The sequence below is a fragment of the Lathamus discolor genome, chromosome 1 (assembly GCF_037157495.1).
Source record: "Lathamus discolor isolate bLatDis1 chromosome 1, bLatDis1.hap1, whole genome shotgun sequence".
NCBI classification, from domain to species: domain Eukaryota; kingdom Metazoa; phylum Chordata; class Aves; order Psittaciformes; family Psittacidae; genus Lathamus; species Lathamus discolor.
This window is the reverse complement of record NC_088884.1, coordinates 84302219-84427208: the sequence shown is the minus strand read 5'-3', so window position 1 is coordinate 84427208 and position 124990 is coordinate 84302219. Positions and strand designations below refer to the sequence as shown.

Below are 124990 nucleotides of genomic sequence, written 5' to 3'. Positions count from 1 at the left end.
CATGTTTCACAGTCATGAATAACCTGGGCAATAGTGTCCATTGTTAAGTCCACCCCTCGGTCACGGGCCCATCTCTATGTTTCATCTCTGCCCTGATGGCCTGAAGTGTCATGGGCTCACCGGGCCAAAAATAATTCACCCTTATGTTGCCAATCTAAGTCCATCTGAGCCACTTCAATCTTAGCAGCTTTATCCACTTGTTGGTTGTTCTGGTGTTCCTCAGTGGCCCGACTCTTGGGTACATGTGCATCTACATGGCGTACCTTCACCACCAGGTTCTGCACCCGGGCAGCGATATCTTGCCACAGTGCAGCAGCCCAGATGGGTTTACCTCTGCGTTGCCAGTTGCTTTGCTTCCATTGCTGCAACCACCCCCACGGGCCATTTGCCACCATCCATGAGTCAGGGTAGAGATAAAGTACTGGCCACTTTTCTCGTTCAGCAATGGCCAGGGCCAGCTGGATGGCTTTCACCTCTGCAAACTGACTCGATTCGCCCTCTCCTTCAGCAGTTTCTGCAACTTGTCGTCAAGGACTCCATACGGCTGCCTTCCATGCCCGATGCTTTCCCACAATACGGCAGGACCCACCATTAAACAAGGCATACTGTTTTTCACTTTCTGACAGTTTGTTATATGGTGGGGCCTCTTCAGCACGTATCACCTCCTCCTCTGGTGACATTCCAAAATCTCTGCCCTCCGGCCAGTCCATGATGACTTCTAGAATACCTGGACGACTGGGATTTCCTATTCAAGCTCGTTGTGTAATTAGTGCAGCCCATTTACTCCATGTAGCATCAGTTGCATGATGTGTAGAGGAGACCCTGCCTTTGAACATCCAGCCCAGTACGGGCAACCGGGCTGCCAGGAGGAGCTGTGCTTCAGTGCCAATCACTTCTGAAGCAGCTCGAACCCCTTCACAGGCTGCCAGTATCTCTTTCTCAGTTGGGGTATAGCTGGCCTCAGATCCTTTGTACCCCCGACTCCAAAAGCCGAGGGGTTGACCTCGAGTCTCCCCTGGAGCTTTCTGCCAGAGGCTCCAGGTAGGACCATTTTCCCCAGCTGCGGTGTACAGTACATTTTTAACACCTGGCCCGGTCTGGACTGGTCCGAGAGCTACTGCATGAACTATCTCGCGTTTAATTTGCTCAAAGGCTTGTTGTTGCTCAGGATCCCATTTAAAATCAGTCTTCTTCCGGGCCACATGATAGAGAGGGCTTACAATCGAACTGTAATTTGGGATGTGCATTCTCCAGAACCCCACAGCACCCAAGAAAGCTTGTGTTTCTTTCTTAGTAGTTGGTGGAGACATTGCTGTTATCTTGTTGATCACATCTGTGGGGATCTGTCTACGTCCATCTTGCCACTTTATTCCCAAAAATTGAATCTCTTGTGCAGGTCCCTTGACCTTACTCCATTTTATGGCAAAAATAGCTTTCAGCAGGATTTGGATTATTTTCCTCCCTCTCTCAAAGACTTCTTCCGCTGTATCACCCCACACGATAATGTCATCAATGTATTGCAGGTGTTCTGGAGCTTGCCCCTGTTCCAGTGCAGTCTGGATCAGTCCATGGCAGATGGTAGGGCTGTGTTTCCACCCCTGGGGCAGTCGGTTCCAAGTGAACTGGACACCCCTCCAAGTAAAAGCAAACTGTGGCCTGCACTCTGCTGCCAAAGGAATTGAGAAAAATGCATTGGCAGTATCAATCGTGGCATACCACTTGGCTGCCTTTGACTCTAATTCATACTGAAGTTCTAGCATGTCCGGTACAGCAGCACTCAATGGTGGTGTGACTTCATTCAGGCCACGATAGTCTACTGTTAGTCTCCACTCTCCGTTAGACTTTTGCACTGGCCATATGGGGCTATTAAAGGGTGAGCGGATCCTGCTGATCACTCCCTGACTCCCCAGTCTACAAATCAGCTGATGGATAGGAATCAGGAGTCTCGGTTGGTGCGATATTGCCGCCGGTGCACTGCTGTGGTCGCGATTGGCACTCGTTGTTCTTCGACTTTCAGCAACCCCACAACAGAAGGATCCTCTGAGAGACCAGGCAAGGTGGACAGCTGCTCAATTTCCTCAGTCTCCAAAGCAGCAATACCAAAAGCCCATCGGTACCCTTTTGGGTCTTTGAAGTACCCTCTCCTGAGGTAGTCTATGCTGAGGATGCATGGAGCCTCTGGACCAGTCACAATGGGGTGTTTTTGCCATTTCCTCCCAGTTAGGCTGATTTCAGCCTCCAGTACAGTCAACTCTTGGGATCTTCCTGTCAGGTGTCCTGTCTCTGCTTCCTCCCGGCCTCCCCTCGTCCCCAGCAGAGCATGAGACTCACAAAGTCCTTGGCCAGAATAAACATTACTTAACAACAATTAAAAACAATCGGTGTTATCAGCTCTCTGCCCAGGCTGGAAGTCAAAACACAGAGCTTGCACCAGTTACTAAGAAGGAGCAAAACGGCTCCTGGTAAACCCAGGACAGCTATGAAAGATAAAACTACTGAGTGCATGCACCACAGAAAATAGCCCTGTTTTATGGCCAGTGCCTGTTCAGGCAGTCCTGTAGCTATCAGGACATCAGTCACATTCTTTAAAACAGTCACTTTCTGATGGCAGTTATTTTTGAATACTTTCATTTTGCCTTTTTCTAAGAAGTAACTTTTTTTTTGCTGGCATTGAAGGTAATTTTACAGTCCAGGCTATTGTTGGCCATTTTGGTTATAAACTAAATTCTGTGCTCTGAACACATTCCGTTGCACTGTAAATTACATGAGTACATGGCCTGACCTGAACAGTGCAAGAAATTGGATAGACTTGCGTCATCAAGTACAAAAATGCCTTCCAAGGATTTTACTCTGTAGTATATGACAAATGACAGAAGAAATTCTTGTTTTACTTGGAGCATTTTCTTGCACAAACTACAAGAAGTTGTTACTGTGCCATTCACAAAAAAATGTAAAAACCCATTTTGGACACAATGGGGCAAATTAAGACCATGCAAACAGTTGCTTGCAATTACAGCATACCTTCCTAATTCCTAGTTGACAGCAGAGAGTTGATAAGTACAAATCTGTAAAAACTTTTCCAGATTAATAGCATGTCATTTGTGTAGGGGATGTAATGGATTCAGATTCATTCCTGACACTGCAAATTCATTCCTTATACTTCTTACCAAGCTTGGTGCACATGCATTGGAAAGGAGTAGCAAAGGATGTGAGATCATGCAAGTTGATGGCAGTCTAAGGAAAGTAGGTTTTATTCTGTGTTAAATGAGACCTCTTAATATTCTCTAAGAAGCTCTGAAAATCACTGTGCACCCATCATGGTGCCTGTGTCACTCATATCAGTTGTGTGCATCACATTCAGTGCATGACTTTGCTTATCTGAGACTGACAATCTAAACACATAAATCTCATGACCACCCTAAATTCCAGCAGGCAAATCCTTGTCCATAGATGGAATGGGTATCAACTACAGTACTTCTGGAAAAAAGACACTTGCCTATAAAGCACAATAATTTTTCTGTGAAAAAAACCCAAAACCCAACAGGTTGACTGGGGCTCTGCTATGCTGCATACTCTGGTAAATGGCCACAGTGCTTTGGTACAGAGCAAGACCTTCCTAATCATGGCTCTGTTGTGAAAATCTACCTGCCCTGCTTGCCAGTAGTGATGTACATTGTGTTTCTGTCACAACTTTTGTAAGTTGGGAGTTTTTTGGCAACTAGAAAGATTATTTTGCAAAAAACAAACAAACAAACAAACAAACAAAAAAAACCCCAAAGCAAAACCAACAACACCCCAATTACTAATTTCAGTAATTCAAGAATAATAAACCAAATTATGATTGTGAGAAGAAGCGTAGTATAGCAGTCACATTGGAGGTAGCACCACTGAAGATGTCTTGCCACTGGGTTTTACCCCTTGTCCCATAGAGACCAGGACATGGTGGTGAAAATTTCACCAAACAGTCCAGTTATGTGGTGCAGTAGATGAAGAGGAGCTTTGGTGCTTCTGGAGGGCAGAGGTGTCCGGTACTTCATGTTCAGTGATGTACATGCGGAATCAAAAGCAATACTTCCTAACCCCTATGGCTCAGACCACATTGTAACATTATAAGGGAGGTTTCCTTGAACCCTTTATGTTTGATTCAGCCTGTCAGTGTCCCAAGAAGGACGAGACCCTTGTGTCCGACCAGCCTGTCTGCATCCCATTGTGGGAACCATACTGGACAGCCCACTGTATCGGAGGGTGATTCGACTAACCTATTCAGGGACCCACGCTGACAGCATCACTGAATCAAATCCCTTATGTGCTGTTGATAGCACACTGGCTGGAAAACAAGCTTGAAGCAATACACAACAAAACTATAGTCAGTAATAACAGCTAGAGTGAGTTAATTATTTAGCATGCATAAAGTTCTTACCCAATAGGTGTCCCTACGGGGAGAAGGCAGGTTCAGCCCATCAGCTGATCCCAGAAGTTCCAATGGACTTCTCCCCTCCTTTATTCACTTTTACAGATTTTTTTACGTTTAGGTGGAGCTTGAGTGACTGTAGTCATACATACTTTTGTTACTGATTGGTGTAAAATTCTCTCACTTTTGTCTTGAAGATACAGTGAATAAAATGCAGAGTGCATGCTCAGTGAGAGGTGGTCATACCTTCGAGGTGGGTAACTTCAGGATGGAGGTGTTGTGCATTGCTGTTAAAATGAGATTATAACGAGCAAGGTTCATCTGAGGAAAGTGATTGTGCCACAGTTGCTGGCTAAGCAACGGACATCTTCTGGTTTCCATTTGACAGCTGCCATGCAATTTATCAGCTGGATAGTACCATCAAGTTCCCATTCTTGCAGGGAGTACAACAGAGCTTGGCCACGGTGTCTCCACTCCGTTCCACCCTCCGTTACTCCACTTAGCATGTGCTAAGATGGCAGGTTGTGCTGCCTAGGGAACTGTGGTGGAGTAGATTCCGTGCATGCCAACCAAACTGTATTTCACCTTAAAAAAGTTTCCTTAATACTGCAACTTCTGTTGGGCCACAGTTTTCTCTGATTCCTCCCCCACCCAAGTAATTTTCCCATATAATACACCCTGTGACTGTAGTCACTCAAGCTTCACACAAGGGTGTTTACGTGTCAATATTGCGCGGACTATCAGGCATGTATATATTGGGAATATAAAATGCATGTTAAATAGGGATCGCAAGTAGGGTAATTGCTTCATCATACTCCAGATTTTTACATTCATTGTGATCATCAAGATAGAAAGTGAAAGGGTTAATATCAATAAAACAATAGGATGAAACACTCTCTTTAGACTTCTGTAGCTGTTGGTGACCATCTGAAGAGTGTCCCGCCATTGATGTTCTCTCTCTTTCTTCACTCTTTCCAGAATTTGGTGTATCTTTTCCACATCATGATGGACAGTAATCAGAGTCTTTCATCCATTTTCTTGAGCTTGCTTCAATAGCCATTTCAGATATTCATGTTGTAGCAAGTTTCAAGTTGAGATTCATTCCAATGAGAGTAGGCAGCAGATGTCGAATCAGCATCTAATTAGACTGTAACAACTGGTCAGTAGGAGCTGAATAATTAGAATCACATCCCATCATCTCGACCAAATTACAAACAAATGTTAGAGTGGTTACTTGTATCTATGGTAATGTTGTCTACAACTACAAAATCACAGAGGGTTCTCTTAAAAGAGCATCCTTTACCAATATATACCAGTACAGTTTCAGGATTTTTGCCAGGATGCATTTCCAAATGACAGACATTTTGTCCAATGTCAAGACGAATGTCTTGAGCTCTGATAGTATTACTTTCACAAATAAATCCTTGTTGTTCTTGCACAATGCATGTTGACATCAACAGTTTCCCATTTGTCTCCATTTTGTTGGGCTCATACTCTATTGGGCATAGTACAGTTCTGTTGTGATTCAGTCCTAACACAACGATTTGGAATATGGTATATACTGAAGCATTGTGTATAGTCAAAAATACTGATTTGTATTGATTATTCTTTTGAGGGACCATGATGGTTTAAACAGTACCTGCTCTTGTCCTGTGTTCTTGGTCGCGTATGGTCCAGACCTAGAAATGTGTGGAGACAAAAACTGTTTCACTGGCAGACTTGCGGGTTTGGGGCCTGGTGTTGAGGGGCCTGGTGTTGAGCCCAGCACCAGTGCCTTTTCACACTTTACGTCCCCTAAAGTGTGCTTGGACTTGTAATGCAATGGTGTGGTTTGTGGTTCAATAGATTACTATTAATTTCCTTTACAACCATGAGGTCCTTATCAGTACTGCAGCAGCACCAGGTAAAATTTAAAGAATCTCTATTGTTGGTTAAATTAAACCAAACAACAGACTCCAAACTACTCTGTGTAAAGAAATTGTATTTGGTGTCTCCTTTATCCGTCAATTTAATACTGATAGTTGCTGCTCTTGCATGGTAAATGGTCCATGGAGCAGGCATAGTTGGGTCAGGTTTGAAAACTTCTATTTTGAACCTAAATGCTAGTCCTATACTACAGTGAGTGAAGAAGCAATCTACAAAACCAAGTTTAACCAAGATAAAATTGTACAAACTATTCAATTGCTTGGAGGCACAGGGTTTCCTATCTTTTACTCTTGGGCTTGATGTACTATTGGAAACTGTAATTTTAGTGGCTTTCTTGTCTGTAGGTACTGTCAGTTGCTTAGGTGAGTAGCTTGAGAGAGGACGCCTGAAACACCAGAGCAGGGGGAAGCTCAGCACCCAGAAGCCTCAGTTCAGAGTGGCAAGAGCCACCGAGGGAGCCTCAAGTACTCGACAGGACTTGCCCAGTAGCCAGCAGCTCAGCTGACATGAGCAGGGACTCACAGGGGTGGAGCTGGGAGGGACAGCACCAGCCCTGAGTGGGTAAAAACCCACCCCAGGGAGCGCCAACCACCAGGAGAGCAAGCAGGGTGGCAGTTTGTGTGGCAGCTCCCAGGGGCAGGTGAGCGGGATGGTGGGCATTCGCCGTGTGACGAGGGTCCAGTCTGGGAGCATAGGCACCCAGACAGAGCTGGTGAGAAGGGAGGCTGCAGTGTAGAGCTCGGGGTGTAGAGAGTGCCTGCACTGGTCTTGTGAGTTGAGGGTGCAGAATGTGAGGGCTGCACTTGGTGCTCCCTGGTGGAGGTCCTCCTGCAGCAGGGGCTGAGCTGCTGGACGGCGTCAATAGGCTGAAGGATGACAGGGAAGCTGGGAAGAAGCAGGACTGCTTGTTGCAGGCCCAGACTGCGCAGGGGCCTCAAGCATCCATCATAGCTCATGCAGGAAAGAAGGAGGCCATTAACCCAGGAAGCTGAGCACTAGTATAAAAAACAAAACAAAACAAAACAACAACAAACAAAACAAAACAAAACAAAAAAACAAACAAAAAAAAAAACCACAAAAAAGGAGGAAGAGAACAGTTAAAAGCAAGGGGCACTGCTCCTGGTGATCCATGTGGGTGCTAGGGATATAGGTAGTAGTAGACTGGAGACCATAAAGGAAGACTACAGAGCCCTGGGAGAGGTGGTTAGGGGTTCCAGTGCTCAGATAGTCTTTTCATCAATTCTCCAGGACAAAGGGGAGGACCAAGAAAAAGCTAGCAGGATTAGCCAGGTTAATAAATGGTTAAAAGGGTGGTGTCATAGTCAGGGGTTTGGGTGTCTTGAACATAAGACTGAAGTTAGTAGGCCAGGTCTACTGGGGGCTGGTGGAGCTGCTCTGGTAAAGAAGGGGAAGAGCAGTTTTGGTAGGAGGCTTGCCAGACTGGTCAAGGAGGCTTTAAACTAGATGTGTTGGGGGAGGGGGGCATCATTCCATCCCAACACACCCAGTCAGTTACCAACACCTATAATAAATGCTCAGAACAATGTAGATATATTCCAGCTGCTCCAGCCAATGAGCCGGCTTCAGTTGGAGCTCGTCTCAGATGCCTCTATACAAACGCCCGTAGCATGGGGAACAAACATCATCAGTTGCTGAGGTGAGTAGCTTGAGAGAGGACGCCTGCAACACTGGAGCAGAGAGGGGAGAGATCAGCGTCCAGGAGCCTCACCTCAGCGCGACAAGAGCCACTGAGGAGGGAGCCTCAAGTCCTCAACAGGACTTGCCCAGGACTCGGAAGCTCAGCTCCCGCGAGGGGCTGACTCACAGGGGGCGGAGCCAGGAGGAGTGGCACCAGCTGGGAGTGGCTAAAAAACCTTCCCAGGGAGCGCGGTGACCAGAGAGCGTCGAGGCAGTTTGCGCGGCAGTTCGCGCGAGCAGGCGAGCGGGCAGGGAAGCGGGCAGGGAAGCGTTCCAAACGCCTCATCGAGAGGACTCGCCTGGAGTACAGGAGGGGGAAGGAGTGCTGAGAGACGTAGACGGATTGATTGACCAGATAGATCATGGTTACAACACGATCGAAAGCTGTAGTGAGTACTAATGTGGGTATCCAGACTGAGCCTTCCTGCAGACATGCAGCTGTGCAGGTCTCTGGCTGCAGCGAATGCCTGAGCCTGGCACTTGTATTGGAGGGAGCCAGTGACACTGCTTGTGTTCGCTGTGAGCAAATAAATGACCTGCTCAGGCAGGTGGCTGAACTGAGGGAGGAGGTAGAAAGGTTGAGAGCCATTAGAGAGTGTGAAAGTGAAATAGATTGGTGGAACCACACCCTAAGGCAAGGGCAGAGGGAAGTGGTTCAACAAGTGATGGATCCCCTTCCCTCCTACCATCAGACAGAAGGAGAGAGCTTAATGGACAAGGATGTATGGAGGGAGGTCCCTCCTCGGAGAGGTAAGCGAAAACCCTCACAATCCCTTCCTCCCTCCCAATTGCCCTTGAATAACAGGTACGAGGTCTTGGAAATTCAGGGCCAGGTGATTGGAGATGGTGAGGCAAATGTATCTAGTGAGTCACCCAGGGCTAGTCACTCACCCACATGCCTCAGAACTTCCCCAACCAAATAGAAAAGAAGAGTAATTGTGGTGGGTGACTCCCTTCTGAGGGGAACAGAAGGGCCCATTTGTCGACCAGATCCACCCCACAGGGAGGTCTGCTGCCTGCCTGGGGCTCGGATTAGAGATGTTAAAAAGAAACTCTCTGAACTGGTGCAGCCGTCTGACTACTACCCACTGCTGGTTTTTCAGGTTGGCAGTGACGAAATTATTACGAGGAACGTAAGGGCAATGAAGAGAGACTTCAGGGCCCTGGGACGGCTGGTTAAAGGGTCTGGAGCGCAAGTGGTGTTTGCCTCCATACCTGTTGCAAGCGAGGGTGAAGGGATATATAGGAAGATTCTGCAGGTTAATGTATGGCTATGTGACTGGTGCCAAAGGCAGGGTTTTGGGTTTTTCAATCATGGGCTGCTGTATGAGACACCTGGTTTGCTGGTGACAGGCGGGATACACCAGTCCCAGAGAAGAAAAAGGGTTTTGGGGCAGGAGTTAGCAGGGCTTATTGACAGGGCTTTAAACTAGTTATGAAGGGGGGAGGGGATTTAACTGGGCCTGTGGGGGACAAGCCCAAGAGGAACATGCTAGGGATTGAAGGATGGCGGGCTAAAGAGGACTATCAATCTCTTGTTTCACTTGTGGGAAAGGATAGCTTTTTAGACCCTGCCCCGCAGGGGAAAAAGGGTACTAGGACTGGCTCCCTGAAATGCTTGTACACCAATGCACGCAGCATGGGGAATAAACAGGAGGAGTTAGAAGTCTGTGTGCAGGCTAAAGGTTATGATCTAGTGGCAATTACAGAGACATGGTGGGACAGTTCACATGACTGGAATGTGGTCATGGATGGCTATGTCCTTTTTAGGAAAGATAGGTCAGCGAAGCGAGGTGGTGGAGTTGCTCTTTACGTGAGAGAGCAACTAGAATGTATTGAGTTCTGTCCGGGGTCGGATGAGGAGCAAGTGGAATGTCTGTGGGTACGAATCAAGGGGCAGACTGGCACGGGTGATACAGTTGTGGGGGTCTATTACAGACCTCCTGATCAGGACGAAGGAGTTGATGAGGCTTTCTACAGGCAACTGGAAGTAGCCTTGCGACTACATGCCTTAGTTGTCATGGGGGACTTTACCCCGATATTTGCTGGAAGACTCACACAGCCAGTCATTCACAGTCTAGGAGGTTCCTCGAGTGCATTGATGATAATTTCTTAATGCAAATGGTGGACGTACCAACTAGGAGAGCAGCACTGCTAGATTTAGTACTCACCAACAAGGAGGGTTTGGTCGAAGCGGTGACAGTCAATGGCAGCCTTGGCTGCAGTGACCATGAAATGGTGGAGTTTAGGATCCTGTGTGGGAGGAATAGAATACCTAGCAAAGCCACAGTTCTGGATTTCCGAAGGGCCAACTTTGGCCTCTTCAGTCAACTGCTAAGGGAAGTCTCATGGGAAAGTGTACTAGGCGGTAAAGGGGCTCAAGATAGTTGGTTAGCATTCAAGGACCGCTTCTTCCAAGCTCAGGATCGGAGCGTCCCAATGAGTAGGAAATCAAGTAAGGGATCTAGGAGACCAGCGTGGTTAAACAAGGAGCTGCTGGGCAAACTCAAGTGGAAAAGGAGAATCTACGGATTATGGAAGGAGGGGCTGGCTGCTTGGGAGGAATATAGGACAGTTGTTAGAGGATGTAGGGAGGCAATTAGGACAGCTAAGGCCTCCTTGGAACTCAATCTTGCTAGTCGGGTTAAAGACAATAGAAGGGGCTTCTTCAAATACATAGCAAATAAAACTAACACAAGAGGCAATATAGGCCCACTGCTGAATGAAGTGGGTGCCCTGGAGACAGAGGATATAAAGAAGGCAGAGGTGCTGAATGCCTTCTTTGCCTCTGTCTTTACTCCTGCAGACTCTCCCCGAGGGCCCTGGATTTCTATAGCCCCAGAAGGAGTCAGGACAAAGGAGGAGTTTGCTTTGGTAGATGAGGATTGGGTTAGGGATCAGCTATGCAATCTGGACATCTGTAAATCGATGGGTCCGGATGGAATGCACCAACGGGTGCAGAGGGAGCTGGCGGAGGTCATTGCTAGGCCACTTTCCATCATCTTTGGTAAGTCGTGGGAAACGGGCGAGGTGCCTGAGGATTGGCGGATGGCAAAGGTCACACCAATCTATAAGGAGGGCAAGAAGGAGGACCCGGGTAATTATAGACCAGTCAGCCTTACCTCCATCCCTGGAAAGGTGACGGAACAACTTATTCTTGACTCCATCACTAGGCATATCAAGGACGAGGGGGTCATTAAGAACAGCCAACATGGTTTTATGAGGGGGAAGTCATGTATGACCAACCTTATAGCCTTCTATGAGGAAGTGACTAGGTGGAGGGATGATGGTAGAGCGGTAGATGTAGTTTTTCTTGATTTCAGTAAGGCATTTGATACTGTCTCCCACAGCATCCTCATAGATAAGCTAAAGAAGTGTGGGCTTGACGATCAAGTAGTGAGGTGGATCGAGAACTGGTTGAAAGGAAGAAGGCAGAGAGTTGTGGTCAATGGCGCAGAATCTAGCTGGAGGTCTGTGACTAGTGGAGTCCCTCAGGGGTCGGTGCTGGGACCGGTGCTGTTTAATATTTTCATCAATGACCTGGATGAGGGAACTGAGTGCACCCTCAGCAAGTTTGCTGATGACACAAAACTGGGAGGAGTGGCTGACACACTGAAAGACTGTGCTGCCATTCAGCGAGACCTGGACAGGCTGGAGAGTTGGGCGGGGAGAAACTTGATGAAATTTAACAAGGGCAAGTGTAGAGTCTTGCATCTGGGGAAGAACAACCCCATGTACCAGTACAGGTTGGGGGTTGACCTGCTGGAAAGTAGCGAAGGGGAAAGGGACCTGGGGGTCCTGGTGGATAGGAGGATGACCATGAGCCAGCAATGTGCTCTTGTGGCCAAGAAGGCAAATGGCATCTTAGGGTGCATTAGAAAGGGAGTGGTTAGTAGGTCAAGAGAGGTTCTCCTCCCCCTCTACTCAGCCTTGGTGAGGCCGCATCTGGAATATTGCGTCCAGTTCTGGGCCCCTCTGTTCAAGAAGGACAGGGAATTGCTTGAAGGAGTCCAGCGCAGAGCCACAAAGATGATTAAGGGAGTGGAACATCTCCCTTATGAGGAGAGGCTGAGGGAGCTGGGTCTCTTTAGCTTGGAGAAGAGGAGACTGAGGGGTGACCTCATCAATGTTTACAAATATGTAAAGGGTAGGTGTCAGGATGATGGAGCTAGGCTTTTTTTCAGTGATATCCAATGATAGGACAAGGGGCAATGGGTGTAAACTGGAGCATAGGAAGTTCCACGTTAACATCAGGAAGAACTTCTTTACTGTAAGAGTGACAGAGCACTGGAACAGGTTGCCCAGGGGGGTTGTGGAGTCTCCTACACTGGAGATATTCAAGGCCCGCCTGGACAAGTTCCTGTGTGATGTACTGTAGGTTACCCTGCTCTTGCAGGGGGGTTGGACTAGATGATCTTTTTAGGTCCCTTCCAGCCCTTGGGATTCTGTGATTCTGTGATTCTGTGAATTAGAGATGTGTGCACATCTACGGGGGTATGATATAATAGGCATCACAGAAACATGTGGGATGGCTCTTATGACTGGAGTGTTGGAATGGAAGGTTACAGGCTCTTTAGAAAGGACAGGCCTGGCAGGTGGGGAGGGGGAGTTGCCCTTTATATTAGGGATAAGCTGGAGAGTATGGAACTCTGTCTGGGGGCAGGTGAGCAGTTTACATAGAGTTTGTGGGTCAGGGTTAAAGGGAGAACAGCCTGGAAGGCATGCTAAGGCACATGAATAACAACAAGGTGGTTGGTGACAGCCAGCATGGCTTCACTAAGGGGAAATCCTGCCTGACCAATTTGGTGGCCTTCTATGATGGGGCTACAGAACTGATGGACAAGGGTAGAACAGTAGACGTCGCCTACCTGGCCTTGTGCAAAGCATTCAACACTGTCCCACACGACATCCTTGTCTCTAAATTGGAGAGATCAATTTGATGGATGGACCACTTGGTGGATAAAGAACTGGCTGGATGGCTGCACACAAAGATTTGTGATCAATGGCTCAGTGTCCGGCTGGAGACCAGTAATGAGTGGTGTCCCTCAGGGATCGGTGTTGGGACCGGTCTTGTTTAACATCTTTGTCGCTGACAGGGACAGTGGGATTGAGTGCGCCCTCAGCAAGTTTGCTGATGACACCAAGCTGTGTGGTCCGGTTGATATGGTGGAGGGAAGGGATGCCATCCAGAGGGACCTTGACACACTTGTGAGGTGGGCTGATGCCAACCTTATGAAGTTCAACCACGACAAGTGCAAGGTCCTACACCTGGGTCGGAGTAATCCCAGGCACAGCTACAGACTGGGCAAAGAAGAGATTCAGAGCGGCCCTGCGGAGAAGGACTTGGGGGTGCTGGTAGATGAGAAAATGAACATGGGCCGGCAGTGTGTGCTCGCAGCCCAGAAAGCCAACCGTATCCTAGGCTGCATCAAAAGGAGCGTGACCAGCAGGTCGAAAGAGGTGATCCTGCCCCGTTACTCTCGTGAGACCTCGCTTGGAGTAGTGCGTACAATTCTGGTGTCCTCAACATAAAAAGGACATGGAACTGTTGGAACAAGTCCAGAGGAGGGCCACGACGATGATCAGGGGACTGGAGCACCTCCCGTATGAAGATAGGCTGAGGAAGTTGGGGCTGTTCAGCCTGGAGAAGAGAAGGCTGCTTGGAGACCTCATAGCAGCTCTCCAGTATCTGAAGGGGGCCTATAAGGATGCTGGGGAGGGACTATTCATTAGGGACCGTAGTGATAGGACAAGGGGTAATGGGTTCAAACTTAAACGGGGAGTTTAGATTGGATATAAGGAAGAAGTTCTTTACTGTGAGGGTGGTGAAGCTCTGGAATGGGTTGCCCAGGGAAGTTGTGAATGCTCCGTCCCTGGAAGTGTTCAAGGCCAGGTTGGACAGAGCCTTGGGTGGCATGGTTTAGTGGGAGGTGTCCCTGCCCATGGCAGGGGGGCTGGATCTAGATGATCTTAAGGTCCTTTCCAACCCTAACTATTCTATGATTCTATGATTCCTCCTAAATCTGCTTTCCACACCAAGAACCACTTCATTTAATTGCTGAGGTGAGTGGTTCGAGAGAGGACGCCTTCAACACCGGAGCAGGGGGGAAGCTCAGCATCCAGGAGCCTCAACTCAGAGCGGCCAGAGCTACCGAGGGAGCCTCAAGCCCTCGACAGGACCTGCCCAGGAGCCGGCAGCTCTGCGGACGTGAGCAGGGACTCACAGGCGGTGGAGCCAGGAGCAGCGGCACCAGCCCTGAGTGGGTAAAAACCTGCCCCAGGGAGCACGAGCGACCAGGAGTGCGGCGAACAGAGCGGGACGAGGCAGTTTACAAGGCAGTTGGCACGTGCAGGCGAGTGGGATGGTGAGCACCCGTCGTATGGCCAGGGCCTGGTCTGGGAGCTCTGCTCTGGCTGCCCCGGCGGTGGCCAGCGTACACACTTAGAGCCGATGACAAGGGAGGCTACAGTGCAGAGCTCTGTGAAGGAAAGGCGCACAATGGGCAGGGCTGCACTCAGTGCTCCCTGGTGGAGGTCCTCCTGTAGCAGGGGCTGAGCTGCGGGATGCTATTAATAGGCTGCAAGGTGTCAGGGTAGCTGAGAGGAAATAGGGCTGCTTGCTCCATGCCCAAACTGTGCAGGGGCCTCAAGCTTCCCCTCCAGCTCATGAAGGAAAGAATGAGGCCGTTACTCCGGGAAGCTGGGAATTAGTGACAAAGAAACATAACAAACAAACAAACAAACAAACAAAAAAAAAAAAAAAAAAAAAAAAGGAGGAAAAGGACCATTAAAAGCAAGGAGCTTCCTCCTAAATCTGTTGTCCCCCCACAGAAACGCTTTGCTGTCCTGCAGGAGGCTAATGAAGAAACGCACTTGCACCAGAAACAGCCGGCTGATGCACAGGTAAAGATCTCTACAGGCGCTGCCAAGAAAAAGTGGCGGGTCATAGTAATAAGGGACTCTACTTTGAAAGGGAAAGAAGCACTCGTCTGTTGGCCTGACCCAGTCTCAAGGGACGTGTGTTGCCAACCAGGGGCACTGATCAGGGATGTTACAGAGAGGCTACCTGCTCTAGTAAGTCCCACGGACTATTACCCACTCCTAGTGATCCATGTGGGTGCTAGGGATATAGATAGTAGTAGATTGGGGAACATAAATAAAGACTACAGAGCCCTGGGAGAGGTGGTTAGGGGCTCTGGAGCTCAGTCTTTTCGTCAATTGTCCAGGACACAGGGGAGGACCTAAAAAAAGCTAGCAGGATTAGCCAGGTTAATAAATGGTTAAAAGGGTGGTGTCATAGTCAGGGGTTTGGGTGTCTTGAACACAGGATCGAAGCTTATAGGCCAGGTCTACTGGAAACTGGTGGAGCTGGTCTGATAAAAAAGGGGAAGAGCAGTTTTGGTAGGAGGCTTGCCAGACTGGTCAAGGAGGCTTTAAACTAGATGTGTTGGGGGAGGGGGGCATCATTCCATCCCAACACACCCAGTCGGTTGCCAATACCTATAATAAATGCTCGGAGCAATGTAGATACATTCCAGCCACTCCAGCCAATGAGCCGGCTTCAACTGGAGCTCGTCTCAGATGCCTCTATACAAACGCCCGTAGCATGGGGAACAAACAAGAGGAATTAGAGATGTGTGCACGTCTAAGGGGGTATGACATAATAGGCATCACAGAAACATGTGGGATGGCTCCTATGACTGGAGTGTTGGAATGGAAGGTTACAGGCTCTTTAGAAAAGACAGGCCCGGCAGGCGGGGAGGGGGAGTTGCCCTTTATGTTAGGGATAGGCTGGAGAGTATGGAACTCTGTCTGGGGACAGGTGAGCAGTTTACAGAAAGTTTGTGGGTCAGGGTTAAAGGGAGAACAGCTGTGGGAGACATTACTGTGAGGATCTGTTACAGACCGCCTGATCAAGGAGAACCTGCGGATGAAGCACTCTACAGACAGATAGGAAAAGCCTCACGCTCGCAGGCCCTTGTTCTCATGGGAGACTTCAACCGCCCTGACATCTGTTGGAATGACACTACGGCCCAGCACAAGCAATCCAGGAGGTTCCTCGATTGTGTGGAAGACAACTTCCTTCTGCAAGTAATAGAGGAGCCAACAAGGAGAGGTGCCATGCTTGACCTTGTGCTCACCAACAGGGAAGGGCTTGTTGGAAATGTGATGCTCCAGGGCAGCCTTGGATGCAGCGATCATGAGATGGTCGAATTTGAGATCCCCAGGACAGTGAGAAGAGCGTGCAGCAAGCTCACTGCCCTGGACTTCAAAAGAGCAGACTTTGGCCTCTTCAGGAGCCTGCTTACTGAGGTTCCATGGGATATAGCCCTGCAGGGCAGAGGGGCCCAAGACTGTTGGTTGATGTTCAAGGATCACCTGCTACAAGCTCAGGACTGTTACATCCCAACTAGAAGGAAGTGCAGCAGGAGGGCCAGGAGACCTCCTTGGATGGATAAGGAGCTACTGAGGAAAATTCAAATGAAAAAAGAGGTTTATAAAAAGTGGAAGCAAGGACAGGTGGCCTGGGAAGAATACAGTGATGTTGTCTGGGAAGCTAGGGACCAGGTTAGGAAGGCTAAGGCCCAGTTAGAATTAAATTTGGCCAGGGATGTTAAGGATAACAGGAAGGGATTCTACAGGTACATAGCAAATAAAAAACAGACTGGGGACAATGTAGGCCCCGTGAGGAAACTCTTGGGAGAACTGGCTACACAGGATTTGGAAAAGGCTGAGGTTCTGAATGACTTCTTTGCCTCTGTCTTCACTGGCAAAGGCTCTGACCGCACCACCCAAGTCTTAGAAGGTAGACGCAGGGACTGTGAGAATGAAGACCTTGGGCCCACTGTAGGAGAGGATCTGGTTCGAGACCATCTTCAAAATCTGAATGTGCACAAGTCCATGGGACCTGATGAAATCCATCCGCGGGTCCTGAAGGAGCTGGCAAATGAAGTTGCTAAGCCACTGGCCATCATATTTGAAAAATCATGGCAGTCAGGTGAAGTTCCTGATGACTGGAAAAAGGGAAATATAACCCCCATTTTCAAGAAGGGGAAAATGGAGGACCCGGGGAATTACAGACCAGTCAGTCTCACCTCTGTGCCTGGCAAAATCTTGGAGTAGATTCTCCTGGAAGGCATGCTAAGGCACATGAAAAACAACAAGGTGCTTGGTGACAGCCAGCATGGCTTCACTAAGGGGAAATCCTGCCTGACCAATTTGGTGGCCTTCTGTGATGGGGCTACAGAACTGATGGACAAGGGTAGAACAGTAGACGTCGCCTACCTGGCCTTGTGCAAAGCATTCAACACTGTCCCACACGACATCCTTGTCTCTAAATTGGAGAGATATCAATTTGATGGATGGACCACTTGGTGGATAAAGAACTGGCTGGATGGCTGCACACAAAGATTTGTGATCAATGGCTCAGTGTCCGGCTGGAGACCAGTAATGAGTGGTGTCCCTCAGGGATCGGTGTTGGGACCGGTCTTGTTTAACATCTTTGTCGCTGACAGGGACAGTGGGATTGAGTGCGCCCCCAGCAAGTTTGCTGATGACACCAAGCTGTGTGGTCCGGTTGATATGGTGGAGGGAAGGGATGCCATCCAGAGGGACCTTGACACACTTGTGAGGTGGGCTGATGCCAACCTTATGAAGTTCAACCACGACAAGTGCAAGGTCCTACACCTGGGTCGGAGTAATCCCAGGCACAGCTACAGACTGGGCAAAGAAGAGATTCAGAGCGGCCCTGCGGAGAAGGACTTGGGGGTGCTGGTAGATGAGAAAATGAACATGGGCCGGCAGTGTGTGCTCGCAGCCCAGAAAGCCAACCGTATCCTGGGCTGCATCAAAAGGAGCGTGACCAGCAGTTCGAAGGAGGTGATCCTGCCCCGCTACTCTCGTGAGACCTCGCTTGGAGTAGTGCGTACAATTCTGGTGTCCTCAACATAAAAAGGACATGGAACTGTTGGAACAAGTCCAGAGGAGGGCCACAATGATGATAAGGACTGGAGCACCTCCAGTATGAAGATAGGCTGAGAAAGTTGGGGCTGTTCAGCCTGGAGAAGAGAAGGCTGCGTGGAGACCTGATAGCAGACTTCCAGTATCTGAAGGGGGCCTCCAAGGATACTGGAGAGGGACTCTTCACTAGGGACTGTAGTGATAGGTCAAGGGGTAATGGGTTCAAACTTAAACAGGGGAAGTTTAGATTGGATGTAAGGAAGAAGTTCTTTACTGTAAGGGTGGTGAGGCTCTGGAATGGGTTGCCCAGGGAAGTTGTGAATGCTCCATCCCTGGAAGTGTTCAGGGCCAGGTTGGACAGAGCCTTGGGTGGCATGGTTTAGTGGGAGGTGTCCCCTTCCCATGGCAGGGGGGTTGGAACTAGATGATCTTAAGGTCCTTTCCAACCTTAACTATTCTATGTTTCTGTGATTCTATGATTCAGAGTGTGCTCGCAGCCCAGAAAGCCAACCGTATCCTGGGCCGCATCAGGAGGAGTGTGACCAGCAGGTCGAAGGAGGAGGATCAGTTGCTGAGGTGAGCAGCTTGAGAGAGGACGCCTTCAGCACCTGAGCAGGGTGAAGCTCAGCATCCAGGAGCCTCAACTCAAAGTTGCAAGAGCTACCGAGGGAGCCTCAAGTTCTCAACAGGACTTGCTCAGGAGCCTGCAGCACAGCTGTCACAAGCAACTAAGAGGGGGCGTAGCCAGGAGGAGCAGCACCAGCCCTGTGTGGGTAAAAACCTGCCCCAGGGGGTGCAAGTGACCAGGGCAGGCAAACAGGGCAGGTCGAGGCAGTTTGTGTGGGCAGTCGAGCGGGATGGTGAGTACTCGCCTTATGACAAGAGCCTGGTCTGGGAGCTCTGCTCTGGCTGCCCTGGCGGTGGCCAGCGTAGGCACCCAGACAGAGCCGATGAGAGGGGAGGCTGCAGTGCAGAGCTGTCAACAGGCAAAAGGATGTCAGGGAACCTGAGAAGAAGCAGGACTGCTTGCTGCAGGCCCAAACTGCAGGGGCCTCAAGTGTCCACTGTAGCTCTTGGATGAAAGAAGGCCATTTACCCAGGAAGCTGGGAAATAGTAACAACAAAAAAAAAAGGAGGAAGAAGAAAGTTAAAAGCAAGGGGCTTCCTCCTAAATCTGCTGTCCCCACCCAGAACCACTTTGCAGTTCTGCAGGGGGCTAATGAGGATACATACACCTCACAACATGAACAACTGGCTGATGCACTGGTAGAAAAGATCGCTACTGGTACTGCCAGGAAAAGCAGTGGGTCATAGCAGTAGGGAACTCTTCTTTGAAAGGCATGGAGGGCCCTATCTCTTGGCCTGACCCAGTCTCTAGGGAGGTGTGTTGCCTACCAGGGGCACAGATCAGGGATGCTGCAGAGAGGCTGCCTGCTCTAGTAAGTCCCATGGACTATTACCCATTTCTAGTGGTCCATCTGGATGCTAGAGATACAGATAGCAGTAGCCTGGAGAACATAAAGAAGGACTACAGAGCCCTGGGAGAAGTGGTTAGGGGCTCTGGAGCTCAGATAGTCTTTTCATCAATTCTCCAGGATACAGGGGAGGACCTTAAAAAGGCTAGGAGGATTGGCCAGGTTAATAAATGGTTAGAAAGGTGGTGCCATAGTCAGGGGTTTGGGTGTCTAGAACATGAGACTCAATTTAGTAGGCCAGGTCTACTGGAAGCTGGTGGGGCTGGTCTGACAATGACGGGGAAGAGGTGTTTTGCTAGGAGACTTGCCATTGTGGTCATGGCAGTTTTAAACTAGATGTGTTGGGAAAGGAGGGCATGGATCCATCCCAACACACTCAGTCAGTTACCAGCACCTGTAATGAATGCTTGGAGTGATGCAGAGCTACTTCTGCTATTCCAGGCAATGAGCTGTCTCTATTTTGAGCTTGGCTCAGATGCCTCTATACAAACGCCTGTAGTACAGAGAATAAACAAGGGTAATTGGAGATGTGTGCACATCTATGGAGATGTGACATTGTTGGAATCACAGAAACATGGTGGGAAGGCTCCTATGACTGGAGTGTTGGAATGGAAGGTTATAGGCTCTTTAGAGAATACAGGCAGGGTAGACATGGAGGGGTGTAGCTGTTTGTGTCAATGATCAGCTGAAGAGTATGGAACTGTGTCTGGGGACAGGTGAGCAGTCAAGACAGAGTTTGTGGGTCAGGGTTAAAGGGAGAACAACTATGGGGGACATTATTGTGGGGATCTGTTACAGGCAACACTGATGAAGAGGACTGAGAGGTGGAAGGAGGTGCGCGGCAACCAGGAGCGCGGCGAACGGTGCCGGCAAACAGAGAGGGTCGAGGCAGTTTGCGCGGGCAGGCAAGCAGGCAGGGAAGCGGGCTAACTGCCTCATCAAGAGGACTCGCCTGGAGTACGGGAGGAGGAAGGAGTGCTTGTTTGTGTGGAGAGACGTAGACGGATTGATCGACCAGATAGATCATGGTTACAACACGATCAAAAGCTGTAGTGAGTACTAATGTGGGTATCCAGACTGAGCCTTCCTGCAGACATGCAGCTGTGCAGGTCTCTGGCTGCAGCGAATGCCTGAGCCTGGCACTTGTATTGGAGGGAGCCAGTGACACTGCTTGTGTTCGCTGTGAGCAAATAAATGACCTGCTCAGGCAGGTGGCTGAACTGAGGGAGGAGGTAGAAAGGTTGAGAGCCATTAGAGAGTGTGAAAGTGAAATAGATTGGTGGAGCCACACCCTAAGGCAAGGGCAGAGGGAAGTGGTTCAACAAGTGATGGATCCCCTTCCCTCCTACCATCAGACAGAAGGAGAGAGCTTAATGGACAAGGATGTATGGAGGGAGGACTCCTCGGAGAGGTAAGCGAAAACCCTCGCAATCCCTTCCTCCCTCCCAATTGCCCTTGAATAACAGGTATGAGGTCTTGGAAATACAGGGCCAGGTGAATGGAAATGGAGAGGCAAATCTATCTAGTGAGTCACCTAGGGCTAGTCACTCACCCACATACCTCAGAACTTCCCCAACCAAGAAGAAAAGAAGAGTAATTGTGGTGGGTGACTCCCTTCTGAGGGGAACAGAAGGGCCCATTTGTCGACCGGATCCACCCCACAGGGAAGTCTGCTGCCTGCCTGGGGCTCGGATTAGAGATGTTAAAAAGAAACTCTCTGAACTGGTGCAGCCGTCTGACTACTATCTGCTGCTGGTTTTTCAGGTTGGCAGTGATGAAATTATTGCAAGGAGGGTAAGGGCAATGAAGAGAGACTTCAGGGCCCTGGGACGGCTGGTTAAAGGGTCTGGAGCACAAGTGGTGTTTGCCTCCATACCTGTTGCAAGCAAGGGTGAAGGGATATATAGGAAGATTCTGCAGGTTAATGTATGGCTACGTGACTGGTGCCAAAGGCAGGGTTTTGGGTTTTTCAATCATGGGCTGCTGTATGAGACACCTGGTTTGCTGGTGACAGGCGGGATACACCAGTCCCAGAGAGGAAAAAGGGTTTTGGGGCAGGAGTTAGCAGGGCTTATTGACAGGGCTTTAAACTAGATATGAAGGGGGGAGGGGATTTAACTGGGCCTGTTGGGGACAAGCCCAAGAGAAACATGCTAGGGATTGAACGATGGCGGGCTAAGGAGGACTATCAATCTCTTGTTTCACTTGTGGGAAAGGATAGCTTTTTAGACCCTGCCCCGCAGGGGAAAAAGGGTACTAGGACTCGCTCCCTGAAATGCTTGTACACCAATGCACGCAGCATGGGGAATAAACAGGAGGAGTTAGAAGTCTGTGTGCGGTCTAAAGGTTATGATCTAGTGGCAATTACAGAGACATGGTGGGACAGTTCACATGACTGGAATGTGGTCATGGATGGCTATGTCCTTTTTAGGAAAGATAGGTCAGCGAAGCGAGGTGGTGGAGTGGCTCTTTACGTGAGAGAGCAACTAGAATGTATTGAGTTCTGTCCGGGGTCGGATGAGGAGCAAGTGGAATGTCTGTGGGTACGAATCAAGGGGCAGACTGGCACGGGTGATACAGTTGTGGGGGTCTATTATAGACCTCCTGATCAGGATGAAGGAGTTGATGAGGCTTTCTACAGGCAACTGGAAGTAGCCTCGTGACTACATGCCTTAGTCATCGTGGGGGATTTTAACTACCCCGATATTTGCTGGAAGACTCACACAGCTAATCATTCACAGTCCAGGAGGTTCCTCCAGTGCATTGATGATAACTTCTTAATGCAAATGGTGGACATAGCAACTAGGAGAGCAGCGCTGCTAGATTTAGTACTTGCCAACAAGGAGGGTTTGGTCGAAGTGGTGATGGTCAATGGCAGCCTTGGCTGCAGTGACCATGAGATGGTGGAGTTTAGGATCCTGTGTGGGAGGAATAGAATACCTAGCAAAGCCACAGTTCTGGATTTCCGAAGGGCCGACTTTGGCCTCTTCAGTCAACTGTTAAGGGAAGTCTCATGGGAAAGGGTACTAGGCGGTAAAGGGGCTCAAGATGGTTGGTTAGCATTCAAGGACCGCTTCTTCCAAGCTCAGGATCAGAGCGTCCCAATGAGTAGGAAATCAAGTAAGGGATCTAGGAGACCAGCGTGGTTAAACAAGGAGCTGCTGGGCAAACTCAAGTGGAAAAGGAGAATCTACGGATTATGGAAGGAGGGGCTGGCCACTTGGGAGAAATATAGGACAGTTGTTAGAGGATGTATGGAGGCAATTAGGACAGCTAAGGCCTCCTTGGAACTTAATCTTGCTAGTTGGGTTAAGGACAATAGAAAGGGCTTCTTCAAATACATAGCAAATAAAACTAACACAAGAGGCAATATAGGCCCACTGCTGAACGAAGTGGGTGCCCTGGAGACAGAGGATATAAAGAAGGCAGAGGTGCTGAATGCCTTCTTTGCCTCTGTCTTTACTCCTGCAGACTCTCCCCAGGGGCCCCGGATTCCTATAGCCCCAGAAGGAGTCAGGACAAAGGAGGAGTTTGCTTTGGTAGATGAGGATTGGGTTAGGGATCAGCTATGCAATCTGGATATCTGTAAATCGATGGGTCCGGATGGAATGCACCAACGGGTGCTGAGGGAGCTGGCGGAGGTCATTGCTAGGCCACTCTCAATCATCTTTGGTAAGTCGTGGGAAACGGGCGAGGTGCCTGAGGATTGGCGGATGGCAAAGGTCACACCAGTCCATAAGAAGGGCAAGAAGGAGGACCCGGGTAATTATAGACCAGTCAGCCTTACCTCCATCCCTGGAAAGGTGATGGAACAGCTTATTCTTGACTCCATCTCTAGGCATATCAAGGATGAGGGGGTCATTAAGAACAGCCAACATGGTTTTATGAGGGGGAAGTCATGTTTGACCAACCTTATAACCTTCTATGAGGAAGTGAGTAGGTGGAGGGATGATGGTAGAGTTGATTTCAGTAAGGCATTTGATACTGTCTCCCACAGCATCCTCATAGATAAGCTAAAGAAGTGTGGGCTTGACGATCAAGTAGTGAGGTGGATCGAGAACTGGTTGAAAGGAAGAAGGCAGAGAGTTGTGGTCAATGGCGCAGAATCTAGCTGGAGGTCTGTGACTAGTGGAGTCCCTCAGGGGTTGGTGCTGGGACCGGTGCTGTTTAATATTTTCATCAATGACCTGGATGAGGGAATTGAGTGCACCCTCAGCAAGTTTGCTGATGACACAAAACTGGGAGGAGTGGCTGACACACTGAAAGACTGTGCTGCCATTCAGCGAGACCTGGACAGGCTGGAGAGTTGGGCGGGGAGAAACTTGATGAAATTTAACAAGGGCAAGTGTAGAGTCTTGCATCTGGGGAAGAACAACCCCATGTACCAGTACAGGTTGGGGGTTGACCTGCTGGAAAGTAGCGAAGGGGAAAGGGACCTGGGGGTCCTGGTGGATAGGAGGATGACCATGAGCCAGCAATGTGCTCTTGTGGCCAAGAAGGCAAATGGCATCTTAGGGTGCATTAGAAAGGGAGTGGTTAGTAGGTCAAGAGAGGTTCTCCTCCCCCTCTACTCAGCCTTGGTGAGGCCGCATCTGGAATATTGCGTCCAGTTCTGGGCCCCTCTGTTCAAGAAGGACAGGGAATTGCTTGAAGGAGTCCAGCGCAGAGCCACAAAGATGATTAAGGGAGTGGAACATCTCCCTTATGAGGAGAGGCTGAGGGAGCTGGGTCTCTTTAGCTTGGAGAAGAGGAGACTGAGGGGTGACCTCATCAATGTTTACAAATATGTAAAGGGTAGGTGTCAGGATGATGGAGCTAGGCTTTTTTTCAGTGATATCCAGTGATAGGACAAGGGGCAATGGGTGTAAACTGGAGCATAGGAAGTTCCACGTTAACATCAGGAAGAACTTCTTTATTGTAAGAGTGACAGAGCACTGGAACAGGTTGCCCAGGGGGGTTGTGGAGTCTCCTACATTGGAGATATTCAAGGCCCGCCTGGACAAGTTCCTGTGTGATGCACTGTAGGTTACCCTGCTCTTGCAGGGGGGTTGGACTAGACGATCTTTTGAGGTCCCTTCCAACCCTTGGGATTCTGTGATTCTGTGACCGTGTCATTGAAGCTCTCTGTAGACAGATAGGAGTAGCCTCACACTCACAGGTCCTTGGCTTCATGGGGGACTTCAACCAACCTGGTATCTGTTGGAGGTATGGTACAGCCCAGCACAAGCAATCCAGGAGGTTCCTCGATTGTGTGGAAGACAACTTCTTTCTGCAAGTAATAGAGGAGCTGAAAAGGAGAGGTGCCATGCTTGACCTCATGCTCACCAACAGGGAAGGGCTTGTTGGAAATGTGACGCTTCAGGGCATCCTTAGTTGCAGCGATCATGAGATGGTCAAATTCGAGATCCTCAGGACAGCGAGAAGAGCAAGCTCACTGCCCTGGACTTCAAGAGAGCAGACTTTGGCCTCTTCAGGAGCCTGCTTAGTAAGGTTCCATAGGATATAGCCCTGGAGGGCAGAGGGGCCCAAGACTGTTGGTTGATGTTCAAGGATCAGTGGGCTGCAGCCAATGGTGTGAGGTTCAACAAGGCAAAGTGCTGAGTCCTGCATTTAGGCTGCAACAACCCCATGCGATGCTACAGGCTTGGGGAAGTGTTGCTGGAAAGCTGCTCAGTGGAAAAGTATGTGGGGACGCTGATTGATGGCCACTGAACATGAGCCAGCTTGTGCCCAGGCAGTCAAGAAGGCCAGTGGCATTCTGGCCTGCAGCAGCAATAGTGTTGCCAGCAGTGCCAGGCAGTGATCATCTCCCTGTACTCAACACTGGTGAGGCCACACCTCAAATACTGTGTTCAGTTCTGGGCCCCTCACTACAAGAAAGACGTTAACGTGCTGGAGTAGGTCTAGAAAAGTGCAACAAAGCTGGTGAAGAGTCTTGTCCTGGGTTCAGCAGTAGCAGTCATTTTTCTCCTTCTTAGTTGCTGGTGCAACACTTTGTTTTGACTTTTGGCCTGGGAACAGAGCTGATAACACAAATGTTTTAGTCTGACCAAGCCCTTTCTGAGCCTCATGCTCTGCCAGGGAGGAGGGAAAGCTGTGAGGAAGCAGAGACAGGACACCTGACCCAAAATGACCAAAGAGGTATTCCATACTACAGCACATCATGCCCAGGATGTAACTGAGAGTTACCCAGAAGGGCTAGGGACTGCGGGGTTGGAGTAGGTATCCGTCGGTTCTCTGTCAGGTGGGGTTGGGTGAATTATCGGTCAGCTGGTGGTGAGGTGTTGTATTCTCTTCCTTTGTTATTTCCTTCATCATTATTATTATTGGTGGTAGCAGTAGTGATTTGTGTTATACCTTAGTTACTAAACTGTTCTTGTCTCAACCCGTGGGAGTTGGATTCTTTCGATTCTCCTTCCCATCCCTCCAGGAGCAGGGAGAGGGCAAGAAAGCGGGGGGAGTGAGTGAACGAGCTGTGTGGTTGGGTTTAAACCACGACAGGTCTGGAGCACAAGTCTTACGAGGAATGGCTGAGGGAACTGAGTTTGTTTTGTCTGGAGAAAAGCAGGCTCAGGGGGACCTTATTGCTCTCTACAACTACCTGAAAGGAGATTGTAGTGAGGTGGGGATTGGTTCTTCTCCCAGGTAACAAGCGATAGGACAAGAAGTAACAGCCTCAAGCTGTGCCAGGGGAGGTTTGGATCAGATATTAGGCAAAATTTCTTCACAGAGAGGGTAATTAGGTATTGGAACAGCCTTCCCAGGAAGGTGGTGGAATTACCATCCTTGGAAGTGTTCAAAGAAGTGTAGAGGAAGCTATCAGAAAATGGCTAGACTTGATGGTCTGTTCTTACCCAGCTGATTCTATGATTCTTACTGAGTTCTTCTCACCTGCACAAAACCTAACTTTGCTTTATACTTTTACTATAGAGAAGACAGCATGAAGCAGTAGCTACAGCAATGGAAGTACACTCTTGTCACTTGCAAGTGGTATAGCCATGGACATGCCAATTCTGTCTGAGCCTTTTACTCTATTTGCCCCATTTGTTCAAACTACAAGCTCTTCAGGGTTATGGCTGTCACTGTGTATTTGTAGAGCATGTATCAAAGGTGCAGAAAATTGTAATTTGGTTATCACTATACTTACAAGAAACCCAATAAATTTCTAAAGGTATCAGCAAGCAACAGCACTATTACAACTCCTTATCCCTACTCCCCCTTAATTTCCTGCTTTTAGTCACAACCCCTCCCTTTCTTTTTAAAGCATTTCCAGCCCAATCTCAACCCAGGGGAAGGGGGAGTGAGCAAGCAGCTGTGTGGTACTTAGTTACCATCTGGTCCAACTCCTCTCTCAAGAAGGGCCACCTGAAGCTGGTTGCTTAGCACCGTGTACAGATGGCTTTTGAATATCTCCAAAGATGAAGACTCCACAACCCCTCTGGACAAGCTTTGGCAGTGTTTGGTCACCCTCACAGCTAAAAAGTGTTTCCTGATATTCAGACAGAACCTCCTGTGTTTTGGTTTTTGCCCACTGTCTCTTGCCATGTCACTGGGCACGGCTGGAAATAGCCTGGCTCTGTTTTCTTTGCACCCTCCCATCAGGTATTTATATGCATTATAAAGACTATATAATTTTAAAAATTTATAATTATCTATGATATTTATATGCATTATAAATTTTTGCTGAGGTGAGTAGCTCCAGAGGGAATGCTTTCAGCACTGGAGTGTAGGAAAACAGTGTCCAGGAGTCCTTCCTGAATGAAAAGAGCCATGCAGGGAGTCCAGAGTCACCCAAAAGATGCTCAAGGATGGTATCCTTTTGGCAGAAGGTGAAGAAAACAAAGTCCTCTCTGCTGGCCAGAAATGAGATGGTGACCCAGACAAAGGTCTCGCATAAACATACAGCTGTCTAGGCATCTGGCTGCAGCAAGTGCCAGAGTCTGTCGGTGATGTTTGATGGTAGCTGTGCAAGGTGTGACCAGGTGGATGATCTGCTCTGTATGGTGGCAGAGTGTGAGAGACTGAACTGAGATCACATTCCACTATCCATTGTCTCAAAGATTGGTGTGAGGAGCAGAGGTCCACTGTCTCAAAGATGGGTGTGAGGAACTGAGATCACATTCCACTGCCCATTGTCTCAAGGATTGCTAGTGATGGGAAACTGACACTTGAGGCTACACAGTCATCATGTTTGGAAAAGCTGGCTGCATGATCAGTGAAACCGGATGCTCGATCAACCAGTACTTGATGTTGCCATGGAAACTGATGATAAGGGCAGAGGTACTTCCCCCTAACATGTAATAAAAGGGGACAAAGGTAATCACCAGTGTGGCCACCCACCACCAAAAATGAAGACTGCAGACCCCTAGGACGCTGCTGAATCCATGGTGGTGACTATCTCTCCGTGCTATATGTTCTGAATGCTTGCTTAATACTTGAGACCAAGCTCCCCAAAGAGGGTGAGGGGAAGTGAGGGGTGGGTTTGAGTGAGGTGACTGTACCATAAAAGGGAATGTGCAAATAAAGAGAAGGGGCGCTTAGAGTAGTGGGAGATATAACTAGGGGCGGACTTTGTGCGTGTAACTTAGGCACTTCGGGTAGACTGTAAACCTAGGAGTACATAGCAAATAGGGAAACAAGGGAAGAACTTTGCGGTCAGAAATAGGGGATAAAAAGGAAAAGCCTTGTAACTGGGGTGTCCATACTTATTAGGACACCTGTTTTTGCAAAAATGTGAAATAAATAGCTGCTTCACTGTTATGTCTAACCTGAGCCTTTACAAGAAACGTTTTTAAGTTTCTAACATAACCTAAGAAGAACAGAGGGCCCCATATGTTGGCCTGACCTGACTCATGGTCTGCTGCCTCACTGGGGCCAGGGTAAGGGACTTCACCAAAGAAGTCTCTTGTCTGGTATAGTGTACTGATTACTATCCTTTACTGGTCTTCCAGGTGTGCAATGAGGAAATCTCTTCAACAAGAATCCTAAGGAGACTGAAGAAGGACTTTAGAGTCTTGGGGCTGCTGGCTCAGGGTTCAGGAGCCCAAGCAGTGTTCTTGTCCCTCCTGCCAGTTGCAATCAGTGACAGTGGACATCAGAAAAATCTCAGTAATTCATTCCTGGTGTCACAATCAGAATTTTAGGGGTTTTGACCATGGGTTGGCCTGTGCAGCAAAAGGCCTGCTGGTGGCAGATGGGGTATGCTGTACCAAAGAGGGGGAGGGATTCTAGCTCAGGAGCTAGCCGGGCTCATAGAGAGGGCTTTAAACTAGGTTTGAAGGGGAAGGGGATAACACCAGGCTCACTAGAAATGACTGGGGGGTGGCATGCCTGCACACAAATGCATAAAGTATATGGAATAAATGAGAAATTATAGATGTGTGTGAACCTGCAGGGCTATGATATCATTTGCATCACGGAAACCTGGTGGGATGGCTCCTATGACTAAAATGTTGGAATGAAAGGTTATAGGCTCTTTAGGAAAGACAGGCCATGCAGATGTCAGTGATAAGCTGGAGAGTACAGAATTCCGCCTGGGAATGGGTGATGAGCCAACAGAGAGCTTGTGGGTCAGAGTCAAAGAAAGAACTGTGACAGGGGACATTACTGTGGGGGTCTGCTACAGGCCACCAATAAGGAGGACTCTGTGGATTAAGCCCTTTATAGGCAGATAGGAGCAGCCTCACACTCACAAGCCCTGGTCCTCATGAGGGACTTCAACCACTCTGATAACTTTTTGAGGGACAAAGCCCAGCACAAGCAATCCATGAGGTTTCTCAGATATGTTCTGGCACTGGAACAGTTTGACCAAGGAAACTGCAGATGCCCCATCCCTGGCAGTGTTCAGAGACAGGTTGAACAGGGCCTCGAGCAACCTGGTCCAGTATGAGATGTCCCTGCCCATGGCAGAGTGGTTGGAACTAGGTGATCTTAAGGTCCTTTCCAACCCAAACCATTCTATGATTCTATAGTGAAGTCCAATGTGTACCTCAAAGAGATTTAATTTTGGGTGAAAACAGCCAGTTAATTCAATTTTATGCTGCTGACTGCTATGTAACACTGCTGTGGCAGCTAGATGCTCATCTCCATTACTCCGGATTTGGGGGGGGGGGGGCGAAGGAGGGGAGAAGATGCCATCATGACCATCAGTAGAGAATAAGGTCATAGAAAGCCAGCAGTCAGCAGCAGCAGTCTCCCAGGACTGTCCCCAACAGGCACATGATGGAGCTTCAGTTAGTTTTGTAAAGTAAACTTTGAATATATTATTTGTCTCACTCAATTTATAAGCCTCTGCAACACCGCTGCTCCCTCCCCCTCCCCCCATGTTAATATTCATCACCTTATTCGTGCAGTGGATCGCACTTCCACTAGTTAGGGTCTAGATACCCTAATGGATGAGCCATAGCCCCTCACTTACATGCCAGCCCCGTGCCAACCCGTCCCCTCATCCTGTCCCCACTGCCACCAAGTGCTGGGGGAAACTGGGGGGCAGCTAAAGTGGACGCTCCCGAGGAGAGCTGCCCGAAAGGACAGACACCTCCGGGCCCCGCCGTGCCCCCCTTCTCATCTTCCGACCGGCGGCGGCTCCTCTGCGGCAGCCCCGGCACCCTCCCCGCGCTCTCCCTGGCACCCTCCCCGCCAGCAGCGCCTCTCTGCAAGCCGCCTTTAGCGTAAGCCGAGGTCTGCCCGCTCTGCCCCGGGCGATGACAGCTTCCCGCACCGCGCCTCCCCCGGCAGCCCCCATCGGGATAGCGACCGCTCCGCGCGCAGAAGTGGGGACGCCGCTGAAAGGCGGCTTCCCCGGCGGACGGGCGCGGTTCCCCGCCGAGGCCAACGACGGAGTGACGGGCAGTGCCGGCCCGCGGCCAGGCGGGCTCCTCTCAGCCCCGGCTGACCCCACGGGCCCTGCGCCCAGCCCCAGCGCCAAACCCCGGCCGGGGACCCTGGCCATCCGTGCCCGGTGCCCAGCGCCCCCCTGCAGAGCGGCGCCTCCAGCGAGATCCCGCTCGTATCGGGCCGCGGGTGCCGCTTTACTGCTCGTGTAGGAGAGGCGGTGGGACTGGGGAAAGTGCCGCGTAAAACGGCGCCATCCGGGCTAAGGCTGTAGAGCAAAAGAGGAAAAAGCACGAGTAATCTTACGTCCCTCCAGCGAGTGGGAACCCCGGGCTGAGCAGCGTTGGGCTGGTCTCCTGCTGGGGCGTAGCGCACTGTGCGGGGTGCGGGTGGAAAGGTTACCCAGCGCTGTGGCCTTTGGAGCTTTTATAGGATTTTCCTGCAAGAAAACATTTCTATTCATCATTTCAACTGTCAAACAAAAAAGGATGTTCACATGAGAACTCGCTGCTTTCAGATACAGACAAGGCCGTGCAGGTGGTGATAATCACCAGTGCTGAGTGGGAGCTGGTGACAGGCTCTTTGATTGTAACTAGCTGGCTAAATTTGTCCTGTGGCCAAAGGATGTGTGCAGCACAGCAGGGCCTGAAGAGAGCCAGGCTGTATGTGCAACATTGCATGAGCACAGCACACACCGATGCCATGCAAGGTCCATGACTCTGTGGATTGCCAACCCCTCCATGCACAGTGGTCTTCAGGTCAGCATCAGCAGGCTGCTTGGAAGCCTTTATACTGTGCTTATGCATTCTGTTGTCATTTCACTGCATTCAGACAGTATTTAGCTGACTTTGATGTGTTCTGTAACAAGGTATATTCAGGGATTAGCATGTTTTCTTTATTTCTGAAATGATTGCTACTGGGATTTTCTCTCAAGAAACATTCCTGTGCCAAGCGTTATAATTTTGACACATTGGACTTGAAAATAAATCAACAGATAACTTAATATGAGCTAAATTAATGTTTTGTGTTGTCACAATACTTTTATTAGTCAAAAGTACAGTAATTAGCAAAAACATTAAGGAATTTGCAGGTGAAAACATTTTGACTGGGTTCTGCTTTCGTTTCTGTATAAGCATTATTATCAGGAATCCCTGAGAGGTTTGTTTTGGCTGTTACTGAAACATTAATCTTCACGTTATCCTTTGTTAGGTGAAAGCAGAAAAGCTGGGGGCCTCTAAAGAGTGCTTCATTCATTAACATTCCCACACAGACTAATATGCCCTTTCAAAAGCAGGCCGGGTTGTACTGGCAGTGGTTGCAGCATGGTGGAGAAACATGTGGAGGTGCTTAGGGGCAATGCCTATACACGATGTGTGTGTGATTACAGTTTGATGTGCTCTGCACAGGGCTAAAGGCAGACAAAGTGGGTGGGATTCTTCTGTCAAGCTGTGGGTTGGGGACTGCTGCCAGCCAAGTGGTATATACATACCTGCTCATTAACTCACATGGCAGAAGCACTCTTTTGCCTGAAATTATGTATTATGGGAGGAGCTCGGGACAGCACTGTTTAACATCTTTAAGCACTTTTTAACATCTTTGTCAGTGAAATGCACAGTGAGATTGAGTGCGCCCTCAGCAAGTTTGCTGATGACACCAAGCTGCGTAGTTTGGTTGATAAGCTGGAGGGAAGGGATGCAAACCAGAGGGACCCTGACACGCTTGAGAGGTGGGCAAATGCCAACCTCATGAAGTTCAACAAAGTGAAGTGCAAGTTCCAGCATCTGGGTCAGGGACAATCTCAAGCACAAATACAGATTGGGCAGAGACTCAATTGAGAGCAGCACTGTGGAGAAGGACTTGGGGTTGTTCGTTGATGGGAAGCTTAACATGAGCTGGCAGTGTGAGCTTGCAGCCTAGAAAGCCAGCAGTATGCTGGGCTGCATCAAAAGAAGTGTGACCAGTAGGTCAAGAGAGGTGATCCTGCCCCTCTGCTTTCATGAGTCACCACCTGAAGTACTGCGCTTAGCTCTGAGGCCCCAGCACAATGGAGTGAGATCAGAGGAGGGCCACAACAATGATCTGAAGGCTGGAACACCTCTCTTGTGGAGACAGGCTGAGAGAATTGAGCTTGTTCAGCCTGGGGTGGGCTCAGCGGAGACCTTATAGTACCTTCCAGTACCTAAAGGAGGCCTACAAGAAATCTGGAGAGGGACTTTTTACATGGGCATGTAATGACAGAACAAGGGGGAATGGCTTTGAACAGAAAGAGGGGAGATTTAGATATGAGGGAGAAAATCTTTACCATGAGAGTGGTGAGACACTGGAAATGGTTGCCCAGAGAAGTTGTGGATACCCCATCCCTGGCACCGCTCAGGGCCATGTCGGATGTGGCTTTGAGCAGCCTGGTCTAGAGGTCTAGAGGAAGGTATCCTTGCCCATGGCAAGGGGGTGATCTTTAAGGACCCTTCCAACACAAACTGTTCTATGATTCTTTGACAGTACTATTTCATTGACTCTGCTTGGCTCAGAGCATAACCAGACCTATCTGGTGAGTTGGCAGTGCATTTATCAGCTGTGCTGCATTCACTTTGCCCATGGGACAAAGAAAACTGGAAATTACATTTAGACTGCAAAGTGTTGGCACTGCAGTGAGGGACATGAGGTGGGAGAAGAGGAGCCTAACTCTCTCACTTTTCATGGGTCTCACTGTGGCTGAGAGGACCTATGGTTCTGGTGGTCTCTTTAATTAATTCACAGTCAGAAAATGCTTCAATTAGCCATAACAACCTGGGGGTCAGAGAGAAGGGAAAGTAGTAATGCCTTCTTTACTACTATGCATGTTGTATTAAGTCCTTTTAATGAATTGCTTCTTTGAAAGACACGTTTATGTGAGTAGCTAATTTGGAGAAACACTGTGCAAGTTTTACCATTTTGCAATGCTTTTCCTTGCAAGGGGACAAGGTACTTGTGTTTAACCTCCTGCTATGAAGGAAGTACTAATCTGCATGGGGATTGTTTTACCTCATTAATAGTATGATTTGTTCTGGTATTGATGTATTTGCCAAATAAAATGTTAATATAACACCCTGTGTGTGACCAGGCTAGTATTTCATTGGCTTTTGCTAGCTTTTAAAAATAAAATCTTAGCATTTCCCCATTTCTTTAAGATTGACTGGACAACAGCAAATACCTAAGCAAACTCACAGTTTATTGACACATGAGAAGAGACATACAAACATTATTGTTGGACCTCCTGACTGCTAAATGAAGCCAATATAGTTTCTTATAGTCTATGAAACATTCTGGAAATTTGCTACCTATATAATGAAAATATGCTAGGTTTGCTGCTGTATCATTTGTCATGTTTCCTCTTTATTGCCTTTTCTTGTACTTGTGGTATGACACAGTGGTTAAATGTTTGTCCCCATGTTTTATGGTTTGTCTGACTCAAAGGAATTTATGAACTGTTGGACAGTGTGTGAATTCTGACAATGGAATCTGCAGTTCCCAAATTTCTGTCATTGCTCAATGAGGATCAGGAATAGTTGCAAGAGGTATGTGAACCTGTGTAGGCACCCTCACTAGTGCTTGGTCTAGGCTACACTGGTGTGGACTCTCTCCCAGGGAGCAATCATAACTCTCTAACAGGACACAAACCCTGCTAGGCCTGTAATTTACCTTTCAGTTATGGGGTCTAAAACATATACCTTTTATTTGTCACCAGTAATTCATGCATTTGGCTGCCCAGCCAGCTGCACAACAGAAACATTTTCAGCTTGGCAAAGCTTGGAGGTCTATAAGCTTTGCTGATAGGCTGGACTGATCATAGCTTAACAGCTATGAAATGGATATATAAATGACCATCCTTGCTGGGGAATGGAGAACAGACATAAAAGTGTGTGCTAGAGACTTGAAAAACCTAGAAATGGGAAATCGCACAAATACTATTTAAAGACTACCAGAGCTCCTAGCCGCACCCTTTGTGAATCAACCAAGTGGAGAGAAATATAATAGTTGGGATGGATATGTACCTAGATACTGAGCAAGACTTGTGGGCTCAGCCAGGATCCCCCCAGGGAAAAAAGCACAGAGTTTTTTGGTATGCATGATGAGGGGGCTGTACAGCCCAAACCTACGCAGTGTAGCACTAATCTAGTATTTTTTTTGTAATTCTTGGGTATGATATCTTTTCATTCTCCTCTGGTAATTTGTGTGGTTAAGACTTGCTTTCCACCTGAAACATCCTGAAATAGAGATGACATCATTTATCATTGCCCTGGGAAGTGCTCTGACAGTTCTATTCTGTTACCTCATTATCAGATCACAGTTGTGTCACTTCCCATTAATTATGCCTGCCTGTGCCAGCCCAGATTAGTTCTGCCAGTGAAATTGACAGTATCGGGGGCCGTGATACTGCTCCCTTGCCAACCACCCTCTTCCCTTTGTCACCTACACTCCCCATGGTCAGAGCACCATCAATGAGGAGAAACCTGGCTCTGGCTAGGTCAAGCACAGAGCCACCTCAGCAAATTGTCTGTCTTGTAATTTGGCTTTGGGAAGTGATTTGCTTTCAGGATAGAAAATTTATCTTTCTCCGTAGCTTTTTATGTTTGCGTTTGTCCCTCTCTTACACCTTCTCTCTAGCATCATGTAGATGGCAGGTGTCACTTTGGTTGTTTCCTGGTGTCCTGAACACTCAGAAATTATGTTTACAGACCAATACTTTCTCTGAAATATTCATAAAAATAATCTAGTCCTTTCAAAGCTGATAGAAATACTTTGTTGGGAGAGCAGGAGCGAAGTATTGAACAAGACCTTGAGGAGAGCAGTCCCATTTGTGGGGCAGCGGAGGATGGATGCTGCTTGGCAGGACTTCGCCCTGTGACATCCCGTGGTCTGAAGATACTCAAGCCAAATTACTGTCAGAGGAATTTTTTGTCCTCCAAACATTTAAGAGTGTATAGCTACTATTTAAGATGTGTTTTATTGAATCTTGTGGAAATCAGGGTTGTTTTCCACAAAATTAACAGGAAATAGCTGCAGCTCATCTTTCCCTAAGTAGACCTGCCCTTGTGTCTGAGCCTGGGTTTGAGCTGAGCTCTCATTTCAAGAGCCTTTAAGGGCCAGATGAGTCAAAGCCAGTTTCTGATATTTCCTTCTCATCAGGATCCTGAGCCCTCGGTCTGAGGAGAACACCTTACCCACACAGCCATAGCAAGAGGCAGGAAGGCCTGGCTGCCTGGACCATGGCGGCTGCCCTGGCAGAGGCCCCAGCAGATCCCATGGGGCAGCCCTGAGTAGGCGATGGGCCTGTACAGGGAGGCTGCTGAGGAGCAGCAGGAGGCAGAAACATGGCACAGGTTTGCAGTGTGTCCAGGAGGCAGGACAGAGATTAGGCTGAGCACAGGCACACCTACAGCATGGTGTGGGCAAGGATGGACCTCAGCCTGTGGTGAAATGGGGCATCAGGACTCATGGGTCATTAAAGTCTCTTGGTGTCCTCCACTGCCTCCCTAGCCCTTGGAGTGTGCCAGGTCAGAGCCATGGAGCCAGGCCTGGGGAGGGAACCGAGCCTCCCCTAGGGATCCCTGGAGGGGGTATGTGGGACAGGAAGGCTGGCCAAGGAGCTTGGTGTCCCGTGGCCCTTGTGCTCTGGGTGGGTCCTGCGCAGACTGGGGGCCAGGCCCTCTGCTCCACCAGCTGGAGCAATCTGTGGGGAAGCTTTGAGGGTGAAGCTGCCCCCAGAGGGACACGATCCTGGAGTCGGGGTGACCCACATGCAGGCTGTGCCCCTCACCCACCAGCACAGCCCTGTCAGGCTGAGCATGGAGGGCAGGGCCTGGGTAGGGGGTTGTGAGCAGTTTCAAGCATGGCATGTGGTGAGCCAGGTCTCTCCAAAGAATCCTACTAGGACACACAACTACAGGGGAGGCCAAAGACCCATCTAGAGACAAGAACACTGAAGCCCAGACATGGCTCCAGTAGGGCTCCCAGGCAGAGGGCATGGGGAAGTCCTAGATGGGCCAGTCGGTTAGTGCCTGACAGAAATGATTTTATCTGTATGCTTTTATTCATTTCCAGTTCTTTGTACCTCTTACCCATCTCCTGGTCCTCTGGCCATCCTCACTGTATAGAAGTTAGTTTGCTTCTGGGCTGTTTCCTGGAGTTAGGCAACAAGTTCCTGCTTCAGGTGCAATGCTGTGGGTGATTTGCTGCAAGGACTGCTGCAAAAAGATATTATGAGCCACATTCCAAATGTTTTTTCCTGCCTTCTCCCTGCAAAATTTACTAGCATCAACCCAGGAGGCAACTGGTAGTTTAGATGTAGTCAGAGATACTCATCATCCCTATTGCCTGTGGGCTGAGATTTTTACCCTCTTTGGTCTGGAAGAAATAATAAATAACAGGTGAATTAATTTTGTGGATAATACTAACCCAGGTGTTTCAAACATCTTGTATCTGCAGATAAGTTCAGCTATCCATCCTACCAATATCTCCTCGTTTGGTCTTGGCAATGGCCTTATGTTGATCTGACCAGGCAGCTTTGAGATATATGTATTATCTCCACAGATATATCTAAGATGTTTACTGGTGATTTAGTGAGGCACATTTACTTCTCCTCAAGGTGATTTTTATGTAGAATAAAGATTTAGCCTTTTCTTTTTTTTTGTGGTTTTGTTCTATTTCCAGGCTTGTCATTGTAGCACAAGGTAAGGGAAAAAAGCTTCTATCCATGCTGTATATTAACTGTGTTTTAAAAAGCAACCAGCTTTTGTGTCTGTCTTGCCAAGCCTGTGATGTTGGCAGTGGTTCTGACAGTAATAAGTTTTGATAGGTAAAACAAATAACATTTGGTCACATTTAGCTTAATAGCTCCCTTAATGTAGTCTTGTCATAGAGCTAAACTTGTTTGTTGATAAATGAAACCATCAGAAACGAGACAGAAACTTCTTTTGTGAAGTGCTTTATATTTCTGTCATTTCTCCAGAGGCTTATGAGGAACAACTGTAGTGCATATTATACATCATATTTATTTTCTGCTTTGCTGTCACAGATGCCTTGCCATTAAGAATTTCATTAAATGCATCATTTCTATCTAGTATTTTTAAACTAAAATCTTAAATTTGTTGCATTACATGGCTTGTTACATGCTTTGCAATGTTATCTGTAAGGTATGTCAAAGTGGGATATATACAGGTAATTTTATATATGGATACTCATAGAACTCTGACTGTAGTTTTTCCATCAGTTAAAAAAATATAGTGCAACAAAGATGAAATGCAGTATACTTCTTCCATGTATGCATGTGAACAGTCATACAGGGTTTGATGAAAGGCTTTTCCAGACTGTCATCTAGTCTCTGGAAATCATATCAACTCAGAGAAAGAACATGGAGTGACCTTCTTTTGTAATATTTTTCCAGGCTCTCAACAGTCTTTGATTAAGAAACTTCCAGAGTAAGAGGTTTTAGTCTTAACCAAAGTATTTAACAGCATCATGACTATAAAATAGATTTACCTTAAATGCATTTACTTAACCCATATATTATTCTGGCTTTTAGTGTTCTATGTCAGTTATTTCTGTGGTGTATTGAGGCTGCCTTCATCTCAGGATCTCAGGATGCTTTGCATGTTTCACAGGTAGGCAAGTAACGACAAGAAGTTATACTGTAGTTTGTAGTTTTGAAAATGAAACTTGGTCATCCTTGATCGTTCAGACTAAGGAACAGAACAAGGACCATATCGTATTATTTTTGTGTGTGACTTTCTTCTCATCAGTACAGAAGTAGTAAGTCTATCTCACAGGACTGTTACATGCCACATTCTTATTTACTTTATGGGGTCACCTTTTGAACTCTGCAAAACAAAATTATTACTGGAATATTACCAAGTTTTGCGTGGTCTGATAGTTCTGCATGTCTTTATCAAACATGTCTGTTTGCCAGCGTGTATCTCAGGATAAATACAAAGCTTGCACCTGAAAAAGCAGCACTGGCCGATGCAGAATTCAAACCAGACTGAATGAGTATTGCTGAGAAGAGGAAAGTGCTCTTATACTCGTAAGTAGATACATAGGAATATATTTTAGTATTGAAAACTTCAGTAGCATTTGTTATTTCTGCCTAAAGGTTGATCTTTCTCTTCTGGCCACGTTCCAACAACAGTAAAGGCAGTGTAAATACTGAGCAATGGAGCAATGAGCATAGGATATGAGACTTGCAGGTGTTATATGCAGCTCAAATCTCATTCTTGCAGGAGAATAGAGTAACTCCAGAAGTAACTTCTCATGAAAATAAATTGAATTAGGTGTATAATTACTGGCATTTTTTACATAAGCAGACCCAGAGGTTACTCGGTAGACATACTGATCAAGAGAGCTTTGCAGCCAGAGATAAATTCTGGTACAGCCTTTAATTCTTCAGAACAGTGGGCTTAGAAAATCTAATGGTTTAACTATCAGTTACAGGAAATAACTGCTGGCTTTACTTACCTGGTTTTGGATGGGCTGTAAATTACATTTACATTACATGTAAATATTAAAAATAAATGGGCATCTTTGACTTTAGCATAGAGATCAGAATTGACAAACTGTATACTCTCACACACAATCTCTAAAAAAAAGAAAACAGCAAAAACCCCTCAACCTTTTAAGGCTATTAGAAACATATTTTAGTAAGTCTGACAAATCATAACAATTTCATAAAAATCTTTAGAAATAATGTTTCATTTATTTATTAAAATTAAATAGTTTTAGTATTTTGTATCCTGGAGTTATGTGGGAGTCATGCATATTTCACTCAGCAGGTCAAATTTGTCCTTTTTCTAATAGTTTGCAAGTTCTGCTTTAAACTTTGAGATTCATTAAAAGTTAGACCTTAATGACCATATCCTCCTTCCCTTGCTTTTGCTAGTTATTGTGTTGTTGTAGGAGTGCCTTATTAATTCTGTTATAAATAATGGCAGAGAAATGGTGATTGCAATGCTGACATGATGGGGACTGAATATTGTCTGTCTTGAGACTTTGGCCAGTCTGATATAGAGGGAAATGGAAGGTGTTTCTTTCGTGTTTGTAGGAAAACTGTTCAGAGATCTGGCGTCTTAGAGTTCTGCTTAGACTGATCTGTGAATAGCATTGATGTTGAGGAACAATTGGTCCATATTAAATGATTTTATTATAAATTGCATTATCTACAATAATGACCATAGTAAGCAGTATTTAATTTTCTGAGCAGATATAGCTAGTATGCAACTATCCATCAAGAAGTTAACAGTGGTACTCAAAGAAAAGCATACTTACTGTCTTCTGGCCTCTTACTTTCCAACTGCACAACTTTTTACTTTTATTCTTTTTTTGTTTTTCTTTTAGTTCTTCCTTCCTTCTCTAAGATTGCATTTATGAATCATTAACAGAGGGAGAAGCTATTCTGCAATGTTTTTTTTTATTAGTCCCTTTTGATGATTCATTTTAATACAGATGCTGTCACATACCTCTGTTGGTGCATCAGAGGAACAACTTTATTGCAAGTTTTTGGAATGTAATTTTTTTTTTTTTCTACTAGCAGGAAGCTATCAGAATTGCTTTCTCTTTTGTCATATAATTTCTCTGAAAAGGTCAGCATGGCCTATCTTCTGGGCAGAATTCATAAAATTATAAATAGATTGGTCAAGGTTTAAAATCAAAACCTCATGTGACAGAATAACCATGACCTTAACAATAACCTTATTGAGATAAGAAAACATGGACTTATGTAAGTATAAATTATAATGACATTACCTTTGAAAATCCTCATTTGGAAAACATCTTTCAAGTTTCAGTCATTTTTTGCACTTGTTTTTAACATTTTTGGAAAATATTCTTAAGTAAATACAGAATCCCTGTGAATTTACTGTTGACAAAAATAAGGACACAACCAGGACTGTAAATCAGCACAGTTGTTTTGGATGCAAGCTGTCTTAGTTTACAAAGTCAAGGAGCAGATTCCTTGTTTAAAATTATTTGTAATTTTTCTTTTTTTAATATATGATTTAAAAAATGTGAGGACACTAAATAATGCGTCTTTTTCAGCTCAATTCTTTCAGTATTTACCCTATTTAGGTACAGTACTCTTTAAAGTTACCATGAATAAAGCAGTGAGAAACTGGAAACTGTCCTTCGGTCTCTTCTCATCCACAAACAAACCTTTCTTCTTAAAGGTATTTTTACAAATGAATATGCTATTTTGTATACTCCAGTATTTCCCATTGGACATCAGCTATGCTGAGATGTCAAGCAGCGTCCTTTTTAGTGTAGAGAATGGTAAGATAATTGCATGCCTTAAATCAAAGAAAGACTCTTGTTGACTTGTTGGGCACCCTAAGGACTGGATAATAAACACATTTTTTTTTGAGGAGGAATTCATAACATTTTGTAAAAGATACATCATGCTGTACAAATATATTAAATCTAGGTCAATTTAGAAACACGATTTACCACAGCATTCATTCATAGGAATATTTTTTAAATAGTTTGTCTTAGAAAATAAACCACATAGCCAGATAATACTGCTGATAAATGAATCGATGAAAGTTATTGATATTAATTTTGAATGTCTAAAGAGTATTGGAAAAATAATATAAATCCGATGATTGCTTCTTGCTGACTGCATGAACTTGAGGGTTACAATTCCAGGTGTATCTCTGGTGAAGAGAAGCTACTCAAAGATAATTGATGATCAAAAAAAAAAAAAAAAGCTACAATACATTCAGTTATAAAAAATTGTTTCTTACTGTCCTGCAGCCTGTTTGGCCACATGAATCCTGCTCAAAATCTCAGCAGTAAAGAGTATTTCTAACTATTAGTGACACCAGATTGTAAGAATGACAGTTTGCAGGAGTGCTGATGCATCGTATAGCATTTTTGTTTTTTTTTTTTTTTTTTTTTTTTCAGGAAAAAAAGAGGAGGGAATACCTACTAGAGCAGTATTTACTGTGATAGGCAGGAAGGGCTGAAGCAAAATGTCCTTAATTTTTTTTTTGCTTTTAACTTTTCTTCATGTTTTGTTCTTGTGGATCCAAAAAGCCCTTAGCTCTAATTTTTAAAGAAGCCTTACAAAGTTCTAACTGATAACAGTCACATACAGAAATCCATAAATACATACCTGCCCCTTATTAACCACACTTAGACATCAGCAGATCCAGCTGGTGCATCAGGATTCAGCTTTTGCTAGTTGACCTGTTTTTAGGGCTAGCTAATGCTGATGCTGTTATTGCTAGATTTGCTTGGAGATTGTATTAAAATTCACTGCATGGCTTTTCAGTTCCAGAATTTTCTTCTGACTGATATTTTCTTGTATTTTTCAGCAAATCCAGTCAGTTAATGAGCTATAGAAATAACTTTAGATGTTCTCAATCTGCATGTCTTTATAGGTCTTTATGCACATATGAGTATGGAGAAAGCATATTCGTATTCAGATGAGTCAGCAGAAGGTATCTAACATATTTTGCTTGAATTAAATGTATTTTGTGTTTAAAAAAAAGTGAAGTCATTAATATATAATAAAAATTATACAACCAGCTATTATGTATCTAGCCTGACATATACGTGTTTCAATGTTCGGTGGCAATTTTTTATCTCAATAGCATGTCATGAGATTCTCGATGGGATGTGTAGCTCTACCCTTCTCTTTTCCACCAGGTGACACAAAAGTTTTTCTTAAATTGGAGCCAACCTGTGAGCAGGAAGGAAATTCCTGCCCACTAATAAATTATAGGCTGGTCTAAAGGATACCCTTCAGTATTTGTAAACTGCCCTACTCTCTTCTGTCCTGGAGTAGAGAGGAGCCTAAAGGATTTCAACATGGTGCTGAAGCATTGTGCCGTTATTCCTACCTTCTCCTAAAAGGCTTCAGTCTAGAAAGGGTGTGGAAGATAAAAAGTAGCCATTGTTCTGTACACTTTCTTATCTCTTAGCTGGCTAAAAATGAAGAGATGGAATCACATGGAGAATTCAACAAGTGTGGGAAAAGTGTACAACACAGAGCAACATTAGGGTTGAGGAATGACAAGGGGCATCAGTGAGAGTGGAGCTGTGGCTGAGGTATAACTGAATGCAGAATGAATAGAGGAAAAATACAGACTTCCCATCAGCAAACTATGTAATTGCATGTTGATTTGGGTATGTAGGTAATTGCATTCTGTTCAGCAGAGTTCTATGATTGCTTTGAATTCAATGATTTGGGGAGGTGGGGAGGGCTTTAAAGATAAGCTAGTTCTTGTGTCCTGTTTTAAAGGGGGTGGGTTCATTATTTCTAATATGGTATGCAAGCTTTGATGAATTACCTAATTTTTGAGAGGGGGTAAGAATCCACAGCCCCAGTGAATTTCAATTCTGACTTCAGTGGTATCCAGAATTTTTCAGCTCGGTTTGTCCTTTTAGCAGGAAGTAAAGCCAATTAGGCTTTATTTTTGTGTGCTTTTTCATTAAGAACTGTCATCAGCATTGACACTTCAAATGTGGGTAGTTAATATTACTGCCAATTAGTTACAAGTACAGTCACAGTGTCTATACTGGGGCAGGGGAAATTTCATTTTAAAGCATCGGTCACGGTGACCATGGTCCATTACTGTGTTTTATGGCAAGATAGAATAGAACAGTTCAACATGTACTATGAATGTGTGAAGTTCATCTACAGCTGGAAAGCCTAAGATGCATTAAGCATTGAAATAATTAACTTTGAGGAAGTTTGTTACTTGGGCCATGGTTTAAATTGTCTCAAAAGTTAATTCACAAATTACATGCCCAGTACAATTAGTTCTATTTTCAAAGAGGTCTTTGCTTTTTGAAAGGGCGAGTTGTAGTAATAGCAATAAATAAAATTTATTCAGAGTGAAGTTAATGGAGAATGGTATTACAATGTCTTAATATCACTATTAACTTTTAGGATTTACTTTTATTTGTGTTGAAAACGGCCACTTCTTGTTGCTTCCATCTGCACTGTAGGAGCACAGCATTTTTGTGGAAGTATTGTTTACAGTGACACAAAGATGTAATGACAGTAGCTTACTCCCCTATATTCTAGAATTTTACTGTTAAGATTCTAATTTTCAGTGAACTAAATGGTAACCATAGCCTTTTAATGAAAATTCATGGCATTAATCACAGATACACTAGCAGAAATAAAATTGATAGATTTTTTCCTAAAGGACTTGCTGAGCTAACTTAAGTTCTGCAAAAGACCTGAGTACAACAGATGCTATTTTTTAATCTGAGCTGAAGCACTAGGGGTTGGGAGGAAACTCTGAAGATTTTATCACCTTGTAAATGCCTCACTTTGAAAAAGACAATTAATCTGCTAAGACAATTCAACAGTTACCATCATGAACTAGAAAAGAGACTGCACAGTTTTAACTTTGTATTTCTTCTGGAAGTTAGGGTTGCTCATTAAATTTCCATAGTGAACCAAATCAGTCCCTGAAACAAAAAAAAAAAAACCAACTATTTTTATCAAGAATATTTAACTAATTTTCCCCTCAAATGACCTGAGTTATCAGATATAACTCTGCTGGCATCCTTGCAATATAAATCCCTTTTTGTAGAGGTATATACCTCGACACATGGAATGTGAACATTTTAGATTTAAGGAATAGGTATTGGTTGCCTTGGACACTTTTGTGGAGGAACTTTTTGCCTTTACTTATGCTTTTGGATGGTTTCTTTTGTTATTTTCACCAGTACAAGAGCCATCATATTCAGAATTCTATTCCTGATAGCATAGAGCTCTTTAGCCCCTATCATTATTATTTTTGTTTGCAGAGGAATGTGCACTCTGTGGCATGTTAGAAATTATTTCATAACCCTGTCTCTAGAGGTCTACTTGTCTGGGTTTTTGTGTGGTTTTTGTTTTGGTTTGGTTTGGGTTTTTTTGTTTGTTTTTGTGGGTTTTTTGTTTTTGTTTTGTTTTGTTTCCAGAGCTTAGCATCGTTCTGAATGAGTGCACTTCTTTGCCTTAGTTAACTGCTTATGAGTTTTATGATTAAAACTTTCTACACCCTCTGAATTTTTCTTCCAGTCCAAATGTTCTTACCTTTCTCTTAGGTATTCAGGCTATAAACAGCCTCTGGTGTATCTTTCTGATCTCCAGACTGTGTGAAGAACTTTATTACAATTCTCAGTTTTAGCCCATTTTATTTTTAGTTTCCCCCCACTACATTAATTTCTCTTTTGTCTAGCTCATCTACTTTTCATATTTTTTTATTAAGAACTATATATAACATCTATTAACATTTCATTGCCTAGTGCTTTTTTTTTCCTTTGCTTTTTTTCCCCCCTTAGTCTAATGTAAGCTATGAATGTAAACAATATTAACAGTTATTTTCATTCTTCACATCCCCCAGAAATGATGTACACCACAGTATTGAGTTACAGGACTCTTCAGCTCTTTTAACTTTTAATTCACATAGGCTTTTGTTTTTGTTTTGGTAGTGTTTTTCTTCTTTTAATGTATTTTACAGAACAAAAGTGTGTCAGTGTAGTGATTAGATTACTTGATGGCTAAAGGCACTTTTATTATCATTTCCTACCCACTTTCCCACAGCTCAGCCTTTCCACTAATTGTACTGGTTCTGTTCTTCTGAAACCTATAGCCATCAGATATGAACACCTGTAGAGTTATTGTTTGCCCTGTATTTAATACAGCTTGACTGTTATTAATCAGTTATGTTGATGCTTGTTGCTGATATTTCATCTAGGGAGCCAGTTTGTTAATCTGTAGCAAATCTGTTATTAACTATATTCTTAGTTCACGTTATGTTAGTGAGAGGGAACCTCAACTCATTAATAAAGTGTTTCCTCCTTGTCAATATGTATGCCCTTTTGTTACGATTTCCTGTATTTATGTCAAAAAAGAACAAAAATTTTACCTCAGGATTGTGAAAGTGGTATCTTGCTGCCCAACTTGTGGAGTTTTCGACTAATGCCTAGAGAAGATACTAGGGTGAATATATTTCCTTAGGAGTTCTCTGCTCATTTTGTCTTTCACGGTGTGTGACCACCTCCTTTCAAGGGCAAACAAACTTGGCTGTCTTCCTGGCTCACAGCTGTTTTTCTCTCTCTGCTAAGTTTTCTTTGAAAGAGAGAAGAGCAGCTTGAACACTGAACTTGGATGTTGCTACTCTGACAGAGAGAATGGACTTGAGTATGTGAGGAGTGAAGTACTCTTTGGACAGTGCTGGGGTTGTCAGAAATCAGTGTGGGGATGCAGCTATTAGCCGATCAGCACTAGCTCATCTATCAGGGGCAGCCTGGAGCAAGGGTGAGTGTGGATGGGTGGATGGTAATGAATGCCCCATAGCCTGCCAGTGAGGAGCTGGCTGTGTGCTGATAATGTGGAGGTAGAAGGGAGGAAGGATCCATTCTGGTAGTGGGAGTATGATGTGGGCACTGGGTCCATTCTGCTTTGCCATCAGAAGTGCCTTTCACATTCTTCTTGTAGCATAGTCTCAGAGCAATCATTCCCTGTCCAATTTATGACTAAGTTTCATTTGTGGAAAATGATGCACTTCTGTGCTTCACTAGAAAAATGTTTTTGTGGGGCTTTTTTTCCCCCTTTGGGGCATAGCAGTTTTATTTGTGTATGTCTTCAGCTGTGCAATTGTATCCAAGTGTCCAGCCAGTCTGGGCACTTCTGTTTGTTTTCTTTTGATTCCTTGGACAGTAGCAACCGATTGCAGCAGAATCCTATTCCAGGTTGCACTGGTTTATATTTTTCAAGTACCATATTTGTGCTGAAATACAACATAGCAGGGTAGCTGCCATCAGCCTCTAAAACAGCATGTGGGCCAAAAGGCTGGAGGGACAGGAGAGTGAGGCCATACCTGTACTGGGGAACCTAAGGTTTGGAAGGATCAGGTACTGTGTAAATCTGGGCAGGCTGGGCAATGGGTGTGGTAGGAGGCAGGAAGTGAGAGGGGCTAAGGATGTGGGGAAAGGATCTTTGTAATAGAGCTGAAGGAGGAATCTTATATGCAAAGAAATAGTCCTGTGACCAGGCTGGATTTCGTTTGCCACTACCTTTTCCTCTCCCCTATGGAGTTTCTCTTCTGTGTTGTGAATCATCAGCTGGCTGGTGTCCTCTTGATAGGAAGCCTCCACTGCATTATGATTTGTGCTGCACTTTTTGGTTTCTGCCCCTTTTACTGCCTTATAACTTACAGCCATGTCCTTTTTTTTTTTTTTTTTTTTTTTTGTTACACTCATATCTGGAGATAATATGTGCAGGGGAGCTCAGCTGGCACTATGATTGATTAAGAACTACCTTTCCCTGCTCTGTAACACTCAGGGGAAAAAAGGGGAGCTCAGAGGGAGTAGAGCTGGTGCTGTGAAATACCCGGGTACCCAAGTACTTATCCTAAGTGTGCCAGTGTCCTACAAGGGGTACTCTGTTTTTAACTTTCTTCTGTATGTTTCTGTTCAGAATGACACTGCTTTAAAAAAAAAGAAGGGGGTGGAGGGAGGGAGAACTTGACGTTATTCCTTCTACCCTCATAGAATTCCTTCTCCTTTATTAATTTTAGTACCACAGGTTAAGGATGTGTCAGGTTATATAGTATAAGATGTTCTGTTTATGTGCAGGAATGTTGCTGCAAGTAACCTCTTCCTAGGCTGTTTTTTCTATGAAGAGAAAGGAGTGAGAGCACACGTTAAAAGCAGTTGAGCAGAGGAGGACAGATTGCAGCAAACTTGAGAGATCAAATCTGCTGGAAAGCAATGTTTAGAGGAAGAGTTGTGTGCAGGTGGGCAAGAGAAGGCTGTCTTAATACTATTTTTTGCATACTAGATAAGTGCAGTAGGAGTGTTCTGTGGCTGCAACAATACCCTTTAATGCATTGAAAAGTAAAAGTATTACATAAGAAAAGTAAAAACATGACATCGAAGGTGGGGGAAAAGTACACAGACTTTCAGAGTGTATATATAAAGTGACATGAGTAGATGCAATAAAATAAAATTATACTGGGTGGTAATAAGTTATATATTCTTAGGAAAAATATTTGTGCTTTATCTTGTGCTTGTGTACTTGGGCTTTATTAGGACCTGCTTAAGATTTAAGTTTCACTTGGTATGCAATGTATGTGATTTTGTTGATCAGTTTTGGTTTGAGAAGTTGATCAGGCCAAATTGCATCTTTAAAGACTCGCATGGATCTGAGTATCAAATTTACTGGTTTTGAAAGGAGAATCCCACAGTACCCTGACCATTGAAGCTGCTAGTGATAGCAAAACATGTTGCCCAAAGTAAATGGCTTTATCAACAGATTAGCAGATCACCATTGTAATTTGTATGTCTGCATCCTTTCCTGCTTGCAGCCGCAGTGAAATAGTTAACAGTGTTCATTTATGAGCAGTGTTTATTAGGCTTTAGAGTGAAACACAGTGGAAAACAACTAGGCAGGAATGCAATTTCTTTAGGTCTTGTCTCCAGCTTATCTTTGTTTGTTTGAAACAGGCATTTTTCAAAGAGATATTTCAGACAGAGATTCTGAAGGCACAGAGTGGCACCCAGCATGTAAAATAATAAGTTCACAGTCTGTGCCAGCTTATTTTATGGATATTTTGATCTCAGTTATAAGATATTATATAAATTTTAACAGGAAAATTAAGATTCCATAGGATATGGAAAACACAAGTAAAGCTGTTGTCACAGTGGTCTGTGCTAGTTCTGTAGTTCTTTAATTCTCTAGTAATACAACCTAACAAACTCAAGAACTTTTTTTTTTTTTTTTTTTGTCAGTATATGCACTGGATACAGATGTCTGGATTAAAAAAAAAGTTCAGATCAGTTTTGATTAGAACTGCGCTTCATATTATTAGAATGTGATGGATGTGTTTGGATGAGGAGGAGGTTCGCAGTTATGTTTAGATTTCTTCTCTGAGCAATTTATAACCTTAGCATTAGTCACATACCCAATCTCCAGTCCCTTTCAGAATATATAAATAAATATAGTGTAATACGTGAGCAGTAAAATTTATGACCAGTGGTTGATCTCATTGGAGTCTCTTGCTTGCGTTTCTGAAGAGTCGGTGCAGAAAAGAATTTCTCAAAATGTGCATCATCTTGATTCTTTCTCCAGACATGTTATAGCAGCAGGCTAAATCCTGCAGTCTTTACTCAGTCAAAATCATTACTTAATGCGATGATTAAGTGAAGAAACAGATTTTCACTTCTAGGATGAAGCTAGCTTTTGTGTAGCAGACCTATCTAAAGTTATGATCTTTGAATCCTGAGAGTTAGGCAAAAATTCCTGTGCTGGTGTGAATCCTTGAGGTGCATGTTGGTCTCAAAAGATGAAAAATTCAGGTCTGCCACCCATAGTGTCCCCTTTACCTTAGCTGTTCTCTATTTTTACTTATGTCTCTGAATACTTTTTTTCCAGGCTGCTGATTAGGTGCCTCCTGAGTTTCATCATGCTATCCTTATTTTTTTCTACTTTATCTGCAAGGCCACGAACTTGCTAATAAATTAAGCTCCTTAACTCATTCTTCCCTGTTTCCCAGGCTATGCAATAATACACTGTGTTGATTTCAAACTCTTTTGATGTTCTTATAATTTTGGAATTCATAAAAAAAAAGACAAAAAGAGTTTGTCATAAAGACAAAAATAGTTTTTGATACTAGTGCTGGCAATACTATTATAAATAATAAACAGATTAATCAGTTGAAGCTCAGTAGAAACTGGGAACTTCAGTGTGTTATCCCATGAATGAAGATCAAAGAGGAAGTTCCTATTCACCTAAAGTTGCAGATTTTTCCTTGTGCTGTGTTTGCAGATTTGCATGCATGCACACACATACAGAGTGTCAATGAAATGGTCTGTATGCTGAGGCTTGTTGCTGCTGCCTTGCTGCAGAAATGTCACTTTAGCTCTTTTTAGTAATGTAAGCAATCCGAAACCCCACATTTCTGGGGTTTTGAAGTAGACTCGGGAGTTATTTCCTAGTTTACTAGTGTTTCTTCATCTAGCCGCATTTTGTGTTTCCTGACTTGATAGTGATATTAAAACAGATGTTACTCAGCTGGAAAAAAATCACATCAGAGATGAGATGTGCCTTCTCATTTGCTACATGTATTATCAAATAGCTACCTGAATATGAAGTGAAATGTTTTTGAAGGAGAGTACAGATCTGTTAAGGTTAAAGACTTTGATACAGGTCTCTGAAAATCTCTGTGACTTTGAGGCAAGATTATTTTTTAAGCAACAAAAATGTATCCACCATTTCATTTCAAGGTTTTGTTTTCTACCTTAGTGTGGTAAAATTCTTCTCGTGTCCCTTGCTACCTTGTGTGTTCATTAGTCAAATCTATGTTGTTTCTGTATAGCTTGTAAATTCAAGTCAGCCTCTCCTTGTGACTGAGAGTCACAGATTGTTTTTTGGACGCTGTGTCTGTCTGCAGCCTTGAAAAACATTAAGTTATCTTTTCCTCCTGTTATGGTGATTGTGCTGTTTTCAAAGGAATGTTTAGTTATTTCCTACAAAAGCCAGGCTGGAAAGTAACAGTGTCTAACAAAGCAGGAGGATTGCCTGTGATAAAACTGCCAGTCCAAGCATCAATTCCTAGTTTGTAACCTCCAACAGGATGAAGATATTTGCAGTCCAGGTTCTGCTATCTTGTGCTCTGTAGTGAGAAAAATATCCCTTTTCTGGTGAGAGTGATCTTGCTGGAAAAACTTGGGGAGGTCTGTAGCACAACTCCTGGTTATGATGATCTGTAAGGCAGTGTCTTCGCTGAGGGTTCTGGGGTGCAAAAAAAGTGGTGAAATTAAAAAAGTGCAAGATGACAGCTGGGACCCTGCATTTAGTTCTGCATCCATAAGGGACAGGAAAAATATAGTAAAATTATTGTGTATGCTGGATTAAGAGCTGAACACATGTATACTCTTCTAAACAGAATGATTTCTCCCTTTTTTAAAAAAAATGAAATCAGTTTTGCAGCATACTGTTCTGGAAAAAGCACTCTTTTACCTATCTTCCAGATTATTCTTGAACTGGGCAATGGTTAGTTGTGTGCGTAGCCTCCTTTCAAACATACAGGCTTATCCAGCTGATAGCAATGCTGAGGGAATCGTAGTGTAGAGTCATTCATCTCCAATGCCGATTGTTTAATGTCAAAATGTAGAAGGGTTTGGTTTTTAATTTTGCTCATAGCTGTGAGTGGTGATTCACTGAAGTTATATTACTAAGGTGTGAAATAAAGAGGAGGAGTATTAGGATGAAGCAGACTTCTCCTGCAGTCATTCAGTTCCAGATATCATGGTCTAGTAGTTTTATGCTACATTAGGCTCACTCAGTGTGTTCATGCTTACAGAACTTGTACTGATGTTGTCAGTGCTGTGCTTCATTTCCCTGTGTTTGAGCTGGGAAAACACAGAATGACTAAGGAGAAAATCACAACCTTTTTCCTCTTCCAGAAATAAATTGTAGCACCATGCTAGGTTTCTTTACTGTTTATGTTCTCTGGGTTCGTCTAACAACACTTTCATTAGGTCTTTTCCAAACATACTGATATCTGACTTTATCCTCAGTGCATAAGCTGAATATTAACAGTGGAATGCATGCAAAGGGTCCTGGTAATGTCCTACTGTAATGCCAGGAAAAAACTTGTAGGAAAAAACAGTGACATTTGTTTTTTGATTTGGGAAAAATTTCCTGAAAAAAAAAAAAAACCCAAACAACCCAAGTTAGTTAAGAGCAAGTAACTAAGGACTCAAGAATAGTGTTTTTAGAAAGTCCTTGTCTTCCTCAAGAAGGAAAAATATTCACGGATGGCCTCAGAAAACCAAGGGAGAAACTAGGAAAAGTACAGATGACTCATGCCCTGACCAGGGGCTCTAGCCTATGCAGTTGTGAGCAGCATGGATGTCTCCTCTGGAAGTTTTCAGGATGTCAGTTTAACAAAAAGACAGGGGAAGTACTCATTTCAGATAGGTGCCTGAAGCACCAGTAGTTGAGAAGCCAGCCTGAGTTTTGAGGTTGGTTAAGAATTCAGCAGCTCCCAAGATGTACAGGAGAGTAATAGTCCCCCTGTACTCGGCACCAGTGAAGCCACATCTTGAACACTGTGATCAATTCTGGGCATCTCACTGCAAGAAAGACCTTGAGGTGCTGGACTGGGGGGAAAGTGAAGCTGGTGAAGGGTCTAATAAGGAGTGGCTGAGGGAACTGAAGTTGTTTAATCTGGAGAAGAGGAGGCTGGGGTAATGGTTGAACCTGATGGTCTTAAAGGTCTTTTCCAATCTGAACAATTCTGTGATTCTGTGGGGTTATCCTGAATTCTGAAGCGGTGCTTGAAGCAGTGAGGCAGTCTTTGCTCCAAAGATCCACCCCATTCTCTCAGCCTGCTTCTTATCTGTATTTTCTCTGAAAGGAGGAATGTATTGTCCCATGATCTTAGTTTTTACTCTCTCCTTCCTGTATTATAACACAGCAAATAATTTAGAAATAAATAAAATAGCTACCATTTACTTACTGATCCTGGAAAAAATATTGAAGTATTTTGCAAACTTGACATTATTTCTCTCTTCTGCCAGTTTTTATGACCCCCTTCTCCATCTACCTGTAAAAAAAAAAAAGCTACCCCCCGAGAAACAACAAACAAAAAATACTCACCTTATTGTCTTCTGTTATGTGGCTAGCTCCATATGCAACACAAGTACTGAGCTTATCCAAGAACGATGTTTAAAAATGACCCATATTCTGAGTGGTAAGTAGCTCAGCTTCTTCAGTACTGGACTGACAATCACAGGCTGATTAGATTTTTACAATTACCTTAGTGGAGGTAAGTCCCACTTTGATCCCTTCCAAAGGGACTGCATAACGAGAAAGGGCTGATTCTGTTTGAATAAAGCGATCCAGCTCTGTTGACAGGGTATATAATAAGCAGGTTCTGATTTTAGTCAGATTTTAATCATATTGAGTAGCATTTCATACCAAAGTGATTCTGTTTCACTTTACACTTGTAATGATGTATTGAATATCACTCCAGTTATTTTAATACATCCCAGTATTTTAATTCCTTTTGAAAAGCAAACCACCCCTCCCACCCCCTTACCCCCCTCCCCCCCATAAGTGAAGAAATTCAGTTCAATAAGTTTCTGTCACCCCTGGTGTCACCAGTTGTTCCACGGCGATCTCAGACTACCTTTGCAGTAATAATTTATATTAAGGATATTGTCAAGTAGCCTATAAGAAACAGTTTCTATGTCTCTAATGCAGGATCCAAAAGAATCTTTCAAGGTGAAGGAAAAATGTTATTAAGGCAGGGCAGGGCTAAGAGTCTTAATTTGAATAATTAAACTTACTTTGTATTTATGAAAGCATTTCTAGGGAATAGTGACTTTATAGCATGATTGTTACTCAAATCAGCCCTATTGTTAGGTTTAAAATGCATATGGATGTGTTCTTTTTGTTCAGATAGTTTAGCATTCAAGGAGGAAATTTGTTGCATAATGAAAGCAGTTTTAACTATTGTCTTATCACCATCGTCTCATTCTTTAGTGAACTTCTGGTGTCATGACTTTCAACTTTTGAAGGCATATATGATTCCTCTCTTGAGAATTTTTTTTAACACTTTGTATGAAGATAGATTTTAGCTAGAGGAACACTTCTTAACTGAATCTAGGTAAGCATATGTAGTTTTCATGGCAGTCAAAGCTGGAAACAAAGTTGTCTAATGTTTTCAGAGAAAACCTGATGAGTAGAGAATCCAGATTTTGGGGGGCCTTGTTCCTAAATTGAATCTTAGTTTAAATGGTGGGTTTCATGTCTGAATCCAGCTTACTGAAACTTATACAGCTCCACAAAAATATTTTTTCAGTGTAGGATTCTTTCTGAGTATGGAAAGAAAGAAATAACAGTGAGATGATTCAAACAGAAGTTGGCACATCCTATAGAAAGATTCTGTTTCATGTTACTTCAACCATCATTTTTATATTCTGTATAGAGCAAGGAGATGTGTCATACCTAACCACAGCTTTTTGCTAGTTCCATTGCAAAAACAATGTAGAGCAGTCTCTTTCCTATATGATAATGAAGCTAGACAACAAAATTACTTAACCTTATAACTGAACAAAAAGAGTCTACCATACTTGTCAAACTGTATTTGTAAGTGAGCTAATTGACTCAAACCCAGTGTAATTCTAGAAAGTGAAGATGGCAGGTACTAAAGATATTCAACAGTGCATTACAGGAAATGGATTTTATTCATAGTATCAATGTATTAACTTTCAAATAGTTTTAGAAAGCCATCTAGTAAAATCCAGACTTGCTAATAACACTATCCTGTTGAAAATGAATGGAAGCTTTGCCAACCTAGTATCTAAAGCTCTGACCACGAATCTTTTTTATTTGAAAAATATTTGTATTTTCTTAATAGAAATTGAAAGTATTAGTTAAAATGTACTTTTATTGAATAGTATATTTTTATGTTGCACAAATATTGTGTGCTTTCTTAGTTTTAGCTCAAGCTTTTACAAGTGAAATCAATTTCTTACCTCAACTCTATTCATCATGAAAAAACATAAATTCTGTCTTTTATGAAGCTGTCATTGTTCCTGAGACATATTAGACCCTAGGGCCCAGTACTCCATTTAAAACATTCTTCATGTCATCTTTTTTTTTTTTTTTAACATTCCTTTTGCTTGTTTGATGACTTTTATTCTTCTCCCTCTCATTTAGTGAAATTCAATATTATGTCCCTATTCCATTCCTTTTAAAGACAACATAATAGAAGACACTAAAAAGTAGAGATTTAGTATTTTTATTTTTAAAGAGAATATAGCCATGTTTATCACATTGTCTACATTCTCCTCTGCACTTTCCTCTTTTGTATTTTTTTGTTTTCTTGCATATTCTCTGAAAGATGTAGGGCATCCAGATGAATTGAAGAAGAACAAAGGCTATGTCAGACTTGATTCTTAAAAACTATTTATGTCCCTAAAGCTGCAGATAAGGACATATTTGGAATATTAAAAATGCATAGAGGCACTTGATTTTTGTTATTTAACTAGGTTTCAACTGACAGTCTTCATACTGTGAAGCACCTGAAATTATGTTGCTTGGGGTTCTCACAAAGTAATGATGTTTAATTTGTCCTTTTATTTTATTTTTTTTCCCCTTCTTCTTTTTAAGTAAGTACACTTTTCCTAGCTCATACTCTCAACATTGTGCTTTTATCCAGGCCTACCATGGCTAGATCCTTCTCTAAGAGGTTTAAGTGCAGTCAGTGGTAACTACACAGCAGGAGGAAGGGTAGCAGAGTTGAGCTGTCAAGGGTGTATATGGGAAAACAGTGTAGGCAGTTTCTGAAGATTCTCTGACTAATGGATTAACTACTATAGTTCAGAATATGAGAGGTGAAACGGAGTCTGAGGTGTGGTTTTCTTTTTGTTTTGGTTTTATTTTGGGTTTTTTCTTTTTGAAACTTTTTTGTTTAGGTTGCACAGTTCATACTAATTGCAGGTGGGATTGATGCCACCTAACTCTAGTTAAGTGCCCATTTTCAGCTAATTGTCTAGACACTGTTTATTGTCAATGAAAAAATAGAGGTACTTCAAGAGTGTGATTCATCCCATCCTAAAATAGACATCTAAGCTGGGATGAGTTGGAAGTAGTTGTCTTTCTCCACCAAATAGCAGGAAGGCACTGACAACTGGTTAGACAAAAAGCAGCTGAAGATACGCGAGATGGTCACCCTCTGAGCTATTGATATCTCTTTTAACCCTCTCTGTTTCACTGATTTGGGAGATGAGTAACATTTTTCAGTATTTGCTAAATAGTACAACCATGTATCCACCTGGTTCAGGAGTACACAAGGCAGAAAACTATGTATACAGTTCCACTGAACCCATGGATAGACCGACTGCTTCATTTTGATTTGTCAGATGGTAGATTAACGAACAAAAGCTGATGCATAAAGCACTGTATATATTTCAGGTTGGGATCAGCCTAGAAATTGTCATCCACCGACAATGAAGACTCCACTTGGTTACTGCTCTGTACAAACAACGTCACAGTGACACTCCAGAGCTACCTTGTCACATTCTCATTTATTTTCTGAAAAGTAAATATTCTAGCTGAAAAATAAATTAAGCACAAAATGGGTGTATTATATATTTTGAAAATAGCTTGAATGTAAAACATTTCAAGCTGACAGAAATATTAGCATGTTTAATACCATATGAATGGCTTTCTCAATGAAATGCAGAATAAATATCCATTAAAGCATTAATGACATTTGAAACTTTTTTGCAGTAATCGTTAACGTTTTTACAGCAGAAATACTGTGCAGTAGTTTTTATTCCCATGTATTATTTGTGAAATGAAGATGCCATTTAACGTTAAACTTTACAAAAATGTTTGCATTTTGAGGCATACTTTATAACAGAAACAAATCAATTAAAGGCAGTTATTAAGATTTCATTTTCTTCTCCAGAACTAAGCTTCTGCTGATTTTTTTTCATAATTGGACAATAATATTTTTCAGATGATAGTGAACTCTTTACTGAGAAAATGATGAACAGAACAGCTGTTGCTGTGATTTAGGATGTCATCTCTATGAAAGTTTGCTTAACAGTTGAAAGGAACAAACATGTTTATTAAACCTGCACTGATTCTGGGCTGAGGTAGGAAAAAATAACACTCTCAAATTTCGTAAGATCCACCCATCTCTAAAATAGTTTCCTCAGATTTTGGTAGCAATGTAAGTACACCAGTGGGCAAATTTACCCTGTTTCTGTCATATGTTTTGACGCTTGAACTGTTCATTGTTGTTTTTTTTTTTTTCCCTTCCCTTTGTACCTCTGATTCAAAGAAAGTAATACCAAGGGCAGGTGTTTCTGCTAGCTTGTTAACTGAGTTTTCTTCTGTTCACGTTTGAAAGCACTTACCCCCATTCTGCTTACGTTTTACTTGATATCATCTTAAAAGTAACAAGTGTAAATTCTTAAAATCTCATGCTCAGAATGTGTGGAAATCTGTGCTGATTCTGAGCACTTCTACACTTCTACTTGCTTAATGCATGTTAAGGTGGAAAGAGACCAGTCAGTTAACTGGCGTAATCATATGCACAATGCAGCTGTCTTGTCTCATGCAGTTGTTCCTTCCATGGTGCAAAACAAAGTGCTGTACGTGTTTCAAACCTAGAAGATTCTTCTGTTTTACTTTCATTAGGCCATAACCTCTGTCAGTATTATGACTTTTGTTGGTCTTAATTAAGATAATTTCTTCCTCTTACCAATCTGACCATAAAGACATAGACATCACGGTTATCTTTTTCATCCTTTTAATAATAATGATAATAAAAAGCCCTGTTGCAATTCCTTGTCAATTTATTATTGTGATATACATTTATTTTTTTTATTTTTTTTTTTACAAAGGAATTTGACAAGCAGATTTCTGGAGTTCTTAATGGAGTTGAAACAATAGCCTATGCATGTCATCGTACATGCATAGTGAAATGATGGACGTAAATCACACACAGGCACACAGAGAAAACAAGGCACTGTTAAGACTGTACAAGTAATAACTGAGGGGTTTTTGATACATTAAAAATCGAGCTCCTAATGAAAACTATATCAGTAGTAATTTTAACACCCTAAAGCTGTGCATTGTTTTGGGATTCTCTGCTTGAAAGCCCAACTGTGTCCCTCTTTCCGTATGTATTTGATCCCACATTTGTAGGTGAATAAATTGCTCCGATGTTGTTGCCGGAACGAACTAAAAAATCAGCCAAACGTTGTGTCACACATGTGGCGGTGTTGCATTTCCGTTTCTCCAGATGGTGACTACTAAGGTAAAAAAAAAAAAAAAAGAGCCAAGATTAAGTCAAATGGTGAGCAATCAAGCGTGCCCATTCTGATAGGCGTTTGATCAGTGCTAATGTGGGAGTTTTTTTAATATGTGCACAAATACAGGAACATTACAATCTTCCTACCACCTACTTTGTGCCTGAAAAAATCTTGCGCTGCATGCTATTATCAGTTTTAATGATGGGGGTTATTTAAATGCAAAAACCTTAACAGTCATATGCCTTTTGTATTGATATTCTACATAGCAGTTTATGACAAGTAGAAAACCTGTAATGATAGTATAGTTAAGACAGTAAGTGAAAACAATGACTAAATGTTTAGCTTTAAGCTGAGCTTCTAAATCTATTTAGAGCTCTTGCTGATATCATGAGGATTACTAACATAATGACAATCACTAACATTTATTTAGTTCTCTTCTTCCCACAGAATCATATCCTGCTCTTACTGAAGTGAACAGTAATATTCCAGCCCACATCAAGTAGACTGAGTCCAAAGATTCTTTCTCTCAACTCTGCCATACATCGTGAGAGGTGGCATGTATTGCCACCTTCTGCCAACCTCTGTACCACTTAATATTTACCTCTGGGTAAAGAGAGATTTATTCGCTATCGAAAAACTTCCATGTCTTTCTTGAAACACCAACAACTTCAAAATGCTGTTGTCGTAGGAGATAATACTTTGCTGGGTGAGACTCTAAAGAGTGTCCACAGAAGAACCCATATCTAAAATAGTTTTATGGTCTGAACCAACAGACCATTTTCAGAACTCCATTTGGAACTTATGTAGCATGAGATTTACTTTTTTTTTTTCCTTTTTTTTTTTTAATTACTACAAAACTGTTAGCTTTAGAGAGCTTGGGTTTTCAGGTTTGTTTCTTAGACCACTAGGTTTTCCCTTCAGATTGAAATGTTTGCTTGCTGAAATTGCTTACTGACTTAACTGTTAATTTTCTTAGGCTTCTTCATGTTGATGTGGCATGAGGTAGACAACAGTTTGCAGCAAAAATTTACTGTAAGGAATAACAATTTCCCAGTTTCAAACTCTGGGCAATCACCAATGAGTTCCTTTTCCTACTGAGTGGTTAAATCTGTTACCTGAAATGTCATCTAGGAGTTATGTGTATTGATCTAAGAATCCAAATGGAATAGCAACTGTGAGAGGAATGTTTGTATTATACTGGTTTATACTGGCAAACAGGAGCAATTTCTAAGCAATTACTATTTTAAATATGTAATTGTATTTAAAGGAAATGGTTGGATAAGGCTTGATACAGCTTCTTTTAGATTTCCATGGGTATTTCTGTTGATTTAAAACAAATTTACTTGAGGCTTTAACATATGAGGTTCAAACAGCAATTGCTTCTCATGGAAATCCTCCTTTGTTTGTGGAGGCAGAATTCTCTTTTTCATTCAAGGTACAAAATCAGGCCCTGACACTACAAGTTTAAAAGCCCAGTCCTGACAGGAAACTACTGGATTTCTAGCTGATGTCTAGCCTGACTGAGCCCATTATACCTGTTAACTTTCTAATCTGTAGCCTTTAATTGAATATGTGCTTGAATGAGACAGTTCACCCAGTAAGGTATACCAGGGCTCCAGAAAAACAAATAGGGCATGCAAAACTCATAAAGGTGATGCCTTATGTTTGAGTACTACAATTTTTATTTTTTTTTTAGTACTGTAAAAACGGGGGAACCTATTCTCCAGTATCAAAATATTTTGGAAGATAATCAAATTGTCATACAATAATGATTTTTTAAAATATACTTGAAGAGAAAACAACAGGCAACTATATAGACACTTGTATTTACTGAATCTGCTCATAACAGAATTGTCATTGAAAGAAACTCGCTCAAAAGCCTGATGAACATAGGATAGTTCAGTGCTGTTTATCTTCTAGTACAAATTGCAGATAGATACTTTTTGAAATGTTATTTTATTGATTAATAAGTTACCTGAAATTTGATTTATGCATTTATAAACATGAATGCATTTCAGACAAGTTAAATTCTATCAGAGCTGATTTCTTCTTTTCCTTTTTCCCATGATTAAATTGATATTTAACTCTGTAATGAAATATTACTTAAACCCAGGAAACAGTTAAGCTATAAAATAATTCCATTCTGGCAGAGCATTAGTGTTATTAAGAAGGGTGTATTTTCTTTTTTTCCCTTCAGGCTTTGAAATGTGACAAATTTAATAAAGAAGGCCCTTTCAAAATACGCTTTTCTTCTCTAGGTAATGTAGTATTTGTAACCTTTTTAATTTATGAAAGCAGTGTAATTGTAAAGTGATTTAATCATCTGCAACTTTTGTCTCTGGATTTCACTTTCTACCCTGAATGCTTTGATTATTATGCTTATAGAATGGCTCTATTTGTAAGAAGGATATTTTAAGCTTTTTTTTAAGATTAAACAACAGTGTCTCAAGTAACAGAATATCACTTCATAATTTAATCCTAGCTGATACAACTAGAAGAAACAAGAAAAATCAATACCTTTTTGTCTTTGCTGCTGGTTGTTCTGGCATTTCCTCACTAAGTCCTGAGGGTGTATTCTGTGACATTACCGGCAATACCCATCCTTGTCTCTTGGAAGTACCATCAGATAGATCATCAGCCACAGATAATAATCTTTAAACAACAATAAAATATCCTATGAAATTGAATACCTCTATTTCTTTCTTATATTATTTGAGATATGAAAGCAAAAGCAATTCATGCAATAACATGAAAAAGTTTTCCCCTAAAAGAAATAAATATGATTATTTATTACTCACTTCTCAATAGGTGTAGCTTCCAAACAGCTCAGAGTGACAGAAAGTGCAATGAAGAAAACTGACAGCTTCAGGTTGCACATCTTTGCTTCCAAACTTTCTGAAAAGAATAATGATTCAAACCTGAAAGCTAACTCAAATACTCTTCAGCGTATTCTATTACTGATGCCCATTGTGTCCTAAATCAAAAATAGCTAGTCTTTTTCACAGGCTACAGTAAGTTTAGTGGCACAACACAGTTTCAGACAGGTAGCTCTCAACAGTAAATGTTCATTTTCCATCTAGTAATTCCAATCCTTTCCCTTATCTCTGATTTGCACCTCTTGACAAGCCCCGGTCTCAAATTCTGTTCCCAGGTGCAATTTACCTTGAGGCTATCCTAGCCTTTCCCTGAAAAAATGCTGTTGATTAATAGTGAGAAACACTGTGCTTTCCTGAAAGCACATCTGTTGCACTGCATCTCAAGTAAGAAAAAAAAGGGAAATTGTTTACCTTGTAATGGTCAGGGAGCTAACTGAAGACACACGCCTGTGTTAGCAAGAAGGGTGCATACAACAGTTCCACGCTTGCATCAAGCTCTGGAGTATCCCTTTTCCCCTTTCCTTGCTGACAAGTAATACGGCTCTTATATACCCTTCACACCTTTCTCAGCTCTGACATCAGGCAGCACAGACAGACTGTCATTAATTCCCATCCCTATAGACAGAAAGTACCCCAGAGAGAAACAGAGGAAGATAGGTCATTACTACATTAGCACATCAGTAGATATTAACCTGGTATATGCAGGATGCCCTCATGAAGATACTGTAATAGCATATTGCACATCAGAACTGTAGGTTCAATTTTACGGTTCTGATAAGATGCTGAGGTAATATTCCCTGTGGGTGTTTTCAAGGGCTAAATAAGGTAACAAAAGTTATACAGAAAGACAGGGTAAATGAAACACTAGATCACCAGTTATTGAAATATAAGAAAACAGCTATTTTAGAAAAGATAGATTAGTTAAAGTTGTGGAGGTTTGTTGTAGAAGGATATAGTGATCAAAACAGAAAAAATGTTTGAAGGGATGAAGGTACGAAGAGTAAGAAAAGAGTGAAAATTATTTAAACTGACAGATAGGGTACTCATTCAGGGCAACAAGGTAGAGCTCATATACATTTTTCAGTGAATTAGAAATACAAATGGAAATTTTGTCATTATTAATGCAAAATCTTATGTTTTACTAACACCGGCAGATTCTTTGTCATGCATGAAAACTGTGTCAATTAATATCCTTAGGAAGGCAAACCCTAGGAGTAAAAAGCTAGAAAATATCAGAATAAAGACTGCCTGTGCAAATTTATTTCTCTAGTGTGCACAGAATATGGTTCAGGGAAAAATATACAGATTTTAACAGGCAAAATCCAACATTAATAAATTACCTGACTGCAGATTTCCAAGGATAGAGATGAGAACTATTTTTTCCCAATTTTGGTGGGAATTTTTTTCTTTTCCTGTTCATTAGTTGCCTTTAGGTGCCCAAATTCAAAGCAGGTCTTTCAATTATTTATGGAGGTTAAGATGCTGCCATAAAAGTTCAGGCAAAATTTTCTGTGATAAGAAGTTATTATATGCATCTTCCATATTCTGAGACAGCATGAATTAATTCCATAACTGCTTCAATGACAAGTACCATTGCCTTAACTGGAAGTCCGTTTCCTTGTTGGCCTACGCTGTAATACCAGATTTTCCCTTAAATGGCCAAAGTTCCATCGCTGGCTCTCTTCAGGCATCTATGCTGAATTGAGTTGACTACAGAAGGAAAAGCTGGCATGGTAGCCTCTTAACCTGCTAAAACAGCTAGTCTGCAAATAAGATTCTAGCAAGTGACAATTTTTTTCTCTTTATCTTAAGGATTGCTGCTTCTGAATGTTTTTATTTCTGTTTTTAACATGATCATATATATTTTTTTTCCCACAGGTTCCTGCCATCCTCCCATGGATGGACAGTCCCAGTGTAAGAGGAGTAAGTAAAGAGTTTTATCTTCACAATGATGACATGTTCTGCGCGACATCTGAAACAAGTTTATTTCTCCAAAGAGTCTTCTATTGTTATTTTCACTGTAGTGTTTGACCACAACAAAATAACATTTTGGTGTTATTTTCACTGTAGCAATTTTATTCCTCTGAAATGAAGGCATGATTAAACCCATGGTACAGAGGTAGAATTGCGCTAAAAAAAAATTATGCAAATAATCTCGCAGGTGATTTACACTAGCCAATATTCACTGCTTGAATATTGAACTTGAAGATGCTGTGGTGCACTTCTCTGGGAATGGGAAGAGATCTGGGTCCCACTGACACTCAGTAGCAGTGTGCATGCTCAGCTCGTGTGAAAAGGCAAGCTCATGTTGTTTCAGCTCCTGAAAAGCAAGATACAATTTGCATCTAAGATCTTAAAAGATTGGACTGAATATTCAGAATCTGTTATTTTTCAAGGCTTCTACTGATTTTAGCTTGTTGTGTCAAGCTTGAATCAAACTGTGGGTTGATGTAAGAGAAGTGAAACAGGCTTTTCATAGAAATATTGGTCCTAATTTCAACTGTTCTGCAGGTGGCCCTAGGGAGCCTCTAATGATTTGAGGGAAGAATCAAAAGGCTGATTCTTGAGTGCATTGTAGAAATTAAACTAGGTTCGTGATATCCCAGGACCATTGCCTGCCTCCTGGGCAACATAGCAGAATAAGTGAGAAGCATATCCAGCAGTAAGTCAGATGTAATGTTAGCAAAATTAAGGTATTACCGCTCCTGTTGCAAGCTCTTTTAAGCAGTAGTGTTTTCCCACACAAACAAGACTGGAATATGAAATTGTGGAATCTCTTCGACAGCAGAACTATTCATAACTCGAATTTCAAGAAGCTGGCACTAAGTACTGTGCACTTAGTACCATTCAATTAAGTGGTTAGAAAGTTATTTTTATCACTGACAAAATTCCTTAACCTTGATCTTAAAAAAAACCTTTATTACTGTGCATAATAAATGTTATCAGGCCAAGGAAAAAAAATCATGTATTGTCAGTAAAGAAACCCATGACGAATTCCATCCTTAGTAGTCTTATGGTAATTTTACATACTTATGCTGGTGTTTAAGTCTGTATGAAAAGATTTGTCTAAAATTTTCTTTGTGAATGATGGTTAGGGGACACCAGAGCTGAGGTTTACAAAGAATCCAGAAGATATGTTATGCCAGTGCCCTGGTTCCTTTTGGAAACTACCTACATAAATGTCTTGAGTTGCAAGATGATGATGCAACTGTAATGTAATGCTCTGCACAGTAATGTGTTGGCAGCAGAGGTACGGGGAACCAGCCTCATCTCAAAAGTCTGCTGCTTTTATCTAATGGGGAGTGGGATTTATTTGACTAAATGTGGGATGAATTTTTGACTATAAAACCAGCCTTGGGTGACTCGCTCAGATACAGATATTTATACTGCAGGTGTCTAAATGCATGTGAAATGATTTCCATCATGGGTGTTTTAACTCTCTTATGTTCTCAGTTCCTAACATTTAAGGTTGGCTCCCTCTCTTTCTCATATTTACCCTTTTCTTAGGCTATTCCTGACTCCTGCTGGACAGCTGTTTCCCACTTTTAGTGGCTGCTTTTCAATTTCTGAGTTCCACATTTGCTTAATGACATTAATAACACACATTAAGACTTTTGGTAATGGATGTCTCTTTCCCATTTGTGAGAGAGACAAAAAGCCATATTACTTGTTGCATACGCTTTACCAGATGCTGTACTGCTTTGTAAGGGAGATGTCTCCAGTAAATTACATTGTTGCTCAGTTACCAGGAACTAGAAGTGTGTGAATAACTCACATTTAATTTGCCTGTTGTATCAAAACAGAAAAGGAAAAGCTGTAGACATTAACATGAAATGGGCTTATTTCAATTTTTTGAACAAACCAGAAATCGTAACAGCAGCATTAATATTCATCAGTATAAATATTATCAGTAATGAAACAGAATGGTGCATGTGTCACTGCTTGTAGCTGTTATATGAGTTGACCACGATGTTTCATGTGATCTAACAAGATTGTTTCATTTTTATAACAATTTTATTAGGCTTTGATTCCTTTTAAATAAGTCTTAATCAAGCTTTGAAACAAAAGTAAACTATAAAAAAAAAAAGGTTTCATTGATAATGTCAGCACCTCTGAAAATGTCTGAGTGCGTTGTGTTCAAATGGCCAAATCTGAAAGTAGAGAAGAAGATCAGGTGCCTAAGCATAGTTTTCTGCTATCATTTTATATATCCTAGAATATGCAGGACTGACATTCATGAACCCAACTAGTAGGACACTCTCTTAGCAACTGCAAACTAAGTGTGATGTCAGAGGGAGTCTAAAATTAAATTAGACACTATGATTAAAAACCTTGATTGTTCCCTAGATTTTTACAGTTTGATGTCAAAGTCTGAAAACATTTGGCTATAATACTCTATTTCCAGTATTTCTTGCTTGTTACTATGTTGATGAATACTACAATGTTTGTACTTTTGGTGTTGTAATTTTCTACTGTTAGCAGTCAAAGCTACATGTATCTGCTATTGTTTTATCAAATATGCTTTTACTAGCACAGTTTTCTTTGTTACTCCCATTTGGTGTGGGCTGTGTCTGCACTGATAAAAACTTGAAAAGCTCTTCTTGTTGATCCCCAAACTGATGTTAAACCTGTGGAAGAAATGTGGAAGAAATATGGAAGAAACAGCAGAAGAGGTAGTAGGAGCAAAGGTAATAATTTCTCCTGCAGGGAAAAAAAACAGGTGACATAGGAACGAAGGGTGACCACCCATGGAACTGACCAGCAAATGGAAATAAGTCACTTGGACAGTGAGCAATGTCTTAAATCTATTTTTTTTGTGATGTATTCTGCTACTTGGCTCACACCATTGACAGAACGCTCATGTAGGCTCAAAGGACTATTGCTAATGATTCCTCAGAGAATTACCTCAGCAGAGTTTGTGCTGAATCAATTCCTATACCTGGAAATCTGCCAAGCGAGAGGAATAAACCCCATGTTTAGACCAGAAAAGCCAGAATTGACATCACAGTGGCCAATAAATTATAGTTCTGAATGCCATTCCTACTTACATTTTATAGTTTTAATTACATGGCTTCTACTGGCTTGCATCCAACAATGTACCTCTGAATACTGCAGAATGTTTAAAATCTAAATTTTCTTTTCCTTTGTCACTTCTACAACCTGCTTCCAGAAGAATAAGCAAATGGAGACCTCTCCTTCAGTTATCAATGTCACTTTCAAGGGCTCTAGACAGTGCTAATGGTGAATAAGTAATATGAAATAGTACTACTATTCTTCTGAAAGTTCTTCCTTGCTGGTAACTTAAGCCGTTCGTTGCTTCCTGCTATGACAATTCTAAAGTCATTGTCTATAAGAATAAATCCATAAAATGGTATTCAGCTTTCAAGTATATTGCTGTAATGTGCACATACCACCGCTACACTAGTATATGGAGTCCTATAACATGTGGAGAGTTATGAATGACTGTAGTGCTACTGAATGTGCAGAAGGAGGTCTCCTTGAAAGCTCCTGTAAGGGACAAAAACAAATTAAGGAATTAGGTATGTGTAGAAGAGCTGTTTCTGATTTACTAAGTGTAACTGTAAGAACTCTCCACCACCTCTTCGCCACCCCAGCATCTTATAAAAACCATAGACATCTGTAGAAAATACAGTGGGACTAGACAACATCCTCCATGCTCCTCAGACTTATTTCAGTGGAAGTGAATTGCTAGCAAGTACAAAGCATGCTGAACCATTCACCAGTAAGAGAAACTGCTGGTTTTCAAAATAAATCTACACAGAAACATGTCAGCACTTCCTACCTGATCCAGTGCATAAGTTTTAACTAAGTTTTCTTTTAAGCTATCTCACTTTCAATAATCAGACTTTTTTTCTTTTCTTTTTCATTTTTTTTTCTCTTTCCCCACTGCAAACTGCAGCAAGAGAATGACAATCTGGCTTTGTCTTGAAACACTCTGAGTCTTTTAGATGATTCTGTCTTGACAGCTTTGCTATTAATAGTGGCATTTTCTCTGCTGTTTAAAAAGGAGAGTTGTGCTGAACTGAGATTCAGTCATGTTCATAATAATTTTTCACTAAGGGCAAATGCAGTGTACTAGCTTGTGTAGGAAGGTTTACATTGACAATAGCATGAAACATAAATTAAGTTATTTATGGTATGTCAGCCCATGTGGCTGCAAAACAAGATAGCTCTTCTTCAAAGAGAAATGCAGTAAGGCTGCACTTACTGTATGCTTCAATAATTATACGTGTGAGTGCAAGACCTGACCTTTTTGTTCTACTTGGAAATGAGAAAAGATTTTGATAAGCACAGGGAACATGAATCAGTACATGAAATTATCTCTCTACTGTAAGAAGTCATTAAAATTCATTAGGAATTCAGCATATGCATCTGGAAAAATTTTAGGATTTTTACTGTTATGGTAGTGTCTTTTATACCAAATACTGCTGTTTCTGTCTGCTTAGCAACCACTCCACTTTTGGCTGAGACTGTCCCTGATAATAAAAAAAAAATAATAATTAATGGCATGGAAAAGTCAGTATTTAAAAGTATTTGTGAGAGTTCACATTTAAAAGCTATAAGTGACATGGCTGATTTCATAAAGTGATGTTATTCGTAACAAACTGTTTCTAAGGCAAATACCTAGTGGAAAGTTGAGGGCACTGTATTATTGCAAGGCAAAAACCACCTGAGGCTCTGGAAACTTTCAGTCATTAACATATTGAAATAATTTCATATTAACACACTGTGCTAATGAATGCTACAGTTTCAATGCAACAAAGCTGAGAAGTAATGTTATCATAGATTTGATTCAGAAAAAAAGCCCACTCTTGTGCAGAGAAGCACATACTTCAGGTCAGGTGTCTTTAAAATCTGTGGGTGTCGAGTATGTACTCTTTATTTAGAATGGGTATCTTAAGCTCAGCTTTTGGATTCAGAGTTTTCTCTATGGTATAAACTATTGTCTAGATTGGTAGTCTTTTTTTTTTTTTTTTTTCTTTCTAGATATGCAGGATTCCTTCACATTCCCTTCTAAAGAGGTAGACCTCTGGCTAGTGACTACAGTTCTAGTGACTGTAGGCTTGATTTTGTGACTTTTTACAGAGGCCTTGTACACCTTTCTGATGCATTCCTACAGAATGTAAAGGGTTAGTTTTGTTTTAGAGAACCATCTCATTGCTACAGTGGTCGTACTTACTGATCTTGTGTTTAAAAACTCAAGAATGTTGTTTATATGCCTATATAGTTTCACATCAGCATAACATTTCATACAATTTCATGTCAATGAAGGGTTAACACATTCTTAAATTATTTTATAAGCTGACATAAACAGTAATAATCTTCTCAGTGGTGTTATGGATCATTACAACCCCTCTAGGTCATTCTGTTGCCTTTTATATTATGCATAATAGTCTGTAGCAGTTGAGTAAACAACTGTTAAAAGAACCATAAAAATTGTCACCATAAGGGTATGGTATTTTTTAATAGAAAGTCTTACATGTACACTCTTATTTGAAGTCAGTTCTTTAATATCCATTTTCAAAAGAGGGTATATATTTCATGCAACTTAAACCTTTCTGAGCAAGAATACTTATTTTGGGGGATCCTATGTTTAAAAAAATTCCTATGGTTTAAAAATGGGGTATTTGTAGCTAGAAAGCCATGGTCACAGGTAGATGCATAGGTTCCAAAAAGTTTGTCCATGTTCCTGGAGTTTCCATTTGGATATTTCACACCCTTTAGGACTGAGCTGTCTTAGAAGAGGTGCCTATGTAAAGTGTACCTTGAAAGGCCAGGAGTATCACCTTTAAGCATTTTCTAGTAAGCAGTACCTAGACTGGTGTTATCTCTGCACACAAAGCATATTATCACACACCAAAAAACTTGGGGACTTGACGGATAGCGAAAGTGAAATGCTATCAGGTTACATAACCCACTGATTGATGAATCATAGTTAATGTCATTTTTTTTAGAAGAAAAGACTCCAGAGAGACTTTGAAGCCTTCTTACTGCCAGTCAAGCTACAGTACATTTGTTCCTTTAACTTTTCTTAGAGTATGTTCATGAGACAATATGCCTCATTAGTGGAAAGGTGACTACCTGAGCATACAACAAATCCCTTTGTACTTAAAAAAGGAGGCACTGCCCAAAAATATATCACTAGGTTTTCAACTTTTGGGTGTTTTTTATTTTATTTTTTTTTTTTACATAGGTAATGTATTCAGAAAAGCTGCTTTGACAAATGGAACATTTATGTTTTCTAACATTTAAAAATAGAAGTTTGTGTAACAGAATGTCTTCCAGCCTTGTGGCAGATTTTACAAAGAATGAAGAATTTCATATCTTCATGCATTTTGTCACAAGGCTGGAAGACATGAACCTGTTTTGCTAAAACAAAAGCAAACCCCCAAAATCCATACTGGTTGAAACCAGTGTATTAAACTGCTTTCTTCTGAGAGCAACAGTTATGACAGTGTCACCAGTTCAAATGAATAGTTATGAAAGCACAACAATTAATGTTTTGTACATACACAATATTATCTTCAATGTATAGATCTGAATGCTTGCTATAAATGACTATTGTTCTTGAGTTACAGGGAAAAATATTTGAGACAATGGTGAGTTTAAAAGGATGCACAGAGTTGAAGATGGAAGATAGATCTGAATCTTTATCTAGTCTGTAGCTGATATGCACTCTGTTGAGGTGAGATAAAAGGAAATCTTACTGGATAGTCAAACTAAATCTGAATTCAGGTTCAAAATGGGCAGAAAGTCTTGTACCCAAATCTCTGTGTCTCTGCATATACAGCGATAAACATCACCCCACTTTCTGTGTTAAATGCAGATGGGTGCTTCCCTATGTGGCTTGAGTAGACCAAGCTCTTGTTAGTCTCTTCACTTTCCAGCACAATGAAACTTTGTGACTCCCCATGATTTACCTCAGTCTAGTATAACCACTGCAGAATAAATACAGTTTTGATTAAAGGTGGATCAGTTTAATTATTGTATCTTTCTTTTTGCATCCTTCCTCTGTCTTCTGAGAGGGTAGGTTCCCAAAATATCTTGAGAAGGGTTTTTTGCTTTGTGCAGATGTTGTGACTTCTATAAGCAGCTGAGAGAAAATGTTGTGAAAGAGCCTGTCTTGTAAGGTTTCTAGACTCAGTTTTGCTGGTCTGTTCAAGGGTTTAACTTTGTAGCTTTTTGGAGTGCCCAAACCAAAGCACGACCCTAAGAAGAAAATTCTGTGTTGTCCTGCACTCTGTTAGCCTCCACTTGACTGGGAGCTGCACAGCAACTCAACTATCACAGCTCTGCACTGACACTCTGCCTGTTGGTACTAGTGAGGGGTGAAATTTTATGCTCCCTTGTATCTCCTGATAAACCTGCAGTAGAGAAGCAGATCTCAGGAGATACAACTGGGGAAGAAAATGGTTTTAAACATTGCTTGGATTTTGGCCCAGCTCTGAACTGATGGGGGAAATGACAGTGAGCCTAATCTGTGTCACAATGTTTTTATTGGGTTGCCATGCTATATCCTATGGGATGTGCAACCGACGATTGCTATAGTGCTCAAATTAGCTATATTCATGGCTGTTTACAACTGCAGTACTGGGAAAGAGCTACTTAGTCCTCAGCGTTTCCAAAATCATGTATTGTATTTTGAGTGGGGCCAGCAGTGACTTCTGTATTTTTGGTAGGTAAAATCATTACATCTAACATTTAGAGTAGGACCAATAGATGTACATCAACTCTGCATTTTTTTACTGAGATCTTCTGCTGATTTCCATAAACATACCATTTAGCCATTTGAGTTTCCTCTGAACTTGCATAAGCAATTGTATGGGTGACCTTAGGCGGGGAGCTGCTGGCTGACTGATGAGTAGACCTAGGATGACATAAGGAAAGATGACAAGGTGTCATCTGACCTGATTTTTATGTGTCTAAAAGTTAGTTATCTAGACTAAGCTAGCTCTCTAGTCTTTCAAAGGAAAGGGAAGAAAAGAAGCACCTCCAGAGACAGTTTCCTCCCACTTATTTCAGACAGCTGTCTTAAGATGGGATGAATTACACTCTGGAAATACCTAACTCTCTCTAATGCCTATTGTGAGAGCCTAGATGAGGATCTTCAACAAAAGTACCTGCTAAGAATAGGGTCTACCTACTTCTGTAATCCAAATACTTGACTCTTTCAAGGTATTTTCCTTGCATTATAATGATCAGAGTGCCCCAGACAGAAAAATTTACTTGTAGTCTCAGTTTCTCAGGTCTGAGCTGGTAATGCAGGAAGCAGTGAACTTGGTGCAAATATGGCCTTTAGGAGAAATCCCATGGAGAAGGTGGGAATTCAGTATACTAAGACACCAAGGATTCTCTATAATGCTATGTTATCCATGAATCAATCACAATAGAGATTCTGAATTCTATATGCACAGAATGTTACATTAATTTGCTGAATATCAAACTCTGCATTTGTGAACATATGTTAATTTCGTATCTCTACTCCTGTTTTTTGTTGGGTTTTTTTGAGAGGTGCTTAATTTGTACATGTTGCTGATTACTGGCAAATTGCTGGGGAGACCCCTTACCTTCATTCAATACCCCACTGCTGAAGGATCTGTGCTGAAACAAAAGCAAGTTATAAAGGTCAAGATCTGCATGGTAGGTGCTTCCCAGTGTCACTTAAACGTATCCAAACACCGGAAATTCATAGAAGTCACTAAAGTGCCCAGGTATGGGCATAATGGGACTGTTCCTTCAGGTACTTTTTTATGCACACAGACCGTGTAAGCAGGCTACAATCACCTACTTTAAGACTGAGAATTCATACTTACCCTAAAAATGTTCCCCTAACATCCTTCAGATTTCAAAAAGCCTGAAAAAATATAAAAGCTTCCCAGCACTCTCAGGCAGCTAAATATTAAAATAAATGTTTCATAGGAATTATTTCTTTTTTATCCCTATAAAAGGCCTTTTTCTTTCCTTCAGGACTGTGGATCCAAATATATAGATACTAGTCTTTTTTGTTTGTAAGAAGTCTCTAAGACACTTTCTCCATGAAGCAAATATTGATATAATTCCAATAGTACTTCCTTTCTCATGGTGTTACAGAAAACCAGAACACCAGAGAGGTTTGAATGTAGACAGTCCTTGGGAAAACTCTTGTTAGTGTGCATATTTTTGTCTGTGTTTGTATGTATGTGTCCAAAGGAACATGCCCTTGAAGCATCCATTCCTTCATTTTGCTTTTAAAGCTAAACTCAGTTCATACTTAAGCACATCAATAAGTGAAGTTCTTTTGACTTCCATCAGTGTTCAGCACTTAGGTTCCTACTGTAAGACACTTTGCAAATATGCTAATATGAAGTGACCAAAATTAAGTGTGGTGAATGAGAGTAAATCTTTTATAATGGGCTATGTGAATTTTAGGAAAATTTAGACCTCATTTAAACCTCAAAAGTCAGTTGAGATAAGCCGATGCATGCAGCTTGTCCATTATCCTGAAGAGGTACTCCAGCTTTTAAAAAGATGACCTGTATTTTCCTATTCTTCCCCTTTACTATTTTTTCTTTTCAATGTCATGAGTTTCTAACGTGCAAATTATTGATAAATTCTAGGGGAAATCTTAAAAACAAAGTTATCTGAAGTGGAGCTATAAAATCTTATGATAGTAAGCACAAGCTATAGATCACTTAAACTAAACTAACCACCTGGGTAATTTTTTTTCCTGAATCGGAGATAAGTATTTAAAGCAAATTGTTAAGTGCCTGCTATAAGAAGGTGTTTATTTGACTGCAATTTTTGCTTTCCAGTTTTGTAATCCCTTTGCTGACCTGAGTCTTCAGTTTTACTCACCCTGAGTAGAAACTGTTGAACAAAATAATCTTACAGAGAAGAATTACAGTTCCCTATGTGATGGTAGTATGGCATTTTATCTCATCAAAGTTAATGTAATGGTTATTTATTCAATAATTAGTTAAATTCCTAGCCAATGACTTTTATTGCACTGGTTTGTTTTTTTCCTGTAAATGCTGAAAATTCTTGCATGCATCTCAGAAGCTCACTTTTAAAGAATTATTATGAATAAGGAGATTTGAAAATAAGGATCTCTATAGACAAAATCATGGTGTGTACACCCCCCATATAGACATGGATTGAAATCTAAAATATATGAAGAATATATTCTACAAGTAGTTATGAGATGAAATATTTAAAAAATGATGGGTTAAGAGAGAAAGAAGAAAGGACTGGTAAATCCTTGTAATAGCTAAACACAGGGTATAAAGACACCTAAACTGAGATCTTCAGTTCTAGTTTCTAATCAATTAAGATAAATATGTAACAAATTCCCTGTGTATTATTCTAGCCAAATCTTTTGATTAAGTGCTTGCAGTCAGTTTTCATAGCTGTTATAGTTAGAATATTGAAGTTTAGATATTTTTAATGAAAAGCAAGACTAATGCTCTAATGACACCGAGACTTCTTGTTACATAGAACAAGGCTTAGTTATGCATGGAGGGATGTTGCACATGGAGAGAAGTCGCTTTACAGTTGAATGAATACTACTTAGTTGTTGACATACACTGTTGAACAACTGCTATTTTGGTGGGCAGCATCCTTTTCCCAAATCATACAATCCCACAATGATTTGGGTTGGAAGGGACCTTAAAGCTCACCGAGTTCCACCTCCCCTGCCATGGGCAGGGACATCTTCCACTAGACCAGGTTGCTCAAAGCCCTGTCCAAACTGGCCTCGAACACGTTAGCTGTTTTATTAAAGGAAGCAAGGATGGCCACAGGGAGTTGAGGCAACCTTATACTCAGCCATTTTCTACCTGAATTCACTGTGGCTTTCTTATTGCACAGTCTTCTGTGAATGCAATGCAGGATGTGGCAGAACTCAGACCACTGTTTTTATATATACTTACTTTGTCAGAGGATTCTTAATTTTCCAGAAGTGGCAATGGGTAAGTGAAGAAAATATAAAATGCAAGAAAACCTTTAAGATATCTTAGTGGGAAATAAAACTTTACCTCAGATTTTAGTTAAAGAAATCAAAGGCTGAAACAGGACTTATATTTCTAGTTAAACTGTATAAGCAAAATGCCAGTACAGATAGCCATTGGGTATGATTTGGAGATCATCATGAAGTGAGAACAGAAAGCAGCACTATAGCTCTTAAGAAATGCATGTTTTATGGGGGAGAAGCATGCTAATAGGTTTTCACTTCAGAACTTTTCTAAAGTTCTGAGTTTTCTAATGAGAACTGAGTAGATATGCTCCCCAAAATTTGCAATTGTGAACTTTTTTTATAAGAAATGAGGGGAAATGCCTTGCCTTGTGATATGGTGTGGCACTGAAGCCAAGATCCTCAGCCATTAGCGGTCTGAAGACGTCAGCCAAGAGTCTACAAAACATTTTTCAGTACAGCAGTAAAGTTGTAAGTTTGTGAGACAAAAACATACTATGTACCAAAATGCCAAGTATCTTATCAGTGTGTTATTTCCCCCTCCCCACAGCATAACCACACAGTGTATGTGGTAGTCCAGGGACATTTTTCAGGAAGGCTGGGTGCTCCCTGAGAAACTTGAGAAATACTCTATGGAAGCTGTGCTCAAAAGCCAGGCTTTCATTAAACACAATCCCACCTTCACCACACTTTTTAGACTGCGTGTAGTCTTTTCATGCGCACTAGTAGTTATTACGTGAAGGGAGACAAACACAAGTGTCAACAAGAGGCTTAAGGTCATGCATGAAACCTGCTTCAGCCCCAGTACTTGGTGTATCTACTGATTCTTAGATGTGATGTCTACCCAATTTGTTCAAAGGTACGTAATCTTTTTCTTGTCACATTAGCTAGAAATATTTACACTTGGTCAAACTATTCTGTATTTGTAACATCCAGTAATCTGTAACTAGCGGCACCTTCCCTGGAGATCAGCCACAGCAGCTATATTGCTATGGGTGGCTTTTTTGTCTTCCAGTTTTTCATGGTGAAGTGTCATCACGCAACAAAAGTCCCAAAGGAAAGGGTGCTCCTAGTGATTGTTGCAGTGGCTAATTATTAGGATCTTGCCCCCTTTTAGAATTAACACCCCAGTATGTGTAGTTAAACTTACATACTTCAAAAACAGACCCAGAAAGACTGATACAGTGAGAAGAAACACTGAAGACCAGGAGCTGGGATTGCTAACAAGAGTGATTTTATGCCTCTTTGCTTCAGGGTCTGAAGTAATTTTCTCCATTTTTGATTCAGACGCAGCTCTGCCTCACAGCTGAGCTCCCAAGTGCTTTATATCAACAGGGAAGGGCTACGCTTTCTTTCAGAACGTTCCAAGACACCAAGAAGAGGCCAATGATTGTAGCATGCCAGGGTTGCTTTTCATACATTAACTTGAGTCTTGGGCACTCTCTCAAGACACAAACTCATTCCCCTCCTAGAGTATGACCCTGTGTCACCCGTTGCTAGGACACCACCTAACCTGTAAATCTACAGTTATGTGCACTTTTAAAGTTCCTTTCTTTCTTGTGAGTACTCTCTGATGTCTTCAGTGGGCAAGAGTGTCATCACTTCATGCTCAGGGATCTGACATAACTGTAGCTCTTGGCCTTTTTTGGTGGGGAAGAGGAAGGGATGGGCATAATTTTTTTCTTAAGAAGTCAACCAGTGTCTTTCACATCTGAGTGAGTACTTTAAAATGCACAACTGAAACCATTTGGCAAAATTACAAATTCTGCAGTTAAATATACTTGGGTTAATTTTCAACAATTTGGACTAAAAGTCAAAGTTTAAGGGTACGATATCAGTAATTTCTTCTGCAGACCTTTAAAAAACTGTAAGTACTTAATTGTTTTGCCCTGAGAATATTTTCCTTTAACATTAGTGTAATTGCATTTTAGTAACAATTTGAACTGTACCTACTAAAACAGGGTGGGCTACTGTTGAATAAAATAGTATTAACATAAATAATTCACTGGGATATAAACTTTTATGCCAAATTGCAAAGAAGGTGTAAACCTATATAAGCACGTTTTTGTACTGTAATTGAACACAATTTGTGTAAACATGTTCAAGCAAAACATACTGTTTATATGTCATTGATAATTGTCTGAGTTGCTCACCACCTAAGCTTAATTGTAAAGTGTTGAATGCTATACGCTTTTGAAATTCAAAGGAGTTACCTGTAGAAGGAGTTAATGCTCATGAATTTGCTAGGATTTGAGAGGATTAACATTGTTGTAGAAATTAGTATTTGAAGAGATTGATTGAGAGGGTGTTGGGTTAAAGAATGTGAAAGACAATTCAGTTCTATTGGCAGGCTTGTCAAAGACAGCTTGCTTCCCAGACGTGGCTTTATGAAGTGGAAAACATAGAGAAGAGCAGGTGCTGCAGAGAGCTGCATAGAGAAGAGCAGCTTTTTGTACTTGGAAAGTATATCTGAGACCAAAAAAAAAAAAGAGGAAATTAACCTATATCCATCCCAACTATAAGGTAGGGTTCTGACTTGCCCTGTTTTTCTTCAGCTTACCCCATCGGGCAGCAGGGAACTGTGTTGAATAACTTGGTTTAATGAAGCCTTGTGACAGTCCTTAGAGATAAATCTTTAAAATGGTGTTCTCCCTGTTTAACTCATTATGCTAATTCTCAGATGTATAGGGGCTTTTACAGGTAAGTATGTTCCAAGTCCGTGGAATATACTGTTCCTTCTGTGAGCACAATTTTGGGAAATATGTAAGATGTGTAAGAAAGCAGGTGACTTAGCACTACCAGAAGCTCTAACCATCAAGTCAAGACGGAGATGACTAAAAGGAGACAGACAAATTTTTGCAGATCTTGGGAGGAGAAGGAGAACAGAGTCTGGTTTGTTTCCATTTAGAATTTAAGTTCGTCTAGTGGTCTTTATTTTATTTTTATTTCTAATTTTAATGCCAAGAGATTGGTCTCCAACACAGTTTATATTAAAATTAACAAATTTACATTGATGCCAGTGGAAGGGGGAGGGCTCAACTGAACATGCAGAGAAGAACTAAATGTTCTTTTTATGACTAGCAAGGACAGGCACAGTAAATAAAGACCACGGAGACAGGTATACACCAGTCAAATGTATACGTCTTTATAGTTCTGTCTCCTGTGTGGTCAGTACTAAATGCTTCTGAAAAGGACTAAAAAACTGTGTCACAGCAAACCAGCTTGCCCTCAGAACATTTCTTTCCTCTGTTCTTTGCTTAATGGTTGTATAGTACTGAAATCATTCAGTATCTGATGAGGGCTGAGGGCTAGCTGTTATGCTGTTGACATTCATGTCAAATTTTCTTGATTAGAATGAAGTGTATAGGCTTGTATCATTTTTTGGAATCCAGTTCACAATTATTTAAGGAAGACACTCATGTATGAAATATCTTAGAATGAATCTGATGTTTTGCAAACATGGAACAAAAATGTTTCTTTGTTTCTTTTGTCTTTTTTAACACTGTAATGGGATCATTGGACAGACTTAGACATCAGGACCGAATAAAAAAAGCAACATGGCAGAAGATGAGAAGCAAAGTGCAGGGGACAAATTTTGCTGCATTTCCAAGCTGAAGGTACAAAAATATTTTACCATTTTGTAGGAACACACAACTGTAATTGCTTGCACTTGTAGTAGTTTGGTAGAAGTTACTTTTTTTCCTTATCCTTAATGCCTTAACTGAGGTCAAGCAAGTTTGTCAGCTATCATGTGTTGCTTTTTATGTCCCTGAACTTTACACTTTGTGATGTGTTGGAGGTATGGTTGCTTGCTCCTTTGAAGCTCCACCTCTGAATTTGTGTAATCTCCCTAGTCTGACATGTTTACCATTCCTTCTAAAACCTGTGAAATGAGCCTTTACTGACTGTGACATGGCACTAAAAATTGGCTGTTGATGTACCGTAGACTACTCAAGTTGTCAAGAAACGCTATAAAAGATTGTAAAATAGCGTGGTTTGAATAGTAATTACAAACCTGAATACACTACTTATGCTTTTTAGCATTTCCAGATGTATTTAAAAATGCTATTGATTTCATTTTGTAAGTAATGTTTGAGAACCCTAAAATTATTTTAATGCTACTGGTTTTTACTGTTAATTGCTACTACATCCTTATAAACAGGACACTACTCCTATTTGCTATTTACTTCTGTTTGAAATGTACTGTTTGAAATGTAATGTTTGAAATGACTTCTACTGAGATGGGAGAGCAGATACTTGATCAAGTAGTTCCGTCAAAGGAAACGATATTATCTCTGCAAGTACTTTGTCATTCAGATGAGCAAAGGGTGCAAAGATCTTTGCATCCTGGTCTGGATGCAGATGTTACATAGTCCTGAAGATGGCAACCTTGCAGCAGACACACGGTAGGAGAGGTTGTGCTGCACCTGTCTTGACTGGGGAAGACAGAGTTTAAGGTTTCTGAAGACAGGCTTGGTCAATGGGAGTAGATGAAGAACAAAATCTTTGGTTTAATGAAGCCACAACTGTGGACAAGGATAGATGGTGGTATTTACTCACATATCAGTAGAACAGAACTGTTCACTTGTTTTACCTGGAAGACGTATTTGGTGGGGAAGATAACCATGGAATATTCCTAAATATATATAATTCGTTATGCATTCTCCTCTTTCCTTCCTAGGTATTTCTGCTGGCACTATCACTTGCATTTGTTGGTAAAACGATGTCTGGTGCTTACATGAACAGCTTGTTTACACAGCTAGAGAAACAATTTAATATTCCAGCTTCCTTAGTGGGGATCATTAATGGAAGCTTTGAAATTGGTAAGCATTCATTTTAATATTACTTATTCTCTAAAAATATAATATCTTGGCTCAGCATGTGTTTGTGACTCTCATGTTCGCAGCAACCTGTCAATTACTCTTATATGGCAATAGTGACCAACTATCCTACTGTTTCTTCCTGATGTTAACGTGGAACTTCCTATGTTCCAGTTTACACCCATTGCCCCTTGTCCTATCACTGGATATCACTGAAAAAAGCCTAGCTCCATCATCCTGACACCTACCCTTTACATATTTGTAAACATTGATGAGGTCACCCCTCAGTCTCCTCTTCTGCAAGCTAAAGAGACCCAGCTCCCTCAGCCTCTCCTCATAAGGGAGATGTTCCACTCCCTTAATCATCTTTGTGGCTCTGCGCTGGACTCCTTCAAGCAATTCCCTGTCCTTCTTGAACAGAGGGGCCCAGAACTGGACGCAATATTCCAGATGCGGCCTCACCAAGGCTGAGTAGAGGGGGAGGAGAACCTCTCTTGACCTACTAACCACTCCCTTTCTAATGCACCCTAAGATGCCATTTGCCTTCTTGGCCACAAGAGCACATTGCTGGCTCATGGTCATCCTCCTATCCACCAGGACCCCCAGGTCCCTTTCCCCTTCACTACTTTCCAGCAGGTCAACCCCCAACCTGTACTGGTACATGGGGTTGTTCTTCCCCAGATGCAAGACTCTACACTTGCCCTTGTTAAATTTCATCAAGTTTCTCCCCGCCCAACTCTCCAGCCTGTCCAGGTCTCGCTGAATGGCAGCACAGTCCTCTGGTGTGTCAGCCACTCCTCCCAGTTTTGTTTCAGCAGTTACTTACACATTCAGTGTTTTGGAAACTAGAAGGAGAACATAAATGATGAAGTTTAGGATTAAAAATTGGTTCATCTAATTTCTGCACTATCATAAGATACGACAGAGCAACTAACAAAATAAAACCAGTTTAAGAGATTTGTATTGAATCTTTCTGAACAAACCAGAAAGATTTTATAATCTTTGTTTGAATTCAAGGTCATATTTACCATTTTACAGCTCTTCTGATCAGTGACCTCAAAGTTGATTGGAGTGGATTGTCTCCCTACTGAAACTTAATAGTATTTCAAGATTTTATACTTGACCAACTGTAAGGAAAGTTTTCAGTTCTACATTTAGTGACACTTACCTTGCCTATCAGTGACTTTTATTGCCTAGTGATAAGCATATATTTTGTCATTGTGAAAAAAGCTGAGCAAAAGTCTTGTTAGCTTTAAATGCACCTATATAGAGATCCCTAAAGGATGTGATTTATACCCTTAAAGTTACAATGTGGGTTGCTCAGCTGAGGAAGTGGTCTGCACAGGCTCATATACACTGATGGGGAAGGGAGGTAAGACTCTTTCCCCCTTTTCCTGGTCTCCTATATCTGCATGTGCAAGAATAAGAATGTTTTAGCAACACTTCACTGCTGCCTGTAAAGCAGTCTGATGGGACAGCCTGAAGTTGCAGTAAAGAAAGAATACCCAGAATATATTCTTGCTTTTGATAAGGCGGAGACTTTAAGAAATATGAAATGGCCAAGATTAATGAAGTAGTATGTAAAAGGATTATTACTTTAAATAATTTATCTTCATATGCACTTTTCTATAACAAGTTTTGGCATTCTTATCTCCAAGGATGTAAAATAATGGTGAAGAATCATAATAATATTTGAAATGGTTAAGAGTCAGTATATGTGGAAGACTTAAATAACTTACTAGGACCATGTAAGTATACATCTTTAAGTGTCATTCAAGCCACTGATTCAATACAGTTTGTCTAGCAATCACACATAAAAAAAAAAGTGTTATATTCTTTCAGAGCATGATGCTCATCACTCAGAGATATTTTTGTTCTTTTGACAAAAAGATCACAAAATTAGTAGGTATACGATAACAAAATCGCTATTTTTATGGGTCCTGATTCATAACATGAAGCTTGATTCTTAGTTGTATAGCAATAAATGAAAAGCAGAGAAAATCAACTGATTCTCAAGTGAAAATGGAGGAGAGCAAAGATTTTTAGCACATTTGCATTTTTTAAATGATACTAGCTACAAAAATATGTATTTTTTTTTAATTCCTTTCAAACCATTACTGAAAATAATATTAATTTAGTATTTTTTTTTTCTCTGTATGTCATCTTGTGTTCATTATTTTCAGTACAAAGAAACCTTGAAATATATGCCTCTGTATTTTCCCACACATTGCAAAATAGAGTATCCTAGAAGAACACCTTCCTAAACCACCTATTATTCTGCAGCCTCTGAGCTTGGTCTTGTATGTAAAGTAGTAGGAAAATTGTTTACATAGGTGCAGTCAAACATCTGTCTCACAGTGATCTCTTTTCCATTCTGCCTTCTATTCTCATGTTCTTTCTATGTGGTGTAAATCTTCTAGAAAAAGATCACAGATAGCAGGAAATTACTGCTTTAGGCAGTTCCCTGTCTAATTACAGTTTTTACAAGGTAAGAGAAGTAACAGATGTTGAGCTAATAAGGTACATTCAAATTCATGTTGCGCTTTAGAAGATATAAGGATGCCTTGGTTTGTAAATATGAACCAGGTTCTTTTTGCAGGCAACTTGCTGCTGATAGCATTTGTGAGTTACTTTGGAGCAAAGCTTCACAGACCCAGAATAATTGCTTTGGGGTGCACAGTTATGTCATTTGGATGTCTTTTAATATCAATTCCTCATTTCCTATTTGGAAGGTGAGTATTTTGCTTAGCTCAGAGCAGCTTCTGTGATCCTTATGTGTTTTAATCTGTAACTTCTCCAGCTGAAATAGTATCACTTATTGAGAGAGACATTGCTGAGCACCAGAATGATGTGGTGACTGTAAAGCAGCTTGTTTTGTCTTGCTTCTGAGATGGCTTCAGAAGTCAGTCATCACTTCCTGAGGAGAGCCACTCATCTCCAAGGGAAAGGAAGGCACTTTCTCTTGCCCTTGTCTACATACTTGTGCTGCCTCTTGTGTGGCTGTGTTGATTTCCTGTTACAGTTCCTTTGTTCCTAGCCTGATGTCTTATTAAGCCTCAGTAAATTTTTGACGTTTCTTTCTTACAGCTACACACTCCTCTTATAGGTCACTTCATTACTGAAATACAGGTTTATGAGGTGGCTTTGAGGTATTTCTTCTTAACCTATACATGCTTTCCTCTGGTTCAAACAGGTATCGTATTGAAAGCAGCATTTCACAACAGGAGAATTTTTCAGTCATGCCTCTCTGCCTTGTTAATCAAAGTTTGTTCTCTTTACCTACAGAGGAGCCATCAAGAGGTATGGGTCTTCCAAGGTTTACCAATATTTTTTTCCTCAGTTTTTATAGTGTTTAAGTAAATATGATTTATTTTTAGTAGCAATTATTTCAGGGTTCTGCTTTTGATCAGTACTTTTTCCAGACATAAAAACCAGAGGTCAGGAAATTTCCTAGCCTTCTTGTTTCTTTATTTTCTGACATGAGAGCTGTAGTGCTTTTTTTTATGCAGTTTTCACAGTATCCAAACAGCTCAGTTAACATCCCTGTCAGTCTACTTTGGGAAAATACAACACCAGGTTGTTCTTACAAATGTTCTCTTTTTGTCTTGAAATACTATGATACTATGAGGAGGTGGGAAACATATTTGGGCAATGATTAATCTAGACCAGCATGCTTCTTCATTGTATCACACAAGAACTAAAAGAATGAGGAAAAGAGATAGATCCCACTTCCATTTAGAGAAAAGCAAAAATAGTTTAAACTGAGCTAAAACTTATCTGGGAGACTGAACCATGTATGTTCACTAGCAATATGCATATGAATTGCTATAAAGTCAAAAGGCTAAGAGGCAACTATTAAATCATCATACACAAATGGGATGGGATTAATCTCCTGACCCTTTAGCTACCTCAAAGGGAAGCATTTAGTCTGATCTCTCCTTTTAGGATCCCTTGATAGCTGGTCAAAGGAGACTACAGTGCTCTTTAAGCTGTATATTGGCTGTAAGGACATTAATGCTCTGTATTTCAGGGTGAGTCACACTACCTCCTGGATGCACCTGCTGACTGTTCAAAACTTAGATGATTGCTGGATGGCAAAAGTTAAGTGAGATGGACCTCACAGTTACTTGTTATGTTTTGTCATGGTGTTCCATCCATGTGTGTTAAAGCTGAATCACACTGCTGTAATATTGTATGAACACAGTGACATCAAACCATAGTGCTGTAGTTTTCTGTGTCTCCATTTAGTAATGGATGTGATTTCCAAGCTTTCCAAGACTGCATGTCACTAAAGGAATTAATTTTGCCATCTTCATAAGGGAAAGTTGGAAAAAGTGCATACTTAATAGCTTGGTATTAAACTTTCATTTAAACATTTCAGATAGTGTTTTTCTTTTATAAATGCACAAATTAAGGTATCAATAGGTAAAACATTTTTCTAAATTGTGCAGCTTTGTTGTAGATAGTGATCAGGTTAGTCAGGCATGACTTTTCATCCTTTCATCACTGAGGTTCAGATGCTGTCTTCAGATGCTGCTGAAAATGGCAGTTCTGGTGAGGGAAATGAGTTAAGGGAAGGGCCAAAGTTATGCAGTGGTTGGACAAGGTATGGCATGGAGAGGGAAGGGATTTAAACTCTTCACCAGGAAGTGCTTCTTCCAGTTCTGGAGGCTTTTAAGTATCGTGACTACTTATTCTCCCATTTTACAGGACAGACCTACCTACCAAAATTCAAGCTGTTAGTCAAATCTTCGTCTCTAGAATTTAATTAATGGTTAGAATTACAACATTAATTCTGTTTTTTTATATTGTTCACAGAATGTGAAAAAGAACCTGGGTCCTTGCTGTGGATATTTGTGATGGTTGGAAACATAGTGCGTGGAATGGGTGAAACTCCCATCATGCCTTTAGGAATTTCATATTTGGAGGATTTTGCCAAAGCAGAGAATTCACCTTTCTATCTGGGTAAGTCTACCCTATTGTGATAATTGTCCTCCTCCAAACAAACACATATGTAAACAAAAGCAAGAGAAAAGATTATTATGATTCCCTTCAGTCTGATAAAGGCAGGGAGAAAACAAATATTATTGCCTTATCAACATAATAACACTGTAGAACTTGTGTTTAACTACAGATGAACTTGTTGAAATGAGGCCATTTTTAGGTGCAGAAGACTATTCAGTAGAGCTGTCCTAAACATATGTAATAATTCCAAGAAAATTATTATGTCTGGTTTCTAATTTAGTATGTTTTCTCCTTTTCATACTTTAGGATGTCTACATACAGCAACTGTAATTGGCCCTTTCCTTGGTTTGTTGTTGGCATCATTCTGTGCAGAACTGTTTGTTGATCTGGGATCGGTAAATACAGGTAATGGATGAATATATAAAATCTTACATATAAATCAGCAGGCATGCTGGTTTATTTTTCAGCACTGAAAGATATTTCTTTGCTAATATGAGATATCTTAATTTTATCTGAGCTTGCTGGTGTTTCTTTTAGAATGGAAAATCTGTGTACAGCATTCAATTCAATAAAAGGCCTGAATTCACACGTACACAAATGAATCTGCATACAAATTATTTGATGAACAATTATGTCATCTGGCTTAACACAGGAAAGGACTAGAATTAATTTAATACAAAACACTGAAATTTACCATTTTGCAACATTAGAAAAGAAGACTGGAGACTATTCTCTTTGATCAGTCTCATTTTAAGAATCTTTAAAATACTTATATCACATGTCAGAGATTACTAGGAAAAAACACAGTGAATGTTTCTGAGCATGTGTGGGTTTTGGTTTTTTTTCTTTTTATAGAGAATATAACTATAACAGCTACTGATGCCCGCTGGGTTGGAGCTTGGTGGCTGGGCATTTTGATTTGTGCATCACTGAATCTTCTCGCGGGAATACCTTTTTGGTTTTTGCCAAAGTCACTCTTGAGGGAAGGAGAAAGCAATGAATCTGTGGAGATGAGTAAAAATAATGTAGTACCGTTGCAAGAAAATAATAAAAATGAAGCCAAACAGACCATGTATGAAATTGCTAAAGGCAAGTTATATCGTCTTTTTTTCCCTTCTTAATTTAGGAACTTAAGATGTGAACTATGTGTATTTTTGTGAATAAAGATGGGTCCAAGATATAAAATGCATGCTCTGTTTTTCATCTCTCTGCAGTTTAAAGGATTTGCACAGGGATTTAGAATGGCGTCTAGGAAGAAAGATAATTTCGTAGATCAAGGAACTAAATTCACTCCTTTCCCTCTCCTGCTTTTCAGTTGTATGTAGAATCTGGATCTATTTTTCCTGGTAGAGGATTAATGCACTGAAATCTGGTAAAGAATATTACAACTCAGTGAGCTGTGAATAAGTTACAGATATTAGTTGCTTGTACCCCACATTCAGTGTGCAGAAAAGCAGCTCAAGTCTTGTGCATTTCTTGAGTCCAGCATAAAGCCATAAAAAGGAATTTACAGGTGCTTAAGTGTCTCATAAACATTTAAGATCTATTTGATTTACATTTATTCATGTTACCACTAGCAACTTTCATATCTGTCATCTTTCAGATCTATGTATCTGTAGGAAGCTATATTTTTTCCTTCCATTTTTTGTACTAGTTGGAAATGTAACTGAATAAAATATGTCAAAGGCTATGATCTTCAGAGTAGTCTTATGATTCTATATACCCAACCCAGGGCTCCTTGACAGGATCTTAATTTTCAGAAAGTAAGTGCTAAGTGTCAGCTACCTCTCCTAGGTATTTCAAGCTGAGTTCTGCAAATTCACCATTTGTACTTGGTGTGAGCACTCAAATCTCTGCTGATATTACAACTTCATTTTTATACAGCATAGTATCTTCCTCTGCTGTCACGCAGACTTAAATGAATCCATGAGTAATGTACTGGTCTGGTGAGAAAAGGCCTCTTCTGCCCCATCACTCACAGTAGCAAATAATAAATAATTGAAATTAGTGATCAAACCTGGGGGCAGGTTGTCACAGCTATCTAGTGGATTTACATCCCTTCCCCCTTGTATTCTGTTTGTGTGCAGGCTCAGGAAAGGGGTTTTGCTGAATGGTCTGGGGGCATGGGATGAGAGAAAGAGGAGTAGGAAAGATGGGAGAAAAAGATTTGCAGCTGCAAAGCTGTAGGTGCAAAGTCCAGTCCCTGTACAGCTAAAAAGCTTCAGGAAACTTGTACCATAAGGTTATTACTGTGAATATTTTTATTTTAAATAAGAAGCAGCATGCATTGATGTCCATGTGTCTGTGTGTGAGGTTATGTATGTGTAGAAATGATATGTTGGGGTAGCTTGGGCTAAGCAAGTAATCTTTGGCCTGTGGTGTCTGGTAAAGCACAAAGACTAGCCTGACACAGTTAAGGACTATTTCTGTTTCACTCTTCCTCTCTCAGCTACACTAAGCACTGTGTGATTCTTTTCATAAAGCATCACACTAACTCATTACATTATTTCATTCCAGATTTCATCCCCTTCCTCAAGGCTCTGCTTCACAACCCAGTTTATATGTTATTTATATGCATAACTGTGTTACAGTTCAATGCCTTCAATGGCATGTTATCATTCATGCCCAAATATGTGGAACAGCAGTTTGGAAAATCTGCATCAGATGCCATCTTTTTAATTGGTATGTTTTCATTTTTCTTTGCTCTGTGATGCCTCTATGCAAATTCAGTTAGTATTTTATATATATATATATATATGTTCATGTGCACAGGAATACATATACATACTGAGGTCAAATGATTCTACAGCTAAGAGTCCACACCACAAAATATTTCCAAGTAACCATGCATTTTCTGCTAAGCATCTCTGAATTTTCTGTGTAGAATTTTATAATCAACTTCCCATCTTTTGAATTGGCCCAGAAGTTTCATCTGATTGGTAGGAAACTTAACTCAGTGCTTGTCTTTCACAGTAGCTCTACCATTTTCTCTAAAATCTGCCACACCAAATATCCCAGACCTGATGAGTATTATTGCTGCCCTCTGTCACCAGTGTTTTGAAGCTGTGTATCCAAAGTCTCGTACCTATCACATACCTCTGTTGCTTTGAGACTACATGGCTGGGTTGTTTTTTAGATAGACCATTTTCTGTATTGAAATACATGCTAAGGTGTGAGGATCCAAATTCAGGTTTAATAGTCTTCCCTTTCCCCCTCATTCTCCATGCCCACCCACAGTCAAGTGTTGTTACAGAACCAACATTGTCTCAGGCAAAGCCAACCAAACTATATGATGCATGTGTAAAACTACTTCCTAAATGTCTTTCAGTCAGTCTTCATTAAAGTATCAAACAGTGAAGAAGCATGACAGCATGTTCAGTAACCCCATATAAAAACTGAAAGTCTGTTCCTCCTTTCTGTGATGCTCAGGGTGCGCCAAAATTTGCTCCACCACCTTGTCTTCCTGTTGAGTTTCTCTGTCAGCTAGGGAGGCTATATTGAAACCCTGCTTTGTGCATGCGTGTGTGTGTGCGCGCGTGTGTGTTGGAACTTGATTGCAATTCTAGATCGCAATTTTCTAACGAATCATTTTAGTCCTACTGTCTAGCACCTTTCCATGCTGTTCCCAACTGCTGTTGAATTTGGCAGATGTTTTGGATGTGCAGGGGAACTAGAGACCCATTTCTCACTGTGGTTAAATTCAGTCACAGGCACTGTATGAGTCTTCCCTTATGAATGGCTTTGATGGTCTCCTTTATTTTAACATGGAATTTTCATTTGTTTAAATAGGAGTTTACGGCTTACCAGTTATATGTGTTGGGTATTTTTTTGGAGGCTTATTCATGAAGAAATTCAAGATAAATATCTATCAGGCTGCGAAAATAGCATTTTGGGTATCTTTACTGGAATACCTTCTCTACTTTGGTGCCTATTGGACTATCTGTGATACTTCACCAGTTGCTGGCCTTACAATTTCCTATGAAGGGTAAGGCACAAGAAGACTTAGGTCTTAAGACACCAGAATGATTTTTCTTGTCAAGAATCAGTCAGGGAATCCATACCTTTGAAACATTTTAGTTTAGTGTTCTAAATTCTCCAGGATTTTTATTTGTATGAGATAGTAGGTTTGTCTTCTGTTATCCCTGTTTTAAACAATAAAGTGAAAAGATATCCACATCAAGAATCATGCAATTACATGTTCATATTAATTCTTTAATTTATGTAATTATACATTCAAGTCATGTAACTGCAGGTGGAAATAAAAAGATGATCAAATTAGGCACACAGGAATACAATTTCAGAATTACAGAGGGACTGATTTATTGGAATTTGACTGCTGTTGATTTATCAGAGGATATTTCATCTTGATTTGAAGCCTGCCATTAATCACTGGGCAGGGTTGTGTGTCTGCAAAATGCACACGTAGGGAAATATATGATGCTTATAGACAATCAAGAACATACATGCATAGATAAGAAAAATGCTGAAGGGTATGCATACCTATCTATGGTTTGATAATATTAATATGATATAATAAAACATTCTACGGAAAAATAGAGAGGCACAACTGTAGGATAGGATTATATAGGACTGTGTCCTGGATCAACACGCGAGCTAGAATAGAGCCTTAAGCATCACAAAAGGTTACTGTAGGTATTTCATTACCAAAATATTTACTAATTTTCTGAATGTATTTCAGAATAGAACAAGTTTCTTACACAGAAAGTACTCTACTTGCTGGCTGCAACAGGGACTGTGATTGCCCACTTAAAATATGGGACCCTGTTTGTGGGAACAACGGAATCACTTACGTGTCACCTTGTCTTGCTGGGTGTAAATCCTCAAGAGGAACTGGAAAGAGTATGGTAAAGCATACATTTTATTGTGCTGTAACTATGAAATATAGTAAATGAAAAATATCCATGTCAATATAGGCTGGCAAATATCCATACATGTACATTTAAGTGGATATATAAGGTGATACGTAGAGTTGGAAAGATTCCTTGAGTGGCAACGGAAATTCCAAACTGAATATGAAAATTAGTTTGTTTAAATTAAATAATACAAATAAGAAGCCTCCTTTTCTTGTAAGGAGTATTAAATGCTCAAAATGGAATAAGATATTATTCTCAGGGTATTGCCAGCTAGAAACCTGAGTACCAAAGAACATTTCAGCTAAAATTAAATTCTTTAGCATGAACTTAATAATCTCTTTTACCCTGTAGAGTTAAACAAGTAAGTGGGTATTATAGAACTTTAATTATCTTAATTAACAATACATTATCCATGAGAAAAATTTGTAAGTTCTAATTAGATTGAAACCAGTCAAAAATAGTGAGTTCAATAAACCCCCAAATCAACAGAAATTAGAAAGCCTCTATTTTACAAATATTTTAGGGAAGTATTAGATAATAGTATGGGCCAGACACTGATGCCCTTGAACACTTTGGCTGACATTTGAGAGCTCTTATTGTAGCAGTAGTCTCAATGATTTCCGTAGAAGCAAGTGTTTTGAGTGAGAATATTGCAACCCATCCTCAATCAAACATCTCTGGTTTCTTCTGGCATGTGAAAGAAGACACTACATTATGAAAAAGAGAGTCAGACCTGTTGGAACTGGAAGGTCCACATAACTGTGCTGGAAAATCAAGGCGCTCTTGATTATGGCCTACTTGAGGAACCACTCACCCAGCTGCATAAGGAGACCATAGCTCTCTCCCATTCTCTAACCCAATATGCTGTATACAGATGATGGCTGGATCTGTGCCTGGCAGACAGGGAGAGAGGCTGCAGTGCAGTGCTGCACATGTGTAACATACCCATTCAGGAGAGAGGGAGCTAGGTGCCAGCTGTGCAAGTTTCACATTTGGTGTGTGAGTTTTGACAATTCGTGCAATCAAAATACTCTTTTGACAGGTATTTGAAAACTGCGCCTGTGTTGCAGCCTCAGGGTTTTCATCTCAAAATATCTCTGCAACTCTGGGCCAGTGTGATGGAGAAGAAAACTGTGAGAAGATGCTTCATTATTTTTTAATATTGTCATTAGTCTGCAGTTTCATTTTTTCCTTAGCAGCCATGCCTGGATACATGGTCTTAATAAGGTACAGTAAAATGTCCTTATCATAAAAAAACTACTGGAGTTTTATTCTGAGGTCAAACACCCTTAACAATTAAAAGTATGTTAGTTTGTGTTTGAAGGGAGGAAGAATATGACAATCTTATGTCACTTCTGTGCTGTGTTAAGGTTTAGTGTCAGCTTTATAACCTGTTGCTTCTGGCTATCAGCTGTATCCTTAATTAGTGTAGAGTCAGTACACCAAGATATTGAGAAGTGTGTGTGATACCCATGTCTTGATTGATGACATCCACATGATGCTGGTTTAGGCACAACTATCTTACACTTTGCGCTGACTTCAGTCCAAGTGGATGATACCAGGACAACTGCTTTTCCTTTTGTGAATTTGGCAGTCCTAGCTAAGGAACTTCAGTGTCAACTAATGAGGATAATGAACTTTTTCAGCCAATGCTCTAATTATAATGGTTTGGGCCTAATGTGATAGTTAGCTGGGGAAAAAAAAAAAGATGGAAAAAGAAAAAGAAAACCAAGAGGTAAGCACTTCTTATTAATGCCTCCTCTGCTAACTGGTGTAAAATGTAATTATCACATACATAGGTCTCTAACACCTGAAGAAAAGTCATTTGGAGTGGGCATCCATGGACTAGCTTCAAGAGTATTTGGTAAGAAAAGCTTTAATACACTTTAGAAGCACAGTTAGGTCCGATCTAGAGTTCAAGGGGCTTGGCACAGGAGTCTATTATGGAGTCTACTATGTAGTGCCTTTGATCAGGAGGAATTTGACTTTTTACAGATCTAGGCAGCATGGCAAATTAAAACAGCTTTCAGTTTGCATTTATTTATGCTGGGAAATAGGCTGACTATATTGTCTGCTCATCTGAAAGCCATTTTAGATTCCTTCACTCTTGTTATATGTTCATTGAACACAACATTGACTAATGAGAGAAAATGTTGAGTTTTGAATAGAAATCACAGTCCATATTATAGCATATATATATTGTAAACAACAGGAAAGAAAATCTGTGGTTGAGGGTAGGTGGATAAGGAAGAAGAGAGAATGTAAGAAATACAGGGAACATGGTTCATGCTGCAAGAGGACAGGACAGACGGACTAGGTGAGAAACCATATAGGTTCTATAGTGTATCTGCTAATCAGAAGAAATATGCTGCTCACAAAGGTGTTGCTAATGTTCTTTTTAGCTGGAATCCCATCTCCCATTTATTTTGGAGCTTTGATAGATACAACTTGCTTAAAGTGGGGTACTATGACTTGTGGTGGAGAAGGAGCATGTAGGATATATGACATTGTCACATACAGGTACATTTTCTACTTTATTTTAATTTTTCCTGCTTACTGTATTATTACATACATAGAGATATAATTTTACACTCTGTATTTTCCTAGTAGAACAACTGCTCCTATGTTAGAGATTTGACACAACGCTTTTTCCTTGGCATTGGCTTTATTTGTCAAGTGTAGCCTTTGCCACAGATGCTGGAACACCCTCTGAACAGAAATGTTCTGGGGCCATAATTACTTTATTAATAGGCTTTCATGAGAACACATCTTAAAACACTGAATTCTGATAAAAAAAAAAATCAAAATAAAAGCAGTAAGCCCTTGTGGAAAACTGTTAAATGGCTTACTATGCAGTATCATGGTTGAAAATGGTTGAAATAGTATTTGAATTAATTTGTAGAGAGGATATAGATACCCAAGTTGGAAATTGGCCCAGGATACTATGGTCATGCTTTTGTAGTCCTTCAAGAAGCAATGTGGAAATTCTGAAGAAAAGTCTTATTGAATAGTGACCTCAGGGTGATTCCTTTTAGTATTGTGTTGAGTTTGATTTGAAAGAAAAATGCTAGTTCATGAATACCCAGTAATTTTACTCAGGTGGTCTGAGCTACTCTTTTTAGGGCTCTTTCTTTTCCTTGTGGAGAGATCCATAGGGTACCAGATGGCTAACTTTGCTGCCTAAATTAGTTGCCTGAATATGGGTCGTCTAAGTAGCCATTTTGTTGCTACTGACATAGTTTCTGCTCTATTGATTTCTCTTCTGTGAGATCCAAAAGGCTGAGGGCACAAGCTTTCGAGTGGCTGGGCAATTGTTGCAAAACAATGTATGCTGAACAGTTTTGCTGTTTTTTTACAAATGCATATATTTAATGAGGCTTATCCTTTATTTCAGGTGGCTCTATGTCGGCCTGCCAGCAATATTACGTGGAGTGTCCTATATCCCAAGTGCAGTAATTCTCCTTATTTTAAAGAAGAAACTTAAAACTGAAAACCAAGTCTTAGTAAATGCACCAGTAGAAATGCAGGATAAAGAACAAGAAGCATTGGAATAATATTTCAAAGCAAAGCAAGACATACTGTGAAAATGCCTTGCAGTGTAAAATATTTGTGAAAGATTTCATACTTTAGTGAACTTGGGCAGAGATTAATAGAATTATATGTAGATGTATCCTAATTATGTTATTCAAAAAGTATCAGTTTATAAACAGAAGGTACTGTAAAAATGTGTTTAGTACAAAGAATGAGAAGTAGAAATAAGAAAACTTACAAAATGCTAGGTTTGAGTTGTGTGAACAAAGGACTGTGAGATAAAGAGAAACATTATGTTTTCAGTCCTGGTTTCACTGAAGAGAGTGGGAGTTTTGCAACTGACTCCATTGATGCCAGATTTCATCTTGGAATTCTACAATGGCTACTGCCAGAGCCTCTTTCAGTGACATTCTCATCGTACCTGCTTTGGGCCTGAGTTTTCCATAAATTTATTCAATTACACTGTTGGTCCTTTCAGGCAGGGGCTTTTTGTTATTCTGCATAATGTAGGTGGTTAATATATTGGGAACATGGGTTATGACATGGTTTGGTGCTGTGGTAACAATAACAAATAAAAAAGAAAAGTTTTTTTTTAAACTGCGGTGTTAGGTGATGTTTTAGGTTTGCATAGAGCATGGACAAGGAAACATTCTAAGGATTTGTTGCTTTCGTTGCATTCACTGAAGAAGGGAATAACTCACACATTAAGAGTTGTAGAACACTACTTGTGAGCATTTTACCCATCATATTGCTGCCTGCTAAATCCTATATTTCTTCATGTCCTATGTGACACAGACTTGCTCCCATTTTATCAACCCAGGACCTTCTGCAGCCACTGAAAAATGGGAAGGGTATTTCCCCAAAGTAGCTACATTAAGTTATATTCTGTTTTGCTTTAAGGTGTCTTCTTAATAACGTCTGTGCATGCGCTTGGAATTGCTTCCTGCCCTTGTGGAATCAATGACAAAATTCATTTCTTCCCATGGAGCAGGAAATCAGCACCAGAATTTAGAGATTCTTCAAATACAGGAGTTCCTTACAATGAACTCTTTTAAAAAGATTTCATAGCCACTTCCTCCCTTTGCACTGGGTGATGGAGCTGAACAGATGGAATGGTAACAGAAAAAAAGACAAGGGTGATGCAGTCTGTAACTGAGCAGAGCAGAGAGTTCAGTTCTCTCTTCAGCTTCAGCAGCTCAGAAGCTTTGTGAACATTTGAAGCACAGCTAATTTCCAGCATTGTTCTTGCTACCACGGGGCACGTACTTAAAGCCATCATTCTTTCTTGTGTATATTATATTCCTCCAAAGCTAGAGTTAAAAATCTTTTTCAGGCATTTAGTCACAGTTTGGTGCCAAGGTAACCTGGGAAACATGAAAACTTATAGTGCACTGAAGTTTCACAGCTGTAGGAAACAAAAGGGCTTTGTTAGGTAGGTAAATCTGTGCCATTTAAATGGACAACTGCCAAAGAGTCAGGCCTCGTTAACTCACTGTGTTCTGAAATGGAAGGAAGCAGATAGGAAAGTTTCCAAGTTTTAAATTTAGCAGTTTAGTAGATACATTAACTTTCTTTTTAGTTGTTCCAGTTTACCTGCTTAAGAATGTAGCAGTGACATAGGCCACCTTCATGAGATGCTTTGAAGTCATTACCTTGCTACTCAGACTGTTTATCAACTTGGATGGAGCTGGCTGGGTGATGGCATGGTAGAGAAGCTTCTTAGCATAAGCATGTGGTGGGAACATCACTTTCCCAGAGCAAAACCAGGAAACAGAGTGTGCAGGTCATTCCAAAGTAATCATCATAAATCCTTCATGATATGCCATGTCTGATACCACAGGCTAAGATTAGGTTGGGAGGTCAGAAAAACACTGTGAAAAGTACTGTTAGAAAAATGTGGACCTTTCTTTCAAATGTAAAGCCAAACTTTAGACTTGATCCTTCTAAGTTTTGAGTATGCTGACCTTGATTCAGCAAAGCATGTAAGCATGCACTTACCTTAAAAATGAGTGGCCTTATTGATGTGTATTGTTAAAGTAGGTGGTGTCGGACATTTCAAGACAGCCCCAAACTGACACTCATTTGGAAAGAGACTATTTGCTGTGAGTTACAGTAGGTATTCAGGTGATATTCACTGTGCTTGAAACTTTGGGCTGATCCTAGCCTGATGTTTCAAACACCAAGACTTGTGTCAGCATTGTAGGTAGCACAAGCCACAGGTGGGAATAATGGCCACAGAATTAACAGTAAATGTGTTTTATAAACTGTGTGGGTATTTGGGTTTAAGTCCATTGTCAAATTAATAAAAATGAGTGCCTGGAAGATGAGCAGATAGCTTTCACAGCACAATCCACCATGTTTCATTGTCACTGAAGTTTCAACTCAGTAAAGGTTGCCTGTGAATCGAATTTTGATCTTTAAACCTGCTAAGTGGAAGCCTAGGTGCTGGTGCCTGGATACAGATGCTGCCAGACACTGAGAAACAAACACTTGATGTTTCAATGGGACACGTAACCACCTTGGAGATATTTTAAAGACAATGGTACACAAACCACGCACAAATGTATTTTGACATGTATTTATCTAGCATTTTGTACTCAATGTCTTGCATAATGGTCCCTGATGTTTCATTGGGTTTTTTTGACCATGATCAGGTGCTGAGCCATAATTTTCAAAGAAACAAAAACAGTCTTCAGTATCTTACAGAAAAAATGTTAATGCATTATAAAAAGCACATCTCTGTGCATATGCAGGCTATATTTGGTTGGTTTTTTTTTTCTCTATTTGCATTATTATCTTTGTATCAACTTTTCAGTTGATCAGCTACTTTATTGCCAAATTTCTTAGTCTTTTGCAAGTCATTAACAATTTTACATGTATCCTAAAAAATGCTGTGTATGGTATAAACTTCATTGTCTTCCTGCTGCTTCTATGTATCGAAACCTATTCTTGTTGCACAATTAAAAATTTCTGATTATTGTTCAAGTTATAATTTTTTTATTTTATTTTATTTAGGAAATTATTCATTTGGGAGCTAAAAATGTTACCTGGCAAGTTGATTTTAATTAGTGGACATAAGGGAGGTGTGGTAACCAAAACTGCAGCATTACATAATAATTTGGCTGAGGGTATGACTAATATATGATATGAATGCTGGCTTTGTGTTTGTGATACAAACATGTTAACATGGTATAGCTTTTGAATACATGAGCATTACAGTTTTGGACAAGTACTAACAGCAGTTCAAGCTTACTCTCTTTTTCAGACATTTCAACTAAAGTGAAAAGCAGGCTATTTCTGTATTTTTTTCTATCTCATGTTGAGTTTTAGCAGATAAATACTTGCCACATACTCTGCATCCAAGCAAGCCTCATTGCACCAGGAGCTAATTCAACCTGCAGGTTGTAGAGAGGAAAACCTTGAGCATACCTGGATAGGATTTGAGATGCAAAAAAGCCAAATCACTTGTCAATTTGTGTAAGTCTGGTAATGTGATAAAAACTGGATATATCCAGCAACAAATTATTGGCTACTGCTGCTTTTTAAACAGAATTATTGTTAGTCTTCTCCTTTCTTAATAAGGCATAAAGTGTTCCCAGTTATGCTTATTGAGATTTTGAACTTTTTGTTGTTTAGGACTTTGAAAATGTGGAAAATTACTAGGTAATTGTCCCTCTCATGCTTTGTTCAGAGAATCAAGGGCATAGATTTCTTAAATCACAGGAGACTTAAAATGCAGAACAAAAAGTATTAGATCCCTTTAGAAGGTGAAATCTTGGGTATCACAATGCCTAACATCCCTTCAAGAAGAGACCATTCTGGCATGAAGCTGCCACTCACAGTTGCTCCATGCCAGAAGCATGATATATGCTTGTTAACGTACAACAGAGGTGCTCAGGGGATAGAACCACTGTTTGTTCAAGGGCAGACATGCATGTGACCATTGGTGGCAGCTTCCCGGATCCTTATATCCTGGCAGTTTAAGAGGAATGTCTTCACTGGAAGGGCAGAAAGCCCATTACAGGTGCGGAACAGTGGTGTGAAAGAAAAGGTTCATTACAAAGGTCTTGCTTTTTAAAAGGCCTTGACCCCCTGTGTTTGTGTAAAGGCTACCTACCTTTATAATGTTATCGTTTGAATGGTTCCAAAACTGGCTTTGAAAAAAACAAACTTCTCATTTGTTAATTAAACAGAGAGTGGTCCAGCTCGTGCTGTACCTTTGCTGTTACTATTGTTTCAAAGCAGCTTTCTGGAAGGCCAGAGCCTAGGCAACTAGGTGCTGTCTGGCACATGATTTTTTTTTCTTTCTTGTGTAGATAGTAAACCCGTCTAAAGAAAGCTTTCTGCTACAAAGCCAGAATAAAACAAGCTTAAATTTCTGCAGAAATTGCCAGAATTGAAAAAGAAACTGTCAAGAGGGCGTAAGCCCTGGCTTTTAGTTGTTGTTCTGTAGTTTTCTACAGAAAATACTGATTTCTGCATTTTAACCCTGGTCAATCTGAATAATAGAATTTGCAGCATTGCTGCTGCTGCTTCCTGACTTTCTTCTACTTATGACCAGGAGCTTGGAGGAATATTCCTTTTGGAAGTATATATATGCATACACACAGACAAATAGACAACTTGTTTATGCAGGTCTTCATTTTATGGCACTTCAATTTAACAGACAGTCTACTAAGGGACTTCACTTTTAATTCAAGTAGCAGTTTGACTCCTGAAATACTGTGCTGGGTGCTAGAGAAGTGATTTCTAAGTTCAAATATACCAAACACAAAACTATTCACTGTTTCCAACTTTCTCTGTTTATTTATCTTGCTGTTTTCAGTTCAGACAAGGCCCTGTGCAGTAGAGGCTGAATACAATTATGAGCTTTCCTACAGTCAGGGACCTTAAGGTCCAGTTTAGGTTCTACCTGTGTTAATTAGCAAAGGCATTGGTATGTAGGGAATAGTTTAGATTTCTCCAAATCTTATTTCTGTATGAGCATTGTGAACTTGATACTACACCCCTCCATGGCAGCAGACTGATATTGTTAGAAAATGAATTACAGCTTCAGTTAATACCAGGAGAGGCGAAGAATCGGGTAGGTGTGGGAGAGCTATTTTGCCTCAGCACTATGGGCTGATAAATCACACAGAAATCCATACCACACAGGAATCCTTCTGCCATATATTTAGTTGGCTTTAACACTGAAAGTAAGCTATTACAGTCATTCAGCGTTGTTGGCATAAATGGTAGCTTTTTTCCTCCCACACTTTTCAGATGTGTGTTTTCACAGTGTGTGCAATACCAAGTAAAGAGGAGTTTACAAGCTTGCAGTTCAGTCAGTCTTCTAGGTGCAAAGATGACTAATAGGGAATTACTCTACAAAATTCAAAGGCCTGAATGTCCTAAAATGACAGTTGAGCCATCGATGCTCATTTGCATGTTTATTATCACAAACTCACAAAACAGTGTCAGCTTTAAGTGAAGTGACAGGAAAAGAGAACACTACGATTAAGGTTAGTCTGGTTTTGCCTTTAGTTAAAAAAATTAAACAGGCAGGAGAAGAGGTACCAAGAGGGCCTGTTTAGATGGTGTTTGCATGGAAAAGGAATCCAGATAACTCCAGGATGTGCAGTGATCCTTACTTACCATTTATGTGTGATAGGATGACAAGCAGAAGATTTGAGCTGCTGTGGGAATCAGACTTTAGCCAGTCAGGCAACAGCCAAGGATTAATACCTGCATAACATTTAGCAAGCGCAATGTGTGCTGGAATAATACCGTAATCCAGACAACACTGTGGAAAAAAATGGTGCATTAGCCTAGACTATCATGTAAATTATAATAATGTAGTCATTAACCTTTTTCCTTTTGGATTTTATAACTAAGTATGTACCTCTGTCCCTCACCAGAAGCTTTGCCAGATGCCATTGTGTCTTTCAGCAAGAAGAGTTGGCCTCAGTCACCTCAGACTTGCAGCACCAGTACAATTTGGGCTTTGCTTGAGAAGAAAAACTACTTCCCAAGTGTGTTGGGCTGGCAGGTAACTCTGTGATAAAAGATGTTGCTTGCAGGAACTAGAAAGAGAGGGCAATAAGCAGAAGGAGTTGTGGCTGATGTCCCTGATATTGCTACCACAGCAGGGGAAGAGCATCTAGTGCATATGGCTTGGGTTTAACAATTGCACCACAAACTGCAAATGGGAACACCCCAGCTGTTAAAGGGGATTTAAATTACTGCCTGTTTGTAAAGTGCTCATGCTGGAGAATGTAGGCAGTGACAGTAATGAGCAGATGGAAACAATTTAGTGTCCTAGGCCTTTAATTCTAGTCCTAATCCAGTTGCTTTAGTGCTTCTGAGTTTATAAAATAAATTTTACTGAGTACAGTAAATAAATTACATTCTTTACTGCCAATAAAAGACTATTTCTTGGCACATATTTATTAATGTTTGTCAAGTCTAATTTTAAAATATAGATGGCATGGCTTACATTACTTCTCTGGAGTGTATTTTACACTCTGTTAATTTTACTGTCTTGGAACTTTTCCGTGTATGTCACAGGCACTCTATTGTGTTCATTATTTATTTTAATATAGAGTTTCTCATCCAATTTAATACTGATTTTTTCCTCTTTGATAGTTTTACATTCTTCAGATATTCTTTCAATCTCCCTAAAGTAAGCCTGTACCTTCCATATGTACTGAGGACCTTATGATTTGTTCCAAGAATACATTAAATTTGTGAGATGCTCATCTAATGAACAGGTTCTTGACTGGCATATTACTTTACTGCCGTGAAAAAGGTCTTCCAGTAGTGCTTTAACCATGGTCCTCCTACATTTTTATACTGTGTGATTTTTTGCCTATGAGAATTTTCTACAATTTGTGCCATTTACAAAATAAAAACAAGGAACGGTTTTGTAAACTGTGTTGTCATTGCTTCTGTGTAGCTGAACATCAGAAACTTGTTTCAGGGACTCCTATTTTCACTTTTCAGAACCTCTGAAGCCATCAGTGAAAAAGAAAGACATGGGTCACCATGATGCTGGGTTACCAAAATAGAGTGTATACTGCCTTTTTAGTTGTAACTATATCACTTATGCTACCTATGATTTTTCTTACAGGTTGTAGAGGAAGATATCTTTACATTCCTTAGTAGAAGAAAGAAATTCCCATTACCTGAGATTATGCTGCACAATATTTTTAGTGATAGTTCACAATATGCCTGCTTTAGATATTCCTTATATAAAAAAACCCAACTACCTCAAAACCTATTGTTGCAACTAATACTTAAAAAAATTCTTAATTCATCATTTCATTAAAACCCAAAACTCTACCTAAAATATTATTTTTAAAAGTAGCTGTAAGACAAGCAGACTTCTTTGTAACTGCAAAGAGAAATCCTGATCTGGGGAGAACTAGGAAATGTTTTCCTTGAAGCTTCCCACATCTAGCATTTTATAAGTGAAAGCACAAAGTTTGTAAGTTTTCCTGTAATAACTTTTAAAACATAATTTAGTAGTAAAAATCCCTGTAAGGTGCGTAAGTAGTAATAGTCTTGCATATAAAAGTACTTCAAGGTTTCTTCATTTTAAAAAGAGGAAGGTAAGTTTATAACATCCTACAAACAAACACAATATAAACAAACCAGTATTGAGCCACTCTTCCTGTGTTTCCCACCAAGGACAGAGTGAAAGCTATTTGAGAATTACTTAGCCATACTGTAAGTTATTATTGCACTTTTGAATGCAAGAACCAGCTAGCATTTAAACACCAACCACTTCGACCAGCAGAAGTGGTGCAGGTACCTCATAACGCTCACAAGAGCTCTCCCCATGACTTTGGTCAAATTTACTGGAATCCAGGGGCTTTGCACCAATTTTGCCAGCAGAGAGTTTCTCCTGTGTTTTTGTGTTACCACCCACAGGGAGATGAGATTGAAAATGCGCTACTTGTGCAGGCATGTGACTGGAAGTGCCAAGAGTTAACTGTTTGCAAGTGGAGGGTGTCTCTCCAGTGGTGCTCTGCTTGTGAAGGCACAATCGTACTTTGTGATCCAGCTCCCTGATGCGTGGAGACTCACTCCTCTTTGTCCTCTAGCTCAGGTGTATTTTGCACTCCTGCAGAGCTGGCATAGGCATCAGGTTGCTCCCACTCTGAGCTGGAGCTTAGAGAGGTCAGCAGAGATATTGGCCTGAGATACCCATCACTACTAACATATTTGAAGATGATTTCTTTTGGGTTATTTTCCACTGTAGAGTTGCTGGGTTTTTTTTTTTGTTTGTTTGTTTGTTTGTTTGTTTTTTTAACAAACTTTCCGTGGTACTGCAATTTTTAGAACCTATTTTTCCCCTTCAGTTTATTAGGTTCATGTTTAGTACAACTTGTACACAAGATACTTCTAAAAGGTGATTTCCAATGACAAACATTGCAGGTGGGCACTCCTCTTCTGAAGGTTGTCAGTGGTAGTTAGACTTCTCCTTTGCAGCTTTGAAAGCATCCCAAATATGTTTATTTGGACTATCCAATTCCTGTGATGTTTATTTGTAAGCGTAGAGTGCATCTAAACAACAATTCCTTTATTCAGCTTAAAGCATTGATCCAGCATGTGCTAGAGATTCAGGCTGGAAGTCATGAATTAACACTGACAAAAAACTTGATTTTTTTTTTGTTGTTTTTGTTTTTGAGATACTTTTTTCTTTTTCAGAAGACTAAGTAATTCAAGCACAAACTATGTCTAAATTCAAAGGCACATGCAGCCCATCTTACCAAGAAGTGATATGACTTAAAATAATTTATGTCTATTCCTCCAAGGTTAATAGTGTTGTTTCCCAGATGAGTATACACATAATACCTGTCTTACATTTTGAAGAGATCAGTAACGCTCCTCCTCTAATACTATTAAATTATTTGAGGTTTTACATATGAGTACCTAGTAGGTCCCATCCTTAAGGAGAAAATACCCTTATTGCAGAGTTAGATTGCAACGGTTTTGCAGGAGGCTTGTGAACAGTTGCCAATTTAAGTTTTGCAGGAGAAAATTCTCATAGAGGAGCACTCTGAAATGCTTTTACATTTTGTATCTTTGTCTTATTAATTCTCTTTGGGACCTAAGGAAATTAGAATTACTACAGTAAGATCGCATGATAGCTTAGCATAGCAATCCCAAATTTTCTGTACACCTTTCTGCAGGTGAAGAATTGGTGAAAAGAGAAAGACCTTATGTACAGATTATACTTATAAAAGCTTTTTTTCTCTTTGAAGCAGAGGATTAACATTTATTCCCTTCTTTCCCATCTTGACCTTCCATGTTTCATCACTAATAGGGAACAGTCTATCAGAATTCACGTTCCTCCTCCCTCCTGTTACTCCTGAGGAAACACATGATGTGACTTGCAGACTGAGCTCTGAGAGTCTTGGTCTTGCAGCCTCGTAAGCCCTGACATGGCATTGCTACGTCATCTTTTGGCACTGGCTGGCACTTTGGATTGTGCTGCTTCAGGCTGGGGCTTTGTTTAGCAGGAAAGCTCAATCAGTGCAGCCGAGTGCAACTAAAGCAATGACAACTGTATTCCCTTTGCACAATGCTTCCTCTGCTGATGAACAAGATGCAGCTCTGAAAGGGCAGCCTTCTGAGCAGGAGCTGCCATCTGGTTTACCTCTGCATGGCAGGAGGCCAAACGTAAAAATTCTGCAGTTTCATGACTGCCACACAAAACCTCCTGGAGAAATGAGCTGGTTAAGCATGGGAATGTGCACACACTTTCTCTGAATTCCTTTGTTGTCCTCAGCCTCAGAGTATCTTGTACCTGTTTGATAGGGTTCATAACACAGCAAGGGCATTGATGTGCACACAGCCAGGTGCCTCACATGAGGAACACCATGTCCTGCTTTGGCAACAGGGCTGGTGGTGCTATGCAGAGTATCACCTGGCCAGGCTCAGGAGGTAGATCCCTCCATGAGAGCTGTCCCTAGGTCTGTTTGTAGGGGGCTCTTGCACGCACCTCTGAGTGCCTCCCAGTACCAGTCTGTTGTAGACGGATAGTGTTGGGTCACACAGGAAGCAGTAGCACTTGATCAGCAACAACAAGCATTTCCTTGTTGGTGATCTACTCTCCTGTTTTTGAGTTTCCATGCTACCACACGCCTTGCAGAACAGGTTCCCAGTGGGCAAAGCCATTGTATAGCCAGTTGTCAGGCTAGTGGCTGACACAACATCCCACAATGTGGCTTATGGAGGGGCACTGATGTATGCTGATGCTGATGCTTTCTGCCAGCATGTGCCAATGGGCTGGCCAGGATCTGGCAGCTGCAGTTCGCCTCGCCAGGACTGCCCTTCCATAACAAGGGCCCTTTTCCTCATCTGTTGGCAGCTGCCGTATCACAACTGAGTTGGACAGAGAAGCATGACATCAAATGCTGTCAGACGCTGGAGCTCAGTTTGGAAAAGCTATTTTTAGGGGAGTACTGAAGTCTTCTATGGTGGGATTCATCTCTCCTGACTTTCCTTTGTCAATAGCTGATCTTGCTGTCTAGCTTTCTTTCACAGCTGTATCTGGAATTTATTTCATCTCATACCTAAAGTAAGTATCTAAAATAGACCAGACAACTCACACCTTTAGAAATGCTTCTTTTTCCTCGTCTGACTATAAAGAGAAACTGATTGAGTGGCTTATCTGGAAGTGTCTGCACTAGGTCCATTCATTGCTACCTTGTAAATGGATCCTACCACTTGAGTGTGACAATCACAAGAAGTGTCATACCCTCTGTAGATAAAATTCTTTATATTCAACTCTAAAATACATTTATTGAAGTGCTAATGGGATTTTTCTGGGTGCTTCCTTTTGAGAACTATTTCTCCTCTTCTGGTAGACAATGGGCTTGCAGTTACTTTTCTAATGTACTTCTACTCTTCCACCTGGTTGCAGGCTGACAGCAATGATAAATAGGGGACCTGGGCTAATGCTTATATATGTTATTCCTCAACATATATATGATGATATTTACAATATCATCATGATATTTACAATATCATCATAGCTAAAAGCAGTCCAAATGCAGATTAGAATATATGTAAACTTGAAATTATCAGATGAGGCAAATTCTGATTTATTCTAGTGATATTCCAGTGGATGAATCTAAGCATTTTAGAGATTTAAAAAAAGTAGTAATTAAGGCATTAAGAACTTGGCAAATACAAAAGTATGAGAATGGATCAGTTTATCTGAAGAATAGCTTGAATTGCATCTCCTGTTTTCTTCATTCTTTTAAGAGAAAATTTCAATATGTACCTTCCCTTGTGTTAAAACTCAATTAATTAAATCAGAACTTAGCATTCAAGGACTAACACAGGAACGGAGCAACTAAAACCATTATAGAAAATAATGTTTTTCTGTGTTGCATATATACTTATTAAATGGTAGAAATGAGATGTGTTTTAATTTGCTTACTGAGTAACAGCACAGAGTCCCTCTGGCTAAATAAAAGAATTGAATACAAGCCCACAATAAGTCAATAAATAATATACAATCATCACAGTAAAGTTTTAAAAATTCTATCAAGTAAAATCCAACAGGAAGTGTCATTATGGCAGGTAAATACATTGTCTGCAGTTAACTACCAAGCCTTAGGGGAAAGTGAGAATTTATATATTTATGGACTTAGTAAGTTTATTATTTCTTTTACCTTTTGCAACTAAATAATAGATTTCCATTATTTCATTGAATTAATTTCATCTTTAGCAAATATCTTAATGTGTTTTTATATAGATAAAGCTAAGCAAGGCTTTTCATATAAACTCTGTCAAAGTTTGTATTTCAGGATTTTACCTTTCTCTGGAAAGAAAGGGAACGGTGAGACAATGGTTTTTCCTTCCAGAGTTCCTGAAGTTATTGGAGTCATAAAACTCCTTTTCTCTATATTTAGAAATTGCTAGGATGGTCCTTTAATTAGATATGAATCTGATTTTGTAATTCAGGTGTCTGCAAAAGTGAGCACCGTGCTGTTACATGCAACTAGATGGTAAAAGAATGCTTCTTGTGATTCTTGGTAATGCCTGGAATGACTTCTGGGTCAGAGTCTTTCCTTGCAATGGAGAGTTCTGCTCTAGATTGGATTACACATGGATTGGGTAGGTTTGCTCTCTGTGTGTGCGTTGTTGGATGTGAGAGACAATTTTCTACTTCTGAGCTGAGCTAGCTCTGGGTAGAATGCTCGCTCTTTTTGCTTGGTCAGTCTGTGCTCAGCTTGATGTGATAGCTGTGTTGGGCCATATCTCCTGTCAGCACGTGCAGATACTGCCTGTGGTAGTGCTAAATACTCCTGATTTTTAACAGGCAGGGGGTCTGTGATTTCTTGAGGAAACCCGCTTCTCCTTAGATCTTCAGGAGAGTAGTCCTTTTGCAGTTCTGCATTGGGATGGTGACACAGACGGTTCATACCAAAACCTGACAGATGCCACTATGCAATTCGTACATTTTGAGGAGCTAAGTCATCCCTTAGTATATCTGCTGATCCTCATCAAAGGCACCAAGAATTGCTAGTTACTGAGGTTTCAGGTAAGATGCTTGGCCTGCTCTTTCAAGGCTCCTTGCGCATGAGCTCTTCTACTCCGTGGCTGTGAGGTGGATGGTAGGTAGGCCTCTTTGGAGAGGTGCTTAAAGCAGCTTTAGTGTTTAGACTTTAGGAATGAAAAAAGCAAAGAGTGAAGAAAACAAGTTGTTCCTCCCAGGAGAGACTGGTACCACTAGCACGCTGCACTGGCAGGTAGGCTGCCACAGTAATGACAACACAAGAAACCTGCCTTCTTCTGCAAACCTTTTGTACCTGTGATTGTGGGAAAGTTTTGCAATCACTGTAAGAAGGAAATCCAAGGTTTAAAAAAATGCAGCGGAGTGCTCCACTTCTTGGAGTAGGCAGCGCTTTTGCTGTGACGTTGTGCTGGCTTCAAGCCTGAAAGCCCTAGGGCACAGGAACGAAACAGCCTGACACCGCAGTGACACAAAGTAAGTTCTCTCTCTCTGCCTCTCACTGTCTCTCCCCACCCTCCCTTCTGCTTCTTTCCATTTGTTTATTAATTTGCTTAATTGTTAGGTGCAGGACAGACTAGGCTTTTCTTACATCTCAGTGTCACTGAACTTGAAAGAGATTATGTAAAGTGCAAAGGTACAATTCTGCAAATTAGGTATTTTTTACAGGGTAAGCACTGTGGACAGTTGGATGTTTTATCCCCCCATATAAAAAAATTAATTGCCATTAATTAATTAAAAAATAATTAATTAAGTCTTGTGTTATTTTTCCTGCTTCATTTAATTTTAAATACCTCTAGGGTCAATGATTCGCTAGTTTGCTAAAATGCAGATTTTTATGGAATGGTTATGGAAAATATATTGTTTCATTATGTGTAAGAGAAATGTTTATACAGTTTAACAGTTTCTCTAAGTTTAAGGTAGATTATTAGCTAGGAACATAGAATTAAATAAAATTAAAAACTTTGTATAGAAAACCATGTCACTGATTCAGATACTGTTTAACAAAGTCAGAGTTTTCACAAAGTTAATCATCAGCAAAATGCAAATCAATGAAGAATGTATTTGCTTTAGATAACTCTGTCTTTCAGCTCCCATCCTCTAAAGATTGGCATAAATCTAAATTCACCATACTTTAATTATCTATAACTTCTTTTTTCAATGTTTTTTGATTTGTGAGCTGCTAAAGATGGTTTAAGGAAGGTTAGGTTAGGTCCCTTTACAAATTTCATATGTGGTTCACTCTAAAATACACGTGTTTGACTTTTGCATAGTTACTTTTGATAGATCTTACTGGAGTTGGATTCAGAACTAAAAATTCAAGTTAAAGTGCTTATGAGGCTTTATATCTCTTTATTAGATATCAGTGTCTATTTGCAATCACTAAGGGTACCTTTTAGGCACCTGTTGGGTTGCTAAGAGAGTTTTGTCTTTTCTGGGCATGAGTGGACATTTCTCAGGGAGTACCAGCTTGCTCCTAGGCATCTTGCTTGGAAGAACTGAGCTCTTCGAAGGAACAGAACAACCTTTGCACATTAGCATAGGACCCTGCCACAGCCCTACTGCCTCTGGAGTTAAAAATCCCTCACAACACTTAAATGGCCTCTGCTCTTGGGTCAGCTGGCATCTGGGGCCTGCAAAAGGAGAACTTTGAAAGGTTCCCAGAGCAAGGCACGGGGGCAGAGGAAGGAGAAGGAAGAGGGCAGAAATGCTACAGGCCAGTTTCTTGACCTATGTACCTCTATATTCTTTTAATACGTATGCCAATTTATATCAGAGCTAAATGATTGGTTTCTGTACTACTGCACCAGTTTTCCAACAGAGGAACTTGGCAATAGCCCTTTTTGACTTGTTAGCATTCCAGATCTCTCTGTGTTAGCTGGTTTCCCCTGATCAGCTTAATCTACATCAACCAATGTATCTAAGATGACTATACGCCCATGGCAGGTGGGTTGGAACTAGATGATCTTAAGGTCCTTTCCAACCCTAACTATTCTATGATTCTATATCAGAGCCAATTTTTAAATGGTAATCTTTGGCAGTCTCATTAAAGCAGCTACATTTATCATATGTCTTGCCAGGAACTTGTAGAGACTTGTGGAATTAGATAGTCATTGTTTGTTTCTTTTAATCAGTGCCCCCTTTCCCTAATACACCTTTACCTGCCGTATCTCTTATCCTATTTTCTCCTCTGTCATCATTTGTCTTCTGATTCTACAAACATTTATCCTGTAAATAATGTGACTTATAGAAATCTTGACAGAATGGTGCAGAGCAGCATTCAGTATTTCTGCAAATTCATAGATTATGCAGTTAAGAGAATCCTTAGAAATATAGCATAATATCAGCAGCCTACTGGGTCATACCAAAAGTTCATTTAGCCTGGAACAGTGATCCAAAGTGAATATCTAAAAGAGAATATAAGAATTGGTTCAAGCATGGCAAAGATGTTTCTCTGACATAACTATCCTAGCCTCCACCTGCCTAGGGACTTTACAAAGATTTCTAAAAACTATCAGCAAGTTGCCTCTAAATTTTCAATCTATCCAAGAAGGTCCTGAAATCTTTTAGAAAGCAGATTTCACAAAGCAGGTGTGCCAGTACTTAGCTCATTACAATGGCACTTTAAATACCCTTTAACACACTTCCTGAGAAAAGGTGTCAATGTGTAGAGATCTCAAGAAGTGTCTCACCATCTAGTATGTATGAAAAACATTGGAACCTTTATTCTTATGCAAATAATACTTAAATTTAGTGATATTTTCCAGGAAGACCTACATATCAGACCTGAAGGAGGAAAACCATGGACAGGTCAATCACTGCTGGCCAGCTTAAAGACAAGTCACTCTTCCAGGACAGTGATGGCAGTGCAGCTCCTGCCAAGAACGTGTGCCATAATTGTTCAAAGCTGAAGGTATGATAGAGGAACCCTCACCATATATTTTCACTGGAATACTAAAAATGGCCATTTCAAGTTCTGTCAAAAATCAGGTAGTTGTGTAGGATATTGACACTATGTATGCTGGAAACAATGCTCTAGTTTGTGAATCCAAGCACATAGAAGTCAATAAATGTGTTCTGAAGTTAAAAAGCAAGGCCATATTTTACTAAGGAAACGTTTAGAGATGGGCTATAGTCATAATGGTAGTTGCAGTTACATCTTTTTATAATTGCTTTTTAGAACTCAAGAAGTAGGGGTAATAGGACATGCTGTAGCAGTAGCAATAGTAGCAGTAATGAACAGCTTTATGCTGCAAATTTTTCATAAGGAAAGAAACAGCTAAAACAATATGTGGTAGAAAGATGGAAAGTACACACAGTCAGTGTCAACTTTCTTTTTCTTTGCAGTAGAAGAGGCTTTGAAGGCCATCCTGAAAGAGAAAGTAAAATCTTCTGGTTTAATGAAAACAATAGGAAGAATCTCTTCACAGAGAATTAGAAAACAAACTATTTGACTTTTACGCTTCTTGAGTAGGTAGCTCAGGCATCCAGCCATGAAGGAAAAAATGTTTCTTTGCAAACTCAATTATTTTCTCTCTTCAGATATTTCTGGGAGCTCTAGCTTTTTCCTTTTTTGCCAAAGGATTTTCTGGAAGCTACATGAAAAGCATGTCCAGTCAAATTGAAAGGAGATTTGAAATCTCATCATCAATTGTTGGCATTATTGATGGCAGCTTTGAGATAGGTATGTGTATTGTCTTTGAAAGTGGATAAGTACTGCTTCTGAATATATTTTCCCTAAAAAAAAAGTTTGTATTTTTTTCATAAACTTACTGAATTTTCTTCCTCTTGATGCAGGTAACTTACTGGTAATGGTACTGGTTAGCTACCTTGGACCAAGAGTTCATCGACCAAAAGTAATTGGTGTTGGATGCCTCATCATGTCTTTAGGAGCATTTTTGTCAGTCATGCCTCAATTCCTAATGGGACGGTAAATATGGAGAGTTTTCACATTTTGCACTAATTGAACTTGACCATATAAAGTGTTATTTAATCATATACTTGAGTTAAAAGCTTGACAATAGTAGTCTCTTCCAGAAAATAGGATTTTTTTAATAGGTGGGGTTTTAGTATCAACTTTCTAATTTCCTCTTTGAAAGCTTACCGCTTTCTACAGGTAAGTAAGACAGAAACCTCAGGTTTTTACATAACTTATATAGAATTAAAGTGGGTTAAATTTTTACCTAGGATGGATATCTACAGATTTTTATTTTTATTTTAATAGATTTTTACACTTAAACGAACTGTCATGAGATCTTCAAGGAAGAGGTTTCTTCCTCCATGGCAGCTATTCATGCAAAGCTTTTAAAATTATGAACATATTTATCTATCATCTCCACTAAATTGAGGGAGAGTTAAATATCTAAATACCCTTCACATCTAAGCTTTAGTGATTCCACAGTTGTCAGAAGCAGTTCATACATCTCCAACCCATTAGCATCTTGCTGAATAGTAGTTGAAAATAAAATCCCTCTGTCCCTCAAAAATTAAAATTGATTTGTGCATCTTCTTTGGTTCAAAGATCAATAACTGTGATAAGGAGGGTATTGAAAGAATCATATCTGGTGAACATGGTATGGAAAGTGGCCACAATCACCACTCTGCTTGGAAACTTACACTGCAGCATAGGCCAGAAGCAGAGCTATGGAAATCTGATTTAACCCAAACTCTCAGCCAAGTCTGGAAGATTACCCACTCTCCACAGCACTCAGCAAAACCCGATGGCCCTGGGGACCTCACTGTCATCCTTCACAATATTAAAGGTTACCACTTGATTGCATAGTCAGAGGGAATATCTGCTCTCCATTTATGCCAATACAGCATAAATGTACTCAAGATGGCTTTAATTTTCTTAGCAGATTTGCAGTTTGCAGCAAACTGGCACATGTGTTTTGCAGCTGGTTTTAATCTCTTTATAGACACATATAGGTTACTAATAGATTCTTAGCTAACGAATTTTAAATTGACACAGAAATCTTTGTAACATGTCTGTCACATAGATAAGAAAGCGTTGCCGCTATGGAAAAACGTCAGTACTGTTGCATGTAGAATGATGTGAATAAACTCTGCTTCTGTCTTTTGGTCTAAAGAATGATCTCTTAAACCCTGAAAACAGCTTTTCTGCTCTTCAGCTTAAGAAAATATGGGGTTAGTATGGTCAGAGTATTTTGAAAAAGATACAAAGAATCCTATATTTTTTTAAGTGAGAGCACTGGAAATGGCTTGCCCCTGCATTTTGCTTATATGTAAAAGGAACGAATGTGAATGAGCACAAGGCTCATACACACTTCCTGAAAATCAGACTCTTTCATGTGTCAGTTGTATTTTACATAGTTGTTTTCCAGTTATAATTATGAAAGGATAACTGTTACTGTGCACAACTCCTCTATGAGTGTATCAGCTTGCTCCCTGGCATCATCTGAGGGCCATCCAGTCACAGATGCTACAGAAACACCCAGCACAAAGAAAAATTTCGGTAAGCAAGAGCTCTAATGCTGGGTTCTCTTCTCCTTGTCCCTGTTTTATACACCTTCTTGTGCTAAAAAACTGCCAGCTCCTTGTTAGAAACCATGATATATACATACCCACCTTGTAATGGTTGTAAACCCCTGCATTTTAGGTTATTTTTCTGTTGCAATAAAGTATTGTAAGAATTTTGCTCACAGAAATGTAAATGTTTATGGCCTGCAGGATGTGAGAAAACAACAAATTCCCGTCTGTGGCTGTTTGTGTTGATGGGGAACCTTTTACGTGGAATTGGGGAAGCACCAGTTATGCCACTGGGTGTGTCATATATTGATGATTTTTCTAAAGAAGAAAACTCAGCATTTTACATAGGTAATATGCAAATCAGTGATTTTTATGCTAAACATTATTTTCTTTAACATTTCTGTAGCCAAGCAAATACTCTCCAAGAAAATCTGTCTGCTCTGCTTGGGATAATTTTAAGTTGTAAGGAGACAAAAAAGCCATGCAAAAGAGATCTCATGTTTATTTTGAAGGATATTCCTAGATGCTTCTTTTGCTTTTGCTGAGTGGCTTCTGCTGCATGTGCCAGTGTTCTCTGTGATGAAGTGAAGCATAATCAAATACTCATTTCTCCAAAGTGAGAAGTCATATCTGTCTTATCTGGCAGTTTATCTTCAGTATCTCAGCTTCATTCTTCCTAATCAATGTTTCACAGATAGAATGATCCTCATTGTAATGATCAGTAATCACAGTGATGCAATTGCATTTCAGAAGCTTTTATCTGGCTTTTTGAATTTCACATGCAGCACACTTCCTGAAGAATGTTTTTTTTTAAGTCACTAGTTACTGAATTAAAAACCAGCCCCTTGCCAGGGTGTTGCAATAAATCCCTTCTAAGTGGGATTTTGTTGTTGTTTTGATGGAAGATAGCCTGTTGCCCAACACAGAAAGTTTACACCCAAGTTAATTAACTTGCTGCCAAATTGATTTAATAGCATGGAGTGTTTGAGTGGCTAAGGAAGGTCAAAATTGCTGACTGAAACAAACCTGGTGAAGTTGAACTGGTCATAAAGATAGTACGACATAGTTTCAGGAAGAGCTCAGTCTGCAAATGCTACAGGGTAAGGCTGTTGCATATGTCTTAATTTGGGGATGAGGAAATTTGCAGGTTGAAGAAAACTGAAGTATGGTCAGAGGAGCCGACGAAAACAAAAGTTCCACTCATCAGTGATAAAAATATTTGTAATCACCTCCAAGCTCTGATTAAAGGTATTTTAAAAAGTTCAGCTGAACTTTTTTCTTGTCAGAATCTGATCTTGGAGAGATTTGCAATGTTTTGGACTACTGGGAAAGTGAGATTAAAAATATAAAAATATAAAGTAGACACAAAGGAAGTATGGATTCAATCAAAATGAAAATTTGTTCAGGTCATGCAAGTGAAATAAAATATTTAGTTTATAGTGTATTCAATATTTCGTTTTAACATTCTGAATAGCAGTTTTCAGTCTCTTAATCCATTTTGATGGACTCACACAATTTACAAAGGGTCAGTCTTTTGAAATAGTCTTTTTCATAGAGCTGAAATTCCTTTAATTCTTTTCTATATCTGATTTTATTTATCAGTTGACTGAGTCAATTTATGATCAGTGTTTTTGTAAAATAAATAAAAAAACTCCTATAATAAAAACAGTCAAGCTTTGCTGATTAATTTTGGCAATTTATCTTATCATTTGACCCGAAGCACGAAGTTTCACCTTTCTGTCTCTCCTTTTTTTTCTGCCCTTAGATGTTTCGTTGAGTAAGAACCTAAGTTATTTTGAGGCAGAGACACCTTATTCATTTGCTCCTAGGAGAATTCCATCTTCTTATCCCATTATCTCCTGTTGTAAGCAGAGACAGAGGGAGAAATGGAAGTTTCACTGAGGCCAGTAACAAAACTGAAAGCTGCTTTTAAAGAAGTCATTACTTGATCACTAAATTTCTTAATTTTTTTTTTTTTCCCCATCCTCAGAAGTGCCTGTTAACACACCAGTTAGCTGATTTGCTGTTCTGGTGCTGAATGAAACAAAGATTCTGTCTAATGAGCTTTGCTCATGCACATACTTACCTACGGAAAACATTCTCAGGGTCCTTTACCTAATTCCATGTCCACACACTTCTATTGTCCCTATTATCCTAATGTGACTCCAGACTGCAATGCCTTCTTATATGTACATCATCAGATCAATTACTGCTACTAAAAATTAAACTAGGGACCTGAACACAAACTACAGGGAAATGTCTTGACTTCTACAAATACAGAACGTCATGGAAGCTGTGAATAGAGTTGCAGGTACACTTAGGATACTTCCAGCAGGTCTAGAGTTTTCATTAGTTAACTGCCACAAGCTGAACAATGTAACTACAAAAATATGAAGTAGGGAGGAAGAGGGATAAAAGTCACTGCCATGCCCCTTTCTGCCTATTCCCTCCAAAACACCAGTCTTGCCAATGAAATGCACGTGGGGATCCACATGAGACCATGCTCACTTTGGCAAAACCCTCTGTGGGTGAAGGAGCCTGCTTCCACATCATGGCTAGCAAGTTGGCAGCTTATGGCTTATTTTCTTGCTGCTCAGAAGCTTTCCATTAGACATCCCCTAACACCTTGTGCCACACTTCTGTATCCTTCCTCTCTCCTCAGAGAAGAAAGCATGCTTGTCTGTGCAGTATTTTGCTCATTCTCCAGTGCTGCCTCCTTTCTCTTACAGGCCTGGTGAGATCCTCAGGCATGTTTGGGCCAACCCTTGGCTTCCTGCTTGGGTCTTTCTGTGCCAGCCTCTGGGTTGACATTGGCATTGTGGATATTGGTAAGAGACCATGGAGTGGTGCGTTAACTGAGAATATGGCTGTATATGATTCTATGATTTTATATGATGGCTGTTCTATGATTCTGTATAGGAACCTGCATGGCAAGAAGCACCTTCCCAGTTTATTACTCTAAAAGTAGGGACTCTAGAGAGGTTTTTCCTACTTGAAAGCTGGTGTTATTTACATTTTAATATCTGCAATGCTGTAGTTGACTGGAATGGCCTCTGATGCAAGACCCCTACTCCCACTGCAGAAAAATTTTGCACCTCTGTTAATGCTTGTGCATGCACTTGTTACACCCTTGTTGTTACACCCTTGTATGGCAGAGAACAAATGAGGAAATGAAAGGCCATTCCTACACTGAAGGAATAGTGAAAGGCCTTTACTTGTGGACACTTTCAACACCTGACAAAAATTATGTTCTCTTAAAATGCATGCAGCAGAGATTCATATGAAAACTCATTTCATTATTCAAACAACTTTAAAATCTCCCATTCCAGGGGAAATTTGAGGAACTTCAAAGAAAAAAATGTTAAGTTTGGGAATGGAAGAAGGAGGGGACAGAGGGAAATAGAGAAATAAAAGATCTTTTTGGGTGCTGAAGGGCCCTCTTGCTGTCACTCATTCCCACAGAAAGTATTGGAAAATTGTACAGAGAAATCCTACTATGGGTCTAAATAGCGATAGCTATTTTTGACTGCTTGGGACTGATTTGATTCATGCTGCATTTTGATTCTTCATATGGAACACAGATCACCTCTGTTCTGATCCTTAAATTATATATATATATATATGGATACCAATAGTAACTTTAATTGCTCTGCATGATGCTTAATCTATTTTCTTGTCTTTCTGTATTTTATAGATGCAATCAGCATAAATCCGAAGGATACCCGTTGGGTTGGTGCCTGGTGGCTGGGGTTGCTTATCTGTGGAGCAGTTAACCTCATTGCTTCATTGCCTTTCTGGTTTTTGCCCTATTCCTTACCAAAAGAAGGAGAGAATGAAATCCTGAAGATTAGTCATTTGCCTGTTCAAGGAGATCACTGTAAAACAGACCCCCCAGTTCAGCCTCAGTTAAAGTTTTCAGAAGCAGTAAAAGGTGAAAGATTATTGCCCAGATGTTTGCATGTGAATTCTTTCTCTTTGGTTCATTCTGAGCTGAGCATGGATTTGCATGACCACAGCAAAGTGTGCATTTTTGCAGTGCAAATGATGGACAAAAATGCTTTTTAATGTGTAGTATTATAATTACATGCTAAGGGTGTGTTTCAGTCCTCTGCTTATGTCAGGCAGCTGGAAAAGCTCATTCGTTGAGCACCAGAGATTCTTGGTTCAACACAGTAGTTGTTATGTCGTATATTACAGCTATAATCCTTTGATTATGAAAGAAGATGGAAAACATCCCATCCCTCGTTAATGACCAATCCACTGCTCTCAGGTTACTGTTTCCAACATCTGGGAGGGAAACCTGTAACTCACTACTACATCAGCTGTTGGAGGGATTTCGCTGGGTTCATACCTCCTATGTATGAGCTCAGTGATGCTATTCACCTTGTATGGGCAATATCAGATCCAACCACCCGTTCCTGGACTCCCCCAAGGCTTTTATTCATATGTATGTAGGCATGTGCACCCTTTAGTGGCCATGGCAGATATGTTTTGAACTCTCTTTTAGACAAGTGTGCAAACAGACTACAGGCTAAATGCAAGTTTTCTTGTCTTTAATTTAATGGATTTAGATACTGTTATTGAGGGTCTCAGGAAAGGTTCCAGTCTTTTGCTGGATCAGGTGCTCCCTTTCCCTGACCATCAGCTTCATGTTGGGCTCTAGTGTAGTTTGTGAATGTTCCTGCTTTAGACACCAAACCTTTCACTTGGTACATTATAGAGAGTCTCAGTGTTCCTCTGGGGACACTCTTCTGTACAGATATCAGTCTGGCAAGCCCTAGTGCCTTTGGTGAATAGTCCTGTGTCACACACAGGTAATCTAGGAATTCTGATTCCTATTTGAGCATCCACTATGACATTAAGCCTTGCTGCACAGTTGCTGCACCAGTGAGTCATGAGGAAAACTCTCACTGGAGCAAGCATATCTTTTGATAGGCAAAGAATTATAATCTGCAGTACAGCCAGTAATTAAATCAAAGTTAGTTTTATTATCTAAAGGTTGTCAAAACAACTCTTCTCTGTGTTTAGCGGGGTGTACAACACATACTTCTCTATTGCAGGTTTCTTCCCAGCTCTGAAGAAGCTATTCGGAAATCCAGTTTTCCTAGTGTACATCTTCCTCACTATTCTGCAGTACAATTCTCTTGTTGGGTTGATAACCTATGAGACAAAGTTTATGGAACAGCAATTTAATGTATCAGTGGCAAGAGCTATCTTTCTAATTGGTAGGTACCTTTCCTTTAAAATTCCAGTATCAAAAAGGAAGATTTTCTTTCTTATTTTGCCTTCCTTTTTAGGAGGTTCTTATTGTGAACCATTCTGGTTAAAAAAAAAAAAAAAAAAATGTAGTGTTTTATGAATTTTTCTACTGTGTTCTGAAAATGGATGTTAATTTTAGTGTTAATTTTCCTGATGTTCCTTATTTAGTGGGCTAGAGAATTATTAAAACTGGGTGGATTTTTTTGGCTGAGGTTTTTATGAGAGGGAGATTTTGATAATGAAAGCATCTGTTTTCATGAACAAAACCCACATATAAGCTGTAGTTATAGCTAGAAGAAAAAAATATCCAATTTAGAAAATGTCTAATGAAATGTGTGATTTTTCCCTTTCAGAATAGCATATTGGTATAAATCTTCTTCCATTTTGATTGCAAATACACATTTTATGAGCAACAACAACAAAAAAAAAAAAAGTAAAATTTGAGTAATTTCATTCAGCTCGAAGATCTTTTTATATTTGCCAGTTCCCTCAAAAATAAGTTATTTGCAGTGTTCTACCAAAAAAGAATGTTGAAATTATATTAATTTTATAATGATTAATATGGTCTGCTAACGTGGCAAGAAAACTGGGTATTTGAGATCTTTGCAGAATTGATATTCCATTAGTCTGAAGGCACCCTGTTTTCCTGCAGATCAGGTACAAATGTGGAAAGAACTTTCTTTTTTCTGTTTTTTTCAGATGCAGGGAAAGTTTTAGAGAAACAACATGACCCAAAAAAAACCAACAACAAAAAAATAAGCACAGGGAAAAACCAACCCTATACAATAAAAACTTGTAAAACCTCTCTACTTAGCATGTAAATATTAGGGCTGGAGTTTGTGAAATGCTGACAATATAAACGCAACTCTTTCCATGACTCACTCTTCAGAGCAAAATGGTATCCAATGCAAATCCGTATGCTGCCCCCTGTCATGTTACATGTTGGAGATTTTTTTTCTTTTTGTAGCTTTCTGGAAGTTTAATGATTTGTTTGTTTGTTTGACAGAGAAGGGCCCATGAGCTAAGACATTTATCTCATTTACTTCAGTTTCTAACAGCACCTTTATAGTTTTTTTTATCAGTACATATACAAACAACAGTAAAAAAAAAAAAGGTAGGTAATATTGAGGAGCTAAGGTTTTTAAAGTCAAAATATGATTTGAAAAAAATGGAAGTAAAAAAAATTACTTAAAGCTAATAAAACACCCTAGGACCTTGAAGGATCTGTTGGAAAATAGTTTGGTATCTGATAGTTTGGTAAATACTAGAACAAGATATTTTTTCTTAAAGGGCCCAGTGCAAGTGACAAGAGTAAACATTTTTATTACCTTCTATTTGCAGGTGTGATACTTTTACCCATCACAATCCTGGGGATGTTTCTGGGAGGCTTTCTGATCAAGAAATTCAAACTTCACGTAACAGAAATGGCAAAGTTTGCATGCATCACCTTTATAGTAGCGTATTTGTTAAACCTCTTGTACTTCACATGCAGCTGTGAGGTGCTCCAGGTGGCCGGTTTGACAGTGCCTTACTCTGGGTTTGTATCCCTTTGAGTCTGTGTTGGTTGTGTTTGTCCTCGTTGCTTCCTGCACCGTGCAGAAGGTGGTGTCTATATCTGTTCCTTTGCTCTCACAAACCCATCTGGGTTTGTATTCTTATCTGGGCTACAAACCTTCTATTCTGTAAAACATTTTAATTTGAATTTGGATGAGTTCTGAAACGTGTCTTCTCTGTTGATTTACTGTAGTTTTGCTATATCATTTTTCTTGCCAAAAAATGTGTCTTGATTTAAAGACAAATTTCTGTTGAAATTGACCTGTATTAGGTCATCTGCTAGTGTCAGTCAGTGTGGTTTCAGCTAGAATGGAGCTACTGTAATTGAGTATATAACTTTATTGCTCCCTTGGTGGTGATACATACAAGAAAATCCTGGGTTTTGAGACAGACTTGTCGGGCTAAAATGATACCTAGTGCTGGGGGTGAGGAGAATATCCTAGTTTTGGTTTTCAAATTTTGTTTAAATATGACATTTCTTTTTCTAAATTGTGTATTGCTGGATATTGACAATATTCTTCTATATTCTGGAAAATTATTAATTAAGATTAAATTTATCACAAGCAAATTAAAATTTTATATTATATCTCAAAGCTTTAATTTAAAGCTTATCATGTAGGGAGTGGGATGTACAAAAAGTTGAAAGTGGCTTACTTATAGTCTACCAATGGCTTTGCTTCTAAAAGGGACCATCCTCTAGATCAACCTGCATGGGGAATTACCAGCCTCCTTTAGTATCTGAAGCTGCTGACCTGCCTGTGTCCATTTTCTAGTGTGGGAGGTAGAAAGTAGTCACATCAGGAGTGTGTGCTGCCCAGGCAGATGTTCCCCTTCCCTAACCAGGACCATGGTCATGCTTTCTTGAGCACATTTTTCTGAGTCTAGCAGCCTGCTACAATTGCCTACTGTTCAAATTTAGCTCAGTCTGGTCCAACAGATTTCAAGGGATTTTAAAGAATTAAACTGAATCCAGCAGGGCTTGCTAGATTTTCAGTTCAGACAGAAACTCAGTCCTGTGTTTTTTAAGCCTATGTTCAGGGAAATATCGGCAAACCTGTCATCTAGTTCAACTTTGACATTAGTTGCATAAAAGATGTCAGCGGTTTGTGTGGTTGAGAGAACTCTGGTTGAGTGTAATATGTGATACTAGAGAGTGAACTAAATATAAGCAGAAACATCAACACAGCAAATATTGAAAGAGCAATTACACTTTCTCCGGGACAACATTCTGGAGAATTTAGTATGTGCTAAAATTGTTCTGGTTAAGCAACTCACAGTTTTATCCATGTAACAATTTGTAGTTTGAAGATGAGCAGCAGCCTAACGAAGGCTAAATCCCCCACTTATTTTCTTTCTTAAAGACTAAAATGTAGCCCCTTGAGTTGTGTTCTAGATTGAGAGGTAAGGAGGGAAAAAAAGGCAAATTTTGAACAATTTTTCCTTTATACTGTGAGTGACTTCAAAGCAGGGGTGATTTGTTGATGGTGGACTCCTAACCTTTTCTGAAAATTGACGCCCGCTACCATGCCCTCTGATTCACTGCCACTTTTGAAAGTCTCAATTCTAGTTGTCACCCTTTTAGCTTATCTAGCTCCTTGGGGCCTGATTTTGATGTTTCTTACAGAAATGCTGGTAGAAGTGTAAGCAATGAAAGTCCATGGTAACCTACAACAAGAAATGAAATCTGATAAGAAATGGGGCTCAAGCCTGTTCCAGGTGCAGGGCTGCTGCCACTGCTGAATACTGTCAGAACTGAGACAGAAGCAGCACTTCTCAGACTAATGCAACTTTCATTGCCAGTAACCAGCTCTGATCCAGTAAAAACATGTCAAGGACATCTTACTGCTGCAGTTTTATGTCATTTTATATCACCACTTCTAGCATTCAAATATGGTATGGTATCTAGTGCTAAGGAAAAGTATGGCCAGTCTACGGGTCATAAAAGATCCTAGTTATGATTTTCTTTTTCTTGGGTTGAGCTTTCAAATGAAAAAGTGATATCAAATATTTGCTCCCAGCCAAGAATACCTAGTTTGTGAGCTCCATGCCTTTTCAGCAACAATCCATAAAAATGTTAATGCTTGATGAAAAATCTCAAGAGCTTTGGTTTAGCTGAAATTAACTTTGTCTGCACATGACAACTTCACAATCCATTGGATGGTAGCAGATAATTTTCCATGTCGATTACTTCACTTTGTACATGATTTTCCTGCATGTGCCTTGATATTTTGTTTGACTGTATAATTTGACCATGTAATTCTTTTATTTCTTTCTGTTTTCCTCCAGATTAAAGCATCTTTCATCTTCCAAAAACAGCTTCATAGCCAGTTGCAATGCTGACTGCAGCTGCAAGTTGGATCAGTGGGACCCTGTATGTGGGGATAATGGGATCACTTACATGACAGCCTGCTTTGCGGGATGTAAATCATCAACTGGGACAGGAAAGAATATGGTAAATATATAGGTGGATAGATGATTATTTAGTAAGGCCTGTTGCAATAGGACAAGGGGAGCAGGTTTTAAACTAAAAGGGGATAGATTCAGACTAGATATAAAGAAGAAGTTTTTTGTGATGAGGATGGTGAAACACTTGAACAGGTTGCCCAGAGAGGTGGTAGATGCCTCGTCTCTGGAAATCTGTTCATGGTCAGGCTGGATGTGGTTCTGAGCAATCTGATTTAGTTGAAGATATCCCAGGTCATTCTAGGTGAAATGGAACTAGATGACTTTTAAATGCCCCTTCCAACCCAAACTATTCTAAAAATCTATGATATAGCTAGATTTCACAATCTATTTTTTTTTTTGGCTTTGCAATTAAGAAACCTGTAGACACAAATGTCCATTCTATATGGTTTAACCTTGTAGAAATAGAGTGAATGCAAAGTTGCAGGGAGGACTTAAAATAGTTGGAGTGAGGTAAGTGAGCTATTCAGGAAAGACATGAAAACCTCAGACTCTTAAATTACATTTCTTGAATACTTCTATTTTGATTTTCCTCTCAGCAAAATGACCATAAATTTGACTGTAAGTTTCTCAGTAGATCTCTTGCTGTGTAGGGACAACACATCTAAGAGGGGTTTGCTTTAGAATATCTTTGTTAGTCTGGTTGTTAGACTAGCAAAATCCAGTGGTGTCAGCTCATGTACAGCTTACCTGGGTAAAATTGTGAGTGCTGGTTTCACAAACTGTTACAGATCATACTGGAATTGCCTGCTTTCCTTAGCTGTCATAGCTCAGGAAAGCAAGTCATAACACTAAATTGTACAGCCAAGAGGTCCTGTAAATACACATCTGGTCATTTTGCTGAGCCATTTTCAGGACTTCCTGGGCAAGGTCATTAAGAACAGGATTTCAAAAGTGCGTACAAATGGTCATGTCTTCTGGCAGAAGCAGAATTGTCTTCATGTAACAATGCTGAAAAAGACAAGCAACATTTTCAGGCTTATATCTGTATATTCCAACAATGTTCTCTTGCCTTGCTCCAGGAAAATTTGCTTTCAAACCCATGTCTCCTACTAACTTCAAGCTATGAAACAGCCCACTCTCAATCCAATGCCAAATGCTGTTTCAGATGCTTAATAATAGCTTGTGTTGGCTCCACATCTATATTTTTTATTGTTACACATCTACTTCATAGGATTCCTGAGCAGAATGGCTGGATGACAGTTCACGTCAGAATTTCATAGCTTTGACCTACTTTAAGCATACACAGAGCACCTTCTGTCCTAGCAATCACATGGTTGAAACTAGAGTCACAGTTGCCTTGTGTCTTTGGAGCAGCTCAGAGTGGCTGGAGCATACCAATGAACTTGGCCATCAGTCTGCAAAGATGATTAGGGAGGTTCTTTCAGCTTAAACAACAGCCTGCCTGTTATGGGGAGTGAAAAATCTAGCTACTAAAATAATTTTGTGCCAATGAATTCTGATTAAATATATTAATCTTCTCATCTTTTCCTTTCAGGTGTTTCACAATTGCAGCTGTGTGGAAGGACAAGGGCATGGGCTTGCCAATTCCTCTGCAGTTTTGGGACAATGCCAAAGAGAAAGCTGTACCAAAGCATTTCCCTATTTTTTAGCATTACAGACTGCATGTGCATTTATTTTAGCCTTAGGAGGAACTCCTACATACATGATTATGTTTAGGTGAAATACTTTACCTTACCTTGGCGATAAAGCTTGGGGAAAGAGAAACAGAATATGGTATCTACTGTTTCATTCCTATTGTGAGCAATGGCATGCTGATCAGTTATGGCCCTGAGGCTGCCTGTACTCTGAAATCCAGCTGTCTTCAGAGGCACAGCAAAATGCTTGTGCATCAATTTAAGTCTAATTAAAGGCTGAGTAGATACTTTGGTGGTGAAGATAGTGATCCGTATGCTGATCTTGACCATTAGCTTTCACTTCCAGTGACAGGGGTGTTCTTAACAGAGCAATGAACCTGAAACAAAACGCGGTGATAAGCCATATGCAAGGTGACTATACTGTCCACATTGCTTAGGAGAAAAACGTTCACCTTTGTTAAGCCTCATTGCCTCACAGTGTTTTCTGCGTTGTAAGAAGTCTCATACTCCCATTTTTTTTTGTCAAGATGGTATAAACAACTGTCAGAGCAATAATTTTTTAATTTTTCATTCCTTCAGTTGTAAAGCAGCTCTTAGAAGAAAAGATAATGTTCTGTGCCTTTTGCATGGAGATTTCTATCCACTCATATTCATGAGTGAATTACAGTCTTTAGCAATCAACGCACATAACTCTCCTGGCTAAGCTGATGATTCTTCTGCAGTATTTCTAAGTACAGCCATTCTTACCACATGCCTGGATTATGGACAAGGCTAACTTCGCTGGGCAGTTTTCAGAACACTGATGTGTGTAATGAGAAGCCTTCACGTTAATGCTGACAAGACAGTATACTGATTGTATATTGCCAGGAAACAGGCTGGCCGTAGCAAGTCTCCATTCTGCCCTGTGCCAGCTCAGTACTCCCCTCTGCTTTTTGTCAGTTCTTCCAGTTCACCTGATGAACACAGGCTGTTTCTTCATGGTAGGAATGAAGTGCTTTTGTAGCCAGGGAGCTCACGTTCATTGTCTCTCTGTAAAATGCTAGAGGCAGAGGTAGGTTTTACCTGCATGTATCTAGCAATGAGTGAACACCGTTGTTCTGTCTGTTCACCACTACACATTACATTCTCTCCTAAAGCAAGGCAGCTTTTCGGAGCTTAACTTATGGACATGAATGTTTACTTTTAGCTGGTTCACTTTAATTTTTCTATGCATCCTCTCCCAAAAGAGTTTATGATCTGTTGTCCTTGAGCTCAAGATCCATTTTGTAGATTATCCATTTATTTCAATGAGAGTTCATTCACTGAAGTCAGTGGAAGGAGGCTCCACATTTGTACTTTAACTCTGGTGAATGTTTTCAATTAGGTGTTGAGTGACCCACAGTACTCTTGCAGTGGGACACGTGCAGATGTTCACAGCATGAATATAGCTACATTATTCTATTGTTCCCCAAAACAATATACTATTTTTGTTTTCTTTTTAGATCTGTTTCACCAGACCTGAAATCCTTTGCTGTTGGGATTGAAACTTTAGGTGGTAGAGTATTAGGTAAAACTTCCTATCTTTGTGGGATTCAAGTAGGTATTCAAAGAGATAAGCTAAAGCTAGCAAGTGCAATGCTTTGCTCCAGATGAGAACAAAAGTAATAAAAAATTTTTGTTTGTAAGCAAAAAATTCCCAAATCTTTTGTTTGCATTTTAAAATGTTTGGAGGAGCTTGCTGTATGTTTCCTGCTATGTAGTTACAGATTATTATCTCTTCAGGATTTTTTTCTATGCAGCAAAGGAATCAGGAAAAGGAAGGAAATGTCATTGTAGTTTTGAGGGTTTTTTAGTTTCATTGGCACGACTACCTGAGCTTGATCAGTCTGGATATCCTCAACACCTATGCTGCCATTTGCTGACCATTTTTCCCTTAAGAGCTACCACATATTCTGCCTATTATTTTCTTGTTTTATTTCTTTCTCTTTTCTTCTTTGTTTATCTGCACTAAATAATGATTCAAGTCTTTGGCCATGTAGTCTGCCCTGCCTTCAGCAAAACTTGCCTTATCCTCACTTGTTTGCTGAATTTTGAAACCTTCCTCATGCGGAGAAGCCCAAATAGTAATTTTTTTTAGTCTTCATTTAGTCTTCATTTTTTAGTTGAATGCTGCAGAGTATCAATCTTGTGCTTTTATGAAATAGTTTTCTTCACAAAACTGCGTATTATCTCTGAAACGGCTTACTGATTATATTAAAGCATTATGATTGTCTAAAAGGAATTCTTATGGCGCTATGTAAGTAATACAACCAATAAGTTGGTTTTGAGCAAGTACTTAATTTGAGCCTTTTGCACTCAGATAACTTTTAATGGAAAACTGTTGTGCAATACCTGAATAGATACATTAGTATTCATAAATATTAATAAGTCCTGGCATGTAATTCCACAACAGTGACTGAAAAAGAAATGCTGGTTGTATTATTTCTTTAAACAACAGAAGTTAAACTTCTAATAAAAATGCCATTAAAGTAGAATTACTAACATTCCCCTCATCGAATATAATAATGCTATAATCTCCCATCCTTTCAACTCGCTTTAGGTACTTGCTTAAATATTTTGTCAAATCTCGGAATCTCAAAACTGGAGCTGCATGTTTAGTTGCATTTTATGCAGTTATAATTCAGAAACTCTGAGATTAATTTCCTCATTTCTTTACCATGACATTAAACATTGAGATCTCCATGTCTGAGATCGTGTAATAAGAATTTTCTTTACAGGAGGACTCCCAGCCCCTATTTATTTTGGTGCCTTGATAGATGAAACCTGCTTGAAATGGGGGACAAAAAACTGTGGGGGATCTGGCTCTTGCCGTGTATACGATACAAAAGCATTCAGGTAAGCTGGAGTCTTCGGCATTTGGCTTTGGGAATTTGGCTTCTACGGCAGCATTGGGCACCATTACTGAGGTATACTTTGGCATGTCAATTGTCAGTAAACTGATTAGAATACTAAAAGCACCAGAACTCCTTATTTTGGCTAAGCCTTATTAAATCAAATAAGCCAAACAATTCTGATTCAAATCTGACATCTGACATTGCAGTACACTGCCTTACATTGCCAGAATTAGTTCCTTTACTGAAGCCTTACTGCACTGAGTAACTCTGCGATGCTTTGGCTTTGTGGGAGACTGAAAAACCATGGAGCAAGTTTAGCACTGAAGATGCTCTTCCTTATGCCTCATTTCTGTTCTTCCTAATGTATAAGACACCCCACAAAATCCACTTGGAGGTGGGACCCAAATGACTGGTGGTAGTACATGGGGACCTGCGGCCAGGAGCACTGAGTATTGCCAGTGAGGGGCTGGGGGAAGGCTGGAACAACAGGCAAAAAGCCCTTGCTGGTGCAGCATCTCCTGTCCCAGCCCTATAACAAAGCCTGCTGAATGGGAGCAGTCTTCAGGCAGGAGGTACTTCTGCTAGGACTATAGGAACTGAATGGAACCTGCCTGGGGCTAAAGATCATGAGATTTGTTGCTTTCTGTCTGTTATTCCCGAAACATGTGGCAATACCTGGCTGAGAATAGATGGTTTTGCCTAAGTGTCTTTGGTATCTTACTTGGTTCTACTCAGAATTGGCAAGCTTTATTAATATAAATATATTTTGTCACTTTCTTTTTTTTTTTTTTTTTCCCTAGAAATGTCTATCTTGGCCTCATTGCAGGACTACGGGCAGGATGCTGTCTTTTATACATAGTGGTCTCTGTTTTAATAATAAAACGCTTCAAAACACATGGCACAGAGATGAAAGATGTTAAAAATACAGAAAGATCAACCAGCAAAGAGCCAGTTACTTCCAATAAAAAAGACTTTCTTCCTGGTGCAAGAACCTCAGATGACAGTGAAGAAACTCGTATGTAAAAAAAGAAACAAGGTCTTTTCATAACTTTGCTTATGCTTCATGTTTTCTGAACACAACAGAAGCCTGACTTTTGACTTCAACAGCTAGCTTACATTTTTTGGGGTTAAAAAGATATCTTTGAAACATGGACTTTTAATTTGCTTTACCTTATTGTCTTCCTCTCCTCACCTGAAACAATAGGGGGAAAAGGTTTTCAAAATTTTGGGGAACTTTCCCATCCCTTTGCTCTCAGTCCCAATTTAAACCAACAGTAGGACTAGATGAAATATTTCAAATGTCATATATTTGATTATGATTGAAACATTAAAAAGAAGAAATCCACAATAAACTGCTTTTCCATTTTTCATCAACTTTATTTCAAGTCCTCTTGCTCTGTGTTTAGTCCTACAGCTCTAAATGGCCAATCAAGTTATACTTGCTCAGTCGCTCTGATGGCCTTTGCTGCATGGTTCATGATCGGAACTCTTTGTTCCAGACTGGGTCTCACAGCCCACGCTCAGGTGAGAGGCCTGGAGCTGTCAGTGAGCACCCTCTGAACAAGAACTGCACAACTCTGGGCTTTGTCTTGAACACATTTAACAACCAAAATGGAATGCAAACAAAAGCAAGTGGTGTATTCATTTTGCAGCACATCTCAGTGTTGGGTTTGAGTAAAATGACTATGAACTGATGCAATAAAGTGATAGGTATTTAAGTTTCTTTGATTTCTTTTGATTTGTTTTGGGGATTTTTTTTGTGTGTGTGTATGTGTATGGGCATTTTATCCTAATGACCACTGCATTTATGTCACATGTATATGGATTTCCTTCCTTGTTTAAAGAACTTCCAGTAAGCTGTGAAATGCAGTACTGAAAACTTACAAATTCATGCCTTTCCACAGACAGCCTAGTCCTGAGAGAAACGTTAATAAAGGATGCTTCCAACAGTCATTACTGGGAAAAAAAGTCTCAAAAAAATACTTAAAGTGAGATATTTCATTGACAGTCTTCATGATGTGCCTTTGCAATGGGAGGAAACATACCTACTCAGATCACTGGAGGTTTTGTCTCTATCATCACGTCCATT

The 124990-nt window shown here is 40.7% G+C and overlaps 3 protein-coding genes across 7 annotated transcripts; 2 read left to right on the top strand and 1 right to left on the bottom strand.

Annotated features, from left to right (window-relative positions):
- Positions 1 to 36846: 36846 nt before the first annotated feature.
- Positions 36847 to 91750, top strand: LOC136016452 (solute carrier organic anion transporter family member 1A2-like). 4 transcript variants are annotated; one of them, XM_065683658.1, is made up of 19 exons: positions 36847 to 37013; positions 37865 to 37943; positions 38249 to 38362; positions 59315 to 59375; positions 61872 to 61916; positions 76488 to 76580; positions 77645 to 77786; positions 80383 to 80515; positions 80977 to 81083; positions 82602 to 82748; positions 83055 to 83153; positions 83604 to 83837; positions 85266 to 85430; positions 86538 to 86733; positions 87448 to 87613; positions 88665 to 88849; positions 89422 to 89486; positions 90025 to 90142; positions 91017 to 91750. In XM_065683658.1, exons 6-19 carry the CDS (start codon positions 76521 to 76523, stop codon positions 91174 to 91176), a joined length of 1977 nt encoding a protein of 658 aa, XP_065539730.1. In that variant the 5' UTR covers positions 36847 to 37013; positions 37865 to 37943; positions 38249 to 38362; positions 59315 to 59375; positions 61872 to 61916; positions 76488 to 76520; the 3' UTR covers positions 91177 to 91750. The 4 variants fall into 4 exon arrangements, with proteins under 4 accessions (XP_065539730.1, XP_065539748.1, XP_065539738.1 ...); XM_065683666.1 differs by lacking the exons at positions 36847 to 37013; positions 37865 to 37943; positions 38249 to 38362; positions 59315 to 59375; positions 61872 to 61916 and adding exons at positions 74783 to 74830; positions 75314 to 75486; XM_065683676.1 differs by lacking the exons at positions 36847 to 37013; positions 37865 to 37943; positions 38249 to 38362; positions 59315 to 59375; positions 61872 to 61916 and adding an exon at positions 74782 to 74830.
- On the bottom strand, positions 56925 to 59995 carry IAPP (islet amyloid polypeptide). Its single transcript, XM_065683700.1, has 3 exons — positions 59916 to 59995; positions 59635 to 59769; positions 56925 to 57117 (listed from the first exon to the last, which is right to left on the bottom strand). Exons 1-3 carry the CDS (start codon positions 59993 to 59995, stop codon positions 56925 to 56927), a joined length of 408 nt encoding a protein of 135 aa, XP_065539772.1.
- A 12315-nt stretch (positions 91751 to 104065) lies between the features above and the next one.
- On the top strand, positions 104066 to 124653 carry LOC136016442 (solute carrier organic anion transporter family member 1C1-like). 2 transcript variants are annotated; one of them, XM_065683637.1, is made up of 15 exons: positions 104066 to 104141; positions 106433 to 106578; positions 107208 to 107349; positions 107463 to 107595; positions 109010 to 109140; positions 109356 to 109502; positions 111884 to 111982; positions 112849 to 113085; positions 114215 to 114379; positions 115755 to 115950; positions 118254 to 118419; positions 119929 to 120110; positions 121510 to 121574; positions 122785 to 122902; positions 123702 to 124653. In XM_065683637.1, exons 2-15 carry the CDS (start codon positions 106468 to 106470, stop codon positions 123922 to 123924), a joined length of 2115 nt encoding a protein of 704 aa, XP_065539709.1. In that variant the 5' UTR covers positions 104066 to 104141; positions 106433 to 106467; the 3' UTR covers positions 123925 to 124653. The 2 variants fall into 2 exon arrangements, with proteins under 2 accessions (XP_065539709.1, XP_065539715.1); XM_065683643.1 differs by lacking the exon at positions 112849 to 113085.
- The last annotated feature ends 337 nt before the right edge of the window (positions 124654 to 124990 follow it).

Coding starts and splice junctions, on each gene's coding strand:
- IAPP (XM_065683700.1), bottom strand. CDS start 59,995: ATGTGCAACCTGAAGCTGTCAGTTTTCTTCATTGCACTTTCTGTCACT. Junction 59,770..59,915: donor GAAGCTACACCTATTGAGAA/GTGAGTAATAAA, acceptor TGTTGTTTAAAG/ATTATTATCTGTGGCTGATG. Junction 57,118..59,634: donor CCAGCAGCAAAGACAAAAAG/GTATTGATTTTT, acceptor TTTTTACCTTAG/TAGTCACCATCTGGAGAAAC.
- LOC136016452 (XM_065683658.1), top strand. CDS start 76,521: ATGGCAGAAGATGAGAAGCAAAGTGCAGGGGACAAATTTTGCTGCATT. Junction 77,787..80,382: donor TAATGGAAGCTTTGAAATTG/GTAAGCATTCAT, acceptor TTCTTTTTGCAG/GCAACTTGCTGCTGATAGCA. Junction 83,154..83,603: donor TCTGGGATCGGTAAATACAG/GTAATGGATGAA, acceptor TTCTTTTTATAG/AGAATATAACTATAACAGCT.
- LOC136016442 (XM_065683637.1), top strand. CDS start 106,468: ATGGACAGGTCAATCACTGCTGGCCAGCTTAAAGACAAGTCACTCTTC. Junction 114,380..115,754: donor AAGAGCTATCTTTCTAATTG/GTAGGTACCTTT, acceptor TTCTATTTGCAG/GTGTGATACTTTTACCCATC. Junction 120,111..121,509: donor ACATACATGATTATGTTTAG/GTGAAATACTTT, acceptor TTTTCTTTTTAG/ATCTGTTTCACCAGACCTGA.